Below are 144179 nucleotides of genomic sequence, written 5' to 3' on the forward strand. Positions count from 1 at the left end.
TCTAGCAACATGACCTTCAAGACAGGATCACCTAACCACTCCGAAGTAGTACGTGTCCTTGTCGTCCTACGAGGTTTGGTAGTGACTTGATCCGAAGTTTCATGATCAATATCATAAGCTTCCACTTCAATTGGTGTAGGTGCTACAGGAACAACTTCCTGTGCCCTGCTACACACTTGTTGAAGAGACGGTTCAATAACCTCATCAAGTCTCCACCATCCTCCCACTCAATTCTTTCGAGAGAAACTTTTCCTCGAGAAAGGACCCGATTCTAGAAACAATCCCTTATTGCTTTCGAATCTGAGACAGGAGGTATTCCCAACTGTTTTGGGTGTCCTATGAAGATGCATTTATCCGCTTTGGGTTTGAGCTTATCAGCCTGAAACTTTTTCACATAAGCGTCGCAGCCCCAAACTTTTAAGAAACGACAACTTAGGTTTCTCTAAACCATAATTCATACGGTGTCATCTCATCGGAATTACGTGGTGCCCTATTTAAAGTGAATGTGGTTGTCTCTAATGCCTAACCCATGAACGATAGTGGTAATTCGATAAGAGACATCATGGCACGCACCATATCCAATAGGGTGCAACTATGATGTTCGGACACACCATCACACTATGGTGTTCCAGGCGGTATTTATTGTGAAACAATTTCCACAATGTCTTAATTGTGTGCCAAAACTCGTAACTCAGATATTCATCTCTATGATCATATCATAGACATTTTATCCTCCTGTCACAATGATCTTCTACTTCACTCTGAAATTACTTGAACCATTCAATAATTCAGACTTGTGTTTCATCAAGTAAATATTCTCAACATCTACTCGAATCATCTGTGAAGTAAGAACATAACGATATTCACTGCATGCCTCAGCACTCATTGGACTGCACACATCAAAATGTGTTACTTCCCACAAGTTGCTATCTTGTTCCATCTTATTGAAACCGAGGCTTTTCAGTCATCTTGCCTATGTGGTATGATTTGCATATCTCAAGTGATTCAAAATCAAGTGAGTCCGAACCATCCATCTGCATGGAGTTTCTTCATGCGTATATACCAATAGACATGGTTCGCATGTCTCAAACTTTTCAAAAACGAGTGAGTCCAAAGATCCATCAACATGGAGCTTCTTCATGCGTTTTATACCATTATGACTTACATGGCAGTGCCACAAGTAAGTGGTACTATCATTACTATCTTATATCTTTTGGCATGAAAATGTGTATCACTACGATCGAGATTCAATAAACCATACAGGTTTAATACTAATCTTGATGGTAGAGGGAGCGTGCGATGTTTGATCACATCAAACTTGGAAACACTTCCAACATATATCGTCAGCTCACCTTTAGCTAGTCTCCGTTTATTCCGTAGCTTTTATTTCGAGTTACTAACACTTAGCAACCGAATCGGTATCTAATACCCTGGTGCTACTAGGAGTACTAGTAAAGTACATATTAACATAATGTATATCCAATATACTTCTATTGACCTTGCCAGCCTTCTCATCTACCAAGTATCTAGGGTAATCTTGCTCGAGTGGTTGTTCCCCTTATTACAGAAGCACTTAGTCTCGGGTTTGGGTTCAACCTCGGGTTTCTTCATTGGTGCAGCAGCTGATTTGCCGTTTCATGAAGTATCCCTTTGTTCCCTTGCCCTTCTTGAAACTAGTGGTTTCACCAACCATCAACAATTGATGCTCCTTCTTGATTTCTACTTTCGCGGTGTCAAACATCGCGAATACCTCAAGGATCATCGTATCTATCCCTGATATGTTATAGTTCATCACGAAGCTCTTGCGGCTTGGTGGCAATGACTTTGGAGAAACATCACTATCTCATCTGGAAGATTAACTCCCACTCGATTCAAGTGATTGTTGCACTCAGACAATCTGAGCACAAGCTCAACGATTGAGATTTTCTCCCTTAGTTTGCAGGCTAAGAAAATCGTCGGAGGTCTAATACCTCTTGACATGGGCACGAGCCTGAAATCCCAATTTCAGCCCTCGAAACATCTCATATGTTCCGCGATGTTTCGAAAAACGTCTTTGGTGCCTCTACTTAAACCATTTAACTGAACTATCACGTAGTTATCAAAACGTGTATGTCCGATGTTCGCAACATCCACAAACGACGTTTGGGGTTCAGCACACTAAGCGGTGCATTAAGGACATAAGCTTTCTACTGTCCGCATAATTGCTACTATCAACTTTCAACTATATTTTCTCTAGGAACATATCTAAACAGTAGAACTATAGCGCGAGCTACGACATAATTTGCAAAAGGTCTTTTGACTATGTTCAGATAATTAAGTTCATCTTATGAACTCCCACTCAGATAGACATCCCTCTAGTCATCTAAGTGATTACATGATCCGAGTCAACTAGGCCGTGTCCGATCATCACGTGAGACGGACTAGTTAACGTCGGTGAACATCTTCATGTTGATCGTATCTACTATACGACTCATGCTCGACCTTTCGGTCTCCGTGTTCCGAGGCCATGTCTGCACATGCTAGGCTCGTCAAGTTAACCCTAAGTGTTTTCGCTGTGTAAAACTGTCTTACACCCGTTGTATGTGAACGTAAGAATCCATCACACCCGATCATCACGTGGTGCTTAGAAGCGACGAACTGTAGCAACGGTGCACAGTTAGGGGAGAACACTTCTTGAAATTTTGTAAGGGATCATCTTATTTACTACCGTCGTTCTAAGCAAACAAGATGCATAAACATGATAAACATCACATGCAATCAAATAGAGTAGTGACATGATATGGCCAATATCATATAGCTCCTTTGATCTTCATCTTCGGGGCTCCATGATCATCTTGTCACCGGCTTGACACCATGATCTCCATCATCATGATCTCCATCATCGTGTCTTCATGAAGTTGTCACGCCAACGACTACTTCTACTTCTATGGCTAACGCGTTTAGCAATAAAGTAAAGTAGTTTACATGGCGTTCTTCAATGACACGCAGGTCATACAAAAAATAAAGACAACTCCTATGGCTCCTGCCGGTTGTCATACTCATCGACATGCAAGTCGTGAATCCTATTACAAGAACATGATCAATCTCATACATCACATATATCATTCATCACATCCTTTTGGCCATATCACATCACATAGCATACCCTGCAAAAACAAGTTAGACGTCCTCTAATTGTTGTTTGCATGTTTTACGTGGCTGCTATGGGTTTCTAGCAAGAACGTTTCTTACCTACGCAAAAACCACAACGTGATATGTCAATTGCTATTTACCCTTCATAAGGACCCTTTTCATCGAATCCGTTCCGACTAAAGTGGGAGAGACTGGCACCCGCTAGCCACCTTATGCACTAAGTGCATGTCAATCGGTGGAACCTGTCTCACGTAAGAGTACGTGTAAGGTCGGTCCGGGCCGCTTCATCCCACAATACCGTCGAAACAAGATTGGACTAGTAACGGCAAGCATATTGAACAACATCAACGCCCACAACTACTTTGTGTTCTACTCGTGCAAAGAATCTACGCAATAGACCTAGCTCATGATGCCACTGTTGGGGAACGTAGCAGAAATTCAAAATTTTCCTACGCGTATCACCAAGATCTATCTATGGAGAGACCAGCAACGAGTAGAAAGAGAGGAGAGTTTGCATCTACATACCCTTGTAGATTGCTAAGCGGAAGCGTTCAAGTGAACGGGGTTGATGGAGTCGTACTCGTCGTGATTCAGATCACCGATGATCAAGTGCCGAACGGACGGCACCTCCGCGTTCAACACACGTACAGCCCGGTGACGTCTCCCACGCCTTGATCCAGCAAGGAGAGAGGGAGAGGTTGAGGAAGACTCCATCCAACAGCAGCACAACGGCGTGGTGGTGGTGGAGGAGCGTGGCAATCCTGCAGGGCTTCACCGAGCACCTACGGGAGAGGAGATGTGTCACGGGAGGGAGAGGGAGGCAACCAAAGGCCTTGGGTATCATTGCTCCTCCTTTTCCCCACTATATATAGGGCCAAGGGAGAGGGGGGAGGCGCAGCCTTGCCCCCTCCTCCAAGGAAGGGGTGCGGCTAAGGATGGGGAGGAGTCCATCCTCCCCAAGGCACCTCGGAGGTGCCTTCCCCCTTTAGGACTCTTCCCTTTTTCCTTTATCTTGGCGCATGGGCCTCTAGGGGCTGGTGCCCTTGGCCCATGTAGGCCAAGGCGCACCCCCTACAGCCCATGTGGCCCCCCGGGGCAGGTGGCCCCACCCGGTGGGCCCCCGGGACCCTTCCGGTGGTCCCGGTACAATACCGATGACCCCGAAACTTGTCCCGATGGCCGAAATAGGACTTCCTATATATAAATCTTTACCTCCGGACCATTCCGGAACTCCTCGTGACGTCCGGGATCTCATCCGGGACTCCGAACAACATTCGGTTACCACATGCAAGCTTCCTTTATAACCCTAGCGTCATCGAACCTTAAGTGTGTAGACCCTACGGGTTCGGGAGACATGTAGACATGACCGAGACGTTCTCCGGTCAATAACCAACAGCGGGATCTGGATACCCATGTTGGCTCCCACATGTTCCACGATGATCTCATCGGATGAACCACGATGTCAAGGACTCAATCGATCCCGTATTCAATTCCCTTTGTCTAGCGGTATTTTACTTGCCCGAGATTCGATCGTCGGTATACCGATACCTTGTTCAATCTCGTTACCGGCAAGTCACTTTACTCGTTCCGTAACACACATCATCCCGTGATCAACTCCTTGGTCACATTGCGCATATGATGATGTCCTACCGAGTGGGCCCAGAGATACCTCTCCGTTTACACGGAGTGACAAATCCCAGTCTCGATCCGCATAAAACAATAGATACTTTCGGAGATACCTGTAGTGTACCTTTATAGTCACCCAGTTATGTTGTGACGTTTGATATACCCAAGGCACTCCTACGGTATCCAGGAGTTATACGATCTCATGGTCAAAGGAAGAGATACTTGACATTCGCAAAGCTCTAGCAAATGAACTACTCGATCTTTTGTGCTAGTCTTAGGATTGGGTCTTGTCCATCACATCATTCTCCTAATGATGTGATCCCGTTATCAACGACATCCAATGTCCATAGCCAGGAAACCATGACTATCTGTTGATCACAACGAGCTAGTCAACTAGAGGCTCACTAGGGACATATTGTGGTCTATGTATTCACACGTGTATTACGATTTCCGGATAATACAGTTATAGCATGAATAAAAGACAATTATCATGAACAAGGAAATATAATAATAATACTTTTATTATTGCCTCTAGGGCATATTTCCAACAGTAACATAACGCATCCAAGTCATATATGCTTTTTTTTGCGAGGGTAAAGGGAGTTTATTGCATGGGTGAAGAGTTACAGTCAACAGGCCAAGTCCTCGATAAATGCTGGAACCGAGCCTAGCCAAACAACAGTGGCATGCTCGGTGCGGCTATACTTAGTCAAATGATCAGCAACTCTATTCTAAAACCTAGAAATCTGTTGAGGAAAAAACTCCCTACTACCTAACAGGTCCTTGATCTCCAAGACAATCTGTCCGTAAGCATAGCGAAGAAGTGCACCGCCGGTCAGACATGATAGCGCTTCCGAGGAGTCCGTTTGCACCACCACCGGGAGGTTAGAATGCTGAATTGCAAGGGCCAAGCCCTGCATTATCCCATGCAGTTCAGCCTCAAGCGGGTCATTGCAATAGAAGATAAAACGATAGGCCGCCATGAGGATCTCTCCCTTCTCATTTCTGAGAACCATGCCAATAGCAGCTGAGCCGTCCTCCTTGAGGAACGAGCCGTCGATGGACAGCGCTAGTCGTCTTTGGCACAGCGCCGGCCAGGGGGCTTCGGGTGGCTTGTCGTTACGACAAGGAACAGGAGCAGCCGACAGTGGCATCTTGCCCTTGATGATTTCCTCCATTGAGAAGCTCCCAGCGATCGAGATTGACTTGTAGTAGCTATCCAGATATTCGACCATGGCCGGCACTGGTGGGATTTCCTTCCCATGTGTCAGCTCATTGCGTAGGTGCCAGATCCTCCAGATCAACATGATGAGCATATGCCGGACCTAGGATGTGCATTTTGCCAAGAGGAAGGCAAACCATTCCTTCCCATCAAATATAAGAAGATCATCACCCGGGATCGGCCAATGACGCCTCATGTTGGTCCATAAAATTTTCGCATGAGTACAAACGACCAAAGCATGATATGAATCTTCCTCCTCCACCCCACAAAGCTGACATGTAGAACTTGTGGATATATGTCTATGTACCTTGCATCTTTGAGTGGCCAGCGTTCCCGTGATGCATCTCCAAGCGTGTATCTTCATTTTTTGAGGGACTGCAGCCTTCCAGACGAGGTTCCAAGCTGAACGGTTCCCCTCTGGGGCGGTGCTTGACGCACCATTTGCCGCTGCAACATTCTGATCATGCGTGGCCAGTTTATAGGCACTTCTCACAGTGAAGCAACCACTCTTCTCAGGATACCAGGACCGAAAATCATCCCTCTGGCGAGGAGATGTACGTATCTTCAATATCAGGTCAACATCCATAGGCCAGAAAAACTCGCCGAGCCGATCTTGCCGCCATGCACTGTTGCCATCCAGGAAATCTGAAACCCTGTTGAACCGGCAATTTCCTTTTGGGGTGATTGGGCGGAAGGAGTAAGGGCGGGGGATCCATGGGTCACGCCAAGTGCGGATTTTCATACCATTGACAACGCACCAAATGACACCCTTTTTTATCAGCTCAAGCCCATGCAAGATTTCTTTCCAAACTTCTGAGCCAGTGCCCAGGAACACTGTATCCAAAAGCTGGCCTGAGGGGTAGTATCGCGCCTTGATTAAGCGCGCACATAAGTTGTCCGGTATGTCCAGTAATCTCCAGCCTTGTTTAGCGAGCAAAGCCTGGTTAAACGCCCTCATGTCTCTAAACCCTAATCCTCCCATGGGTTTAGGTAATCTCAAATTTTCCCAACTCATCCAAGCCATCTTCTTCTTCCCATTCTCAACTCCCCACCAATACTGGCGTATCATACGTGTGATATCATCACAAACGGAGGCGGGGAGTTTAAATACGCTCATAACATATGCAGGTATGGCCTGTGTAACAGATTTGATAAGGATCTCTTTGTTCCTCGTAGACATATATTGCTTGCTCCAGTCAACAAGAATTTTCCTCAAACGCTCCTGGGTGGACTCAAAGTTCCCCTTGTGCATCCTCCCCTCGGGCACAGGCAAGCCCAAGTACTTAGGTTGAAAGGCCTCCTGTGAGATTTCCAACGTAAGCTTTATCTCTTATACCACATCGGATGGGCGTTGGCCTGAGAATAGAATGGAACACTTCAATGGGTTTATAAGTTGTCCAGTCGCCGCCGCAAACGTGTTCAACACTCCTTTCACTAACAATGCCTGCTGTTGCGTAGCATGGAAGAACAAGAGGGAGTCATCCGCAAATAAGAGGTGTGTGATCTCTGGGCCCCCTCTACAAATCGTAACACCCTTGAGCCCATCCTCTCTTGCAGCCTTCTCCATCAATAAAGACAGGGCATTAGCAACAAATAAGAAGAGAAAAGGGGACAAGGGATGGAGTCCCCTAGACGGGGAGAAGGACTCCAATAATTTGCCATTAAATTTCACTGAATACTTGACGGAGGACACACATGCCATAACACGAGAAATCCATAGCTCTGAAAATCCCCACCTAGCCAGGGCTCTCTCCAAAAAAGACCAATCCACCCGATCATAGGCTTTAGATAAATCAAGCTTGTACGCACATAGACTTGGGGCATTATTTCTCGCAATCTGAATGTGATGGAGACACTCAAATGCTATTATGGAGTTGTCAGTGATTAGCCTCCCAGGGATGAAGGTGCTTTGGTTTTCTGAAATAAGCTCTGTCATAATAGGCCGCAATCTATTCACCATACACTTCGAGAAAATCTTGTAGATGACATTACACAAGCTTATTGGCCAAAAATCTTTCAGGTCCTTAGGGTGAGGGACCTTCAGAATTAGCACAATAGTCGTGTCGTTAACCCCTTCCGGCATAATACCAGTCACAAAAAATTCGCGGACGGCAGCAACAATTTCCACCTTTAGCAGTGCCCAGTTACGCTGAAAGAACCTGGCAGGCAGACCGTCACAGCCCAACGCTTTTAGGGGACCGATCTGGAACATGGCATTAGAGATTTCCTCTTCAGAATATGGCTTGCATAACATATCATTCATTTCATCATGACCCTTGGTACTATACAGTTAAGGACCTCATCCGGGGAAAGAGTTGGATCCTTAGTGAAAATCTCCTTGAAGTAGGATTGAGCCATCCTCTCCATCTCCGTTGGTGCATTGCACCAAGTCCCGTCCTGTTTTTGTAGACGTTGAATAAGGTTCCTGCGAGCACGCCATACCGCTCTACGATGCAAGTATTTTGCATTGCGTTTTCCCTCCTTCAACCAAGTAATTGGTGATCTTTGGAGCCAAAGCATTTCCTCCCTGTACAACAACTTGTGAAGTTGGTTCATCTTGGACCGGATTTCAGACCGGTCCGCACACAAATTTTGTAGCTCCTCCAACTGCGAACGTAGCTTTTCAATCTCTTTCGACACGTTTCCAAATTTTTCCTTGCTCCAATTCTTCAGATCCTTCAATGTTTCCTTCAGTGACCGGGCCACCGAACCCAGGCCTCCCATGGGCTTCCACTTGGTCCAGGCCCCGGCGATCACATCCGGTAGGGTAGGTCCCCGCTCCCACATAATTTCATAGCGTGGGCAAGACGCCCGGCGCCGCTGATCTTGCATCCCCTCCATCATAATCACCACAGGGCAGTGGTCAGAGCATGAAGTGGCCAAGTGTACCACTTTTGCGAACGGGAACATATCTTTCCATGCTTCATCTGCACATGCACGGTCCAACCGAACCTGCACATTGCGGAATGAGTCTTGACCATTATTGTATGTGTACGGAATGCCTGAGAAGCCAAGGTCCTCTAGCTCACAGACCTCCAGACAATCACTAAACGCCACCATCTGAGATTCTGAACGCATGGTCCTCGAGAGGTGCTCATGCTGCCATAAAGCCTCATTGAAATCACCACACACCATCCACGGCAAATGTGAATTCTCCATGAGCCTGCACAGGTGCTCCCACATACGGTATCGATTTTCCACCTGTGGTTCACCATAGACAAACATGGCACGCCATGACGTGCCTGAACCAGCATCAACCACACTAATATTGATAAAGCGACTGCAAGAGTCAAGAACCGTAACAGACAAAGATTCATCCTAGAAAAGTACCAAGCCACCACTTCTACCATCACTATCCACGCCATGAAATCCTTTCAGACCGAGTCTCCAATGTAACTTCTCCACTTTAGCTGATACTTGTCTAGTTTCACAAAGGAAAACTAGCTTGGGGTTGTTGGCTTTTGAGAGGGCCAAAACCTCACGAACTGTCCGGCGGTCCCCTCCTCCCCCGGCAGTTCGAGAACAAGGTATTCATTGTGTCCAGCGGTCTTCCTCATGGGAAGCCGACGACATCTCATTTGTGCCACAGATCAAACTCAGTTTAACACGTTTACTGCTAGAGGTGCTGCTAGAGGGGGAGTCATTATCCCCTAAGTCCTGACCATTGCCATCGGTGATTGCCAAGATCGCCTTCGGGGTACTGATAGTGTGCAGAACATCATCACCATGGTTGTCCATATTAAGTCTCTTTCTAGCTTCTCTGTCCACCTCCATGCTCACTCCCAGGTTCTTCATAGGGCTCGTGGCCGTATCCAGGGTCTCAGGATCCACTCCTTTACCGCCAGGAACCAATGGAGCACTTGCTCTACCGTTGTTCTGCGTTTGTCGTGGCTCGCTGGCCCTGCTAGGGTTTTACTCAGGACGCGGACGACTAGGCCCATCCACGTATAACCAATCTCCAAACTTGAGTTTCTTCTGATCGTGGACACCAGAACCACACTCCTTATGGTCATGTCCAATTAGACCACAGAATTTGCAAAAACGCGCCAGCTTCTCATATCAAACCAAATAAACTTGTCTCTCCTGAGCTCTTACAACGCTCACCAACTTTGTAAGCGGCTGTTTGATGTCATGGTTGACCCTAACCCTAACATAATCCCTGCGGGTGTTGACGTTCAATCTCATCTCCAAGATTTCGCCAGCCCCCTTGAGGAGCCTCTCCACGATCCCCTGCTTACAGTAGGGATCCGGTAGCTTATGTATCTGCAGCCAAATCGGCATGTGATCAAAGACTACATCATCTGCTTTGGTAAAACCATCATACGAGCACATAAGGACCGCTATGTTGCGAAAGAGCCAGAGCCCTTGCTTCATCATCCGCTCCCAATCCCCAAGGCAGGAGGCCTGGACAACGAATCTATTGGGGCCAACTGGATGAAACCGTACTCTGGTTGCGCCGGATTCCAGGCCGCCCTCATATCTTTGTAGAAGGTCGCCGGAGAGAAGGTTTTGTCGGTGTGAACCCTAGCCAGGGCCAGCCACTTTACGCTTTCCTTGATGCCTGGATCCTCCTCGTCAATCTCCACATCATTGAACTACTCGTAGTTTAGATCTAGCTGGTCGAAGAAATCCTCCAGGAAAGGGTTGGCGGCCGCCGAGGCGCCGCCGCTCGTAGCAGAGTTGGCGTCCGAAGGGGAGGCCATCCGAGCGCGGGCTGGGGAGCACAACGGCCGGAGAGAACGCCTATCAGGTCATGGTATGGTGGTGGGACTTGGGGGCGATTAGATCGCCCGCGAGGAAGAAAACCCTAGGCCTGGGCGAAGGGGAAAGTTACTGCCAAACAACATACAAGACATATATGCTTATGTGGCATGGAGTTAATGAGGAAAGAGGTGCTTGTGGTAACATAATATGTTACCGTAACATAACGCACCCCAATGCAAAATGAGTCTACAACATAATAAATGAAGGCTTGCATGATACTATACTTATGTTACTATCCACTATGATGCTAGTAATATAGACTAGTAACATATGCATGTTACTAATCTAAGCTACTACCCACTATGACTAGCCTTAGGGCCTGTTTGGTTTCAAATAAGTCACCAACTTATAAGTCGAAAAGTGAAAAAAGTCACTTATTTTGCCAAACAGACCCAACTTATAAGTCACCCCAACTTATAAGTCATAAGTTGCTCCACCCCAACTTAAAACTTATAAGTTACCCCTTTTGCGTGGGTCCAACCACCTGCATGATGTGGATTGGTGTGGGAAGGTGTGGTCGGGTGACTTATAAATTATGTGACAACCAAACAGGCATGACTTATAAGTCGCTGGTTTTAAGTCACCTGACTTATAAGTTGGTGACTTATTTGAAACCAAACAGGCCCTTATACTATCACTTTTTCTATGTACGTTGTTGTATCATATACTTAATTTGGAAGCTTGACGAAGATAGGATGTCCCCTTTCTTTTCTTTAGGGGATAAGAGCATCTACAACGGTGACACACGAATATGACTCCCGCGGACACTAATTGGGCACTTCTCAAATCGTGTCGTCCACATCCGTGTATCTCATATCCGAACCCATGTAACCATAGTAAATCATGCAACACCAATCAAACTACGTAGATCAGTTGACCGGACATAGAATCTCTACTCCTAATATCTGAGTATCCACATTTTTTTTTCGTCCCACCACTTGCGTCGGGTTTTTTCGTCTGTTTTTTTCAACTGGTTCTTTTGTCCCTACACCCCACCCCACGCACGATCCCCTCGCACCCCCAACCCCCCACCCGCATGCGCCGCCCCGACATCGTCTCTCTATCGATCCCCTCTCCGGATCGCCGCCTCCGCCGTTTGTCCGGATCACCGCCGCCGTCTGGATCGCCGCCGCTGTCAGCCATAAGAGTCCAGGTATGTATACCATGCCTAGTCGGTCGTTGCCACCCCTCCCCCAACGACCATGTACAGTGGGGCGGCGACCACGTGCATGGCGGTAGGTCTCGGCCTCCCTCCTCCTTTCGTCCAAGGCTAGGCGCTCCCCTCCCCAATCCGATCTGACGAAGAGAGTGCCAGATCTGGTCGATGGAGCCGCCGTAGAGCCTCCACATCGGGGGAGCAACAGCAGCCCGATTGAAGGTGGGTGCCCGAGATCATCCAGCAGCTCATCGGCGGCGGCCACGACCACCTCATTCCCTGCCGCGCGTCTCCTCCAACCACGGTGGTGCTCCTCCACGAGTATATCCACACCATCAAGCTCGAAGGCGGCCCACCAGCGGATCTTACCATGGAATCTCTCTAAACCCTAAACGCTGCCCCCCTCAAGGTGTGTTCCTCTTGGCTAGATCTGCAATTAATATTAGAGGACCACATTTTTTGTTGGTTAACCTATTTGGTTGGGCAACAGTTAGGGACTGCATAGAAAATATAGATTGTAGTGTGGATGATGTCGGGATTAGAAGACCTTGGTGGCAATCTGCTTGGTGGTAAACCTACTCCTGCTTTGCAATTGTTATGGTGCATTGTCTACAACTGAAGAATTCGCTAGAGCATTCTCAAGGATAGGTGACACATGTAAACAAGGGAATTCACTTGGATTGCAATATGTGTTCAGTTCATTCTTGTGAATTTTGCAACTATATGTTTAGGTTCACATGTAAACAATGGAAGATTATTCAGAGTGTAGTTATTTTTATAAAGGGAGCGGTTTTCTATCAAGCGATCGGTATTCATAGAAATATGCACTCAAACTTTTTGGCTGGTCCTATTTATGATCTGACCAATTCAGGAACAGATTATGTAGTTTTTTTAGGTATTACAACATATACTATTGGCATCATAGCAGAGATCTTATGCCCTATAACTATTGGCGTCTATCAGCTCATTCTTTTAGGTTGTATCAGGAGGAACTTTAATCTGTTGAGCATCGAGTAACTACTTCAATTTGCATATATTCATAACATATACTCCCTCCGTCCCAAAATAAGTGTCGCTGATTTAGTACAACTTTAGTGCAAAGTTGTACCAAGTCAGCGACACTTATTTTCAGACAGAAGGAGTCCTGATTGTTAATAGTTTTCTATGATGCATGTGTTGCAATAGGGTCACTAATGCAGCCTGAAAGGAGGAAGCATGATTGCCAGGTGCAGTGCTTAACATTGTTGACTGTTATGTGCTACCATGGCCTTCCCAAAATGGGACAGCACAATTATTGTCTGGAGGGACAGAGGGGTCTGATGATTATCCAGTGAACAATATGTTTCTGAAGGAGCTTCACACGCAAATGATGTATGCATCTTTTATCAAACTGAGAGTTGGAGGTATGCATAAACATTTAATTTTGGGAGACATAACAACTTTTCGAACCTTAGCCAGATTCTTCCATCGTTGGGTTTTAACTTTTTGCGATAAGAATTTCATGAAGACCCAAAGATGGCCAACTTTGCTTTGTGCAGAAAAGTTAGACATGATAATGTGCTTATTTCTTGATGAACTACTCTGGATTTTGTGGTACCTGGTGAAGTTTTAAAAAAGGTTATGCCCGGCTACCTTTAGTGATAAATAAGATACTAAATGTGACTAAATAGGTCTGCTAAGTATACATACCTAGACTTTGGACTCATTTCAGATGGTATTGTCAAAACTTTGGCTTAGAGATCCATTTCTAATTCCTTTGAACTGCTCTTATTCCTGGATATTCCATACAGTCGATATGTCGGCAAAGCATGGAGGCGGTTATCAAGGGGGCATAGATTTCACTAGTGGCTTCTCTCGAAAAAAATAACAAACGGTGGGTGAACAAATTACTATTGGGCAATTGATAGAACTTCAAATAATCATGACGATATCCAGGCAATGATCATTATATAGGCATCAAGTCCAAGATTAGTAGACCGACTCCTGCCTGCATCTACTACTATTACTCCGCACAAAGACCGCTATCCAGCATGCATCTAGTGTATTAAGTTCATAGAGAAACGGAGTAATGCAATAAGAACAATGACATGATGTAGACAAGATCTATTTATTTAGAAATAGACCCCATCTTGTTATCCTTAATCGTAACGATACATACGCGTCGGTTCCCCTTCTGTCACTGGGATCAAGCACCGTAAGATCAAACCAATAACAAGGCACCTCTTTCCATTGCAAGATAAATAGATCAAGTTGGACAAACAAAACCCAAATGTTGGAGGAGAAATACGAGGCTATAAGCAATCATGCATATAAGAGATCAAAGAAGACTCAAATAACTTTCATGGATAAAAAGATAGATCTGATCATAAACTCAAAGTTCATCAGATCCCAACAAACACACTTCAAAAAGAGTTACATCATATGGATCTCCAAGAGATCATTGTATTGAGAATCAAAAGAGAGAGAGGAAGCCATCTAGCTACTAACTACGGACCCATAGGTCTACAAAGAACTACTCACGCATCATCGGAGAGGCACCAATGGACATGATGCACCCCTCTGTGATGGTGTCTAGATTGGATCTGGTGGTTCTGGACTCTGCGGCGGCTGGAATTGATTTTCGTGGACTCCCCTATGGTTTCTGGAATATTGGGGTATTTATAGAGTAAAGAGGTGGTCCGGCGGCACCCGAGGTGGGCACAACCCACTAGGGTGCGCCTAGGCCTCTAGGCGCGCCCTGGTGGGTTGTGCTCCCCTCGGAGCACCCCCCAGGTGCTTCTCCGGCCCATTGGATGTCTTCTGGTCCATAAAAAATCCACAAAAAGTTTCGCTGTGTTTGGGCTCTGTTTGGTATTGATTTCCTGCAATGTAAAAAACAGCAAAAAACAGCAACTGGCACTTGGCACTATGTCAATAGGTTAATACCAAATAATGGTATAAAACGATTATAAAACATCCTAGAATGATAATATAACAACATGAAACAATAAAAAATTATAGATACGTTGGAGATGTATCAGCATCCCCAAGCTTAATTCCTGCCCGTCCTCGAGTAGGTAAATGATAAAAACGGAATTTTTGATGTGGAATGCTCCCTAACATGTCATCTCATATTATTTTCTTTATAGCATGGACATTTGGACTTTTATATGATTCAAATCAATAGTCTAGTTTTGACATGAGACTTAAATACTCAAGCATATCAACAAGCAACCATGTCTTTCAAAATATCAACGCTAAAATAAGTTATCCCTAGCCCAACATGCTCAATCATTGATCCCATTTATGAAACAAATTCACATATTAGCTACACCCAATGCTTAAGTATGATCATAGTGCCTCCTAGTTGGTGCTTTATAAGAGAAGATGGAGACCTAAATAAAAAAATAAAAAATGCATAAAATAAAAAAGAAAGGCCATTCGCGGAGCGAAGTAGGGATTTGTAGAGGTGCTTGAGCTCAAAGCGAAAATTAAGAGATAAAAACATTTTAAGAGGCATACTTTTCCCACCCAAAAAACGAATTAGAGCTCCCAGCACTTTCCATGCTAGATATATCATAGGCGGTTCCCAAACAGAAAATACAGTTTATTCGTTTTTCAACCATACTTTCACTTTCCATGGCTAGCCATATCCACGGTTGCCCCCCATACCAACACTTTCCAAGGAATTTATTATTTGACAACATAAAGTAAATTCATTTTTCATTTCGGGACTGGGCATCCCTAATACCTTTGCCTTACTCTTATGCAATGACAAGTGAATAAACACTCATCGTGAGAATAACACATCTAGCATGGAAAATATTGGCCACCCCTCACTGCCTCGCGAGCGGTACGAGCACACAAAAGAGAAATTTGTTTTGAAAATTAGAGATGGCACACAGAAATTTGCTTAGAATGTCAAAAGAATACCGCATATAGGTAGATATAGTGGACTCATGTGGCAAAACTGGTTTAAAGGATTTTCGATGCACAAGTAGTGATCATACTGAAGGAAATATTCCGTAGAGGCAATAACAAAGTTGTTATTTATATTTCCTTATATCATGATAAATGTTTATTATTCATGCTATAATTGTATTAACTGGAAACTTAGTACATGTGTGAATACATAGACAAAACATAGTGTCCCTAGTATGCCTCTACTTGACTAGCTCGTTAATCAAAGATGGTTATGTTTCCTAACCATGGACATGTGTTTTCATTTGATAAAGTGATCACATCATTAGAGAATGATGTGATGGACAAGACCCATCCATTAGCTTAGCATTATGATTGTTACAGTTTCATTGGTACTGCTTTCTTCATGACTTATACATGTTCCTCAGACTATGAGATTATGCAACTCCCGAATACCGGAGGAACACCTTGTGTGCTATCAAACTTCACAACGTAACTGGGTGATTATAAAGATGCTCTACAGGTGTCTCCGAAGGTGTTTGTTGGGTTGGCATAGATCGAGATTAGGATTTGGCACTCCTCAGAGAGGTATCTCTGGGCCCTCTTGATAATGCTCATCACTATAAGCCTTGCAAGCAATGTGACTAATGAGTTAGTTGCGGGATGAAGTATTATGGAATGAGTAAAGAGACTTGCTGGTAACGAGATTGAACTAGGTATGATGATTCCAACGATCGAATCTTGGGCAAGTAACATACCGATGACAAAGGGAACAACGTATGTTGTTATGCAGTTTGACCAATAAAGATCTTCGTAGAATATGTAGGAGCCAATATGAGCATCCATGTTCCGCTATTGGTTATTGACCGGAGATGTGTCTCGATCATGTCTACATAGTTCTCGAACCCGTAGGGTCCGCATGCTTAACGTTCGATGACGATTTGTATTATGAGTTATGTGTTTTGATGACCGAAGTTTGTTCGGAGTCCCGGATGAGATCACATACATGACGAGGAGTTTCGAAATGGTTCGGACACCGGAAAGGTTTCAGACTGGTTCGGGCATTTTTGGGAGTACCGGGAGGTTACCGGAACCCCCCGGGGGAAGTAGTGGGACTTAATGGGCTTTAGTGGAAATGAGAGGAGGGTCACAGGGTGGCCGCGCCCCCCCATGGATGGTTTGAATTGGACTACGAGGGGGCGGCGCCCCCCTTCTTTCCTTCTCCCTCTCCTACTCTTTCTCTCCCCCCTCTTGGAAAAGGAAGGGGACTCCAACTAGGATTGGGAATCCTAGTTGGACCCCCCTATAGGCGCGCCCCTCCTAGGCCGTCGGCCTCCTTCCTCCCTCCTTTATATACGCGGGCAGGGGGCACCCCAAATCACAACAGACAACATTGTCTTAGGCGTGTGTGGTGCCCCCTCCACCGTTTACTCCTCCGATAGTATCATCCTAGTGCTTAGGCGAAGCCCTGCGCGGATAACATCATCAACACCGTCACCACACCGTCATGCTGACGGAACTCTCCCTCTACCCTCTACTAGATCAAGAGTTTGAGGGACGTCATCGAGCTGAACATGTGCTGAACATGGAGGTGCCATACGTTTACATGGATCGGTTGGATCGTGAAGACGTTTGACTACATCAACCGCGTTTACTAACGCTTCCGCTTTAGGTCTACGAGGGTACGTGGACACACTCTCCCCCTCTCGTTGCTATGCATCTCCTAGATAGATCTTGCGTGATCATAGGAATTTTTTTGAAATTGCATGCTACGTTCCCCAATAGTGGCATCCGAGCCAGGTCTATGCGTAGATGATATGTACGAGTAGAACACAAATAGTTGTGGGCGATAATAGTCATACTGCTTACCACCAACGTCTTACATTAATTCGGCGGTATTGTTGGATGAAGCATCCTGGACTGACATTAGATGACCGCGTTCATGAGACTGGTTCTACCAACATGCTTTGCACACAGGTGGCTGGCGGGTGTCTATTTCTCCAACTTTAGTTGAATCGAGTTTGACTATGGCTGGTCCTTGTTGAAGGTTAAAATAGCAGACTTGATGAAAATCGTTCTAGTTTTGATGCGTAGGTAAGAACGGTTCTTCCTAGAGGCCCATAGCAGCCAGGTAAAACTTGCAACAACAAAGTAGAGGACGTCTCACTTGTTTTTCAGGGCCTGTTGTGATATGATATGGTCAAGACATGATGTGATATAAATTGTTGTATGAGATGATCATGTTTTGTAACAAAGTTATCGGCAACTAGCAGGAGCCATATGGTTGTCGCTTTATTGTATGAAATGCAATCGCCATGTAATTGCTTTACTTTATCACTAAGTGGTAGCGATAGTCGTAGTTGAAATAGTTGGAGAGACGACAACGATGCTACGATGGAGATCAAGGTATCAAGCCGATGACGATGGAGATCATGACAATGCTTCGGAGATGGAGATCATGAGCACAAGATGATGATGGCCATATCATGTCACATATTTTGATTGCATGTGATGTTTATCTTTTATGCATCTTATTTTGCTTAGTACGGCGGTAGCATTATAAGATGATCCCTTACTAAATTTCAAGGTATAAGTTTTCTCCCTGAGTATGCACCGTTGCTACAGTTCGTCGTGCCGAGACACCATGTGATGATTGGGTGTGATAAGCTCTACGTTCACATACAACGGGTGCAAGCCAGTTTTGCACGTGCAGAATACTCGAGTTAAACTTGACGAGCCTAGCATATGCAGATATGGCCTCGGAACACTGAGACCGAAAGGTCGAACGTGAATCATATAGTAGATATGATCAACATAGTGATGTTCACCATTGAAAACTACTCCATCTCACATGATGATCAGACATGGTTTAGTTGATTTGGATCACGTGATCATTTAGATGACTAGAGGGATGTGTATCTAAGTGGGAGTTCTTAAGTAATATGATTAATTGAACTTTAATTTATCATGAACTTAGTCCTGATAGTTTTTGCATGTCTATGTTGTTGTAGATCAATGGCCTGTGCTACCGTTCCCTTGAATTTTAATGCGTCCCTAGAGAAAGCTAAGTTGAAAGATGATGGTAGCAATTACACAGACTGGGTTCGTAACTCGAGGAATATCCTCATTGCTGCACAGAAGAATTACATCTTGGAAGCACCGCTAGGTGCAAGGCCTGCTACAGATGCAACTGCGAATGTTATAAATGTCTGGCGAAGCAAAGCTGATGACTACTTTATAGTTTAGTGTGCCATGCTTTACGGCTTAGAATCGGGACTTCAAAGACGTTTTGAACGTCATGGAGCATATGAGATGTTCCAAGAGTTGAAGTTAATATTTCAAGCAAATGCCCGAGTTGAGAGATATGGAGTCTCTAGCAAGTTCTATAACTGCAAAATGCAGGAGAATAGTTCTATTAGTGAACACATACTTAGAATGTCTGGGTACCATAACCACTTGACTCAGCTGGGAGTTAACCTTCCTGATGATAGTGTCATTGATAGAGTTCTTCAATCACTGCCACCAAGCTATAAAGGCTTCGTGATGAACTATAATATGCAAGGGATGACAAAAATGATTCCCGAGCTCTTCTCAATGCTAAAGGATGCGGAGGTAGAAATAAAGAAGGAGCATCAAGTGTTGATGGTTAACAAGACCACTAGTTTCAAGAAAAAGGGCAAAGGGAAGAAGGAGAACTTCAAGAAGAATAGCAAGCAAGTTTCTACTCCCGAGAAGAAGCCCAAGTCTGGACCTAAGCCTGAAACTGAGTGCTTCTACTGCAAAGGGACTGGTCACTGGAAGCGGAACTGCCCTAAGTATTTGGCGGATAAGAAGGATGGCAAAGTGAAAGGTATATATTTATATACATGTTATTGATGTGTACCTTACTAATGCTCGTAGTAGCGCATGGGTATTTGATACTGGTTCTGTTGCTCATATTTGCAACTTGAAATAGGGGCTACGAATTAAACGAACATTGGCTAAGGTCGAGGTGACGATGCGTGTCAGAAATGGTTCCAAGGTCGATGTGATCGCCGTCGGCACGCTAACTCTACATCTACCTTCGGGATGAGTTTTAGACCTGAATACTTGTTATTTGGTGCCAGCGTTGAGCATGAACATTATATCTGGATCTTGTTTAATGCGAGACGGTTATTCATTTAAATCAGAGAATAATGGTCGTTCTATTTATATGAGTAATATCTTTTATGGTCATGCACCCTTGTTAAGTGGTCTATTTTTGTTGAATCTCGATCGTGATGATACACATGTTCATAATATTGAAGCCAAAAGAAGAAAAGTTGATAATGATAGTGCAACTTATTTGTGGCACTCCCGTTCAGGTCATATTGGTGTAAAGCGCATGAAGAAACTCCATGCTGATGGGCTTTTGGAATCACTTGATTATGAATCACTTGGTGCTTGCGAACATGCCTCTTGGGCAAGATGACTAAAACTCCGTTCTCCGGAACAATGGAACGAGCTACTGACTTATTGGAAATAATACATACTGATGTATGCAGTCCAATGAGTGTTGAGGCTCGTGGCTGGTATCGTTATTTCCTTACCTTCACAGATGATTTGAGCAGATACGGGTATATCTACTTAATGAAACATAAGTCTGAAACATTTGAAAACTTCAAAGAATTTCAGAGTGAAGTGGAAAATCATCGTAACAAGAAAATAACGTTTCTATGATCTGATCGTGGAGGCAAATATTTGAGTTATGAGTTTGGTCGTCATTTGAAACAATGTGAAATAGTTTCGCAACTCACGCCACCTGGAACACCACAGCGTAATGGTGTGTCCGAACGCCGTAACCGTACTTTATTAGATATGGTGCAATCTATGATGTCTCTTACTGATTTACCGCTATTGTTTTGGGGTTATGCTTTAGAGACGGCTGCATTCACTTCAAATAGGGCACCATCAAAATCCATTGAGACGACACCTTATGAACTATGGTTTGGCAAGAAACCAAAGTTGTCATCTCTTAAAGTTTGGGGCTGCGATGCTTATGTGAAAAACTTCAACCTGATAAGCTCGAACCCAAATCGGAGAAATGCGTCTTCATAGGATACCCAAAGGAAACTGTTGGGTACACCTTCTATCACAGATCCGAAGGCAAGATATTTGTTGCTAAGAATGAATTCTTTCTAGAGGAGTTTCTCTCGAAAGAAGTGAGTGGGAGGAAACTAGAACTTGATGAGGTAATTGTACCTTCTCCCGAATTGGAAAGTAGTTCATCATAGAAATCAGTTCCAGTGATTCCTACACCAATTAGTGAGGAACCTAATGATGATGATCATGAAACTTCAGATCAAATTACTACTGAACCTCGTAGGTCTTCCAGAATATGGTCCGCACCAGAGTGGTACGGTAACCCTGTTCTAGAAGTCATGTTACTAGACCATGATGAACCCACAAACTATGATGAAGCAATGATGAGCCCAGATTCCATGAAATGGCATGAGGCCATGAAATGTGAGATGAGATCCATGTATGAGAACAAAGTATGGACTTTGGTGGATTTGCCTGATGATCGGCAAGCCATAGAAAATAAATGGATCTTCAAGAAGAAGATTGGCGCTGACTGTAATGTTACTGTCTACAAAGCTCGACTTGTTGCGAAATGTTTTCGACAAGTTCAAGGAGTTGACTACGATGAGACCTTCTCACCCGTAGCGATGCTTAAGTCTGTCTGAATCATGTTAGCAATTACCGCATTTTATGATTATGAAATTTGGTAGATGGATGTCAAAACTGCATTCCTTAATGGATTTCTTAAAGAAGAGTTGTATATGATGCAACAAGAAGGTTTTGTCGATCCAAAGGGTGCTAACAAAGTGTGCAAGCTCCAGCGATCCATTTATGGACTAGTGCAAGCCTCTCGGAGTTGGAATAAATGCTTTGATAGTGTGATCAAAGGATATGGTTTTATACAGAATTTTGGAGAAGCCTGTATTTACAAAAAAGTGAGTGGGAGCTTTGTACCATTTCTAATATTATATGCGGATGACATATTGTTGATTGGAAATGATACAAAATTTCTGGATAGCATAAAAGGATACTTGAATAAGAGTTTTTCAATGAATGGCCTCGGTGAAGCTTCTTACATATTGGGCATCAAGATCTATAGAGATAGATCAAGACGCTTAATTGGACTTTCACAAAGCACATACCTTGACAAAGTTTTGAAGAAGTTCAAATGGATCAGTCAAAGAAAGGGTTCTTGCCTGTGTTACAAGGTGTGAAGTTGAGTCAGACTCAATGCCCGACCACTGCAGAAGATAGAGAGAAAATGAAAGTCATTCCCTATGCTTCATCATAGGTTCTATCATGTATGCAATGCTGTGTACCAGACCTGATGTGTGCCTTGCTATAAGTATAGCAGGGAGGTACCAAAGTAATCCAGGAGTGGAGCACTGGACAGCGGTCAAGAACATCCCGAAATACCTCAAAAGGACTAAGGATATGTTTCTCGTTCATGGAGGTGACAAAGAGCTCGTCATAAATGGTCGCGTCGATGCAAGTTTTGACACTGATCTGGATGGCTCTAAGTCGCAATTCGGATACACATTTATATTGAATGGTGGAGCTGTCAGTTGGTGCAGTTCCAAGAAGCGCGTCGTGGCGGGACCTACGTGTGAAGCAGAGTACATAGCTGATTCGGAAGCAGCAAGTGAAAGAGTCTGGATGAAGGAGTTCATATCTGATCTAGGTGTAATACCTAGAGCGTCGGGTCCAATGAAAATCTTTTGTGACAATACTGGTGCAATTGCCTTGGCAAAGGAATCCATATTTCACAAGAGAACCAAACACATCAAGAGACGCTTCAATTCCATCCGACATCAAGTCGCGAAGGGAGACATAGAGATTTGCAAAATACATACAGATCTGAATGTTGCAGACCCATTGGATAAGCCTCTTCCACGAGCAAAACATGATCAGCACCAAGACTCCATGGGTGTTAGAATCATTACTTTGTAATCTAGATTATTGACTCTAGTGCAAGTGGGAGATTAAAGCAAATATGCCCTAGAGGCAATAATAAAGTTGTTATTTATATTTCCTTATATCATGATAAATGTTTATTATTCATGCTAGAATCGTATTAACCGGAAACTTAGTACATGTGTGAATACATAGACAAAACATAGTGTCCCTAGTATGCCTCTACTTGACTAGCTCGTTAATCAAAGATGGTTATGTTTCCTAACCATGGACATGTGTTGTCATTTGATAAACGGGATCACATCATTAGAGAATGATGCAATGGACAAGACCCATCCATTAGCTTAGCATTATGATCATTACAGTTTCATTGCTGCTGCTTTCTTCATGAATTATACATGTTCCTCAGACTATGAGATTATGCAACTCCCGAATATCGGAGGAAAACCTTGTGTGCTATCAAATGTCACAACGTAACTAGGTGATTATAAAGATGCTCTACAGGTGTCTCCGAAGGTGTTTGTTGGGTTAGAATATATCCAGATTAGGATTTGTCACTCCATGCTTCGCAGAGGTATCTTTGGGCCCTCTCGGTAACTCTCATCACTATAAGCCTTGCAAGCAATGTGACTAATGAGTTAGTTGCAGGATGAAGTATTACGGCACGAGTAAAGAGACTTGCCGGTAATAAGATTGAACTATGTATGATGATACCGACGATCGAATCTCGGGCAAGTAACATACCGATGACAAAGGGAACAACATATGTTGTTATGCGGTTTGACTGATAAACATCTTCGTAGAATATGTAGGAGCCAATATGAGCATCCAGGTTCCGCTATTGGTTATTGATCGAAGATGTGTCTCGATCATGTCTACATAGTTCTCGAAGCCGTAGGGTCCGCACGCTTAACGTTTGATGACAATTTGTATTATGAGTTATGTGTTTTTGATGACCGAAGTTTGTCCGGAGTCCCGGATGAGATCACAGACATGACGAGGAGTCTCAAAATGGTTGAGACATAAAGATTGATATATTGGAAGGTTATGTTCGGACACTGGAAAGGTTTCGGAATGGTTCGGGCATTTTTCGGAGTACCGGGAGGTTACCGGAACCCCCCCGGGGGAAGTAGTAGGCCTTAATGGGCTTTAGTGGAAATGAGAGGAGGGCCATAGGGTGGCCGCACCCCCCTTGGCTAGTCCAAATTGGACTAGGAGGGGGCGGTGCCCTTCCTCTTTCCTTCTCCCTCTCCTACTCTTTCCCTCTCTCCCCTCTTGGAAAAGGAAGGGGACTCCAACTAGGATTGGGAATCCTAGTACTCCCCCTATAGGCGCGCCCCTCCTAGGCCATCGACCTCCTCCCTCCCTCCTTTATATACGGGGGCAGGGGGCACCCTAAAAGCACAACAAACAACATTGGCTTTGTCGTGTGCGGTGCCCCCTCCACCGTTTACTCCTCTGATAGTATCATCGTAGTGCTTAGGCGAAGCCCTACGCGGTCACATCATCAACACCATCACCACACCGTTGTGCTGACGGAACTCTCCCTCGACCCTCTACTGGATCAAGAGTTCAAGGGACGTCATCGAGCTGAACGTGTGCTGAACACAGAGGTGTGATAACCCACAAGTATAGGGGATCGCAACAGTTTTCGAGGGTAGACTATTGAACCCAAATTTATTGATTCGACACAAGGGGAGCCAAAGAATATTCTCAAGTATTATCATATGAGTTGTCAATTCAACCACACCTGAAAGACTTAATATCTGCAGCAAAGAATTTAGTAGCAAAGTAGTATGGAAGTAACGGTAACAGTGGCAAAAGTAACAGTAGCGGTTTTGTAGCGATTGTAACAGTGGCAACGGAGAAGTAACTAAGCAAAGATCAATATGTGAAAAGCTCGTAGGCAATGGATCAATGAAGGATAATTATGTCAGATGCAATTCATCATGCAACAGTTATTACACAGGCTGACACACATGCTTATGGAAAAGAACTTGCATGACATCTTTAGTCCTACCCTCCCATGGCAGCGGGGTCCTATTGGAAACTAAGAGATATTAAGGCCTCCTTTTAATAGAGTACCGGACCAAAGCATTAGCACTTAGTGAATACATGAACTACTCAAACTACAGATATCACTGGGAAGTGTCTCGACTATTGTCACTCCGGGGGTTGCCGAATCATAACTCGTAGTAGGTGACTATAACCTGCAAGATATGATCAAGAACTCACATATATTCATGAAAACATAATAGGTTTAGATTTGAAATCATGGCACTCAGGCCCTAGTGACAAGCATTAAGCATGGCAAGTCATAGCAACATCAATCTCAGAACATAATGGATACTAGGGATCAAACCCTAACAAAACTAACTCGATTACATGGTAAATCTCATCTAACCCATCACCGTCCAGCAAGCCTACGATGGGATTACTCATGCACGGCGGTGAGAATCATGAAATTGGTGATGGAGGATGGTTGATGATGACGATGGCGACGGATTCCCCTCTCCGGAGCCCCGAACGGACTCCAGATCTTCCCGCCCGAGGAAGAACAGGGCTTGGTGGCGGCTCCGTATCGTAAAACACAATGAATCCTTCTCTCTGATTTTTTTCTCCCCGAACATGAATATATAGAGTTGGAGTTGAGGTCGGTGGAGGTCCAGGGGACCCACGATCCAGGGGGCGCACCCCAGGGGGTGGGCGCACCCTGCACCCTTGTGGACAGGGTGTGGATCCCCCTCTGTTGATTCTTTCGCCAATATTTTTTATTAATTCCAAAACTTGACTCCGTGAAGTTTCAGGTCGTTCTGAGAACTTTTATTTCTGCACAAAAATAACACCATGGCAATTCTGCTGAAAACAGCGTCAGTCCGGGTTAGTTCCATTCAAATCATGCAAGTTAGAGTCCAAAACAAGGGCAAAAGTGTTTGGAAAGTAGAGACATTGGAGACGTATCAACTCCCCCAAGCTTAAACATTTGCTTGTCCTCAAGCAATTCAGTTGACAAACTGAAAGTGACAAAGAAAAACTTTTACAAACTCTGTTTGATCTTGTTGTTGCAGATATGTAAAGCCCGCATTCAAGTTTTCAACAATTATTATGAACTAACCATATTCACAATAACATTTAGGTCTCATGTTTACTCATATCAATTAGCAAGCAATAATAATAAATCCCGGATGACAACACTTCCTCAAAACAATCATAATATGATATAACAAGATGGTATCTCGCCAGCCCTTTCTGAGACCGCAAAACATAAATGTAGAGCACCCCTGAAGATCAGCGACTGAGTAGACATTGTAATTCATGGTAAAAGAGACCCAGTCACAGTCGTACTCAATGTAAATTAATAACAATGCATGCAAATGACAGCGGTGCTCTCCAACTGGTGCTTTTTTATAAGAGGATGATGACTCAACATAAAAGTAAATAGATAGGCCCTTCGCAGAGGGAAGCAGGGATTTGTAGAGGTGCCAAAGCTCGAGTTTTGAAGTAGAGATGAATAATAATTTGAGCGGCATACTTTCATTGTCAACATAACAACTATGATATCTCGATATCTTCCATGCTACATACATCATAGGCGGTTCCCAAACAGAATGGTAAAGTTTATACTCCCCCCCACCAACTAGCACATTCCATGGCTGGTCCGAAACAACGGGTATCGTCCAACTAACAACAATCCTGGGGGAGTTTTGTTTGCAATTATTTTGATTTTATTTGAGCATGGGACTGGGCATCCCGGTTACCGGCCATTTTCTCGTGAATGATGAGCGGAGTCCACTCATCGTGAGAATAACCCACCTAGCATGGAAGATATAGACAACCCTAGTCGATACATGAGTTATTCGAGCATACAAAATGGAATTTCATTTGAAGGTTTAGAGTTTGGCACGTGCAAATTTACTTGGAACGGCAGGTAAACACCGCATATAGGAAGGTATGGTGGACTCATATGGAATAATTTTGGAGTTTATGGAAGTGGATGCACAAGCAGTATTCCCGCTTACTACAAGTGAAGGCTAGAAAGAGACTGGGAAGCGACCAACTACAGAGCGACAACAGTCATGAACATGCATTAAGATTAACCAACAATGAGTGCAAGCATGAGTAGGATTTAAATCACCATGAATATAAATATCGTGGAGGCTATGTTGTTTTTGTTTCAACTACATGCGTGAACATGTGCCAAGTCAAGCCACTCGAATCATTCAAAGGAGGATACCACCCTATCATACCACATCACGACCATTTTAATAGCATGTTGGCACGCAAGGTAAACCATTATAAACTCCTAGCTAATTAAGCATGGCATGAATAACTATAATCTCTAATTGTCGTTGAAAACATGTTTCATTCATAATGGGCTTAATCAGGAATGATGGACTAATCATATTTACAAAAACAAGATAGGTCAAGTTCATACCAGCTTCTCTCATCTCAATCATTTCATCATATATCGTCATTATTGCCTTTCACTTGCACGATTGAATGGTGTGGATAATAATTATAGTGCACGCGTATTGGACTAAGCTGGAATCTGCAAAAATTTAATTCAAAGGAGAAGAAAAATTAATATAGGCTCTTGGTTAGATCAACAATAATGCATATGAGAGCCACTCATCATTTTCATCGTGGTCTTATCCTCTCGACCCCCAAAGAAAAGAAAAGAATTTCAAAGAAAAATAAAACTATTTACAGAGGAAAGCTCCCAACAAGCAAAAGAAGAACGAGAAATCTTTTTGGGTTTTCTTTTAATATTACTACTACAAGCGTGGAAAGTAAACTAGCTAAAGGCTACAAGTAATTTTTTTGGTTTTTCTCAAAGTTTTTCAAACACACAAGAATAAAGCAAGAAAAGAAAATAAACTAGCATGGATAGTACAATGAAAAAGTATGAACACTGACAACTAGAATGAGTGTGTGAACATGAATGTAATGTCGGTGAGAAATACGTATTCCACCAAGCTTAGATTTTTGGCCTAAGTTGGTATATTCCCATGGATCAAAGTGGTCCTCTTCGGTGTACTGAGGAGGGTCCTCGGGGTGCCACTGGTTAGTGAGCTCCTCCGGATCCCACTGATAAATAGACCCCCGATATGGAACAAGAGGTGGCTCAGGCTCAGGCTATGGGACTTGCATCAGCTCCCAGTATGCATAGATGTCCTCGGGCATGATGAGGTACTTGCCTGGATGTATGTTAAACAAAGAGGGTGCATGCAAGATAATAGTCTCACAAGTAGTTTTACTAAATACCAAGTTATACTTAAGTCTCTTCTTCTTATCTTTAATAACAAAATCATGTGCTACCATACTCTTATAGTCTAAGAAAATAGTGGGCAGCAACTTTTCCTCTTTCTCATAATGCCTAATAGGTATCTCAAAGTGTTTAGCAAGGCGTGAAGCAAAGATACCTAAAAAATGGGGCCCTTTGAACAGTTCAGACTCAACCATTTAGCAACCATAGCGCCTAAACTGAAGGTTGTATCACAAAGTAAAGCATGGCGCAAAATAGAAAGGTCAGGAGCACTGAGCCCCCCACTGTTCCCGTGACCATTTAAACCTCTACTAGCAAATATTGCATAGCAACGTAGAACAGGAATATGTACGCTAGTAATCCTTGCATCTGAAACTTTCCTCGTTTCCCCTACAGCAATTCTATCAATAAATTCATCCACATCATCAGGATGTGGTTCCTCGATGCTGCCCTCGAAGGGAAACTCGCAAACCACACAAAAATAATGGAGTGTCATCTCCTTAAACTCATCATATAAATAAAAATCCACCGAAGATGGTGATCTTCTAGCATGGAAATGAAAGTTTTGCACGAAAATATTAGTGAGTAGGAGATACTGTTCGCACTGGCCGTGGAGGAAGTCGGTGATGCCTGCATTCTCAGCCAAATAATATAAGTCGTCATAAATTCCGGCGGCTCTTAAGAATGCATCACAAGGCCATTCACACGGCCGAACCTCCATGGTGCAAGGAATGTTGTACTTGGGCTTTTTATTCTCTTCATTCTGCTTTTCCTTCGAGCTCCGGCTCGAGGAGCCTCTCAACAATCTCTTCATCATTTTCTTCCTCTAAAAATTTTCTGAAATTTTTAGTGACTCAAAATAAAAGTGAACCAAACTCAACAAGATTGATAGCAACTACTCCCACAAATGCCTAGAGGCTATATCATGCATTAAAACTACTTTGGACCATATAAATTTGACATCCAAGCTCAAGAACCGGGTCACCTTAGTAGCAAAATTTTGCAATAAATAAAGCACTAGAACAAAAACTAATTGGACCCTTGGAGGAGTCACATACCAAAGAACAATCCCCCAAAGCAGTTTTGTGAATGGAGCTTTGAGCTAGGAGATCAAAAACGGCAGCAAAACAAGCAAGAACACGAGTTTGAGCTACGGGGTAATTTTTTCTGGAGGAAGATGAAGTGTGTGGGTGCTGGAATAAGTAAAGGGGGGCCACGTGGGACCCACAAGGCAGGGGGCGCACCCTCCACCCTCGTGACCAAATGGTGGGTCCCCGTGGTGTGTTCTAAGTGCCAGAAATTCTCAAATATTTTATAAAAAATCATACTCAATTTTCAGGGTATTTGGAGAACTTTTATTTCCAGGATATTTTTTTATTGCACGGATAATTCAGAAAACAGACAGGAAATACTATTTTTGCTTTATTTAACTAAATAACAAAGAGTAAAAGGTTGGTACAGAGAGTTGTGCTTTCTAACTTCATCCATCTCATGCTCATCAAAAGGATCCAGTAACAAGGTTGATCAAGTCTTGTTAACAAACTTATTCCGAATAACATGAAACCGGAGAATTTTCAAATAACACCAGGTTACCTCAAAGGGCATATGCATGTCCCCATAAATAATAATATCATATTTCTTTTTATCAGTAGGAAGAGGGAATTCAAAACCTCCAATAGTAATAGTTGAAAATTTTCCAATAGAATTGATACTACGAACTTGAGGTTGTTTCTTCGGAAAGTGTACCGTATGCTCATTACCATTAACATGAAAAGTGACATTGCCTTTGTTGCAATCAATAACAGCCCCTGCAGTATTCAAAAAGGCTTTACCAAGGATGATCGACATACTGTCATCCTCGGGAATATCAAGAATAACAAAGTCCGTTAAAATAGTAACGTTTGCAACCAGAACACACACATCCTCACAGATACCGACGGGTATAGCAGTTGATTTATCGGCCATTTGCAAAGAGATTTCAGTAGGTGTCAACTTATTCAACACAAGTCTACGATACAAAGAGAAAGGCATAACACTAACACCGGCTCCAAGAGCACATAAAGCAGTTTTAACATAGTTTCTTTTAATCGAGCATGGTATAGTTGGTACTCCTGGCTCTCCAAGTTTCTTTGGTATTCAACCCTTTGATGACCCAGAAGTATAGGGGATCTATCATAGTCCTTTCGATAAGTAAGAGTGTCGGACCCAACTGTCGGTGTACTAGAGTAGGGTACCCTATTACCCCGAACTCATGCACGGGCAGTTGCAGCGCCCCGCGGAAAGGCTTGCCAGGTGACTGCCAGGACCCTCCGTGGTTCCCTTGAAGACCATTCAAGAACAAAGTACTCAAATCAAGGCCCCGGCAAGAGGAGCTTGCCGGGAAGGCCAACCAAGGCCCCGACACGAAGAGCTTGCCAGGAAGAGACGAGACCCCGACAAGAGGAGCTTGCCGGGAAGGCCATTCAAGGCGAATCGAGAAAGCTTGCCGCGACACGCCCCGCATCCCGGCAAGAACCGGCGAGCGACAAGCTTCCGGACGCGACAAGACGACGGCCGCGGCAAGGAGTTTGCCGCGGGAAACCCCCACTTCGTGCCTGCGCTCCAGCACACCTGCTAACGTGTCGCTCTAGGGCTCTCCCAAGCACACGTGGCAGGAGGCCGTGCAGCTAGGGGTACGTGGTGGCAAGCAGAGATGAAGAGAAGCCCATCGTGGCAAACGGTGGCGCTCCTAACGGTCACCTTTTGCACTGTTTAGGAGACTCAGACAGGCATTTAATGCCCTTGTCCCCTGCCGTCAGAGTTAGGTAGGGCACACTGTATCCACAGTAGCGGTATCTGCACCTACCGCATCCTTTTCCATTTTTACCCTTCTTGTATACGTTGCCCCCTGTCGGTGACCCCTTGAGAGTATAAAAGGAGGCCCAAGCGCAACGTAGAAAGGGGTCGGAAGTTCAGAGGTTCGGCCAGTTCGGCTCGTTCAACACTAGGAACACTCTCACGCTCAGTCTGGCAGCGTCCATCGCTCCTGAGCAAGAATCCAATATACACAAACAAGCAGCAGTAGGGTTTTACGCATCTGTGCGGCCCGAAGCTGGGTAAAATCACCCGCGTGCACTGCCTCGATCCGCTCTTTGTGCGCTCTCCGCCCCCCACCGAACCGAAAGGGGCCCTGTCCCCATAGGTGTTGGCGGGAATCAGCATCGCCCGCCGGACATCTCTGGCGCGCCAGGTAGGGGGCGTCGAGATCGTGCGAACCCGATCCGGCGTGCGCGCAAGCTAAATCTTCATCGTCATGGCTCCCAAGGAGCGGGCTAGCAAAAGAACGACGCCAGGGCGGCAACAGAAAAAGCTAAGTCATGCAAAACTTTAGATATTTCCTTACTATATAAGGTTATCCGCCTCGGAGATCTTGTTCTTTGTACGGAAAACCTGTGCACGGAGGAATCAACTCGTAGCTAGTCGCGCCCTTACTTTGTTTCGAGTCCGCTCAACAACTTAAGTGAACTGCTAGCGCCCTTACTTTGCTTCGAGTCCGCTCAGCAACTTAAGTGAGCTGCTAGCGCCCTTACTTTGTTTCGAGTCCACTCAACAACTTAAGCGAGCTGCAACTAGTTGCGACAAGATTGCTTGTCGGTAGCGACCCCGCCAGCAGGCTGCTGAAGTTCCGCACTCGGCGCTCGCAGCAAGGGTGCCTGCACTGGCAAGTTTCCCTAGAAATCATAGGGTGGACGTACAAAGAGAGGTTGAACAGGAAGATAGCATGCGCTATTTATTTGAGATTTCTGCATAGACCTGTATGCCGAGGAGCCTTCTCGGGGCTAGTTGCGCTCCATGTTGCCTCGAGTCCGCTCGGCAACTTGTGCGGTTGCGCTAGAAAAAAGAAGGTAAACCTTTCCGGGAGGCGTTGTTCCCGAATAGCCGCTAAGGGCCCGTTCCCTCAAGCGCTACTGGCTGGATCGTACACACCGGAAAGCATTCCAGCAGGCATAGGGAATATGCAGCAAAAGTCAAAATTCGCAAGAAAGTTGAGTGCACTTCGGATGCTAATCACTTGCTATGTTTGAACGCAATTATGGCCCGAGGGCTGGCAACGCCCTTAGGGCCAACATCTTCGGCGTCAAGAACGACGGAGTTCTTCACCATAAGCCTTTCCGGCAACGATCTTGCCGGGAGCCGGCGTCAAGAACGACGAAGTTCTTCGCCATAAGCCTTTCCGGCAACGATCTTGCCGGGAGCCGGTGTCAAGAACAATGAAGTTCTTCGCCAAAAGCCTTCCTGGCAACCAGCTTGCTGGAAGCCGGCATCGAGAACGTCAAAGTTCTCTGCTGAAGATAAAAGCCTTCCTGGCAACCAGCTTGCCGGAAGCCGGCATCGAGAACGTCAAAGTTCTCTGCTGAAGATAAAAGCCTTCCTGGCAACCAGCTTGCCGGAAGCCGGCATCGAGAACGTCAAAGTTCTCTGCTGAAGATAAAAGCCTTCCTGGCAACCAGCTTGCCGGAAGCCGGCATCGAGAACGTCAAAGTTCTCTGCTGAAGATAAAAGCCTTCCTGGCAACCAGCTTGCCGGAAGCCGGCATCGAGAACGTCAAAGTTCTCTGCTGAAGATAAAATCCTTCCTGGCAACCAGCTTGCCGGAAGCCGGCATCGAGAACGTCAAAGTTCTCTGCTGAAGATAAAAGCCTTCCTGGCAACCAGCTTGCCGGAAGCCGGCATCGAGAACGTCAAAGTTCTCTGCTGAAGATAAAAGCCTTCCTGGCAACCAGTTTGCCGGAAGCCGGCATCGAGAACATCGAAGTTCTCTGCCGAAGATAAAAGCCTTCCTGGCGACCAGCTTGCCGGAAGCCGGCATCGAGAACGACAAAGTTCTCTGCTGAAGATAAGAGCCTTCCCGACAAGCCAGTATCGCGGGGGGCTGTGAGTGCCAAGAATCGTCCACGGCAAACCAGAGTTGCCGAGGGCTGCACTATCAGATAAGTCTTTCATCCCTCATCATGCATCCTCTTATGGACTGGGGAATGCGAAACCACGTTTCTTCCCGGAAACTGCCGTGCTCCCTCGACTCTAGGCCCTGGGGCTCTTTCTCGGGGCCAAGTTTGGTCGTAGTCGCGGCAGCAAAGGGATGAAACGAGGAGACCACACCCACCTCGTTCCTGCCTCCGTCAACAGCGTGAGAAAGGTCGAGCGACGTGGGAAGGCGGCAGGGTCTGTTGCCGGGAGATGAAATGTCTGTCCGAGGGATACCAAGGATTTGCTCCTTGGCGTGGGTTTAAATCGCGAGACAAATAACCGGCAAGCATCCCCTTTCATTAAAAAAACATCCCACTCAGGTACAGTCCATAGAGGATGAAAAACATGAAAGAGAGGATTACAGATTTTAGATACAGCTAAGGCCCGACGGCTTACAAATTAAAAAGATAAGGTGCCCGTAATCCCTTTCCTGTCCCTCTTTTCAGGAGGCAGGTCAAGGAGGCGAAAAGGGCAAAAGGAGTGCCTAGGCGAGCTACGGGTGCCAGAAGACACCAAGGGAACATCTCGAGGGCCGTCCGAAGGCTGGACGGCGACGGCGGCACCGGAAGCGGGGCTCGAAGACGGGGCGACAGGACGTCAGCACGCTGTTGAGGGCACCACGCCCTCGTACTCCGGCTTGACGGCCTTGTCGCCTGCCCTCTTCCCCTTGCGCAGCCTCCCTACGCCAGCCGCCCAAGGAGACGACCCCGGGGAGTTCAAGAAGCCGGCGACGCGGATGATGGGGTTGCCGGTGCCGCGCAAAGCGGCGCCCGACGCCTAGTCGGACCCGCTACCCCGCCGCCCGCTACCCTCATCGTCGCTGTCGCTCCCCTCCTCGTCGCTCTCGCTCGAGGAGGAGCCTTCGCTGTCGGAGGAGCTGTCCACGCAGCACTTCGCCCGAGTGCCGAAGCACCCGAAGGCCTTGACGGAGAGGAGATCGCCCTCCATCAACTTAAAATGGAGGGTAAACCCCTCCGTCAAGATGTGGATGCGGGCGAACGTCTTCCACCCTCGATCAAGATACATCACATTAGGGGCTGGGAATGCAACGCGGACTCGCGTGCCGCTGATCCCACAGCCCCTCATGTGCAGTCTCAGCGTCTCGGGCGGCTCCACTTCCATCGCGCGTGCAAACGGAGCTGGAAGCCGGAGGCGACGACGAGGCGCTCGGCGCAGCCTGACGAAGAACTCGCAAGGGTCGTCCCCTATATGGACCGCCGTGGGGGGAGAAGCCGCCGACGGAGGTGAAGCTGACGCGCCGCCCCGTTCGCCTCTTCCCCGAGCGCCTCGACCTCGTCCTCGACCTCGTCCGCGGCCTCGCCCCCTCCCTCTTCCCCTCATGGCTGGCTCTGCCACCACGGGCACGGAAGAGGGAGAGATGCGCTGTCTGGCAGCGACCCTCGCCGCCACCGATGAAGGGCCTGGGTTCCCTTTCTCCATGGCAGATGAGAGAAAGGGGAGCAGAAGCTGAAGAAAGGAGAAGATGAGAGAGTGCGGGTTTCCATGATCCCATCCCGCTCTTTATAAAGGAGCGAAGTGGGGGCTCGGCCGCCCCGCTCAGCGAATCAAGGCACGGGAAGGGCAGGGAGTCGGGGCCAACCCGCTCGCGACGGCCCAGTTTCCCAATCCACTGTCCGTGACCTCAAGCGCATGGGAGCCGCGTGGCGGGGATGCAGAACTAAGGCGACAGATGAGGCGGCATCGCTCCGCCCCGTGAACGCGGGGAGTGGACGTCCCGAAAACCGCGCACCGGCCCCGTCCAGTAAATGCATCACGCCCTCACACCTACCTACGTTTAAGGAGGAGGGCGTGAATCGTCCTCATCATCGTGGCCTGACGCATGCTCGGGGAGCTTAGCCCCACGCATGCCTCCCACGATCTCTCCCATGACGCCGCGTTTGACGCATGCCGTTCTGGGCGTGCGCGGTGGGAGCGGAGTTAGATTTGGCGTGACCTAGGCCGCGCATGCCCGTGCACTGTTTTGGGCCTGGCCCAACAGCACTCGGCACCGTGTATGGCCCAGGCCCGGGGGCTCCTGTCGGTGTACTAGAGTAGGGGTACCCTATTACCCCGAACTCGTGCACGGGCAGTTGCAGCGCCCCGCGGCAAGGCTTGCCGGGTGACCGCCAGGACCCTCCGTGGTTCCCTTGAAGACCATTCAAGAACAAAGTACTCAAATCAAGGCCCCGACAAGAGGAGCTTGCCGGGAAGGCCAACCAAGGCCCCGACAAGAAGAGCTTGCCGGGAAGAGACGAGACCCCGGCAAGAGGAGCTTGCCGGGAAGGCCATTCAAGGCGAATCGAGAAAGCTTGCCGCGACGCGCCCCGCGTCCCGGCAAGAACCAGCGAGCGACAAGCTTCCGGACGCGACAAGACGACGGCCGCGGCAAGGAGTTTGCCGCGGGAAACCCCCACTTCGTGCCTGCGCTCCAGCACACCTGCTAACGTGTCGCTCTAGGGCTCTCCCAAGCACACGTGGCAGGAGGCCGTGCAGCTAGGGGTACGTGGTGGCAAGCAGAGATGAAGAGAAGCCCATCGTGGCAAACGGTGGCGCTCCTAACGGTCACCTTTTGCACTGTTTAGGAGACTCAGACAGGCATTTAATGCCCTTGTCCACTGCCGTCAGAGTTAGGTAGGGCGCACTATATCCACAGTAGCGGTAGCTGCACCTACCGCATCCTTTTCCATTTTTACCCTTCTTGTATACGTTGCCCCCTGTCGGTGACCCCTTGAGAGTATAAAAGGAGGCCCAAGCGCAACGTAGAAAGGGGTCGGAAGTTCAGAGGTTCGGCCAGTTCGGCTCGTTCAACACTAGGAACACTCTCACGCTCAGTCTGGCAGCGTCCATCGCTCCTGAGCAAGAATCCAATATACACAAACAAGCAGCAGTAGGGTTTTACGCATCTGTGCGGCCCGAAGCTGGGTAAAATCGCCCGCGTGCACTGCCTCGATCCGCTCTTTGTGCGCTCTCCGCCCCCACCGAACCGAAAGGGGCCCTGTCCCCATAGGTGTTGGCGGGAATCTGCATCGCCCGCCCGACACCAACGAGGAGCAGAAGGAAATGACAAGCGGTTTTCAGTAAGGTTTTCTCTGCAAGCACTGAAATTGTAGGTAACAGATAGTTTTGTGATAAGATAAATTGTAACGGGTAACAAGCAATGGAAGTAAATAAAGTGCAGCAAGGTGGCCCAATCCTTTTTGTAGCAAAGGACAAGCCTGGACAATTTCTTATAATGAGAAAAGAGCTCCCGAGGACACATGGGAATTATCGTCAAGCTAGCTTTCATCACGCTTATATGATTCGCGTTCGTTACTTTGATAATTTGATATGTGGGTGGACCGGTGCTTGGGTACTGCCCTTACTTGGACAAGCAACCCACTTATGATTAACCCCTTTTCCAAGCATCCGCAACTACAAAAGAAGTATTAAGGTAAACCTAACCACAACATTAGACATATGGATCCAAATCAGCCCCTTACGAAGCAACGCATAAACTAGGGTTTAAGCTTCTGTCACTCTAGCAACCCATCATCTACTTATTACTTCCCAATTCCTTCCTCTAGGCCCAAATAATGGTGAAGTGTCATGTAGTCGACATTCACATAAGACCACTTGAGGAAAGACAACATACATCTCATCAAAATATTGAACGAATACCAAATTCACATGACTACTAATAGCAAGACTTCACCCATGTCCTCGGGAACAAACGTAACTACTCACAAAGCATATTCATGTTCATAATCAGAGGAGTAATAATATGCATTAAGGATCTGAACATATAATCTTCCACCAAATAAACCAATTAGCATCAACTACAAGGAGTAATCAACACTACTAGCAACCCACATGTACCAATTTGTGGTTTTGGATACAAGATTGGATACAAGAGATGAACTAGGGTTTGAGAGGAGATGGTGCTGGTGAAGATGTTGATGGAGATTGACCCCCTCCCGATGAGAGGATCGTTGGTGATTACGATGGTGATGATTTCCCCCTCCCGGAGGGAAGTTTCCTTGGCGGAACAGCTCTACCAGAGCCCTAGATTCGTTCCGCCAAAGTTTCGCTTCGTGGCGGCGGAGTTTCATCCCATAAGCTTGCCTCTGATTTTTTTCCAGGGTAAAAGCCTTCATATATGTAGCGACCCGACCTCAGATGGCCAAGTCTCTGTGCTCAGGTGTCATCCCTGGATCAGTAATGCTGACACCACACAGTACTTCGAAGGATTTATAACAGAGTAGCAATCACACACTTATTACATCGAATGTCTCAAAAGAGAACTTATTACAATAATATGGCTTAAGGCCATCTAATGCGATAACAGCGGAAGGCTTGGAAGATAAAGTGAGTCCATCAACTCCAACGGCATAACTGAGCTGCACGGCAACGACCTACGAACCTTACTCCTCGTCTGAAAAGTCTGCAACATAATACGTTGTAGCCCAAGAATGGGTCAGCACATGGAATATGCTGGCAATGTAACACAAAAGAGCAATAACAGAATAATGCTACTACTACATGCATATTTGGCTGGTGGAAAGCTCTATGGTTACAGTTTTTGCGAAAAGCCAATTTTTCCCTACTACAAAGGAATCAATTTTAATTTAACTATCATGGTAGTTGAAACATCATTTGAGAAGGTAACCCCAACTCAATGATCCCAATTAAAAAGTACTTAACAACCCATCAATATTAATTTTAAGAGTGTTGAGATACATGCGAATACTCAAGTACTAGATACTCAGAATTGTCCATAACCGGGGACACGGCTAACCATCATTAGATTGTACACTCTGCAGAGGTTTGCGCACTTTTCCCCGCAAGACTCGATCGCCTCCATTGATTCTCGCACTGCATGGTGTTTGAGAGACGGATGACCGAGACATAGTCTTTCAGAAGCATTAACTCTCTACTCCGGGCAGACCATACCAAACCTACAAACGCACTACCTGCTGATCCACCTCTTCAAGAGCTTCACACAACTTACTCAAACTATGGTAGAGCCCATAATAGCTTGCGGCTGCACACGGAAGTTTCTAGCATGAATAGACTCAGTTCCCTTTGAGCCTGTGTGGCACGAGGTTTTTTTTTAAAAACATTCCGCCGAAAGAAAAATTCCTAGAAAAATAAATAAAAATCTAAAAATTCCAAAACAAGTTTTTTCGGTCTAAATAAAATATTTAGAACAAGATGAACTTTTCTTGGCCCCTAAAATGCAATTTTAAATCATGCAACATTTTTCTAGGAGCAAATAAAATCCCGAATAAACTCAAATAAAAATCCAAAAATGATTTTAACATTTTTCCTCCGATATTCCAATTATTTTGGAGAAGTCATATTATCTCCCCTCATTTATTATTTTAAAATGAAATATTTTCCGGAGAGAAAAATAATTAAAATCAAATCCTCGTCTTCACTATTTGATAAAATTTCAAATATGAAAATTAGAAAATCCCCAACTCTCTCCGAAGGTCCTTGAGTTGCTTAGGATTTCGAGGATTGCTAATGAAAAAGCAATAAAATATGATATGCATGTATGACCTATGTATAACATTCCAAATTGGAAATTTGGGATGTTACAATATATCAGAAGATGGGCACCGGAGGGCCACCAGGGGCCCCAGGAGACAGGGGGCGTGCCCAGTAGGGGTGGGCGCGCCCCCCACCCTCCTGGCCAGGGTGTGGGGCCCCTCTTGTGCTTTCTTCGCTCAATAATTCTTATTAATTCCAAAACCGACTTCCATGGAGTTTCATGATTTTTGGAGCTGTGAAGAATAGGTTTCCAATATTTGCTCCTTTTCCAGCCAGAATTCCAGCTGCCGGCATTCCCCCTCTTCATGGTAAACCTTGTAAAATAAGAGAGAATAGCCATAAGTATTGAGACATAATGTGTAATAACAACCCATAATGCAATAAATATCGATATAAAAGCATGATGCAAGATGGACGTATAAACTCCCCCAAGCTTAGACCTCGCTTGTCCTCAAGCGGAAGCCGAAATCGAAAAATATGTCCACATGTTTAGAGATAGAGGTGTTGATAAAAATAAAATACAGACATGAGGGCATCATGATCATTCTTATAACAACAATATATATAGATTTTATCATGTGATTTCTTATGCTCAAGTAACGATCAATTCACAATGTCAAGTATGGTTCAGAAACTTCATTGGGAACTAACAAACTATAATCTCAGTCATTGAAGCAATTGCAATTTATCATAACATCAGAAAGAGTCAAGAATAGAGCTTTTCAGCAAGTCCACATACTCAACTATCATATAGTCTTCTACAATTGCTAACACTCACGCAATACTTGTGGTTATGGAATTTCAACCGGACACTGAGAAAGATAGGGGCTTATTGTGTTGCCTCTCAACATATTCACCTTTGGGTGATGTCAACAATAATAATTCATGCTAACTTACATCCAATTGGATATATATATCAAGATCTTTCAAACACGAGGAGCTTGCCAAAGGATAAAAATGAAAAAGGAAAGGTGAAGATCACCCTGACTCAAGCATAAAGTAAAAACATAAAGTAAAAGATAGGCCCTTCATAGAGGGAATCAGAGGTTGTCATGTGCTTTTAGGGTTGGATGCACAAAATCTTAATGCAAAAGAACGTCACTTTATCTTTCCACTTGTACATGGACCTTTATTATGCAGTCAGTCGCTTTTATTGCTTCCATAACAAGATCGTATAAATCTTATTTTCTCTGCACTAATAAGTCATACATATTTAGAGAGCAATTTTTATTGCCTGCAACATGACAACTTACTTGAAGGATCTTACTCAATCCATAGGTAGGTATGGTGGACTCTCATGGCAAAACTGGTTTAAGGATATTTGGAAGCACAAGTAGTATCTCTACTTGGTGCAAGGAATTTTGGCTAGCATGAGGGGGAAAGGCAAGCTCAACATTTTGGGAAGATCAATGACAATATACTTTAACTGAGATGTGAGAAAACATAAACCATTAGATTGTCTTCCTTGTCCAACATCAACTGTTTTAGCATGTCATACTTAATGAGTGCTCACAGTCATAAAAAATGTCCAAGATAGTATATTTGCATGTGAAGACCTCTCTTTCCTAATTACTTCCTATTAATTGCAATGATGACCAAAACTACGTTTGTCAACTCTCAACAACTTTTATGCCTCATACTTTCTATGTGTGAAGTCGTTACTATACATAAGATCAATATGAACTCTCTTATTCTTTTTATTTTTTCTACTTTCTCAAGATCATGGTAAGATAGCAAAGCCCATGACTCAACACTAATCTTTATTATAGATAGCTCACGGACTCGATTACAAAAAGAGATCACAAAGAAAAACTCAAAACTAATTCATACCAAAACTTCAATTTAGTAGATCAAGATACTACTAAAAGGATCAAACTAAGTAAAATGGTAAAGATAGGAGTGTGATGGTGATACGATACCGGGGCACCTCCCCCAAGCTTGGCAGATGCCAAGGGGAGTGCCCATGCCCATGTAATTATGTCTCCTTCTTCATAGTTGGTGTTGTGATCTTCTTGGCGATGATGCCCCTCAGGATACGATTCTCCTCCTCGAGCTTATTGACTTGTTGTTTGAGGTCCATAATTTCTTTTTGAAGCTTGCCCGTAACGGCTAAAGCTCCCTTTACCCAAGGATGTTGCATAGCTTCTGGAGAACAAGCGATGCTCTTTTTCATGTTTTCATAAGAAACAAATTTAACATTGGAAGGGATGACCGAATTTGGAATAGCCGAGCTATGTAGTTCCCCCATCATGAATCCTGCTTGGAGGCGAGAGGTAACTTCTTGATCTTCCTCCATGGCATCTATCCTTTTCAAGTCAGCCTCCATCTCATCCTTAGTTGATGGTCCAAAGTGATAAGCATCGCTATTTACTCCTGGACCTGGTGTCGGGTGAGACACCCGACTCTCCCCTACTGACTCTTGAGAAGACATCTTGCTCTTAATCTGCAATAGGAACACCTCAAAACAAGAACAGAGGATATTTGCATGATACAGTGGTCAAAACCTTCGGGAGATTATATAATAAATTTTTACCGACCAAAATACGTAACGTGCAAGAAAACGGAGTCCGGGAGGCACACGAGGTGGCCACGAGACAGGGGGACGCGCCCAGGAAGGGTGGGCGTGCCCTCCACCCTCGTGGAGGCCTCGTGTCCTTCCTGGACTACTTCTTTCTTTCTAAAATTCTTAAATATTCCAAAACAGATAGAAATTGTCATTAGAATTAATTTGGAGTCGGTTTACTTACCGTACCACATACCTATTCCTTTTCGGAGTCTGAAACGTTCTGGAAAGTGTCCCTTATGTATTCCTCCGGGGTTACGGTCTCAACAATATTAGTTTCAACATTGATAGGATTACTTGAGATATAATGTTTGATTCTTTGACCGTTCACCACCCTCGGACTTGTGCCTTCGAAGTTGTTGATTTTTATGGCACCGAAACGATAGACCTCCTCGATAACGTAAGGACCTTCCCATTTAGAGAGAAGTTTTCCTACAAAAAATCTTAAACGAGAGTTGAATAGTAACACATAATCACCTACGTTAAACTCAGGCTTTTGTATCCTTTTGTCATGCCAGCGTTTGACTTTTTCTTTGAATAGCTTGGCATTCTCATAGGCTTGGGTTCTCCATTCATCAAGTGAGCTAATATCAAATAACCTCTTCTCACCGGCAAGTTTGAAGTCATACTTGAGCTCTTTAATAGCCCAGTATGCTTTATGTTCAAGTTCAAGAGGTAAGTGACATGCTTTTCCATAAAACATCTTATACGGAGAAATACCCATAGGATTTTTATATGCAGTTCTATAGGCCCATAATGCATCATCAAGTTTTTTGGACCAGTTCTTTCTAGATCTATTCACAGTCTTTTGCAAAATTAATTTGAGCTCTCTATTGCTCAACTCTACTTGACCACTAGACTGCGGGTGATAAGGAGATGCGATTCTATGATTAACATCATACTTAGCAAGCATCTTACGGAAAGCACCATGAATAAAATGTGAACCACCATCAGTCATAAGATATCTAGGGACTCCAAACCTCAGAAAAGTAACTTCTTTAAGCATTTTAATAGAAGTGTTATGATCAACACTACTAGTTGGAATAGCTTCTACCCACTTAGTAACGTAATCAACACCAACTAAAATATGCGTATAACCATTAGAGGCAGGAAAAGGTCCCATATAATCAAAGCCCAAAACATCAAACAGTTCAATAACAAGAGAATAATTCATAGGCATTTCTTGACGTCTACTAATATTACCAATTCTTGGACATTCATCACAAGATAAGACAAACTTACGAGCATCTTTGAAGAGAGTAGGCCAATAAAAACTAGATTGCAATACCTTATGTGTAGTTCTATCTCCAGCGTGGTGTCCTCCATATGATTCAGAGTGACACTTGTGTAGGATCTGTTCTTGTTCATGCTCAGGTACACAACGTCTAATAACACCATCTACTCCTTTATAAAGGTGTGGGTCATCCCAGAAGTAATGTCTTAAATCATAAAAGAACTTTTTCTTTTGCTGGTATGTGAAACTAGGTGGTATAAATTTAGCAACAATGTAATTATCATAATCAACATACCAAGGAGCAGTACGAGAAGCATTAATGACCGCTAATTTTTTGTCAGGAAAGCTATCATCAATAGGCAGTGGGTCACCAAGAACATTCTCTAACCTAGACAAGTTGTCTGCGATGGGGTTCTTAGCTCCCTTTCTATCAATAATATGTAAATCACATTCTTGGAGCAAGAGAACCAATCTAATAAGTCTAGGCTTGGCATATTTCTTTTCCATAAGATATTTAATAGCAGCATGATCAGTGCGAATAGTAACTTTAGAATCAATAATATAATGTCTAAACTTATCACATGCAAACACAACTGCTAAGAACTCTTTTTCAGTAGTAGCATAATTTCTCTGTGCAGTATCAAGAGTCTTACTAGCATACTGGATAACATTCAATTTCTTATCAACTCTTTGCCCTAGAACAACATCTACAGCATAATCACTAGCATCACACATAATTTCAAAAGGTAAATTCCAATCAGGTGGCTGAACAATAGGTGTAGTAATCAAAGCTTTCTTAAGTATTTCAAATGCTTCTACACGATCATCATCAAAGACAAAAGGAATATCTTTTTGCAACAAATTAGTGAGAGGCCTAGAGATGTTAGAATAGTCCTTAATGAACCTTCTATAAAAATTGGCATGACCAAGGAAACTTCTTATACCTTTTATGTCCTTGGGACATGGCATCTTTTCAATAGCATCAACTTTAGCTTTATCAACTTCAATACCTCTCTTGGAAATCTTATGCCCCAAGACAATGCCTTCATTAACCATAAAGTGGCACTTTTCCCAATTCAACACGAGACTAGTGTCTTCACATCTCTGCAAAACTCGATCAAGGTTGCTCAAGCAATCATCAAAAGAGGATCCATAAACGGAGAAATCATCCATGAATACCTCACAAATCTTTTCACAAAAGTTAGAGAATATAGCCATCATGCATCTTTGAAAGGTAGCAGGTGCATTACATAAACCAAAAGGCATACATCTATAAGCAAAAGTACCAAAAGGGCAAGTAAAAGTAGTTTTTGATTGATCCCCCGCTGACACAGGTATTTGCGAGAAACCAGAATAACCATCTAGAAAGCAAAAATGTGTGTGTGTTTGGATAGTCTTTCTAGCATTTGATCAATAAAAGGTAAAGGGTAATGATCTTTCTTAGTAGCTTTATTTAATTTATGGAAATCAATTACCATCCTATAACCTGTAATAATTCTTTGTGGGATCAATTCATCTTTATCATTAGGAATGACAGTAATACCTCCCTTTTTAGGAACGCAATGGACAGGGCTTACCCAATCACTATCAGCAATGGGATAAATTATACCTGCCTCAAGGAGCTTTAGTATCTCCTTTCTTACCACTTGTTTCATCTTAGGATTCAATCGTCGTTGAGGATCTCTAACTGGTTTGGCATCTTCCTCCAATTTAATTTTGTGTTGGCATAGCGTGGTACTAATTCCCTTAAGATCATCCAGAGTATATCCAATAGCAGCACGGTGCTTCTTCAGAGTTTTCAATAATATTTATTCTTCTTGCTCTGAAAGGTTAGCACTAATAATAACATGATATATTTTCTTTTCATCAAGATAAGCATACTTAAGATTATCAGGTAATGGTTTGAGTTCAAACACGGGATCACCCTTGGGTGGAGGGGGATCCCCTAGAATTTCAACGGGTAGGTTGTGCTTCAGAATAGGTTCCTGTTGAAGGAACACTTTATCTATTTCCCTTCTTTCATTCGTAAACATATCATTTTCATGGTCTAGCAAATATTGTTCTAACGGATCAGTAGGAGGCACGGCAATAGAAGCAAGACCAATAATCTCATCCTTACTAGGTGATTCTTTATCACGGGGTTGTCTATGAAACTTAGCGAAATTAAACTCATGAGACATATCCCCTAAGCCAATTTCAACAGTATCCTGATTGCAATCAATCTTAGCATTAACAGTATTCAAGAAGGGTCTACCAAAAATAATGGGACAAAAATCATCTTGTGGGGAACTAAGAACAAGAAAATCAGCAAGATATTTAACCTTCCCACACAAGACTTCAACATCTCTAACAATCCCAACTGGTGAGATAGTATCTCTATTGGCAAGCTTGATAGTAACATTAATACCTTCCAATTCAACGGGTGCGACATCATGCATAATTTCTTTATATAAGTCATAAGGTATTGCATTAGCACTAGCACCCATATCACATAAGCCATGATAACAATGATCTCCTATTTTAACAGAAATAACAGGCATGCCTATAACAGGTCTATGTATCTTAGCATCTGGTCTAACAATATTAGCAGTCTCACCACAGAAATAAATAACATGCCCATCTAAATTATCATCCAAGAGATCTTTAACCATAGCAATACTAGGTTCAACTTTGATTTGCTCAGGAGGTGTAAAAGTTCTAGTATTACTTTTACGAACAACAGTCGAAGTTTTAGCATGATCCTTTATCCTAACAGGAAAAGGAGGTTTCTCAACATAAGTAGTAGGAACAATAGGATCATTATAAGTGACAGTCTTTTCTTCAACTGTAATAGGTGCAACTACTTTTACTTTAATGGGAGGATTATATTTAAACCACTTCTCCTTAGGGAGATCAACGTGAGTAGCAAAAGATTCACAAAAAGAAGCTACTATCTCATAGTCAAGTCCATACTTAGCGCTAAATCCACGAAAAACATCGGTATCCATAAAAGATTTAACACAATTAAACTTAGGTTTTATCCATGACTCCTTACCACCATCGGAACCCCAATCTTCAGAGTTGCGTTTAATCTTTCCAATAAGTCCCATTTGAATTGAATAGTCTTCATCATATAAGAACCGACACAGGAAGTATCGAACATGTTGCGATCATTGGGAGAAAGCCGAGCATAATTTTTTTGAATAATCATTTCTCTGGAGAGCTCATGACTGGGGCATGAATATAACATTGACTTAAGCCTCCCCAAGCTTGAGCGATGCTTTCTCCTTTGCAAGGCCAGAAATTACATATGTAATTACGATCACGATGAACAAGATGCATAGGATAAAACTTCTGGTGAAATTCCAACTTCAATCGTTTATAATTCCAATATCCCGTATCATCACATAGCCTATACCATGTCAATGCATCTCCCTTTAAAGATAAAGGGAAGACCTTACTTTTGATAACATCATCGGGAATACCTGCAAGCTTAAATAATCCACAAACTTCATCCACAAAGATAAGGTGTAAATCGGGATGCAATGTTCCATCTCCTGCAAAGGGATTAGCTAGTAGTTTCTCTATCATACCCGAAGGAATCTCAAAGTAAATATGTTGAGTAGGTTCAGTAGGTTGAGGAGAAGCTCTTTGCCCTTCTGGTCGGGGTGAAGATACCCCGAACAATCCCCTCAAAGGATTAGTTTCCATAGTAACAAGTGACAGAAAATTTCAGCACACTATATAAATGTTTCCTTACCAAGTTCCACTCACCAAAGGCGCTTCACTCCCCGGCAACGGCGCCAGAAAAGAGTCTTGATGACCCACAAGTATAGGGGGTCTATCGTAGTCCTTTCGATAAGTAAGAGTGTCGAACCCAACAAGGAGCAGAAGGAAATGACAAGCGGTTTTCAGTAAGGTTTTCTCTGCAAGCACTAAAATTGTAGGTAACAGATAGTTTTGTGATAAGATAAATTGTATCGGGTAACAAGCAATGAAAGTAAATAAAGTGCAGAAAGGTGGCCCAATCCTTTTTGTAGCAAAGGACAAGCCTGGTAATTTCTTATAATGAGAAAAGAGCTCCTGAGGACACATTGGAATTATCGTTAAGCTAGTTTTCATCACGCTTATATGATTCGCGTTCGGTACTTTGATAATTTGATATGTGGGTGGACCGGTGCTTGGGTACTGACCTTACTTGGACAAGAAACCCACTTATGATTAACCCCTATTGCAAGCATCCGCAACTACAAAAGAAGTATTAAGGTAAACCTAACCACAACATTAGACATATAGATCCAAATCAGCCCCTTACGAAGCAACACATAAACTAGGGTTTAAGCTTCTGTCACTCTAGCAACCCATCATCTACTTATTACTTCCCAATGCCTTCCTCTAGGCCCAAATAATGGTGAAGTGTCATGTAGTCGATGTTCACATAACACCACTAGAGGAAAGACAACATACATCTCATCAAAATATCGAACGAATACCAAATTCACATGACTACTAATAGCAAGACTTCACCCATGTCCTCAGGAACAAACGTAACTACTCACAAAGCATATTCATGTTCATAATCAGAGGAGTAATAATATGCATTAATGATCTGAACATATAATCTTCCACCAAATAAACCAATTAGCATCAACTACAAGGAGTAATCAACACTACTAGCAACCCACAGGTACCAATTTGTGGTTTTGGATACAAGATTGGATACAAGAGATGAACTAGGGTTTGAGAGGAGATGGTGCTGGTGAAGTTGTTGATGGAGATTGACCCCCTCCCAATGAGAGGGTCGTTGGTGATGACGATGGTGATGATTTCCCCCTCCCGGAGGGAAGTTTCCCCGGCAGAACAGCTCTGCCAGGGCCCTAGATTGGTTCCGCCAAGGTTCCGCTTCGTGGCAGCGGAGTTTCATCCCGTAAGCTTGCCTCTGATTTTTTCCAGGGTAAAAGCCTTCATATAGCAGAAGATGGGCACCGGAGGGCCACCAGGGGGCCCAGGAGACAGGGGGCGTGCCCAGTAGGGGTGGACGTGCCCCACCCTCCTGGCCAGGGTGTGGGCCCCCTCTTGTGCTTTCTTCGCTCAATAATTCTTATTAATTCCAAAACTGACTTCCGTGGAGTTTCATGATTTTTGGAGCTGTGAAGAATAGGTTTCCAATATTTGCTCCTTTTCCAGCCAGAATTCCAGCTGCCGGCATTCCCCCTCTTCATGGCAAACCTTGTAAAGTAAGAGAGAATAGCCATAAGTATTGAGACATAATGTGTAATAACAACCCATAATGCAATAAATATCGATATAAAAGCATGATGCAAAATGGACGTATCACCCTTAAAGGTATAATTGGCAAGCATGGTGGAAATTTCAACTTCTAGTATCTTTCTTTTATTTGTAACAATATCTTTCATATACTTAGCATAGGGATTCATTTTAAGCATATCAGTCAAGCGCATACGCAAGAAGATAGGTCTAACCATTTCAGAAGTGCTCAAAATCCTCATCATCCTTTTTCTTGGATGGCTTTGGAGGAAAAGGCATGGGTTTCTGAACCCACGGTTCTCTTTCTTTACCATGCTTCCTAGCAATGAAGTCTCTCTTATCATAACGTTGACTCTTTGATTGTGGGTTATCAAGATCAACAGCAGGTTCAATCTCTACATCATTGTTATTACTAGGTTGAACATCAACATGAACATCATCATTAACATTATCACTAGGTTCATGTTCATTACCAGATTGTGTTTCAGCATCAGAAATAGAATTATCATTGGGATTCTTAGGTGTGTCTATAATAGGTTCACTAGAAGCATGCAAAGTCCTATCATTTTTCTTTTCCTTTTTCTTGGAAGGACTAGGTGCATCAACATTAGTTCTCTGAGAATCTTGCTCGACTCTCTTAGGATGGCCCTCGGGATACAAAGGTTCCTGGGTCATTTTACCACCTCTAGTCATAACTCTAACAACATTATCATTATTCTTATTATTTAACTCATTGAGCAAATCATCTTGTGCCTTAAGTACTTGTTCTACTTGAGCAGTAACCATGGATGCATGTTTACTAATAAGCTTAAGGTCACCTTTAACTCTAGACATATAATCATTCAAGTGTTCAACCATATAAGCATTACGTTTCAATTGTTTACCAACATAAGCATTGAAGTTTTCTTCTTTAAGAATGAAATTATCGAACTAATCCAAGCATTGACTAGCAAACTTAGTAGATGGGATTTCAATCTTATCAAATCTATAGAGAGGATTTACCTCTACCACCTGTGTCGGGTTATTAAGACCATGTATTTCTTCAATAGGTGGTAAATTCTTAACATCTTCAACTTTAATACCTTTTTCTTTCATAGATTTCTTTGCCTCTTGCATATCTTTGGGACTGAGAAATAGAATACCCCTTTTCTTCAGACTTGGCTTATGAGTTGGTTCAGGAAGTGTCCAATCATTATCATTGCTTAATATATTATTCAATAGCAATTCAGCTTGCTCAACAGTTCTTTCCCTGAAAACACAACCAGCACAACTATCCAGGTGGTCTCTGGAAGCATCGGTTAGTCCATTATAAAAGATATCAAATATTTCATTTTTCTTGAGAGGATGATCAGGCAAAGCATTAAGTAATCGGAGAAGCATCCCCCAAGCTTGTGGGAGACTCTCTTCTTCAATTTGCACAAAATTAAATATTTCCCTTAAGGCAGCTTGTTTCTTATGAGCTGGGAAATATTTTGCAGAGAAGTAATAAATCATATCCTGGGGACCACGCACACAACCAGGAGAAATAGAATTAAACCATATCTTAGCATCACCCTTTAATGAGAAAGGAAACAATTTAAGGATATAATAATAGCGAATTTTTTCCTCATGAGTGAATAGGGTGGCTATATCATTCAATTTAGTAAGATGTGCCACAACAGTTTCAGATTCATAGCCATAGAAAGGATCAGATTCAACCAAAGTAATTAACTCAGGATCGATAGAGAACTCGTAATCCTTATCAGTAACACAGATAGGTGAAGTAGCAAAAGAAGGGTCATATTTCATTATAGTATTCAAAGACTTTTCTGTCAACTTAGCTTACAGTTTCTTAACATCATATCTATCATTGCAAGCAAGAAAGTCTCTAGCGGTTTCTTCATCCATAACATAACCCTCAGCTACAACACGCAATTCATATCTAGGGGGAGAATCCTCATCATCACTTTCATTAATATCACCAGTTTCAGTAATTTCATTCTCTCTAACCCTAGCAAGTTGTTCATCAAGAAATTCACCTAATGGCACATTATTATCAAGCAGAGAAGTATCATAAGCATCATGCATAGAAGAAGTGGCATCATCAATAACATGCGACATATCAGAATCAATATCAGGTGCAAGTGTAGGTGTCGCAAGTTTACTCAAAACAGAAGGTGGATCAAGTGCAGAGCTAGATGGCAGTTCCTTACCTCCCCTCGTAGTTGAGGGAAAAATCTTGGTTCTTTCATCGTTCAAATTCCTTATAGTGATCAACATATATAAATCCCAAGTGACTCAAAGAATAGAGATATGCTCCCCAGCAACAGTGCCAGAAAAAGGTCTTGATAACTCACAAGTATAGGGGATCGCAACAGTTTTCGAGGGTAGAGTATTCAACCCAAAATTATTGATTCGACACAAGGGGAGCCAAAGAATATACTCAAGTATCAGCAGCTGAGCTGTCAATTCAAACACACCTGAAAGACTTAATATCTGCAGCTAAGTATTTACTAGCAAAGTAGTATGTGGCAAAGTAATAGTAGCGGTTTCGTAGCGATTGTAACAGTGGCAACGGAGAAGTAACTAATCAAAGATCAATATCTGAAAAGCTCGTAGGCAATGGATCAATGATGGATAATTATGTCGGATGCAATTCATCATGCAACAGTTATAAAATAGGGTGACACAGAAGTAGCTCCAGTTCATCAATATAATGTAGGCATGTATTCTGAATATAGTCATACATGCTTATGGAAAAGAACTTGCATGACATCTTTTGTCCTACCCTCCCATGGCAGCGGGGTCCTATTGGAAACTAAGAGATATTAAGGCCTCCTTTTAATAGAGTACCAGACCAAGCACTTAGTGAATACATGAACTCCTCAAACTACGGTCATCACCGGGAAGTGTCCCGACTATTGTCACTCCGGGGTTTGCCGGATCATAACTCGTAGTAGGTGACTATAACTTACAAAATAGGATCAAGAACTCACATATATTCATGAGAACATAATAGGTTCATATCTGAAATCATGCCACTCGGGCCCTAGTGACAAGCATTAAGCATGGCAAGTCATAGCAACATCAATCTCAGAACATAATGGATACTAGGGAGCAAACCCTAACAAAACTAACTCGATTACATGGTAAATCTCATCCAACCCAACACCGTCCAACAAACCTATGATGGGATTACTCACGCACGGCGGTGAGCATCATGAAATTGATGATGACGATGGCGACGAATTCCCCTCTCCGGAGCCCCGAACGGACTCTAGATCTGCCCTCCCGAGGAAGAACAGGGCTTGGCGGCGGCTCTGTATCATAAAACGTGATGACTACTTCTCTCTGATTTTTTTCTCCCCGAACATGAATATATAGAGTTGGAGTTGAGGACGATGGAGGTCCAGGGGACCCACGAGGCAGGGGGCGCACCCCCGGGGGTGGGCGCGCCCTGCACCCTCGTGGACATGGTGTGGGTCTCCCTCTGTTGATTCTTTCACCAATATTTTTTATTAATTTCCAAAACTTGACTCCGTGAAATTTCAGGTCATTCCGAGAACTTCTATTTCTGCACAACAATAACACCATGGCAGTTCTGCTGAAAATAACGTCAGTCCGTGTTAGTTCCATTCAAATCATGCAAGTTAGAGCCCAAAACAAGGGCAAACGTGTTTGGAAAACTAGATACGTTGGAGACATATCAAGGTGCCGTACGTTCAATACTTGGATCAGTTGGATCGTGAAGACGTTCGACTACATGAACCACACTTACTAACGCTTCCTCTTTCGGTCTACGCGGGTACGTGGACACACTCTCCCCCTCTCGTTGCTATGCATCTCCTAGATAGATCTTGCGTGATCGTAGGATTTTTTTGAAATTGTATGCTATGTTCCCCAACACATACTTAGTGCAAAATGAAGGCTAGCAAAAGATTGAGAAGCGACCAACCAAGAAACGAATAATCTCATAAGCGAGCATTAAGCATAATTAACACCAAATAATGCACCACAAGTAGGATGTAATTATATTGCATGACTATTGACTTTCATGCTTGTATAGGGAATCACAAACCTTAACACCAATATTCTTACTAAAGCATAATTACTCATCAACATGAATCACATATCACATCATCATATCTCAAAACTATTACAAAGAATCAAGTTTATTTTGTCCAATGATCTTCACGAAAGTTTTTATTATATCCTTCTTGGATATCTATCACTTTGGGAGTAATTTCATATGTTGCTTTTAATAAGCTCAAAAAAATATAAGTGATGATCATGAGCATCATATTTCTTTATCTCAAAATAATTTAAGTGAAGCAAGAGAGAATTTCTTGAAAATTATAAAGCACACCGTGCTCAAAAAGATATAAATGAAGCACTAGAGCAATTCCATAGCTCATAAAAATTTAAGTGAAGCATAAAGAGCAATTCTAACAAGTCATGGCATAATTTTGGCTCTCTCAAATAGGTGTGCCCAGCAAGGATTCAAGAATTAAAACACAAAGCAAAACAAGCAAAGACTCATATCATACAAGACGCTCCAAGCAAAATTCATTGTATGTGACGAATAAAAATATAGCTTCGAGTAAAATACCGATGGTTGTTAGTAGAAATTGGGGATGCCACCCGGGCATCCCCAAGCTTAGTTGCTTGCTTGTATTTGCATAATATCTTGGGATGCCATCGGCATCCCCAAGCTTAGGCTCCTCTTACTCCTTATTCCTTCGTCCATCGTAATAAAACTTCAGTCACACAAAACTCAACAAAACCTTCATGAGATCCGTTAGTATAAGAAAGCAAATCACTACTATAAGTGCTATTGTAAACCCATTCATATTTTATTCTTGCATTATATCTATTATATTTCAACTTTTCTATGGAAAAAAATCATAAAAGAAAACCATAGAATCATCAAAACAAGCACACAACGCAAAGAAAACAAAATCTGTCAAAAACAGAATAGTCTCTAGAAATCTGGATATTTCATACTTCTGTAACTCCAAAAATTCTGAAAAATTAGGACGACCTGAGTAATTTGTATATTAATCTTCTGCAGAAAGAATCAGAGCAAAATCACATTTTTGTGATTTATGCAAAATATTTTCGTGAGTGCAAAAGTTTCTGTTTTTCAGCAAGATCAAACAACTATCACCCAAGAAGATCCTAAAGGCTTTGATTGGCACAAATACTAATTAAAACAAAAAAAAACACAATCATAATAGTAGCATAATTGTGCAAACACTCAATAACAGAAAGAAAAAGACAAAAATAAATTTTATTCATTGGGTTGCCTCCCAACAAGCGTTATCGTTTTATGCCCTTAGCTAGGCATAAATCAAAGATCTAAGTTTTGTCATCTTTGTTTGTAGATCTATAAGATGCCCTCATGATTGATTCATATGGTGGCCTAATTCTTGTTCTAGGGAAGTGTTCCATTCCCTTCCTTAGTGGAAACTGAAATTTAGTATTGCCTTCTTTCATATCAATCACGGCACCGATAGTGCGTAAAAACGGTCTACCAAGAATAATTGGACAAGACAGATTGCAATCAATATCAAGAACAATAAAATCTATGGGCACATAATTCCTATTTGCAAGAATAAGAATATCATTAATTCTCCCCATAGGCTTTTTAATAGTAGAATCCGCCAAGTGCGAATTTAAAGAACATTCTTCAATATCGGTGAGACCAAGCACATCACATAGAAACTTCGGAATTGTAGAAACACTAGCACCCAAGTCACATAAAGCAAAACACTCATCATTTTTAATCTTGACTTTGATAATAGGTTCCCATTCATCATGTAATTTTCTAGGAATTGAAACTTCTAATTCCAACTTTTCTTCTAAAGCTTTCATCATAGCATCGACAATATGTTTAGTAAAAGATTTATTTTGTTCATAACCATGGGGTGAATTTATCATGGATTGCAACAAAGAAAATACAATAAATCAAAGAGCAACTATCATAATTAAAGTCTTTGTAATCCAAAAGAGTGGGCAAATCACTAGTTAAAGTCTTGACCTCTTGAAACCCACTTTTATAAAATTTCTCAACAAGATTTTCACCCTCCGAATTATCAGGACACCTTCTAGCTAAAGTTGACTCTTCTCTAGTCCCTTTTTCATCAATATTAATTTTACTAAACTAGGAATCAATAGAATAAACACCAATCGTTTTAAGATCTTCATCACTTTTGTGCAAATAATCACTAGGAAACTATTTTTCTAAAAATTCTCTTCTGGCTCTAAGCATAGTGGTTCTTTTCTTACTTTCATCCATAGAAACATAAAGAGCTTTAATTGATTCCTCAACCTTAGGCACAAAAATTTTCATCTTGAGATTTTCTACATCATGAGAAATTCTATCAACACTTCTAGATAAATCATCAATCTTATTCAACTTTTCTTCTATGGTAGAGTTGAAAACTTTTTGCGTGTTGATAAATTGTTTAATATTATTATCAAGATCAGAGGTGTTCCTATTATTATTATAAGAAGGATTTCCATTGGAATTACCATAATTATTAGAGGAATTACTAGGGAAAGGCCTAGGATTAAAATTTCCTCTATAAGCATTGTTGTTGAAATTATTTTGCGAGATAAAATTCACATCTATGGATCACTATTTTGCTCAATCAAAGTAGACAACGGCACATCACTAAAATCAATAGGAGCACTTTTACTAGCAACCAATTTCATAAGAGCATAAACTTTTTCACTCAAAGAAGAAATTTCTTCAACCGAATTAACTTTTTTACTAGTAGGAGCTCTTTTGGTATGCCATTGTGAATAATTTGCCATGATATTATCAATGTAATTTCCATAAAATTACCACCCGTGACAAAATCTAAAAGATTACGAGAAACAAAATTCAACCCCGCATAAAATGTTTGTATGATCATCCAAAGATTTAACCCATGAGTTGGGCAATTCCTTAGCATCATTTTCATCCTTTCCGAAGATTGTGAAACATGCTCATGTTCAAGTTGCTTGAAATTCATGATCTGGGTACTAAGGGAAATACTTTTGCAGGCTTAAAATACTAAGTGATAAAATCATCTTTGCACTTATTCCAAGAATCGATACTATGGCGACGCAATGAAAAAACCAAATTTTTGCATGATCTCGCGAAGAAAACGGAAATAATTTCAACTTCACAACATCGTTGTCCACTTATTTTTTCTTTTGCATATCACATAATTCCATGAAGTCATTAAGATGGGACGCGACATCCTCATTAGGAGCACCGAAAAATTGATCTTTCATGACAAGATTCAGCAAAGCGATATTAATATCACAAGATTCCGCACTAGTGGTGGGAGGAGCAATCGGAGGTCCAATAAAATCATTGTTGTTGTTATTTGAGAAATCACACAACTTGGTGTTCTCTTGAGTCATTATGACTACACAACAAGATCGCACTCAAAAACAGATCCGGCAAGAAAACAACGAACGAAAAAGAAGGCGAATGAAACAACAAATTTTTGTGAAGTGGGGGAGAGGAAAACGAGAGGCAAATGGAAAATAATGTAAAATGCAAGGAGATGAGATTTGTGATGAGGAACCTGGTAGATGTTGATGATGTCTCCTCAGCAACGGCGCCAGAAATTCCTTTTGATGTTTGCTAGAACTACGTCGGTATTTCCCCAAAGAGGAAGGGATGATGCGACACAGTGACGGTAGGTATTTCCCTCAGTGATGAGACCAAGGTTATCGAACCAGTAGGAGAACCAAGCAACACTACATAAACAACACCTGCACACAAATAACAAATACTCGCAACCCGACGTATTAAAGGGGTTGTCAATCCCTTTTGGGTAACGGCGCCAGAAATTGGCACGTGGATGTGAGAGAGAAGTAAATATTGATAGATCGAACGCCAAATAAAATAAAGTGCAGCAAGGTATTTTTGTATTTTTGGTTTAATAGATCTGAAAATAAAAGCAAAGGAAAATAGATCGCAAAGGCAAATATATTAAAGAAGAGACCCGGGGGTTGTAGATTTCACTAGTGGTTTCTCTCGAGAAAAATAGCAAATGGTGGGTGAACAAATTACTGCTGGGCAATTGATAGAACTTCAAATAATCATGACGATATCCAGGCAATGATCATTATATAGGCATCACGTCCAAGATTAGTACACGACTCTTGCCTGCATCTACTACTATTACTCCACACATCGACCGCTATCTAGCATGCATCTAGTGTATTAAGTTCATGGAGAAATGGAGTAATGCAATAAGAACGATGACATGATGTAGACAAAATCTATTTATGTAGAAATAGACCCCATCTTGTTATCCTTAATGGCAACGATACATACGTATTGGTTCCCCTTCTGTCACTGGGATCAAGCACCGTAAGATCAAACCCATCACAAAGCACCTCTTCCCATTGCAAGATAAATAGATCAAGTTGGACAAACAAAACCCAAATATTGGAGAAGAAATACGAGGCTATAAGCAATCATGCATATAAGAGATCAAAGAAGACTCAAATAACTTTCATGGAGAAAAAGATAGATCTGATCATAAACTCAAAGTTTATCGGATCGCAACAAACACACCGCAAAAAGAGTTACATCATATGGATTTTCAAGAGACAATTGTATTGAGAATCAAAAGAGAGATAGGAAGCCATCTAGCTACTAACTACGGACCCATAGGTCTACAAAGAACTACTCACGCATCATCGGAGAGGCACCAATGGACATGATGCACCCCTCTGTGATGGTGTCTAGATTGGATCTGGTGGTTCTGGACGCTGTGGTGGCTGAAATTGATTTCCGTCGACTGCCCTATGGTTTCTGGAATATTGGGGTATTTATAGAGTAAAGAGGCGGTCCGGGGGCATCCGAGGTGGGCACAACCCACCAGGCGCGCCTGGGCCTCCAAGCGTGCCCTGGTGGGTTGTGCTCCCCTTGGAGCACCCCGAAGCACTTCTCCGGCCCACTGGATGTTTTCTGGTCCATAAAAAAGCCACAAAAAGTTTCGTTGCGTTTGGACTCTATTTGTTATTGATTTCCTGCGATGTAAAAAACATGCGAAAAAAAACAACTGTCACTTGGCACTATGTCAATAGGTTAGTACGAAAAAATGATATAAAATGATTATAAAACACCCAATAATGATAATATAACAACATGGAACAGTCAAAAATTATAGAAACGTTGGAGACGTATTAGGTGCAAACACACCAAACGCCGTAGTCTTCAAATGTTATTGGTTCCAGTCGAAGGAGACTAGAAGGACTCATGAACATATAGGGCTAGTCGAAATCAAACAAAGCACCCATTTGGATGTTCTTGATGTCTATATTATGGCTCAACAGGCCACCCAAGTTTTCTATCTACCGTGGGCCTGTCAAAGTGATCCAAATCTCAATGGTTGGATGTCGTTTGTGAAGTGTCGCCACGTGTTAGACCACCTCCCCCCAATGAAGTGCATCATGAACCTCACATTAACCCAGTAACATATGAAGGAGAATTCTTCTAAGAAACACTTTTTCCAAAAAATGTATCAAGAACCGCTCTACTTCACCCCAAAACATTGAAGTAGACAGCGATAGTGAATCCGACTTCACCACTGAGCCGGAATAAGAAGAGCCGGAACAAGAAGAGGTTACTGTTGTGGATGGCCTGTCAATGCTTGACCGATTACGTAAAGGATGCCTTCCACATGTTGATGCATTTATTGATGATGATGATGAGCACGTCATTACTGATAGTGATGATGATGATGATGCATTTATTGATCCTAGAGCATATATAGACAATGAAGATTAATATTAGTAATGTCAGGTATTTAATTAGTATTATGTACATATATATTATTAATTAGTTCATGATATTAGGTATTCAATTTTTTTATTATGTTCATGATGATGATACACTTAAATTGTATACATATTATTATTCATGTTAGGTATTCAATTTTTTTATGTTGTACTAATTTTGTTTACTCTTTGTTATTGCAGGTGTTGACAGATGGTGGGCGCGGGTCCAGAGCGCTCCGAGGCTCCTTCCTTGGCGCGTGGTGGGAGGGGTGCTTCCTTTCCACCCCAACACCTTTGGAGAGCATTGCTAGATAGTATGCAGACACCACCGGCGGGCGCTTCTTCTTCGACCGGGAGAGGTCGGGGGAAGAAGAGGGGTGCTAGAGGTGGACATCATGGCGGGAGAGGTAGGAAGGCTGCTACGCCTTCCTCGCCGCCACCCCCAGCTGATTCACCCAACCACATGACAGCTCCATGTGAGGTGGGACCATCTGACATGGACCTGTCTCGAACTCCGGTCCACAAGCCTAGGACCGACGAGCCTCGGGTCGCCGAGCCTTCGCCCCACGAGATTCCGGTCCCAGAGTCTTCGTCCCACGAGACTCCAGAGCAGAGCAGGGATCATGCTACGTCGCAGTCGACCCGATTGGAGGACTGGCCGCCGGAGGCGAGTGGCTATGATGATGGTGGCGGGGACCGCTTTTCTGATGATAGCTATAGCGAGGGCAAGCTGGTTGAGGGGGGCAACATCTACCAGCGTGGTGGCACAAAGTTCTCGCGTGTGCCGGCGACCCCCGAGCAGATGTGGTTGATTGTGCCTAATGGGGAGAAGTAAGTGCATTTACTCTTTTTTAACCTTTTGCCTTCACGTTTCTTCAAATTAATATCTAATGCGTTGGCCTTGCCGTACTGCAGGGGTTGGAAACATGCCCCTGGTGTCCGCAGGCCCAACCAGGTCCTTGGTATGCTTTGCCGGCAGAACTTCCTGGGATGGGTCATGTTGCCCGGTGAGGGTCGAGTTCGACAGCTAGCACTGAGTTGGGAGCTGTACTTGGCTGCCCCGTCCCTGCCGGAGGAGAGGATCGACGGTGTCTTGTGTGAGACGGTGGCCAACATTAACGTCCGGACGTTTTGGGTAATTTCTCCTTTACAGAATTAAAAATCAATAGTACCTAGTGATTGTACTAATCAGTGTTTTCTAGTTTGATTGCAGACCTTCTACAGGTGTCTTGAGGGAGAGGAGGAGGCCACGACTATGGTTGTCGAAGCCGAGTGCGAGCGCCTACTTCAGAACTTACGGCACGAGGCTCGGGTGCAGGCTGTTCGAGACTACTACACCTTGATTGGTATTAAGAGGTCCAAGACGAAGTGCCGCGGCAAGTTTCTAAGTAAGGAGAAATACATGAAGCTAATTACCTATTCTTAAGGCCTTGTACTTAGTTTCCTTGATTTGATCCGTAGACTAACTTAGGTGCCCCCGACATGGTGTGCGGATAGGATGGACTGTTGGGAGGCATTGGTGGATGAGTGGTGCTCTCCCCAATGGCTAGCCGTCCACAACAAGGCCAAGGATAAGCGTGCCAAAATGGTTGGTGTGCCACACCATCAAGGGAGCTTCAACCCATATGAGTACGGGGATAACTGGGTATGTGGTTTGCTTCATGATTCATGCAATTTCATTCTTCATGCTAGCTTGAGCCCTTAACTAATATTTTGTTCCTCTCTTTTAGGCGCGACACAACAGGAAGGAGGTGCCAGGGGTGTTCGACCTCTATGCCATGGCTCATACTGCCCCGTACAAGAAGGCCAAGGCATTCTCTGAGTCTGACCTCGATCATCCAGAGAGCTTCACCAACATCTCCTCCCACCACAAGCTCGTGAGGTACAGAGACGAGGGGAAGGTGAGCAAATGGGAGGACTTTAACCCAAGCCAGTGTCCTTTTGATCCAGAGCTGATATCTGGTGGCGGGAGGTCCCATGGCTCGATAGCCATGGGGGATGGACTGATACGTTGTCCTAGCACTCTACCGGAGATCAAGAAGCGCCAGATGAGCTCCGATCCTGAGATAAGGCCTTGTCCATGGCCAATGGAGATCGCCATCGAGGTTAGTTGTACGGACTCAGATACCTTCCTCCATTACATTGTGTGTGCAGCCGTCGATGGTTACAATGCTAATGAGGAGTGGTGTTGCATGCTGTTCTTGAGAAAGAAAGAGTGAACACCCAGGCGCTTCTGGCGGAGGCAAATAGGTAGGCGACAGAGAGGGAGAGGGACCTAGAGGAGAGGATGGCTAGGTTGTTGGAGGAGGATAGGAACCGGAACAAGCGTCTCACCGGGCCCTACACGAGCTCCTCGTGGTAAGTTTCTCCTGCATATTAGCCAAATCATGCACGTAATGTTTGTTTCATTACTAACTAATATGACTGACTCGTGAAAACCAAATGTGCAGTGCGTGTGCTAGGCCAACGGTCAGACCCCTCCGCCGATGCCCCAGATTGCTTCCGCGACCATGATGAGTTTCATTTGAATGGTCATTAGTTACTAGTATTGACATTTGAGTTGCATCATGGTAACAAGACATTACAAATGATCTTTGGTGCAGCGTGGCTCCCTATAAGCATCGGCCGATCCTTCTTCGTGTGCCACTGGCGCGAGCGGCCTTCTCCTCCGTGATGACTGTAAGTTTTCCCAAGTGTTTTGCTTAACAAATGCATACTTAGCTTAAGAAATGACCTATTTAGCTTCAATATGACCTATACTTAGCTTATTTTGCTCGAAAATGACATAATAACCTTACTTAGATCCAAAATGACCGATTTTACATAGGATAGCTATAAAATGACCTATACTTAGCATTTTTCCTCCAAAATGACTTAATATGCTTAGTTAGCTAAAATGGCATAACTACCTAGGATAGCTCAATAATGACCTATACTTAGCTTAGCTAGTTCATTTATGACATAATTAGCTTACTTCGGTAAAAATGGCATAATAACCTTGGTTAAGCTCCAAACTGTCACATACTTAGCTTATTTTCCTTCAAAATGACATAATAAACTTACTTAGCTCCAAAATGAGCGATATTAACTAGGATAGCTCTAAAATGACCTACACTTGCCATTTTCCTCCAAAATGACTTAATATGCTTAGTTAGCTCAAAAATGGCATAACTACCTAGGTTAGCTCAATAATGACCTATACTTAGCTTATTTAGTTCATTTATGACATACTTAGCATACTTAGGTCAAAAATGGCATAATAATCTTAGTTACCTCCAAAATGTCATATACTTAGCTTATTTTCCTCGAAAATGACGTAATAACCTTACTTAGCTCCAACATGACCTATTTACCTAGGTTAGCTCTAAATGACCTACGCTTAACATTTTTTCCTCCAAAATGACTTAATATGCTTAATTAGCTAAAAATGGCATAATTACCTATATTACCTTAGAAGAATAAGAGGATAAAGAACAGGAGAAAAAGAAAGAGAGGAAAAATTCTTCTTCTTCTTCTTCTTCTTCTTTCCCAATTTCCCAATTTGCTTCAGATCATGGAAGCTTGCGTTGATGGAGTCTACTCCTCTCCTTGTCCTTCCTTTTTGTTTCGATTTTGTAGGATGAACAATGTGAAACTTGCTACCTATATATGTATGTATGGATGAGACCATTGTATGTGGACTTTTGCTTAATTGTTGGATATGTTGGTTATATATATGTTGGATATGGACTTTTGATTTGGTATATTTATGTGTTGGTTGATCATATCCATATGGCAGGGATATGTATGCTTGTTGAAAGTATTTTGAAATGAAGCGCCGCCATCTCGAGGAGGACCTTGGGCAGGAGCATATGTGGGTGACTAGTAGTGTTGATTACATATTGTAGTTGATCACTATATGGTTTATTTGGTGGAAGATTATATGTTCAGATCCATTATGCTATTTAATACCCCTCTGATCTTGAGCATGATTATCATTTTGAGTAGTTACGTTTGTTCTTGAGGTCACGGGAGAAATCTTGTTGCAAGTAATCATGTGAACGTGATATGTGTTTGATATTTTGATGATATGTATGTTGTGATTCCCTTAGTGGTATCATGTGAATGTCGACTACATGGCACTTCACCTTATTAGGGCCTAAGGACATGCATTATGGAGTAGTTATTAGATGATGGGTTGCGAGAGTGACAGAAGATTAAATCCTAGTTTATGCGCTACTTTGTAAGGGGCTGATCTGGATCAAAAAGTTTAATGCTATGGTTAGATTTTATCTTGATACTTTTCTCGTAGTCGCGGATGCTTGCGAGGGGGTTAATCATAAGTAGGAGGTTTGTTCAAGTAAGAACGACACCTAAGCACTGGTCCACCCACATATCAAATTATCAAACTAGCGAACACAAATCAATCCAACATGATGAAAGTGACTAGATGAAATTCCCGTGTACCCTCAAGAACACTTTGCTTATTATAAGAGACCGTTTTGGCTTACCCTTTGCCACAAAAGGATTGGGCTACCTTGCTTCATACTATTTACCGTTACCGCTACTTGCTCGTTACAAATTATCTTGCTATCAAACTACTCGTTACTTATAATTTTAGTGCTTGCAAAGAGTACCTTGTTGAAAACCACTTGTCATTTCCTTCTGCTCCTTGTTGGGTTCGACACTCTTACTTATTGATAGGACAATGATTGATCCCCTATACTTGTGGATCACCGAGGCTCTTTTCTCGCGCCGTTGCCGGGGAGTGAAGCGCTGTTGGTAAGTGGAAATTGGTAAGGAAAAAGTATTACTGTTTGCTGAAATTTATTATCACTCATTACTATTAAGAATCATGCTTTGAGGGGTTTGTTCGGGGTATCTTCACCTCGAACAGAACCACAATTACTAGCCCCTCAACCTATTGCACCTACTGAAAATATTTGTTATGAAATTCCTTTGGGTATGATAGAACAACTGCTAGCTAATCCTTATGCAGGAGATGGAACCGAACATCCTGATATGCACTTGATATATGTGGATGAAATTTGAGGATTATTTAAGCTTGTAGATTTGCCCGAAGATGAAGGTAAGAAGAAGGTTTTCCCTTTATCTTTGAAGGGAAAAGCATTGGCATGGTATAGGCTATGCGATGATATTGGATCTTGGAACTGGAATTGATTGAAATTGGAATTTCACCAAAAAAAATTATCCTATGCATCTAGTTCATCGTGATCAGAATTACATATATAATTTTTGGCCTCGTGAAGGAGAAATTATCACTCTAGCTTGGGGGACGCTTAAGTCAATTTTATATTCATGCGCCAACCATGAGCTCTCAAGAGAATTTATCATTCAGAATTTTTATGCTCGGCTTTCTCGTGATGATCAATCTATGCTCGACACTTCTTGTACTGGTTCTTTTATGAAGAAGATTATTGAATTCAGGTGGGGTCTTTTGGAAAGTATTAAACGCAACTCTGAAGATTAGGAACTCGACGAAGGTAAAGAGTCAGGTATTAAGCTTGAGTTTGATTGTGTTAAAATCTTATATGAATGCTGATGCTTTTCAGAAGTTAGCACTAAATATGGACTTGACTCTGAGATAGTAGCCTCTTTGTGTGAATCATTTGCTACTCATGTTGATCTCCCTAAGGAGAAGTGGTTTAAATATCACCCACCTATTAAAGAAGAAATTAAAGAACCCGACATAGCTAAATATGAAACTATTATTTACAATGTTAACCCAGTTGTGCCTACTGCTTACATTGAAAAACCACCTTTCCCTGTTAGGATAAAGGAACATGCTAAGAATTCAATCGTGGTCAATAAAAGTCATATTAGAGCACCTAAACCTGCTAAAAAAATTAAAGTAGAACCTAGTGTTGCTATGGTTAAAGACCTCCTGGTAGAAAACATTGATGGGCATGTTATTTACTTCTGTAATGAGGCTACTAGAATTGCCAAACCCGATGATAAAGACAAACATAGAACTGTTGCTGGCATGCCTGTTGTCTCAGTTAAAATAGGAGATCATTGTTATCATGGTTTATGTGACTTAGGTTATAGCGTGAGTGCTATTCCTTTTACCTTATATCAAGAAATTGTGAATGATATAGCACTCGTTGAAATAGAAGATATAGATGTTACTATTAAACTGGCTAATAGAGATACCATCACACCACTTGGGATTATTAGAGATGTTGAAGTCTTGTGTGGGAAAATAAAATACCCTACTGATTTTCTAGTTCTTGGTTCCCCACAAGATGACTTCTATCCCATTATCTTTGGTAGATCTTTCTTGAACACCGTTAATGCTAAAATAGATTGTGAGAAACAAACCGTCGGTGTTAGTTTTGGTGATGAGTCTCATGAGTTTAATTTTTCTAAGTTTAATAGACAACCTCATAAGAAATAATTACCTAGTAAGGATGAAATAGTTGGTCTTGCTTCTATTGGTGTGCCTCCTATAGATCCACTAGAACAATACTTGCTAGATCATGAAAATGATATGCATATGCATGAAAGAAATGAGATAAATAAAAATTTCTTTGAACAACGACCTCTGCTTAAACACAATTTGCCAGTTGAAACTCTAGGAGGTCCTCCTCCACCTAAAGGTGGTCCTATGTTTGAATTAAAACAATTACCTGACACTTTGAAACATGCTTATCTTGATGACAAGAAGATATATCCTGTTATTATTAGTGCTAACATTTCAGAACTTGAAAAAGGAAGACTATTGAAAATTCTGAAGAAGCACCGTGCTGCTATTGGATATACTCTTGATGATCTTAAGGGCATTACTCCCACTCTTTGTCAGCATAAGATTAATATGGAACCTGATGCTAAACCCGTTGTACATCATGAACGGCGGTTGAATCCCAAAATGAAAGAAGTGGTAAGAACCGAAATATTAAAGCTTCTGGAAGCAGGTATATTCTATCCCATAGCTGATAGTAGATGGATAAGTCCCGTTCATTGTGTCCCTAAGAAAGGAGGTATTACTGTTGTTCATAATGATAAAAATAAACTTATTCCACAAAGAATTGTTAGTGGCTATAGAATGGTAATTGATTTTAGAGAATAAATAAAGCAACTAGAAAAGATCATTACCCATTGCCTTTTATTGATCAAATGCTAGAGAGAAGATCAAAGCACACACACTTTTGCTTCCTTGATGGATATTCTATTTTTCTCAAATACCTGTTTCACAACTTGATCAAGAGAGAACCACTTTTACTTGCCCTTTTGGAACTTATGCTTATAGACGTATGCCTTTTGGTTTATGCAATGCACCTGCTACCTTTCAAAGATGTATGACTGCTATATTCTTTGACTTTTGTGAAAAGATTGTTGAGGTTTTCATGGATGATTTTTCTGTTTATGGAACTTCTTTTGATGATTGCTTGAGCAACCTTGATTGAGTTTTGCAGAGATGTGAGCAAACTAATCTTGTCTTGAATTGGGAGAAGTGCCACTTTATGGTTAATGAAGGTATTGTATTGGGGCATAAAATTTCTGCATGAGGTATTGAAGTGGAAGCTAAAGTTGATGCAACTGAGAAAATGCCATGTCCTAGAGATATCAAAGGTATTCGTAGTTTCCTCGGTCATTCTGGTTTCTATAGGAGGTTTATCAAAGACTTCTCTAAAATTTCTAGGCCTCTTACAAATCTTTTACAAAAGTATGTTCCATTTTTTATGATGATTGTGTAGAAGCCTTTGAAACACTTAAGAAAGCCTTAATTTCTGCAACTATTGTTCAACCACCTGATTGGAACTTGCCTTTTGAAATTATGTGTGATGCTAGTGATTATGCTGTTGGTGCTGTTCTAGGACAAAGAGTTGACAAGAAACCAAATGTTATCCATTATGCTAGCAAAACTCTAGACAATGCTCAAAGAAATTATGCTACGAATGAAAAATAATTGTTAGCAGTTTGCTTGTGACAAATTCAGATCTTACATTGTTGATTCCAAAGTTATTGTTCACATCGATCATGCTGCTATTAAATATCTTATGGAAAAGAAAGATGCTAAACCTAGACTCATTAGGTGGGTTCTCTTGCCAAAAGAATTTGATCTACATATAAGTGATCGAAAAGGAGCTAAGAACCCCATAGCTGATAACTTGTCTAGGTTAGAAAATATTCTTGATGACCCACAATCTATTAATGATAGTTTTCCTGATGAACAATTGGCTGCAATAAATGTTTCTCATAACACCCCTTGGTATGCTCACTATGCTAATTATATTGTTGCTAAATATGTACCAACAAAAGAAAAAAATCATCTATGATTTAAGACATTACTTTGGGATGACCCACATCTTTATAAAGAAGGAGTAGATGGTATTATTAGACGTTGTGTACCTGAGCATGAACATGGATAAATCCTACGTAAATGTCTCTCTGAAGCTTATGGAGGGCATGATGCGGGAGATAGAACTTCTCACAAGGTATTGCAATCTGGTTTTTATTGACCTACTCTCTTCAAGGATGCCCGTAAGTTTGTTTTATCTTGTGATTAATGTCAACGAAGTTGTAATATCGGTAAGCGTCAAGAAATGCCTATGAATTATTCACTTGCTGTTGAACCATTTGATGTTTGGGGTTTTGATTATATGGGACCTTTTCCTTCCTCTAACGGGTATGCAGATATTTTAGTTGCTGTTGATTATGTCACTAAGTGGGTAGAAGCTATACCAACTAGTAGTGCTAATCACAACACCTCCATTAAAATGCTTAAAGAAGTTATTTTCTCGAGGTTTGGAGTCCCTAGATATTTAATGATTGATGGCAGTTCACACTTTATTCATGGTGCTTTCTGATGACCCACAAGTATAGGGGATCTATCGTAGTCCTTTCGATAAGTAAGAGTGTCGAACCCAACAAGGAGTAGAAGGAAATGACAAGCAGTTTTCAGTAAGGTATTCTCTGCAAGCACTGAAATTATCGGTAACAGATAGTTTTGTGATAAGGTAATTGATAATGGGTAACAAGTAACAAAAGTAAACAATGTGCGGCAATGTGGCCCAATCCTTTTTGTAGCAAAGGACAAGCCTGGATAAACTCTTATATAAAGCAAATCGCTCCCAAGGGCACATGGGAATTACTGTCAAGCTAGTTTTCATCATGCTCATATGATTCACGTTCGTTACTTTGATAATTTGATATGTGGGTGGACCAGTGCTTGGGTACTGCCCTTCCTTGGACAAGCATCCCACTTATGATTAACCCCTCTCGCAAGCATCCGCAACTACAACATAAGAATTAAGGTGAACCTAACCATAGCATGAAACATATGGATCCAAATTAGCCCCTTACGAAGCAACAGATAAACTAAGGTTTAAGCTTCTGTCACTCTAGCAACCCATCATCTACTTATTACTTCCCAATGCCTCCCCCTAGGCCCAAATCATGGTGAAGTGTCATGTAGTCAACGTTCACATAACACCACTAGAGGAGAGACAACATACATCTCATCAAAATATCGAATGAATACCAAATTCACATGATTACTTATAACAAGACTTCTGCCATGTCCTCAGGAACAAACGTAACTACTCAGAAATCATATTCATGTTCATAATCAGAGGGGTCTTAATATGCATTAAGGATCTGAACATATGATCTTCCATCGAATAAACCAACTAGCATCAACTACAAGGAGTAATGAGCACTACTAGCAACCCACAGGTACCAATCTGAGGTTTTGAGACAAAGATCGGATACAAGAGATGAACTAGGGATTGAGAGGAGATGGTGCTAGTGAAGATGTTGATGGAGATTGACCCCCTCTCTATGAGAGGATCGATGGTGATGACGATGGCGACGATTTCCCCCTCCCAGAGGGATGTTTCCCTGGCAGAACAGCTCCGTAGGTGCCCTCCCGCAGGACTTTTGGAGTTATGCAGAATAGGTCTCTAATATTTGCTCCTTTTCCAGCCCAGAATTCCAGCTGCCGACATTCTCCTTCTTCATGTAAACCTTATAAAATAAGAGCGAAAAGGCATAAGTATTGTGACATAATGTGTAATAACAGCCCATAATGCAATAAATATCAATATAAAAGCATGATGCAAAATGGACGTATCAACTCCCCCAAGCTTAGAGCTCACTTGTCCTCAAGTGAAAGCCGATATCGAAAAATATGTCCACATGTTTAGAGATAGAGGTGTCGATAAAATAAAATACGGACATGAGGGCATCATGATCATCTTTAGAACAACAACATATATATTGTCATATGATTTCTTATGCTAAAGTAACAATCCATTCACAATGTAAAGTATGAATCAGAAACCTCATTGAAAACTAACAAACGATGATCTCAGTCACTGAAACAATTGCAATTTATCATAACATCGGAAAGAGTCAATATAAGAGCTTTTCAGCAAGTCCACATACTCTCTTTCACAATTGCTAACACTCATGCGATACTTATGGGTACGAAGTTTCAATCGGACATAGAGAAAGATAGGGGCTTATATTTTCGCCTCCCAACCTTTTACCTCAAGAGTAATGTCAACAATAATAGTTTATGAAAACCTACATCCAAGTGGATATAATTATATCAGGATCTTTCCAACACATAGTGCTTGCCAAAGATAAAGTGTAAAAAGGAAAGGTGAAGATCACCATGTCTTGTATAAGGGAAGAAGGTAAAAATAGAAGATAGGCCCTTCGTAGAGGGAAGCATAGGTTGTCATGCACTTTTATGGTTGGATGCACAAAATCTTAATGCAAAAGAATGTCACTTTATATTGCCACTTGTGATAGGTACCTTTGTTATGCAGTCCGTCGCTTTTATTTTTTCCATATCACAAGCTCGTATAAAGCTTATTTTCTTCACACTAATAGATCATACATATTTATAGAGCATTTTTTATTGCATGCACTGATGACAACTTACTTGAAGGATCTTACTCAATCCATAGGTAGGTATGGTGGACTCTCATGGCAAAACTGGGTTTAGGGATGTTTGGATGCACAAGTAGCATCTCTACTTGGTGCAAAGAATTTGGCTAGCATGAGGGGAAGAGGCAAGCTAAACATGTTGGATGATCCATGAGAATATAACTTTTTCAGATATAAGAAAACATAACTCATTACGCTGTCTTCCTTGTCCAGCATCAACTTTTTAGCATGTTATATTTTATTGAGTGCTCACAATCATAAAATATGTCCAAGATATTATATTTATATGTGAAAAACTCTCTTTCTTTATTACTTCCGATTAATTGCAACGATGACCAAAACTATGTTTGTCAACTCTCAATAACTTTTATTCATTATACTCTTCATATGTGAAGTCATTACTCTCCATAAGATCAATATGATCTTTTTAATTTCTTTTTATTCTTTCTTTTATTCCCTCAAGATCATAGCAAGATAGAAAATCCCTCAACTCAAAACTAATATTTATTATATATAACTCACGGACTCGATTACATAGATAGAGATCGCAACAAAACTCAAAGCTAGATCATACTAAACTTTATTCTACTAGATCAAGATATAACCAAAAGGATAGAACTAAGAAAAACGGTAAAGATAGAAGTGTGGTGGTGATACAATACCGGGGCACCTCCCCTAAGCTTGGCAGTTGCCAAGGGCAGTGCCCATACCCATGTATTTATGTCTCTTTCTTCGGAGGTGGTGATGATGGAGTTGTTGATGATATAGGCTTTTCGTCCATCTTCCAAGGCATAGGCTGACCATCATAGAAGGATGATCGAGTCTCCGGGATCCTCAAATCTGCAGCCAAACTCATCCTCTTGAATATATATTCATACTCACAGTTTTGGTTTTGCAGGTCATAGATCTGGGCTTGGAGGTGCTCGATTTTCTCGTGAAGCTTGAAGATGGTCTCCCCAATGTTCTTGGTATTCAGCTTGTGGTTGTTGGTGAACTCCGCGATCATCATGTGGTTGGTGTTGAGTCTGCGTTCCACCATCCCTTGGCACTTGAAAACTTGTTGCTCCATTGCTTCGAGTCTTGTCTCCACGCGTCCGGTCCTCCTTGGTCCCTCAACATAGCGGATGTGTAGCACCCCCTCACGCATCTCAATGGGTTGAGAGTGTTGCAGAACCTCCGCGAGGTAAGGGTTGATGACCTTCTCGAAAAACTTGTCCTTGGGGGCGCTTGGAGACGTCATAATGATTCAGATTTGCCAGAAAAACAGCTGAAAACAAGAACAGAGGATTTTGTCGTGGTACGGTGGTCAAAACCTTCGGGAGATTATATAATGAATTTTTACCAGCCAAAAGAAGTATCGTGCAAGAAAACAGAGTCCGGAGGGCACACGAGGTGACCACGAGGTAGGGGGCGCGCCCAGGGGGGTATGGCACGCCCTCCACCCTCATGGACGCCCCGTGTCTCTTTCGGAGTACTTTTAATTTTCCATTTTTTAAAATATTCCAAAACAAAAAATGCTATTTGAGCAGTTTTGGAGTTGGTTTACTTACTGTACCACATACCTATTACTTTCAGGGTCTGAAATATTCGGCAAAGTGTCCCTTATGTACTCCTCCGGGGTTACGGTGTCAATAACATTGGTTTCAACATTTATGGGATTACCTTAGATATAATGTTTGATTCTTTGACCATTTACCACCTTCGGATTTGTGCCTTCGGCGTTTTTGTTATGGCACCCGAACGATAGACCTCCTCGATAATGTAAGGGCCTTCCCATTTAGAGAGAAGTTTTCCTGCAAAAAATCTTAAACGAGAGTTGTATAGCAAAACATAATCGCCTACATTAAACTCACGCTTTTGTATCCTCTTGTCATGCCATCTTTTAACTTTTTCTTTAAACAATTTGGCATTCTCATAGGCCTGGGTTCTCCATTCATCAAGTGAGCTAGTGTCAAATAGCCTCTTCTCACCGGCAAGTTTGAAACCATAATTGAGCTCTTTAATAGCCCAATATGCCTTATGTTCTAGTTCGAGAGGTAAGTGACATGCTTTTCCATAAACATTTTATACAGAGACATGCCCATAGGATATTTATATGCAGTTCCATAGGCCCATAATGCATCATCAAGTTTCTTGGACCAATTCTTTCTAGATATATTAACAGTCTTTTGCAAGATCAATTTAATCTCTCTATTACTCAATTCTACTTGACCACTAGACTGAGGGTGGTATGGAGATGCAATTCTATATTAACATCATACTTAGCAAGCATTTTACAAAAAGCACCATGAATTAAATATGAACCACCACCAGCCATTAAATATCTAGGGACTCCAAACCTCGGAAAAATAACTTCTTTAAGCATATTAATATAAGTGTTATGATCATCTCTACTAGTTGGAATAGCTTCTACCCACTTAGTAACGTAATCAACATCAACTAAAATATGTGTATATCCATTAGAGGCAGGAAAAGGTCCCATATAATCAAAGCCCCAAACATCAAATGGTTCAATAACAAGTAAATAGTTCATAGGCATTTCTTGATGTCTACTAATATTGCGAATTCTTTGACATTCTTCACAAGACAAGACAAACTTACGGGCATCTTTGAAAAGAGTAGACCAATAAAAACCGGATTGCAATCCTCTGTAAGCCTCAGAGTGACACTTGCGTAGGATTTGTTCCTGTTCATGCTCAGGTACACAATGTCTAAGAAGACCATCTAGTCCTTCTTTATAAAGTTGTGGGTCATTGAGGGAGTCCTGGACTAAGGGGTCCTCGGACAGCCGGACTATATACTTTGGCCGGACTGTTGGCTATGAAGATACAAGATAGAAGACTTCGTCCCGTGTCTGGATGGGACTCTCCTTTGCGTGGAAGGCAAGCCTGGCGATTCAGATATGTAGATTCCTTTCTCTGTAACCGACTTTGTACAACCCTAGTCCCCCCGATGTCCATATAAACCGGAGGGTTTAGACTTCTAGGGTTAGACCCACAACAATCATAATCTCCTAGGCTAGACTTATAGGGTTTTGCCATTACGATATCATGGTAGATCAACTCTTGTAATACTCATATTCATCAAGATCAATCAAGGAGGAAGTAGGGTATTACCTCCACAGAGAGGGCCCGAACCTTGGTAAACATTGTGTCCCCCGCCTCCTTTTACCATCAGCCTTAGACGCACAGTTTGGGACCCCCTAACCGAGATCGGCTGGTTTTGACACCGACATTGGTGCTTTCATTGAGAGTTCCGCCGCATCGTCATCAGAAGGCTTGATGGCTCCATCAATAATGCAGTCTAGGGAGAGGTCTTCCTCCCCAGACAGATCTTTGTATTCGGCGGCTTCGCGGGCCAACTCGCTTGGCCATCTAGAGCAGATCGATAGTTACACCCCTGGCCATCAGGTCAGATCCGGAAGCCTGAATTTTGTGGCCGATGTCCGCGGGGACTTGATCTTCAACAGATCGAGCCCATGACGGCTGCCTTCGGCCACCACGATGAACATGACCTAGATCTGTCATCTGGCCGCACACAGGAGATAGCGCCTGTGACCACCCTGGCCCTAGAGCCGGAGCGGACTGCACCGTCCAAAAGCGGGAAGCTCAACCCTGCCGTGGAGGCTGCAGACTCAGCGGTGCTCGAGCCACACACAGACCCAACATAAAGCTGGGATTGTGTCACCGGGACCTCGGACTTGTCTCCAGCCATGGGATCCGGACCGCGTGCATCCGCGTCCATCGAACCTAATTGGGCGCCGGTCTTGGAGTTCAGCTCCGCGGACATCTTCCAGCACTCGCCTTTTGGCGACGTGTTAAATTCATTGAAATCCCTCTCCCTGTCAGGGGATTCTCGGCCGATTTATGTCCGGTTCGAATGGAAAGCGGACGATGAAGAACTTCGTTTCCCACCCACCACCCACTTTATAGCTACTGTCGATGATTAAACCGACATGCTTGACTACGACTCCGAAGACATCGACGGTATGGACGACGATGCCAGAGAGTAGCAGGAACCACTGCCTACAAGGCGTTGGACAACTACCTCCTTGTATGACATATATATGGTGGATACACCCAAAGAAAACAACGGCGACAATGAAAATCCAATCGAGGATAAACCTCCTGAGATACAACCAAAGTGCCGGCGTCAGCGGCGCCGCTCTAAGCCATGCCGTAGTAAAAATAGCAATACCGTCACAGAAGAGGACAACACTCTGGACGATGCCGAAAACAATGAAGACCCCGTTGAGCCGACCTCTGAACAGGAGGAACGGGAGGATGGGCGAGTCAGTCCTGGCGAACAGGCCATGAACAAAGACTCGGAGGATAGCAACTAGCTTCTGCTCTTTGAGGACGAGGTTAGCCTCAGTGACGAAGATTTCATCGTGCCTGAAGAGCCCGCCGAACAGGAACGCTTTAAGCGCTAGCTAATTGCCACTGCAAGAAGCTTGAAAAAGAAGCAGCAGTAGCTTCAAGCTGACCAAGATTTGCTGACTGAAAGATGGACTGATGTCCTGGCAGCCGAGGAATATGGCCTCAAGCGCCCAACCAAAAGCTACCTGAAGCGCAAACTGTTACCATAGTTCAATGACGAGGCACTGGAGCCCGTCCTACCAAGATACAATGCGACTGACCGACCACCACGTGGCCGGGATAAAGCGACACCTCGAGCCGAACACGAGCCCGCACTGCCTCACCGAACAGACAGAAATACAACAGCTCGGGGATATACACATGACCTGCGGCATGATTTGGAAAACAGAGCAGGTCAGACAAGATCAATCTATGGATCACGGGGGCGGGCCTCAACGCGCGATGATGGCCATCTGGCTGAACGTGACAAACATAACCACGTCCGGGCCGAAAACCGCAGATGAGCTCCATCCGAGCTACGTCACGACTTGGCCCAATACAGAGGCGCCGCACACCCCCTTTGCTTCACTGACAAAGTAATGGGACACGATTTCTCAGAGGGGTTTAAACCCGTAAACATCGAATCATATGATGGCACAACAGACACCGCGGTGTGGATTGAGGACTTTCTTCTCCACATTCATATGGCCCACGACGACGATCTTCATGCCATCAAATACCTCCTGCTCAAACTCAAGGGACCAGCTAGATACTGGTTAAACAGTCTGCCCGAAAACTCTATTGGTAGCTGGGAGGAATTGGAGGACGCCTTCCTCGACAACTTCCAAGGCACACATGTCCGACCTCCGGATGCCGATGACTTAAGTCACATAATCCAATAGCCCCGAGAGTCAGCCAGGAAATTCTGGACTCGGTTCTTAACTCAAAAGAACCAGATTGTCGTCTGTCCGGACGCCGAAGGCCTAGTGGCCTTTAAACACAGCATCCACGACGAATGGCTGGCCAGACACCTTGGTCAGGAAAAACCGAAGTCCATGTTAGCCCTTACGGCACTCATGACTCGTTTCTGTGTGGGTGAACACAGCTGGCTAGCCCGTAGCAACAATAATACAAGCGACCCTGGCACTTCTGAAGCCAGAAACAGCAACGACAAGCCCCGATGCAATAGACGTAAGCATCGAAACAACGGTGACAACACTGAAGACACGTCGTCAACGCCAGATTCAGTGGCTCTAAGTCCGGTCAGCGGAAGAGGCCATTTAAGAGAAATAATCTGGGCCCGTCCAGTCTGGACCGCATACTAGATCGACCATGCTAAATCCATGGCACTCTTGATAAACCAGCCAATCACACCAACAGGGAATGTTGGGTTTTCAAACAGGCCGACAACTTAAATGCCGAGAGTAAGGAGAAAGGGTCGCAAAGCGATGACGATGACGAGGAACCCCGACCATCGAACACAGGGGGACAGAGAACCCCCCCCCCCCAAATAAAAACGGTGAACATGATATACGCCACCCATATCCCCAAGAAGGAGTGCAAGCGTGCACTCAGGGACGTCTACGCGATGGAGCCAGTCGCCCCAAAATTCAACCCATGGTCCTCCTATCCGATCACCTTCGATCGAAGGGACCATTCGACCAGTATCCGTCATGGCAGTTCAGCCGCATTGCATTTTATGTATCCATCTTGACTCGTTTTCGGTGTATCGATAGTTTGTTGTATTACACTTTGAACTAACCTAGAGGCCGTGCTTAGGCGAAAATCGATATCAGTGAAGTAATCCTGGAACTCTAGAAATCGTGAAGAATTTCTTCCATTTTATAAAATATCACAAATTTGACGTTATTGAAGTAGCTTCTGTCGGATTCACGCGAGCCAGAGCATTTGGTAAAAGAAGCCCACACTCAACTAAACATTGACGATTCTTTTCCAGAAATCTCAATAGACTTTTGTTTATTTCAAACGGTCCTTGACCTAATTATCGACGGATTCCACCTCACGTGAGTCCTCATGGATGGCGGTAGCAGCCTGAACCTGCTCTATCAGGATACAATGCGCAAAATGGGGGTCGATCCCTCAAGGATCAAGCCCACAAAAACCACCTTTAGTCATACCAGGTGTAGAGGCCTGTTGTACGGGCTCAATCACACTGGAAGTGGTCTTCGGATCTCCGGATAATTTCCGAAGCAAAGAGTTAATCTTCGATATCGTCCCCTTCCGCAGTGGATATCATCCACTGCTCGGACGAACCGCATTCGCTCGATTCAATGCGGTGCTGCACTACGCCTACCTCAAGCTCAAGATGCCTGGACCATGCAGCGTCATAACAGTCAATAGAAATACGGAATGCTCCCTCCGCACTGAGGAGCACACCGCGGCCCTTGCAGCAGAAGTACAGAGCAGCCTTCTTCGACAGAATCTCAAATCGGCAGTAAAGCCCCGGACAACATTAAACGAGTTCGAACTACTCTACAACAGGATAGTCTAGCTCGTCCAGAGCGTAACTAGCAATTCGGCCTCCGTCCCAGTCCCAATCAAGCGATGACATTCCTGTCGCGCGTACATAACTACTCACTCAATATACCATGGGCATAGACGGAGGCACAACTAGACCGTGGTCCATAATGCAGTTCGACCGCACCTGGATCCGCATACCTTCAACTTTTATTTTTCATTTCAGGTTTTTTTCTCTTCTCGAGGCTTTTCTGATAACCTGATCATTGGACCTATAACGGGACGGATACACCAAGAAGGCGAGGAGCTTTGACGTACAAGGGAATACCCAGGTGGTCTCTGCTAACGATCATTATACCTATTTTACATACCTGCACGCAGCTCGCTCTTGGCCACGACATGTCAAATAGCCTTATTTGCTTATCACATTGCTTGTACAAATATGCCTTGACATATCAATCAAATTACAATGGAAAATAGTTTGCGGGTCAATATTGGTGGCGTCAGCTTATTATTTGATTATTTCCTTGTCTTTGTATTTATTACTTATTGCACCCGTACACTCTGGTATGTATTACTTCGCCACGGGCTCCATCGTGCCCTGCAATATGGCAATAAAGTCTGAACACTTTTACAGTACAGTTCGGCACCTCGAACTTATAGCATTATATGCATCGGCTCCGAATCATATCTTTGGTCAATAGTTGGGTTTCCCGGCTCCTGTGCTTACTACTTTATGTTCCACTATATCGACTAGGGTAGTAAAGGGAGAACTACTGCGATTGTGTCCCGGTTCTTCCGGACGAGCACCTCAGTAGAGAAAGCCGAAAACTGACTGTCATGATGCGGCGAGAGCTGGTCAGCTGTTCGAGAGGTTTTCAAATCCTTAGAGATTTTTTCCGCTTTATGTGAGGAATCGATTTCTATCCGATTAGGCACGTATAACGCCCCAAGTTCGGCCTTCTGAATACCAGGGGCTGCGCCAAAATTTTCATTGTCAAACTCCTATGGCTAAGTGAGGATGATAAAGCCGTATAGTCCGATTGCCTTGTTCATTGCACTAAACACCTCCTTTAAGGACGAAAAGGTGGAGTAAAGAGTGTTTAGATTTATCCCGAACACCCCCATACTATCTACGTGGGAGCAGAAGCCGATGACTGGCCAACTCTCAGGTTTTCATAAATGGCCGCACAGGAGGTAAAATTTTAAACTAACAGACATTTAATTACATAACGGATCTGTTCAATATTACAGGACATGATAACATGAATGTTTTCACGGGAATATGATATCCTTGGCACATTGCTCTGCCACAAGGCGGGATCCCTCCAGGACACTGTCAAAATACATCTTGGGTCGGTGGTGCTCCTTGCCCTCAGGCGGCCCCTCGGTCATCAGCTTCTTGGCATCCATCTTCTCCCAGTGCACCTCAGCCCGGGCAAAGGCCATCCGCGCACCCTCAATGCAGACCGACCGCTTGATGGCTTCAAGCCGCGGACAGGCACTCATAAGCCGCTTGACGAGTCCGAAGTAGCTGCTGGGCATGGGCTCGGCAGGCCATAGCCGGACTATTAAGTCCTTCATGGCTAGTTCAGCCGCCTTATGCAGCTCGACCAGCTGTTTCAGCTGGTCGCTGAAGGGCACTGGAAGTTCTGGTCCAAGGTATTGAGACTAGAACAGCTTCTCCGTAGAGCTCTGAAAGCACAAGTGCTCCTTGGGTGGTTTTGGTAATTAATGTCAACATATCTCTTGTTGGACTAACACGTTTACCTAGTATGTTTCAGATAAGTTCAACAATGGAGTGGCATGGACTAAAGGATGTGGAACCCGTTCAAGATGCTAAGGACAAAGGATTGGCTCAAGACTCTACATTTTCCATTTTAGTGATCCAAGATCACATTGAGTCTATAGGAAAAGGCAATACTATCAAGAGGGGATGAGGTGTTGCTTAATGGCTTGCTTGCTCAAAGTGCTTAGTGATATGCTCCAAAGCCCTCAACTACTTTCTCACATCCACATAGGTCCTAAACCAAAAGTCAAACTCGGCCCCACTGAATCTTTCTACCCGGAGCCACCGAGTTCAGATGTCATAGCCACTGCCACAAACCCTAGGCAAGTCGGTCTCACCGATAGGGATCTCGGTCTCACCAAGATGGGATTGTAATCTCTCTATTTCCCTTCGTAACATTTTGGTCTAACCAAAGTGAGCGATCGGTCCCACCGAGATTGCAATGTAAACTCTCTGTTTCCTTTTCGTAACATTTCGGTCCCACCGAAATGAGCGAACCGGTGCCACCGAGTTTACCTAACCAACTCCCTGGTTAGCTTATTACCAAAATCGGTCTCACCGAGTTTGTGTAAACGGTCTCACCGAGATTACGTTATGCCCTAACCCTAACCATATCGGTCCTACCGAGTTGCATGTCGGTCCCACCGAAAACCCTAACGGTCACTAGGTTTACTAAATCGGTCTGACCGAGTTTGTTGATTCGGTCCCACCGAGATTGGTAAATTGTGTGTAACAGTTAGATTTTATTTGGAGGCTATATATACCCCTCCACCTCCTCTTCATTCGTGGAGAGAGCCATCAGAACGAACCTACACTTCCAGCATCTTATTTCTGAGAGAGAACTACCGACTCATGTGTTGAGGCCAAGATATTCCATTCCTGCCATATGAATCTTGATCTCTAGCCTTCCCCAAGTTGCTTTCAACTCAAATCTTCTTTCCACCAAATCCAAATCCTGTGAGAGAGAGTTGAGTGTTGGGGAGACTATCATTTGAAGCACAAGAGCAAGGAGTTCATCATCAACGCACCATTTGTTACTTCTTGGAGAGTGGTGTCTCCTAGATTGTCTAGGTGTCACTTGGGAGCCTCCGACACGATTGTGGAGTTGAACCAAGAAGTTTGTAAGGGAAAGGAGATCGCCTACTTCGTGAAGATCAACCGCTAGTGAGGCAAGTCCTTCGTGGGCGACGACCATGGTGGGATAGACAAGGTTGCTTCTTCGTGGACTCTTCGTGGGTGGAGCCCTCCGTGGACTCGCGCAGCCGTTACCCTTCGTGGGTTGAAGTCTCCATCAACGTGGATGTACGATAGCACCACCTATCGGAACCACGACAAAAACATCCGTGTCTCCAATTGCGTTTGAATCCTCCAATCCCTTCCCTTTACATTCTTGCAAGTTGCATGCTTTACTTTCCGCTGCTCATATACTCTTTGCATGCTTGCTTGTTATGTATTGTGAGTGTTAAACTTGTGCCTAAACTCCACTCCAACTTAAAGAAGTTAAAAACTGCTACTTTGGCTAACCCCCCCTCTAGACACCTCTTCTCGATCCCTTTCAATTGGTATCAGAGCTTTGGTCTCCATTGCTTTGGTTTAAACACCATTGGTGGAAGATGGACGAGTCTACTATTGGGAGTCTTAGACATAGAGTGCCTATACTTGATGGAGAGTACTTTCATGAGTGAAAAATGAGATGCTTGTGATTTTCAATCAATATCATTTGAACAAGTACATTGCTAGTGCTTGTGCACCTCATGTTGATCCTATGCATCCTACTCTTGATGAGTCAATTGACATGATTAGGAATCTTAGAACTGTTAATCTTATCGCTGGAGGATTGCCTAGAAACTTGATTAGAAACTTGCCTACTCTTGAGTGTGCCTACACTATATGGAAATTTCTTGAGGAACGCTTTCCAAATTATTCCTTGAAAAATCTAGATGAAATTCTTCATAAGTCTATTGCCTTGTGTAAGATGAATTCTAGTGATCCTATGTTCGGTGATTGTCTATTTGAACTTACAAACCTTATGCATGCCAAAGGAGATGTTGGAATTATTGGTGATATTATTTCCGAAGCTATAAAAATTCATAAGCAAGATCATTGTCAAACTTACTCTAACGAATCACCCTCTCTAGGATTTGATCCACCACATGACGTTCTTGAACATGGATACTATGATGAGGATGATGATAGTGACTTTGATCTTGATGATGCAATGAGACACTTTGGTCTTATGGCAAATCTTCGGGGGTATATGGCAGGAGGAAAGGAATGGGTTCTTGATAGTGGATGTACTGATCACATGATCGGAGATAAAGACATGTTTCGTGAGCTTGCTGGAAACAATGGACCTCGAAAGTATGTCACTTCGGTGACAACTCAAAGGGTAAGGTGGTTGGCCTCGGTAAGGTGGCCATATCACATGATAGCTCCATACAAAATGTTATGCTCATTGAATCTCTTGGCTACAACTTACTTTCAGTATCTAGACTTGCTAATTTCGGTTTCAATGTCCTATTCACTGAAGTAGATTGCCAAGTGTTTCATAGAGATAATCATAAAATAATCTTTACCGGTGTTCGTAGAGGTGATCTATACATTGTTGACATCACTAAAAAGGCTCAACCTAGAACATGCTTTGTTGCTAAATCTTCTAAAGGTTGGTTATGGCATAGACGATTAGGTCATGTTGGTATGCGAAACCTAGACAAGCTTATTAAGGGAAATCATATCCTTGGCATTAACGATGTCATATTTGATAAGGATAGATTTTGCAGTGCTTGTCAGGCAGGTAAACAGGTTGGAGGAAGGCATCCCGTGAAGAACATCATGACCACAAGGAGGCCACTCGAGCTACTTCACATGGATCTTTTTGGTCCCAATGCTTACAAGAGTCTCGGTGGAAATTCTTTTGGGTGGTTCAAAAGATCTTCAAAAACTTCGCTAGGAAGGCCCAAAATCAATTTGAAGTGAAGATCAAGAAGGTTCGCAGCGACAACGGAACGGAGTTCAAGAACGCAAATGTGGACACCTTTCTTGACAAAGAAGGGATTTCACACGAGTTATCGGCTACGTACACACCTCAACAAAATGGAGTTGTTGAGAGGAAGAACCGGGCGCTCATCGAAATGGCGAGAACGATGCTTGATGAGTACAAGACGCCAAAGCACTTTTGGGCGGAAGTGGTTGAGACAGCTTGTCATGCAACAAATTGCTTGTATCTTCACAAGCTACTCGGCAAGACGACATACGAGCTCCTTACCGGTAACAAACCCCAAGTTGGATACTTTCGATTATTTGGCTCAAAGTGCTACATTCTTGATAAGCATCGTCGTTCTAAATTCGCTCCTAAGTCCCATGAAGGTTTCCTACTTGGTTATGGCTCAAACTCTCACACATACCGTGTCTACAACAATTTCACCCGAAAGGTTGAAGAAACGATAGATGTGAAGTTTGATGAATCTAATGGCTCGCAAGTAGAGCAATTGCCAATTGATGTAGGAGACAAAGACCCCTCGGAAGCAATCCAAGACTTGTCTATTGGCAAGATTCGCCCAATGGAGGTGAAGGAGAGTACCTCGTCCGTCCAAGTGGAAGCTTCTACCTCACGACAAGGTGAACCAAGAGTTGATATGGAAGCATCCACAAGTGGGACACACCAAGATGAAGAAAATGAGGAAGTGCATCAAGATGAACGTCAACAACCTCCTTCTCCACCATGACAAGAGAACAACAACACCGACAATGAAGAAGGCCAAGAAGAAGAACAAGATGAAGAAGATGTTCAACCAAGACCCAAGCAAAAGCTTTCACGAGTTCGAGCAAGAATTGCTAAAGACCATCCCGTCGAGCAAATCTACAACGATATCCAAACTGGGAGAATCACTCGCTCTAAAACTCGTTTAGCTAACTTTTGTGAACACTATTCATTCATCTCTAGCATTGAACCTATGAAGGTTGAAGAAGCATTGGAAGATCCGATTGGATAAATGCCATGCATGAAGAGCTACACAACTTTGAGAGAAATCAAGTTTGTACATTGGTTGAGAAGCCCGACAACAACCACAACATCATCGGTACCAAATGGGTGTTTCGCAACAAGCAAGATGAATAAGGACAAGTAGTTCGCAACAAAGCACGTCTTGTCGCCCAAGGCTACACACAAGTCGAAGGTATGGACTATGGTGAGACTTATGCTCCTGTTGCTAGACTTGAGTCCATTCGCATCTTACTTGCCTATGCTAATCACCACGATATCACCTTGTACCAAATGGACATTAAAAGTGCTTTTCTAAATGGTGAAATAGAGGAGGAAGTTTATGTTAAGCAACCTCCCGACTTTGTCAATCCTAAGAAACCAAATCATGTTTACAAACTTCACAAAGCTCTTTATGGTCTTAAACAAGCTCCTAGAGCGTGGTATAAATGCTTGACCAAGTTCCTTATTGAATAAGGCTTTGAAATTGGAAAAATAGATTCTACTCTTTTTACTAAAAGGGTCAATGGAGAACTATTTGTTGGAAATATGCCCTAGAGGCAATAATAAAATGGTTATTATTGTATTTCCTTGTTCCTGATAATTGTCTATTGTTCATGCTATAATTGTATTAACTGGAAATCGTAATACATGTGTGAATACATAGACCACAACATGTCCCTAGTGAGCCTCTAGTTGACTAGCTCGTTGATCAATAGATGGTTATGGTTTCCTGACCATGGACATTGGATGTCATTGATAACGGGATCGGATCATTAGGAGAATGATGTGATGGACAAGACCCAATCCTAAGCATAGCACAAGATCGTGTAGTTCGTTTGCTATGAGCTTTTCTAATGTCAAGTATGATTTCCTTAGACCATGAGATTGTGCAACTCCCAGATACCATAGGAATGCTTTGGGTGTACCAAACGTCACAACGTAACTGGGTGGCTATAAAGGTGCACTACAGGTATCTCCGAAAGTGCATGTTGGGTTGGCACGAATCGAGACCGGGATTTGTCACTCCATATGACGGAGAGGTATCTCTGGGCCCACTCGGTAATGCATCATCATAATGAGCTCAATGTGACTAAGTAGTTAGTCACAAGATCATGCATTATGGAACGAGTAAAGAGACTTGCCGGTAACGAGATTGAACAAGGTATAGAGATACCGCCGATCGAATCTCGGGCAAGTAACATACCAATGGACAAAGGTAATTGTATACGGGATTGGTTGAATCCTCGACATCGTGGTTCATCTGGTGAGATCATCGTGGAACATGTGGGAGCCAACATGGGTATCCAGATCTCGCTCTTGGTTATTGGCCGGAGAACGTCTCAGTCATGTCTGCATGGTTCCCGAACCCATAGGGTCTACACACTTAAGGTTCGGTGACGCTAGAGTTGTTATGGGAAATAGTATGTGGTTACTGAAGGTTGTTCGGAGTCCCGGATGAGATCCCAGACATGACGAGGAGCTCCGGAATGGTCGGGAGGTGAAGATCGGTATATTGGACGAAGGGTATTGGAGTCCGGAAATGTTCCGGGGGTACCAGGTGATGACCAGCGTGTCCGAAAGGGGTTTCGGAGGCCCCGACAAGTGTTGGGGGGCCTTATGGGCCAAGGGGAGGGGGCACATCAGCCCACTAAGGGGCTGAGCGCCCCTCCCACCCATCTCACGTAACCTGGAGAGGTTGGGGCGCCTCCCCTAGGGCAGCCACCCCTCCCGGCTTGGGGGGCAAGTTTCCTAGGGGGTAGGGGCGCCCAAACCCATCTAGGGTTTCCCTTGGCCGCTGCCCCCTCCTCTAGATCCATCTAGAGGGGCCGGCCCCCTCTCCCCTTCCCCCTATATATAGTGAGGGGGTGGGAGGGCAGCCATACCCTTTCCCTGGCGCAGCCCCTCCCTCCTCATACATGTCCTCCTCCTCCGTAGTGCTTGGCGAAGCCCTGCTGGAGAACCACGAGCTCCACCACCACCACGCCGTCGTGCTGCCGGAGCTCTCCCTCAACTTCTCCTCTCCCCTTGCTGGATCAAGAAGGTGGAGACGTCCTCGGGCTGTACATGTGTTAAACGCGAAGGCGCCGTCCGTTCGGCGCTAGATCGGATCTTCCGCGATTTGAATCGCCCCGAGTACGACTCCATCAACCGCGTTCTAGTAACACTTCCACTTAGCGATCTTCAAAGGTATGAAGATGTTCATTCGCTCCCTATCTTGTTGCTAGAATCTCCATAGATTGATCTTGGTGACGCGTAGAAAATTTTGAATTTCTGCTACGTTCCCCAACAGTGGCATCATGAGCTAGGTCTATTGCGTAGATTCTATGCACGAGTAGAACACAAGTAGTTGTGGGCGTTGGTTTGTTCAATTTGCTTACCGTTACTAGTCTTATCTTGTTTCAGCGGTATTGTGGGGTGAAGCGGCCCGGACCGACCTTAGACGTATGCTTGCGTGAGACAAGTTCCACCGACTGACATGCACTTGTTGCATAAAGGTGGCTAGGGGGTGCCAGTCTCTCCCACTTTAGTCGGATCGGATTCGTTGAAAAGGGTCCTTATGAAGGGTAAATAGCAATTGGCATATCACCGTTGTGGCTTTGCATAGGTAATAAACGTTCTTGCTAGAAACCCATAGCGGCCACGTAAAACATGCAACAACAATTAGAGGATGTCTAACTTGTTTTTGCAGGGTAGGCTATGTGATGTGATATGGCCAAAAAGAATGTGATGAATGATATGTGATGTATGATATTGATCATGTTCTTGTAATAGGAATCACGACTTGCATGTCGATGAGTATGACAATTGGCAGGAGCCATAGGAGTTGTCTTAATTTATTGTATGTATGACCTGCGTGTCATTAAAAAACGCCATGTAATTACTTTACTTTATTGCTAAACCATTAGCCATAGTAGTAGAAGTAATAGTTGGCGAGACAACTTCATGAAGACATGATGATGGAGATCATGATGATGGAGATCATGGTGTCATGCCGGTGACTAAGGTGATCATGCCGTGCCTCAAGATGGAGATCAAAGGCGCAAGATGATATTGGCCATATCATGTCACTTTATGATTTGCATGTGATGTTTGTCATGTTTAAATCTTATTTGCTTAGAACGACGGTAGCATAAATAAGATGATCCCTCATAAAATTTCAAGAAAGTGTTCCCCCTAACTGTGCACCGTTGCGAAAGTTCGTTGTTTCGAAGCACCACGTGATGATCGGGTGTGATAGATTCTAATGTTCACATACAACGGGTGTAAGCCATATTTACACACGCAAAACACTTAGGTTGACTTGACGAGCGTAGCTTGTACAGACATGGCCTCGAAACACAAGAGACCGAAAGGTCGAACATGAGTCGTATAGTAGATATGATCAACATGAAGATGTTCACCGATGATGACTAATCCGTCTCACGTGGTGATCGGACACGACCTAGTTGACTCGGATCATGTATCACTTAGATGACTAGAGGGATGTCTATCTAAGTGGGAGTTCATTAAATAACCAAATGGACTTAATTATCATGAGCATAGTCAAAAAGTCTTTGCAAATTATGTCGTAGCTTACGCTTTAGTTCTACTGTTTAAGATATGTTCCTAGAGAAAATTTTAGTTGAAAGTTGATAGTAGCAATTATGCGGACTGGGTTTGTAAACTGAGGATTATCCTCATTGCTGCGCAGAAGGCTTATGTCCTTAATGCACCGCTCAGTGTGCTGAACCTCGAGCGTCGTCTGTGGATGTTGCGAACATCTGACATACACGTTTTGACGACTACGTGATAGTTCAGTGCGTAATGTTAAACGGTTTAGAATTGAGGCACCAAAGACATTTTGAGATGTCGCGGAACATATGAGATGTTCCAAGAGCTGAAATTGGGATTTCAGGCTCGTGCCCACGTCAAGAGGTGTGAGACCTCCGACAAGTTTCTTAAGCCTGCAAACTAAGGGAGAAAAGCTCAATCGTTGAGCATGTCCTCAGATTGTCTGAGTACTACAATCGCTTGAATCGAGTGGGAGTTATCTTCCAGATGAGATAGCGATGGTTCTCCAAAGTCACTGCCACCAAACTACTAGAGCTTTGTTATGAACTATAACATATCAGGGATAGACATGATGATCCTTGAGCAATTCGCGATGTTTGACACCGCAAAAGTAGAAATCAAGTAGGAGCATCAATTGTTGATGGTTAGTAAAACCACTAGTTTCAAGAAAGGCAAGGGAAAGAAGGGATACTTCATGAAACCGCAAATCAGTTGCTGCTCTAGTGAAGAAACCCAAGGTTGAACCCAAACCCGAGACTAAGTACTTCTGTAATGAGGGGAACGGTCACTGAAGCAGAACTACCCTAGATACTTGGTAGATGAGAAGGCTGGCAAGGTCGACAGAAGTATATTGGATATACATTATATTAATGTGTACTTTACTAGTACTCCTAGTAGCACCAGGGTATTAGATACTGGTTCGGTTATTAAGTGTTAGTAACTCGAAATAAAAGCTGCGGAATAAACGGATACTAGCTAAAGGTGAGATGACGATATGTGTTGGAAGTGTTTCCATGGTTGATGTGATTAAGCATCGCATGCTCCCTCTACCATCGAGATTAGTGTTAAACCTAAATAATTGTTATTTGGTGTTTGCATTGAGCATAGACATGATTGGATTATGTTTATCGCAATACGGTTATTCATTTAAGGAGAATAATGGTTACTCTGTTTATTTGAATAATACCTTCAATGGTCTTGCACCTAAAATGAATGGTTTATTGAATCTCGATCGTAGTGATACATATGTTCATGCCAAATGATATAAGATAGTAATGATGGTACCACATACTTGTGGCACTGCCATTTGAGCCATATTGGTATAAAACGCATGAAGAAGCTCCATGTTGATGGATCTTTGGACCCACTCGTTTTTGAAAAGATTGAGACATGCGAACCATGCCTATTGGTATATACGCATGAAGAAACTCCATGCGAATGGATCGTTTGGACTCACCTGATTTTGAATCACTTGAGACATGCAAATCATACCACATGGACAAGATGACTAAAAGGCCTCGTTTTCAGTGAAATGGAACAAGAAAGCAACTTGTCGGAAGTAATACATTTTGATGTGTGCAGTCCAATGAGTGCTGAGGCACGCAGTGGATATCGTTATGTTCTTACTTCACAGATGATTTGAGTAGATGCCAAGGGTATTTACTTGATGAAACAAAAGTCTGAATTATTGAAAGGTTCAAGTAATTTCAGAGTGGAGTTGAAGATCGTCGTGACAAAAGGATAAAATGTCTATGATATGATCACAGAGATGAATATCTGAGTTGCGTGTTTGGTACACAATTAAGACATTGTGGAAATTGTTTCACAACTAATGCCGCCTGGAACACCATAGTGTGATGGTGTGTCCGAACGTCATAGCTGCACCCTATTGGATATGGTGCATGCCATGATGTATCTTATCAAATTACCACTATCATTTATGGGTTAAGCATTAGAGACAACCACATTCACTTTAAATAGGGAACCACGTAATTCCGTTGAGATGACAGCGTACGAACTATGGTTTAGAGAAACCTAAGCTGTCGTTTCTTAAAAGTTTGGGGCTGCGACACTTATGTGAAAAGGTTTCAGCCAGATAAGCTCGAACCCAAAGCGGATAAATGCATCTTCATAGGACACGCAAAAACAGTTGGGTATACCTCCTATTTCAGATCCGGAAGCAAAAGTGATTGTTTCTAGAAACGGGTCCTTTCTCGAGGAAAAGTTTCTCTCGAAAGAATTGAGTGGGAGGATGGTGGAGACTTGATGAGGTTATTGAACCATCACTTCAACTAGTGTTTAGCAGGGCACAGGAAGTTGTTCCTGTGGCGCCTACACCAATTGAAGTGGAAGCTGATGATATTGATCTTGAAACTTCGGATCAAGTCACTACAAAAACTCGTAGGTTAACAAGGATACGTACTACTCGAGAGTGGTACGTAATCCTATCTTGGAGGTCATGTTGCTAGACAACAATGAACATACAAGCTATGGAGAAGCGATGGTGGGACCGGATTTCGACGAACGACTCGAGGCCATAAAATCCGAGAGATGATCCATGTATGAAAAGAAAGTATAGACTTTGGAAGAACTACTCGATGGTCGTAAGGCTATTGGGTACAGATGGATTTTAGAAGGAAGACGAACAATGATGGTAAGTATCACCATTAAGAAAGCTTGACTTGTCATTAAGATGTTTTCTGACAAGTTCAAGGAGTTGACTGCGATGAGACTTTCTCATTCGTAGCGATGCTAAGAGTCTGTTGGAATTATATGAGCAGTTACTGCATTATTTATGAAATCTTGCAGATAGGATGTCAAAACATTGTTTCCTCGATGATTTTCTTGAGGAAAGGTTGTATGTGATACAACCAGAATGTTTTGTCAATCCTAAAAGATGCTAACAAGTATGCAAATCTCCAACAATCCTTTTGAGGACTGGAGTAAGCATATCGGAGTTGGAATATATGCTTTGATGAGATGATCAAAGATTTTGGGTTTATACAAAGTTTATGAGAAACTTGTATTTCCAAAGAAGTGAGTGGGAGCACAATAGAATTTCTGATGAGTATATGTTGTTGAAATATTGTTGATTAGAAATGATGTAGAGTTTCTGGAAAGCATATAGGGTTATTTGAAAAGTGTTTTTCAATGGAAAACATGGATTAAGCTACTTGAACATTAAGCATCAAGATCTATAAGGATAGATCAAAATCGCTTAATAGTACTTTCAAACGAACACATACCGTGACAAGATTTTGAAGGAGTTCAAAATAGATTGGCAAAGAATGAGTTCTTGGCTGTGTTATAAGGTGTGAGTATTGAGTAAGACTTGCTACCTCTTGAGCAGTGCGTTGGATTTCCCCGAAGAGGAGAGGATGATGCAGCAAAGTAGCATAAGTATTTCCCTCAGTTTTTGAGAACCAAGGTATCAATCCAGTAGGAGACCACGCACAAGTCCCTCGTACCTACACAAAACGATAGCAACTCGCAACCAACGCTTAGGGGTTGTCAATCCCTTCACGGTCACTTACGAGAGTGAGATCTGATAGATAATATTTTTGGTATTTTTGATAGATAGATGCAAAGTAAAAAAAGTAAAAGGCAAAGTAAAAACAAAGCAAGTAAATAAAGTGATAGAGATTTGATATGATGAGAATAGACCCGGGGGCCATAGGTTTCACTAGTGGCTTCTCTCGAGAGCATAAGTATTCTACGGTGGGTGAACAAATTACTGTTGAGCAATTGACAGAATTGAGCATAGTTATGAGTATATCTAGGCAATGATCATGTATATAGGCATCACGTCCAAAACAAGTAGATCAAAACAATTCTGCATCTACTACTATTACTCCACTCATCGACCGCTATCCGACATGCATCTAGAGTATTAAGTAAAAATAGAGTAACGCCTTAAGCAAGATGACATGATGTAGAGGGATAAATTCATGCAATATGATAAAAACCCCATCTTGTTATCCTCGATGGCAACAATACAATACGTGCCTTGCAACCCTTTCTGTCACTGGGTAAGGACACCGCAAGATTGAACCAAAGCTAGACACTTCTCCCATTGCAAGGACTACCAATCTAGTTGGCCAAACCAAAAAGGATAATTCAAAGAGACTTGCAAAGATAACTCAATCATACATAAAAGAATTCAGAGAAGAATCAAATATTTTCCATAGATAATACTGGATCATAAACCCACAATTCATCGGTCTCAACAAACACATCGCAAAAACAAGATTACATCAAATAGATCTCCACGAGAGAGGAGGAGAACATTGTATTGAGATCCAAAAAGATAGAAGAAGCCATCTAGCTACTAGCTATGGACCCAAAGGTCTGAAGTAAACTACTCACACTTCATCGGAGGGGCTATGGTGATGATGTAGAAGCCCTCCATGGTGGATGCCCCCTCCGGCGGAGCTCCGGAACAGGCCCCAAGATGGGATCTCGTGGATACATAAGGTTGCTGCGGTGGAATTAGGTTTTTGGCTCCTCTTCTGATCGTTTGGGGATACGTAGGTATATATAGGAGGAAGGAGTACCTCGGTGGAGCGTCGAGGGGCCCACGAGGTAGGGGGGCGCGCCCAGGGGGGCACCCTGCACCCTCGTGACCGCCTCTGGCATTGCTTGGAGTAGGGTCCAAGTCTTCTGGATCACGTTCGGTTGGAAAATCATGATCCCAAAGGTTTCATTCCGTTTGGACTCTGTTTGATATTCTGTTTCTTCAAAATACTGAAAAAGGCAAAAAACAACAATTCTGGGCTGGGCCTCCGGTTAATAGGTTAGTCCCAAAAGTAATATAAAAGTGGAAAATAAAGCCCAATATAGTCCAAAACAGTAGGTAAAGTAGCATGGAGCAATAAAAAATTATAGATACGTTGGAGACGTATCACGCATCCCCAAGCTTAATTCCTGCTCGTCCTCGAGTAGGTAAATGCTAAAAAAAGAATTTTTGATGCGGAGTGATACTTTGGCATAATTTCAATGTAAAACTTCTTAATTGTGATATGAATATTCAGATCCGAAAGATTCAAGACAAAAGTTCATATTGACATAAAAGTAATAATACTTCAAGCATACTAATCAAAGCAATCATGTCTTCTCAAAATAACATGGCTAAAGAAAGTTATACCTACAAAATCATATAGTCTAGCTGTTGCTCTATCTTCATCACACAAAGTATTTAATCATGCACAACCCCGATGACAAGCCAAGCAATTGTTTCATACTTTAATAATCTCAAACTCTTTCAACTTTCATGCAATACATGAGCGTGAGCCATGGACATAGCACTATAGGTGGAATAGAATGGTGGTTGTGGAGAAGACAAAAAAGGAGAAGATAGTCTCACATCAACTAGGCATATCAACAGGCTATGGAGATGCCCATCAATAGATATCAATGTGAGTGAGTAGGGATTGCCATGCAACGGATGCACTAGAGCTATAAGTATATGAAAGCTCAACGAAAGAAACTAAGTGGGTGTGCATCCAACTTGCTTGCTCACGAAGACCTAGGGCACTTTTGAGGAAGCCCATCATTGGAATATACAAGCTAAGTTCTATAATGAAAATTCCCACTAGTATATGAAAGTGACAACATAAGAGACTCTCTATCATGAAGATCATGGTGCTACTTTGAAGCACAAGTGTGGTAAAAGGATAGTAGCATTGTCCCTTCTCTCTTTTTCTCTCGTTTTTTTATTTGGTCCTTTTCTCTTTTTTATGGCCTTTTTTTTATTTGGGCTTCTTTGGACTCTTTTATTTTATTTCATCCGGAGTCTCATCCTGACTTATGGGGGAATCATAGTCTCCATCATCCTTTCCTCACTTGGGACAATGCTCTAATAATGATGATCATCACACTTTTATTTTTCTTACAACTCAACAATTACAACTCGATACTTAGGACAAAGTATGACTCTATATGAATGCCTCCGGCGGTGTACCGGGATATGCAATGAATCAAGAGCGACATGTATGAAAATTATGAAGGTGGCCTTGCCACAAATACAATGTCAACTACATGTTCATGCAAAAAGCAATATGCCAATGATGGAGCGTGTCATAATAAATGGAACGGTGGAAAGTTGCATGGCAATATATCTCGGAATGGCTATGGAAATGCCATGATAGGTAGATATGGTGGCTGTTTTGAGGAATGTATATGGTGGGTGTATGATACTGGCGAAATGTGTGCGGTATTAGAGAGGCTGGCAAAGGTGGAAAGATGGGAGTGCGTATAATCCATGGACTCAACATTAATCATAAGAACTCATGCACTTGTTGCAAAAATTTAGAAGTCATCAAAAACCAAAGCACTACGCACATGCTCCTAGGGGGATAGATTGCTAGGAAAGGACCATCGCTCGTCCCCGACCGCCACTCATAAGGAAGACAATCAATAAATAAAATTGTGCTCCAACTTCATCACAAAGCGGTTCACCATACGTGCATGCTACGGGAATCACAAACTTCAACACAAGCATTTTTTAAATTCATAATCACCCAACTAGAATTACTTTGATATGATCACCTCCATATCTCAAAACAATTATCAAGCATCAAACTTATCTTAGTATTCAACGCACTCAAAAGAAAGTTTCACATATCTTGAACACCAAGTATATTAACATTAAGCGATTTACCATGCTATTAACGACTCTCAAAATAATCTAAGTGAAGCATGAGAGATCAATAGTTTCTTTAAAACAAATCCACCACCGTGCTCTAAAAGATATAAGTGAAGCACTAGAGCAAAAATTATCACGCTCAAAAGATATAAGTGAAGTACTATGAGCAAAACTATCAAGCTCAAAAGATATAAGTGAAGCACATAGAGTATTCTAACAAACTCCAATTCATGTATGGCTCTCTCAAAAGGTGTGTACAGCAAGGATGATTGTGGTAAACTAACAAGCAAAGACGAAAATAATACAAGGCACTCCAAGCAAAACACATATCATGTGGTGAATAAAAATATAGCTCCAAGTAAATTACCGATGGAAGTGGACGAAAGAGGGGATGCCTTCCAGGGCATCCCCAAGCTTTCACTTTTTGGTGTCCTTGGATTATCTTGGGGGTGCCATGGGCATCCCCAAGCTTAGGCTCTTGCCACTCCTTGTTCCATAATCCATCAAAAGAATTCACCCAAAACTTGAAAACTTCACAACACAAAACTCAACAGAAATCTCGTGAGCTCCATTAGAGAAAGAAAACAGAAGACTACTTCAAGGTACTGTAATGAACTCATTATTTATTTATTTTGGTGTTAAACCTACTGTATTCCAACTTCTCTATGGTTTATAAACTATTTTACTAGCCATAGATTCATCAAAATAAGCAAACAACACACGAAAAACAAAATCTGTCAAAAACAGAACAGTCTGTAGCAATCTGTAACTAACGCAAACTTGTGGACCTCTAAAAATTCTACCAAAATAGGAAGTCCTGGACAATTTGTTTATTGAACAGCATCGAAAAGAATCAACGCAAAATCACGTTCCTGTGATTTAACATAACTATATTCGTGCATGCAAAGTTTCTGTTTTTCAGCAGAATCAAATCAACTATCATCGTAGGTTATCCTATAGGTTCTACTTGGCACAAACACTAATTAAAAGATAAAACTACATCCAAACAGAGGCTAGATGGATTATTTATTCCTAAGCAGAAGCAAAAACAAAAAAACACAAAATAAAATTGGGTTGCCTCCCAACAAGCGCTATCGTTTAACGCCCCTAGCTAGGCATAAAAGCGAGGATAGATCTAGGTATTGCCATCTTTGGTAGGCAATCCATAAGTGGCTCTCATGATGGATTCATATGGAAATTTTATTTTCTTTCTAGGGAAGTGTTCCATACCCTTCTTTAAGGGAAACTGGAATCTAATATTCCCTTCTTTCATATCAATAATTGCACCAATCGTTCTAAGGAAAGGTCTACCAAGAATAATAGGACATGAAGGATTGCCATCTATATCAAGAACGATAAAATCTACGGGCACATAATTCCTATTTGCAACAATAAGAACATCATTAATTCTTCCATAGGTTTTTTAATAGTGGAATCCGCAAGATGCAAGTTTAGAGAGCAATCATCAAAATCACGGAAATCTAGCAAATCACACAAAGCTTTGGGAATAGTAGAGACACTAGCACCCAAATCACACAAAGCATGAAACTCATAACCTTTATTTTTAATTTTAATAGTAGGTTCCCACTCATCATAGAGTTTTCTAGGGATAGAAACTTTCAACTCAACTTTTTCTTCATAAGATTGCATCAAAGCATCAACAATGTGTTCGGTAAATGCCTTATTTTGACTATAAGCATGAGGAGAATCTAGCACGGATTGCAACAAGGAAATACAACCAATCAAAGAGCAATTTCGTAATTAAATTCCTTGAGATCCAAAATAGTGGGTTTAGCAACACCTAGGTTTTTATTTCTTTCAATCCCACTTTCATCAATTTCATCATCGAGATCTAGAAACTCCGAATTCTTAGAACGCCTTCTAGGTAAAGGAAGATCATATTCAGTTTCATCAAGATTCATATTGCAAAACAAAGATTTAATGGGGGACACATCAATAACTTTTAGATCTTCATCTTGATTTTCATAGGAATTGGAAGAACACGCTTTAATAAAGGCATCTTTGGAAGCACGCATCCTAGCAGTTCTTTCCTTGCACTCATCAATGGAAATTCTCATGGATTTGAGAGACTCATTGATATCATGCTTAGGAGGAATAGATCTAAGCTTTAAAGAATTAATTTCAAGAGAAATTCTATCAACGTTCCTAGCCAAATCATCAACTTTAAGCAATTTCTCTTCAAGCAAAGCATTAAAATTCTTTTGTGAATTCATGAACTCTTTAACACTACTCTCAAATTCAGAGGGCATCTTATTAAAATTTCCATAAGAGTTGTTGTAGGAATTTCCATAATTATTAGAAGGATTACTAGGATAAGGCCTAGGATTAAAATTCCCTCTATAAGCATTGTTTCGAAAACTATTCCTACCAACAAAATTCACATCCATAGATTCATTATTATTCTCAAGCAAAGTAGACAAAGGCATATCATTGGGATCAAGAGGAGTATTTTTAGGAGCAAACGTCTTCATAAGTTCATCCATCTTTTCACTCAAAACATTGATTTCTTCTATAGCATGCACTTTTTTACTAGAAGATCTTTCGGTGTGCCATTGAGAATAATTAGCCATAATATTATCAAGCAATTTGGTAGCATCCCCTAATGTAATTTCCATAAACGTGCCTCCCGCGGCCGAATCTAAAAGATTTCTAGAAGCAAAATTCAATCCGGCATAAAAATTTTGTATGATCATCCATTAATTCAAACCATGAGTAGGGCAATTGTGAAGCATTAATTTCATTCTTTCCCAAGATTGGGCAACATTCTCATGATCAAGTTGTTTAAAATTCATGATATCATTCCTAAGAGTGATAATCTTAGCGGGAGGAAAATACTTAGAGATAAAAGCATCTTTGCACTTGTTCCAAGAATCAATACTATTTTTAGGCAAAGACGTAAACCAAACTTTAGCACGATCTCTAAGTGAAAACGGAAATAACTTCAATTTGACAATATTGTTATCCGTCTCTTTTTTCTTTTGCATATCACACAAATCAACAAAATTGTTTAGATGAGTAGCGGCATCTTCACTAGGAAGGCCGGCAAATTGATTTTTCATAACAAGATTCAACAAAGCGGTATTGATTTCACAAGACTCATCATTATTAAGAGGAGCAATCGGAGTACTAAGGAAATCATTATTATTGGTATTCGAGAAATCACACAATTTGGTATTATCTTGTGCCATGGCAACAAATAATCCAACACACAAGCAAAAAAAGGCAACGGGAAAAAGGCAAACGGGAAAGAGAGGAGGAGATTGGGAAAGAGAGGGCGAATAAAACGGCAAGGGTGAAGTGGGGGAGAGGAAAACGAGAGGCAAATGGCAAATAATGTAATGCGAGAGATAGGGATTGCGATGGGTACTTGGTATTGTTGACTTGCTTGCGTGAGCCTCCCCGGCAACGGCGGCAGAAATTCTTCTTGCTACCTCTTGAGCACTGCCTTGGATTTCCCCGAAGAGGAGAGGATGATGCAGCAAAGTAGCGTATGTATTTCCCTCAGTTTTTGATAACCAAGGTATCAATCCAGTAGGAGACCACGCACAAGTCCCTCGTACCTACACAAAACGATAGCAACTCGCAACCAACGCTTAGGGGTTGTCAATCCCTTCACGGTCACTTACGAGAGTGAGATATGATAGATAATATTTTTGGTATTTTTGATAGATAGATGCAAAGTAAAAAAGTAAAAGGCAAAGTAAAAACAAAGCAAGTAAATAAAGTGATAGAGGTTTTATATGATGAGAATAGACCCGGGGGCCATAGGTTTCACTAGTGGCTTCTCTCGAGAGCATAAGTATTCTACGGTGGGTGAACAAATTACTGTTGAGCAATTGACAGAATTGAGCATAGTTATGAGTATATCTAGGCAATGATCATGTATATAGGCACCACGTCCAAAACAAGTAGATCGAAACGATTCTGCATCTACTACTATTACTCCACTCATCGACCGCTATCCAGCATGCATCTAGAGTATTAAGTAAAAATAGAGTAGCGCCTTAAGCAAGATGACATGATGTAGAGGGATAAATTCATGCAATATGATAAAAACCCCATCTTGTTATCCTCGATGGTAAGAATACAATACGTGCCTTGCAACCCTTTCTGTCACTGGGTAAGGACACCGCAAGATTGAACCCAAAGCTAAGCACTTCTCCCATTGCAAGAACTACCAATCTAGTTGGCCAAACCAAAAAGGATAATTCGAAGAGACTTGCAAAGATAACTCAATCATACATAAAAGAATTCAGAGAAGAATCAAATATTTTCCATAGATAATACTGGATCATAAACCCACAATTCATCGGTCTCAACAAACACACCGCAAAAGAAGATTACATCGAATAGATCTCCACGAGAGAGAGGGAGAACATTGTATTGAGATCCAAAAAGTGAGAAGAAGCCATCTAGCTACTAGCTATGGACCCGAAGGTCTGAAGTAAACTACTCACACTTCATCGGAGGGGCTATGGTGATGATGTAGAAGCCCTCCATGGTGGATGCCCCTCCGGCGGAGCTTCGGAACAGGCCCCAAGATGGGATCTCGTGGATACAGAAGGTTGCGGCGGTGGAATTAGGTTTTTGGCTCCTCTTCTGATCGTTCGGGGATACGTAGGTATATATAGGAGGAAGGAGTACGTCGGTGGAGCATTGAGGGGCCCATGAGGTAGGGAGGCACGCCCAGGGGGGCGTCCTCCACCCTCGTGACCGCCTCTGGCACTGCTTGGAGTAGGGTCCAAGTCTCCTGGATCACGTTCGGTTGGAAAATCACGATCCCGAAGGTTTCATTCCGTTTGGACTCCGTTTGATATTCTGTTTCTTCGAAATACTGAAAAAGGCAAAAATAGCAATTCTGGGCTAGGCCTCCGGTTAATAGGTTAGTCCCAAAAGTAATATAAAAGTGGAAAATAAAGCCCAATATAGTCCAAAATAGTAGGTAAAGTAGCATGGAGCAATCAAAAATTATAGATACGTTGGAGGCGTATCAAGACTCAAGACCTGACCACGGCAGAATAGAGAGAAAGGAGGAATGTCGTCCCCTATGGTTTAGACGTAGGCTCTATAGTATACTATGCTGTGTACCGCACCTGAAGTGTGCCTTGTCATGAGTCAGTCAAGGGGTACAAGTGTGATCCAGGAATTGATCACAGGACAACGGTCAAGGTTATCTTTAATAACTAGTGGACTAAGGAATTTTCTCGATATGGAGGTGGTAAAAGAGTTCGTCGTAAAGGGTTACGCCGATGGAAACTTTGACACTAATATGGATGTTTCTGAGTAGTCAACCGGATTCGTATAGTAGAACAGTTATTTGGAATAGTTCCAAATAGCGCGTGGTAACTGCATCTAGAAGATGACATAGAGATTTGTAAAGCACACATGGATCTAAAAGGTTCAGACCCATTGACTAATAACCTCTCTCACAAGCGAGATATGATCAAACCCCATGGGTGTTAGATTCATTACGATCACATAGTGATGTGAACTAGATTATTGACTCTAGTGCAAGTGGGAGACTGTTGGAAATATGCCCTAGAGACAATAATAAAATGGTTATTATTGTATTTCCTTGTTCAGGATAATTGTCTATTGTTCATGCTATAATTGTATTAACTGGAAATCGTAATACATGTGTGAATACATAGACCACAACATGTCCCTAGTGAGCCTCTAGTTGACTAGCTCGTTGATCAATAGATGGTTATGGTTTTCTGACCATGGACATTGGATGTCATTGATAATGGGATCACATCATTAGGAGAATGATGTGATGGACAAGACCCAATCCTAAGCATAGCACAAGATCGTGTAGTTTGTTTGCTATGAGCTTTTCTAATGTCAAGTATGATTTCCTTAGACCATGAGATTGTGCAACTCCCGAATACCGTAGGAATGCTTTGGGTGTACCAAACGTCACAACGTAACTGGGTGGTTATAAAGGTGCACTACAGGTAACTCCAAAAGTGTCTATTGGGTTGGCACGAATCGAGACTGGGATTTGTCACTCCGTATGACGGAGAGGTATCTCTGGGCCCACTCGGTAATGCATCATCATAATGAGCTCAATGTGACTAAGTAGTTAGTCACATGATCATGCATTATGGAACGAGTAAAGAGAGTTGCCGGTAACGAGATTGAACAAGGTATAGGGATACCGCCGATCGAATCTCGGGCAAGTACCAATGGACAAAGGGAATTGTATACGGGATTGATTGAATCCTCGACATCGTGGTTCATCCGATGAGATCATCATGGAACATGTGGGAGCCAACATGGGTATCCAGATCCCGTTGTTGGTTATTGGCCGGAGAACGTCTCGGTCATGTCTGCATGGTTCCCGAACCCGTAGGGTCTACACACTTAAGGTTCGGTGACGCTAGAGTTGTTATGGGAAATAGTATGTGGTTACCGAAGGTTGTTCGGAGTCCCGGATGAGATCCCGTACATGACGAGGAGCTCCAGAATGGTCCGTAGGTGAAGATCGGTATATTGGACAAAGGGTATTGGAGTCCGGAATTGTTCCGGGGGTACCAGGTGATGACCAGCGTGTCCTAAAGGGGTTTCGGAGGCCCCGGCAAGCGTCAGGGGGCCTTATGGGCCAAGGGGAGGGGGCACATCAGCCCACTAAGGGGCTGAGCGCCCCTCCTACCCCATCTAACATAACCTGGAGAGGTTGGGGCGCCTCCCCTAGGGCAGCCACCCCTCCTGGTTTGGGGGGCAAGTTTCATAGGGGGTGGGGGCGCCCAAACCCATCTAGGGTTTCCCTTGGCCGCCGCCCCTCCTCTAGATCCATCTAGAGGGGCCGGCCCCCTCTCCCCTTCCCCCTATATATAGTGAGGGGGTGGGAGGGCAGCCATACCCTTCCCCTGGCGCAACCCCTCCCTCCTCATACATGTCCTCCTCCTCCGTAGTGCTTGGCGAAGCCCTGCTAGAGAACCACGAGCTCCACCACCATAACGCCGTCGTGCTGCCGGAGCTCTCCCTCAACTTCTCCTCTCCCCTTGCTGGATCAAGAAGGAGGAGACGTCCCCGGGCTGTACATGTGTTTAACACGGAGGCGCCGTCCGTTCGGCGCTAGATCGGATCTTCCGCGATTTGAATCGCCGCGAGTACGACTCCATCAACCGCGTTCTAGTAACGCTTCCACTTAGCGATCTTCAAAGGTACGAAGATGCTCATCCTCTCCCTCTCTTGTTGCTAGAATCTCCATAGATTGATCTTGGTGACGCGTAGAAAATTTTGAATTTCTGCTACGTTCCCCAACACTATTTGTGTGCCAAATCTATGTTGATGATATTATATTTGGTTCTACTAACCCTCATTTTAGTGAAAAGTTTGGGAAGCTAATGTTGGAGAAGTTTGAGATGTCAATGATGAGTGAACTCAAATTCTTTCTTGGTTTGCAAGTCAAACAAACTAAGGAAGGTACCTTTGTCTCTCAAACAAAGTACACCAAGGACTTATTCAAGAAGTTCAATATGCAAGAATGCAAAGGTATGACTACACCCATGCCTACTAGTGGACATCTTGATTTGACCAAAGATGGTGAACCGGTCGATCAAAAGGTTTATGGCTCTATGATTGGTTCATTGTTATATCTATGTGCTTCACGTCCCAATATCATGCTAAGTGTGTGCATGTGTGCGCGATATCAAGCTGCTCCTAAAGAATGTCATCTTAAGGCCGTGAAAAGGATAGTGAGATACTTAATCCATACACCAAATTTTGGCATTTGGTATCCTAAGAGGGCCTCATTCGATCTTTTTGGCTACTCCGACTCGGACTATGCCGGTGACAAGGTTGATAGAAAGTCCACTTCGGGTACTTGTCAATTTCTTGGTATATCTCTTGTGTCTTGGTCTTCCAAGAAACAAAACTCGGTATCCTTATCCACCGCCGAAGCGGAATACATTGCCGCTGGTTCATGTTGTGCTCAATTACTTTGGATGACCCAAACTCTTAAAGATTATGGGATATATGTGAAACATGTTCCATTACTTTGTGACAATGAAAGTGCTATCAAGATTGCTCACAATCCCGTGCAACACTCTCGAACTAAGCATATTGAAGTTCGTCATCATTTCATTCGAGATCATGTTGCCAAGGGTAACATTAATCTTAAGCATGTTCGCACCGAAAAACAATTAGCGGATATTTTCACTGAACCACTTGATGAGAAGGTGTTTTGCAGGTTAAGAGGTGAATTGAACATCATTTATGCTTCAAACTTGGAGTAGAAACTCCATTGGATACATGCAAGACATGAGCTTATGACTAATCCTTGATATTTCTCTTATGATGATAATCTTATGTCTTGGATATATTTGCACCTTGCGTGTTATCTAACCCATGTAGGTACTTGGTTGAATCGAATTCCATGAGATTGTAACCTACTCATATCTTGAGCAATCTCTACACCACCAAGGCTCTACACAATGGTGGTTGAAGACAAGGAAGCACGGAACCATTCAAACATATCCTTTGACAAATTCTATGTTGAGTTTCATGATTGTCATTTTGGATACACAAGTGCTCTTCCTTGCAAAAACTAACCCATGTAGGTAGATGAACTCAAATTCCAAGTGGTGCTCCCAACTCTTGATGAGCTACATCAACTTTGAGCAACCCACACAAGTTCAACTACATGATCAACACCACCACCCAAGGTATGTCATTCCATCTTAGAGAAGCTTTACTCCGAGTCATGAGTCAAAGCAACTCGATAAGATGTGAGTACATCAAGATGCTTAAACGATAAATGATAACCCCATTTTGAGCTTAAACGATGAGCATGACCTATGATCAAGTGAACTCACTTGACTCCTAAGTCAATATACTCTAACATAGGTGACCTTGTCGCTAACCATCTCTAGATGAAGTTTACTTGTTTTCTTTTCTGTGCTCTTGCATTTGTCGCATGCATGTTTGTTTCCCCTTTCAAAAAAAACTTCATCTAGATTTCTTTCTTGTATATTTTTTGCATTCCCTGCATCCAATTCATTGCAAATCTTTCTGCTAATTCCTTGCAAATCCTTGTGAGATCTTACCTGTCTAGTGAGCTGAGGTGACAAGTGTTTTCTCTGTGATGAACTCGGTCTCACCGGTTTGATGCTTTCGGTCCAACCGAATCTTTTCGGTAGAACCGAAGCATACCACTCGGTGCTACCGATTTCACTACAGAAAAAAACATTTTGCCACTTGTTCCCGCTTTACTCTTGATCCATCTCCACTCAATTTATCTTGTCCTCTACAAGCATCACATTTTTATCAATGCTTTGTGTTGTGACTCAAGGACCAAAACCCATTCACGACAAATTCCAGAAGGCCCTTCATGGAAATTGATGTCAAAGGGGGAGAGAGAGATCACATCAAAGCTTATCATCTCCATAGGGGGAGAGAGAGATCTCCAGGGGGAGAGAATACTCAAGAAGAGAGTAATCCTCAAGGACCCCAGATGCTTGATGTTCAAGAGGAGAGATGTCACATGTATTCATAAGGGGGAAGAAAGACATGTTCATATGTGCTTATTTGCATTAGCTCTGAGTTTGCATTTTGCTCTGATTTTCTGTTCCCTATCTTCTCCCAGTATCCCATGCTAGATCAGGGGGAGCAAGACATCTAAGGGAGAGAAATTCTTAAATTCATTGTACATCTTTACCTTTGGGGACATGTCTATGTCAAATGTGGTACTTAGTACTCACTCTCTACATGTCATCCCAGTCTTGGTATTCTTGTGGTTTCTTCTGTTTGCTCTGGCTAGTAGGTGTATCTGTGTTATCTAACCTTGTTTACGCAGGTTCATTCCATCCTAAGCCAACTCAAGACCACAAGGTAAGTATATGCATCACAATCATGTGTATGAGGAATTCTTGCTGATGTACATATTGTTTGCAAGAAGGACTCATGAGCATGAAGGTACATTTCCCACATACACATCTGTTGCTATCTTTTGCTCTGATGCATATGGCCAAGATACATGTAACACATTGCTTACTCTGTCATGTTCATGCATTCACATGCTTCTATATTCCATATTCACATGATTGCATACATGTAGGGGGAGCCTATGCTTGTTACATGTCTTTCCAAAGCTTTACTTGCTATTCTCTATATCTTTATCTAAAGCTTTGATGTATGTTGTCATCAATTACGAAAAAGGGGGAGATTGAAAGCACACGTGCTCCCTGGGTGGTTTTGGTAATTAATGTCAATATATCTCTTGTTGGACTAACCCGTTTACCTAGTATGTTTCAGATAAGTTCAACAATGGAGCGGCATGGACTAAAGGATGTGGAACCCCTTCAAGATGCTAAGGACAAAGGATTGGCTCAAGACTCTACATTTTCCATTTTAGTGATCCAAGATCACATTGAGTCTATAGGAAAAGCCAATACTATCAAGAGGGGATGAGGTGTTGCTTAATGGCTTGCTTGCTCAAAGTGCTTAGTGATATGCTCCAAAGCCCTCAAGTACTTTCTCACATCCACATAGGTCCTAAACCAAAGGTCAAACTCGGCCCCACCAAATCTTTCTACCCGGAGCCACCGAGTTCAGATGTCATAGCCACTGCCACAAACCCTAGGCAAATCGGTCTCACGATAGGGATCTCGGTCTCACCGAGATGGGATTGTAATCTCTCTGTTTCCCTTCGTAACGTTTCGGTCTAACCGAAGTGAACGATCGGTCCCACCGAGATTGCAATGTAAACTCTCTGTTTCCTTTTCGTAACATTTCGGTCCCACCGAAATGAGCGAACCGGTCCCACCGAGTTTACCTGACCAACTCTCTGGTTAGCTTATTACCAAAATCGGTCTCACCGAGTTTGTGTAATCGGTCTCACCGAGATTAAGTTATGCCCTAACCCTAACCATATCGGTCCTACCGAGTTGCATGTCGGTCCCACCGAAAACCCTAGTGGCCACTAGGTTTACTAAATCGGTCTGACTGAGTTTGTTGATTCGGTCCCACCGAGATTGGTAAGTTATGTGTAACGGTTAGATGTGGAGGCTATATATACCCCTCCACCTCCTCTTCATTCATGGAGAGAGCCATTAGAACGAACCTACACTTCCAGCATCCTATTTCTGAGAGAGAACTACCTACTCATGTGTTGAGGCCAAGATATTCCATTCCTACCATATGAATCTTGATCTCTAGCCTTCCCCAAGTTGCTTTCCACTCAAATCTTCTTTCCACCGAATCTAAATCCTGTGAGAGAGAGTTGAGTGTTGGGGAGACTATCATTTGAAGCACAAGAGCAAGGAGTTCATCATCAACGCACCATTTGTTACTTCTTGGAGAGTGGTGTCTCCTAGATTGGCTAGGTGTCACTTGGGAGCCTCCGATAAGATTGTGGAGTTGAACCAAGAAGTTTGTAAGGGCAAGGAGATCGCCTACTTCGTGAAGATCTACCGCTAGTTAGGCAAGTCCTTCGTGGGCGACGGACATGGTGGGATAGACAAGGTTGCTTCTTCGTGGACCCTTCGTGGGTGGAGCCCTCCGTGGACTCGCGCAGCCGTTACCCTTCGTGGGTTGAAGTCTCCATCAACGTGGATGTACGATAGCACCACCTATCGGAACCACGACAAAAACATCCGTGTCTCCAATTGCGTTTGAATCCTCCAATCCCTTCCCTTTACATTCTTGCAAGTTGCATGCTTTACTTTCTGCTGCTCATATACTCTTTGCATGCTTGCTTGTTATGTATTGTGAGTGTTAAACTTGTGCCTAAACTCCACTCCTACTTAAAGAAGTTGAAAACTGCTACTTTGGGCACCTAGTGTCTAATCCCCCCTCTAGACACCTCTTCTTGATCCCTTTCAAGCTCCCTTCTTCGGCTCGATAAAATGCTACAACATCTGATATGCTGCGTGACATATCCGCAAACACCCCTGGAGAGCTCCAAATCTAGGTAAGAAAAGGAATGTTTCCTTCACATATTTGCTCTGCATTATGAAAGCCTTACCCGCTATAATCTTTTTGGCCGCCTGGATTTCCTGGAGAGTGCTCTGGGCTTCAGCTCGGGCATCTTGTGCGCTCTGGTGGGCCTTGCCAAGTTCGGACTCTTGAGTCTTAAAATCACGCTCCAAGGACTCGTACTTCTTGACGGCGTCCTAGAGCTCTTGCTGGACCTCGCTGACTCGGGCCTCCTGCTTTTCGTGCGCGGCGAGTTCCTTGGCCGCTTTGCCCTCGGCCTCGGCTAACGCCTTCTTGAGAGCCGCTACCTTGGTCGTGGCCGCTAATAAAGTTCATGACACTTTAGTCAGTATGAACCATCCATCCTTCCTAAATATACGCACAGGTTAAATACATACCTTTGCTTTCCTCCAGCTGCTCCTTCACGAGGCCGAGCTCTTGCTCGGCCCGCTCTAGATTTTGCTTCAGTCCGGAGACTTCCGCAGTATGAGCGGCAGCAGCCAGCAGTGGCGCCTGCTTATTCACATATACATATTATGTTAGACTCTTGCAAATATTGGTTGATCCTCTGTTCGGCTTTTCTTTCCGAACACCGTACAGAGTCTCAGGGGCTACTGTCTATACTGTGATATTCTTTTCCTAATTACGTTGCTTACCTCAAAGCCTGTAAGAAGGCTAGTGCAGGCTTCGGCCAGTCCACTTTTTGCAGACTGGACCCTCTCAATCACCGTACCGATAAGGGTACGATGTTCTTCCACGATGGAAGCGCCTTGCAGCGCTTCCAGTAGCCTATCCGGTGCCTCTGGATGGACAGAGGTCACCGGTGGAGTTGGCTCACCCCCCTCGTTAGGAAGAGGCGGCCTGCCTGAATACGGAGCCACTTGGGTCTCCGAAGCTCTATTTGGCCGGGGGCCGAATTGGTTACGGCCCCCATTGTCGGTGTCCATATAGGCCTGTCCCCCCATGTGTTTGGCAACCGGGGTTTTACCCTCCGGGACCACCGGGACGGCCTCCTGAGCCTCTCCCTAGCCGGGGATCCTTCGAGACAACACCTCGGTGTTGTCTGCGACCTTGGGGGAGGAGGCCGTCAGAAGGGACTCACTGTTCATCGCCGACGGGTCTAGCGATCCCTCCGAAGAGGAGGACAGCGCGATGTTGGACAGGGCCGGGCTGCAAGTGCGCGATTCAACACGTTAAAAACAATAAAGTAAAAATGTAGGATATATTACTATGTCCGGACACTTACGAGTTGGCTAGGGGCTTTACCCTGGGCTCCCACTCCCCGCCGCTGTTGGTGGCCACTGCGGAGTTGTCTAGAAGGGAAGTTTTCCCCTTCTTGGATGCCTCGGCCTCCCCATGTGTGGAGGCCTTCCTCTTCTTTCTCTCCCCAGCAGGGAGGGAATGGATTTCTTCTTCCTCCCCCTCTTCCTCGTCGTCTTCGGTGGAGGAGTGAGTCTCGCGTCTTAGGACGTCACGTCTGAAGTGCCCTTGCGACGGAGACCACTTCTGGTCCCCGGGGCCTTCTTTTTGGCCTTCTTCTCCGGCACCTCATAAGGCGCCGGAAACAACATCTTCGTCACAAGAGGCGAGATGTCTACTACACAACCTTCTTCTTGTGGACGTTGTTGGGCCTCCAAGTGTAGAGGTTTGTAGGACAGTAGCAAATTTCCCTCAAGTGGATGACCTAAGGTTTATCAATCCGCGGGAGGCGTAGGATGAAGATGGTTTCTCTCAAGCAACCCTGCAACCAAATAACAAAGAGTCTCTTGTGTCCCCAACACACCCAATACAATGGTAAATTGTATAGGTGCACTAGTTTGGCGAAGAGATGGTGATACAAGTGCAGTATGGATAGTAGATATAGGTTTTTGTAATCTGAAATTATAAAAACAACAAGGTAACTAATGATAAATGTGAGCGTAAATGGTATTGCAATGGTAGGAAACAAGGCATAGGGTTCATACTTTCACTAGTGCAAGTTCTCTCAACAATAATAACATAACTGGATCATATAACAATCCCTCAACATGCAGCAAAGAGTCACTCTAAAGCCACTAATAGCGGAGTACAAACGAAGAGATTATGGTAGGGTACGAAACCACCTCAAAGTTATCCTTTCTGTTCTATCTATTCAAGAGTCCGTAGTAAAATAACAAGAAGCTATTCTTTCCGTTCAATCTATTATAGAGTTCATACTAGAATAACACCTTAAGACACAAATCAACCAAACCCTAATGTCACCTAGATACTCCATTGTCACCTCAAGTATCCGTGGGCATGATTATACGACATGCATCACACAATCTCAGATTCATCTATTCAACCAACACAAAGTACTTCAAATATTGCCCCAAAGTTTCTACCGGAGAGTCAAGACGAAAACGTGTGCCAACCCCTATGCATAGGTTCATGGGCGGAACCCGCAAGTTGATCACCAAAACATACATCAAGTGGATCACGTGAATATCCCATTGTCACCACAGAGAAGCACGTCAAAAGATACATCAAGTGGATCACAAAATTTACTACTCTCCACATAAGCAAAATTCTTCTCATTCGGAATAGTGGGAGTATCATAAGAGACTTGAACACTAAAAATTGTTTCCACATTAAAAGAGTTATGTTCAGAAAATGGGTAATCATAATCATGACAAGTTTTATAAATATAATCATCACTACTTTTTATAGCATAAGTTTCATCACAATAATCATCATAAGTAGCAACTTCGTTCTCATCATAATCGATTGAAACCTCTCCCAAGATAGTGGAATCACTAAATAAAGTTGACACTCTTACAAATCCACTTTCATCGATATAATCATCATAGGTAAGAGGCATGCTATCATCATAACAACTTTGCATATCAAAAATTGGGATGCTAAAAATATCATCTTCATTAAACGTAGCATCCCCAAGCTTGGGACAAACATTAATTTCAGCAAATATATTCTCAAATATTTCATCCTTATCAAACATAGCTTCCCCAAGCTTGGGCCTTTTCATATCATAAGCATAATCACTCTCATCATTAATAGTATGGATAGCACCAATAGTATAGCAAGTATCATCATCACAATGAGTAGTAGGAGCAACATCATTTGGGAGGGATACCTTTTTACCTTTGTTGCTCATTCATTTCTTTTTCTTCTTCACATTATGTGTGGGTTCAACCTTCTTCTTTGAGCTCCTTATAGATGAGATTGGTTGAATAGAAAGCTCCTCCTCGTTACCTGATTCATCATAAGAAATAATAGGAGGATAATGGGAAGTTTCTTCCCTTTCATTAGTATTCTCTTCATCTTATGTTTGCTTTCTTTTCTTTAGGTAATTGGCAATATAAGGATTTTCAATGCAATTCACTGCACAAAACATATAAATCGTCTCTAGATCGAAATCATGAAGGTTATAACGGGCAAATTCTGGAAGAAATATAGTTAAACATTTTATTTCTTCATAACCCGTAAGCAAATTAAGTTCATTATAATGTGCAAGGGAAATCAAATCATCACAATTTTTGGACACGATTCGATCATGAAACAACTTGCATCGGAGATGTAAATGACCACTTTCATTGCAAAGTTCACAAGTACGACCAAGGAAATATAATTCTTCAGCACTCACCCTTAGCCTTTCTTGAAACAATTTAGTTTCTACATGCTTATGCCTCTTGCAATATCTATCTTCTCTATTTGGTGTATCTATGCAAACCCAATGCTCTCCACAAAAATCGACATGCTTATAAGAGACATTTTCATCATAACTAGTGCAATCATCATTAGTACTATGGATATTCAAAGAGTTCATACTAACAACATTGCAATCATGCTCATCATTCAAAGATTTAGTATCAAGCATTTTATAGATTTCTTCTTCTAGCACTTGAGCACAATTTTCCTTTTCATCATACTCACGAAATATATTAAAAAGATGAAGCGTATGAGATAAATTTAACTCCTTTTTTGTAGTCTTCTTTTATAAACTAAACTAGTGATAAAACAAGAAACAAAAAGATTCGATTTCAAGATCTAAAGATATACCTTCAAGCACTCACCTCCCCGGCAACGGCGCCAGAAAAGGGCTTAGTTGACGGGGTGTGAGTGCCGCTTACCTAGCCTCCCCGGCAATGGCGCTAGAAAAGAGCTTGATGTCTACTACACAACCTTCTTCTTGTAGACGTTGTTGGGCCTCCAAGTGCAGAGGTTTGTAGGATAGTAGCAAATTTCCCTCAGGTGGATGACCTAAGGTTTATCAATCTATGGGAGGCGTAGGATGAAGATGGTCTCTCTCAAGCAACCCTGCAACCAAATAACAAAGAGTCTCTTGTGTCCCCCGCACACCCAATACAATGGTAAATTGAATAGGTGCACTAGTTCGGCGAAGAGATGGTGATACGAGTGCAATATGGATAGTAGATATAGGTTTTTGTAATCTGAAATTATAAAAACAGAAAGGTAACTAATGATAAAAGTGAGCATAAACGGTAATGCAATGGTAGGAAACAAGGCATAGGGTTCATACTTTCACTAGTGCAAGTTCTCTCAACAATAATAACATAACTGGATCATATAATAATCCCTCAACATGCAAAAAAGAGTCACTTAAAAGCTATTAATAGCGGAGAACAAACGAAGAGATTATGGTAGGGTACGAAACCACCTCAAAGTTATCCTTTCCGTTCTATCTATTCAAGAGTCCGTAGTAAAAATAACATGAAGCTATTCTTTCCATTCAATCTATCATAGAGTTCATACTAGAATAACACCTTAAGACACAAATCAACCAAAACCCTAATGTCACCTAGATACTCCATTGTCACCTCAAGTATCTGTGGGCATGGTTATACGATATGCATCACACAACCTCAGATTCATCTATTCAACCAACACAAAGTACTTCAAAGAGTGCCCCAAAGTTTCTACCGGAGAGTCAAGACGAAAACATGTGCCAACCCCTATGCATAGGTTCATGGGCGGAACCCGGAAGTTGATCACCAAAACATACATCAAGTGGATCACGTGAATATCCCATTGTCACCACAGATAAGCACGGCAAGACATACATCAAGTGTTCTCAAATCCTTAAAGACTCAATCCGATAAGATAACTTCAAAGGGAAAACTCAATCCATTACAAGAGAGTAGAGGGGGAGAAACATCATAAGATCCAACTATAATAGCAAAGCTCATGACATATCAAGATCGTGCCATAGAGAGAACACGAGAGAGAGAGAGAGAGATCAAGAACATAGCTACTGGTACATACCCTCAGCCCAGAGGGTGAACTACTCCCTCCTCGTCATGGAGAGCGCCGGGATGAACCCCCCTCCGGTAGTGTGCCGGAACGGGCTCCCGAGAGGTTTTTGGTGGCTACAGAGGCTTGCGGCGGCGGAACTCCCGATCTATCTTGTTCTTCGATGGTTTTAGGGTATATGGGAATATATAGGCGAAAGAAGTCGGTCGGGGGAGTCTCGAGGGGCCCACGAGACAGGGGCGCATGCCCAGGGGGGTGGGCGTGCCCTCCTATCTCCTGGCCTCCTCAAAGCTTCCCTGACTTGTACTCCAAGTCTCCCGGATCATGTTCGTTCCAAAAATCACGCTCCCGAAGGTTTCATTCTGTTTGGACTCCGTTTGATATTCCTTTTCTTCGAAACACTGAAATAGGCAATAAAACAACAATATGGGCTGGGCCTCCGGTTAATAGGTTAGTCCCAAAAGTAATATAAAAGTGTATAATAAAGCCCGTAATCATTCAAAACAGATAATAAAATAGCATGAATGCTTCATAAATTATAGATACGTTGGAGACGTATCAAGGCATTTCTGGATCTTCGGGCAACGGAGCGGGACAGTTAATCTGCTCCGCTATCTCTATCCAGGCCTGAAAAATTGGTAGGGAGGCTTAGATTCCCCCCTCAAATATGCCAGTAAAGGATATACCTTGAAAACATGAAAAAACTTACCGGATTAGCCCGCCGTTTTGAGCTAAGCCCATGATCCTCAGTCGTGGGCGGTGGTACCTCACCGGCCTTGAAGATCACCTTCTAGACGTCTTTGTGCGTCGTGCCGAGGAGCTCCAGTAGCGTCTAGTGCTTGGCCGGGTCGAACTCCCACAAATTGCAAGTCCGGCGCTGGCACAGAAGGATCTAGCGGAAGAGCATAACCTGGACCATGTTGACAAGTTTGATTCTCTTGCTTATCATGTTCTGGACACACGTCTAGAGCCCCGTCAGCTCGTCCGAAGAGCCCCAGGCCAGGGCCTTCTCTTGCTAGGAGGTGAGCCGCATTGGGACTCCGGATAGGAATTCGGGGGCCGCCGCCCAGTTGGTGCCGTGCGGCTCGATGATGTAGAACCACCCCGATTGCCACCCCTTCACAGTCTCCACAAAGGAGCCTCCGGGGCAGGTGACATTTGGCATCTTGCCCACCATGGCGCCTCCGCACTCCACTTGTTGGCCGCTCACCACCTTTGGCTTCACATTGAAAGTCTTAGCCATAGGCCGAAGTGAGGTGGGATGCGGAGGAAGGCCTCACACATGACAATAAATGCCGAGATGTTGAGGATGGAGTTGGGAGCCAAGTCATGGAAGTCTAGCCCGTAGTAAAACATCAGTCCACGGACGAACGGGTGTAGGGGAATCCCAGCCCGCGGATGAAGTGGGTGAGAAACACCACCCTCTCATGGGGCTCTGGGGTAGGGACAATCTGTCCCTTGGCCAGAAGTCAGTGAACGATGTCCTTGGCCAGGTACCCGGCCTCCCGGAGCTCCTTAATGTCTTTCTTCTTGACGGAAGAGGCCATCCACTTGCCTCCAGCTCCGGATCTGGACATGATTGGAGTGCTTTTTTGGGCGGAGAAAGCAAGAGCTTGGGCTCTGGAACTCGATAAGGGATGGGCAGAGGAAGGAGAAGGCGTGGGTGAACGAGGATGAATCCTTATCCCCTTATAAAGACAGTAGAAGTCATGCGCCTCCCTCCTTGCCTTAAAATTTGCCTATTTCCCAAGCGCTGTGCAGATGGCACGGTTGGGTTACCCATGCCCATATTGATGAAAATCCCATGATAAGGGGACAGGATCTCTGCTTCGACAAGATATGCCAGTGAAACCGCACCTCGAAGCACGGAGCGGTAGGCTTAAAAATGGTTCGAATAATGACCGGGCAGTGGCGTGATGTCACGCTACAAAAAGTTGTCAGCGGATTGGACTCGTGAAATATTATACTCTCTACGGTTGTGTGTGGTACTTGTTTTGCAGAGCCAGACACATTTCTATGTTCGGAGGGCTATGTTGGAGTATTCGGAGAAGGAACCCGCCTTGCAATGCCGAAGACAATCTGCGCGCCGGACTCATCGTCATTGAAGCCTGGTTCAGGGGCTACTGAGGGAGTCCTGGACTAAGGGGTCCTCGGACAGTCGGACTATATACTTTGGCCGGACTGTTGGGCTATGAAGATACAAGATAGAAGACTTCATCCCATGTCCGGATGGGACTCTCCTTTGCATGGAGGGCAAGCTTGGCTATTCAGATATGTAGATTCCTTTCTCTGTAACCGACTTTGTACAACCCTAGTCCCCCCCCGGTGTCCATATAAACCGGAGGTTTAGACTTCTAGGGTTAGACCCACAACAATCATAATCTCCTAGGCTAGACTTCTAGGGTTTAGCCATTACGATCTCGTGGTAGATCAACTCTTGTAACACTCATATTCATCAAGATCAATCAGGCAGGAAGTAGGGTATTACCTCCATAGAGAGGGCCTGAACCTGGGTAAACATTGTGTCCCCCGCCTCCTGTTACCATCAGCCTTAGACGCACAGTTTGGGACCCCCTACCCGAGAACCGCCGGTTTTGACACCGACAATCATCCCAAAAGTAATACCTTAAATCATAGAAAAACTTTTTCTTTTGCTGGTATGTGAAACTAGGTGGTATAAATTTAGCAACAATGTAATTAGCATAATCAGCATACCATGGAGCAGTACGAGAAGCATTTATGACAACTAATTGTTCATCAGGAAAGCTATCATCAATAGGTAGTGGGTCATTAAGAACATTTTCTAATCTAGACAAGTTATCTGCAATGGGGTTCTCAGCACCCTTTCTATCAATAATATGCAAATCAAATTCTTGTAGCAAGAGAACCCATCTAATAAGTCTAGGTTTAACATCTTTCTTTTCCATAAGATATTTAATACTAATATGATCAGTGTGAACAGTTACTTTGGAATAAAAAAATATAAGGTCTGAACTTATCACAAGCGAACACAACTGCTAAAAATTCTTTTTCAGTAGTAACATAATTTCTCTGGGCACTGTCTAGAGTTTTACTAGCATATTGGATAACATTTAATTTCTTATCAACTCTTTGTCCTAGAACAACACCTACAACATAATCACTAGCATCACACATAATTTCAAAGGCTAAATACCAGTTAGGTGGTTGAACAATAGGTGCAGAAATCAAGGCTTTCTTAAGTATTTCAAGTGCATCTACACAATCATCATCAAAGACAAAAGGAACATGCTTTTGTAAGAGATTAGTCACATGCCTAGAAATTTTAGAGAAGTCTTTAATAAACCTCCAATATAAACCAGCATCACCAAGAAAACTTCTTATACCTTCAATGTCCTTTAGACACAACATCTTTTCAATAGCATCTACTTTAGCTTTATCAACTTCGATATCTCTTTCAGAAATTTTATGCTCCAAGACAATACCTTCATTAACCATAACGTGGCACTTCTCCCAATTCAGACAAGATTGGTTTCTTCACATCTCTGCAAAACTCGATCAAGGTTGCTTAAGCAATTACCAAAAGAAGTTTCATAAACAGAGAAATCATCCATGAAAACCTCAACAATCTTTTCACGAAAGTCAGAGAATATATCAGTCATACATCTTTGAAAGGTAGCAGGTGCATTGCATAAACCAAAAGGCACACGTCTATAAGCAAAAGTAACGAAAGGGTAAGTAAATGTGGTCTTTTCCTGATCCTCTTTTGACACATGTATTTGACAGAAACCATAATAACCATCTAGGAAGCAAAAATGTGTATGTTTGGATAGTCTTTCTAGCATTTGATCAATAAAAGGTAGATGGTAATGATCTTTTCTAGTAGCTTTATTTAATTTGTGGAAATCAATTACCATTCTATAACCTGTTGATAACCCACAAGTATAGGGGATCGCAACAATTTTCGAGGGTAGAGTATTCAACCCAAATTTATTGATTCGACACAAGGGGAGCCAAAGAATATCCTCAAGTATTAGCAGTTGAGTTCTCAATTCAACCACACCTGGATAACTTAATATCTGCAGCAAAGTATTTAGTAGCAAAGTAGTATGGAAGTAACGGTAACGGTGGCAAAAGTAATAGTAGCAGTTTTGTAGTAATTGTAATAGTGGCAACGGTAAAGTAACTAAGCAAAGAGCAATATGTGAAAAGCTCATAGGCATTGGATCAGTGATGGATAATTATGTCGGATGCGATTCCTCATGCAATAGTTATAACATAGGGTGACACAGAACTAGCTCCAGTTCATCAATATAATGTAGGCATGTATTCCAAATATAGTCATACATGATTATGGAAACGAACTTGCATGACAACTTTTGTCCTACCCTCCCGTGGCAGCGGGGTCCTATTGGAAACTAAGGGATATTAAGGCCTCCTTTTAATAGAGTACCAGACCAAAGCATTAACACTTAGTGAATACATGAACTCCTCAAAGTATGGTCATCATCGAGAGTGGTCCCGATTATTGTCACTTCAGGGTTGCCGGATCATAACACATAATAGGTGACTATAGACTTGCAACATAGGATCAAGAACTCACATATATTCATGGAAACATAATAGGTTCAGATCTGAAATCATGGCACTCGGGCCCTAGTGACAAGCATTAAGCATAGCAAAGTCCTAGCAACATCAGTCTTAGAACATAATGGATACTAGGGATCAAACCCTAACAAAACTAACTCGATTACATGGTAAATCTCATCCAACCCATCACCATCCAGCAAGCTTACAATGGAATTACTAACGCACGACGGTGAGCATCATGAAATTGGTGATGGAGGAAGGTTGATGATGATGACGGCGACGGATTCCCCTCTCCGGAGCCCCGAATGGACTCCAGATCAGCCCTCCCGAGAGAGTTTAGGGCTTGGCGGCGGCTCTGTATCGTAAAACGCGATGAATCCTTCTCTCTGATTTTTCTCCCCGAACGTGAATATATGGAGTTGGAGTTGAGGTCGGTGGAGCACCAGGGGGCCCATGAGGCAAGGGGGCGCGTCCAGGGGATAGGCACGCCCCCACCCTCGTGGACAGGGTGTGGGCCCCCTGGTCTTGATTCTTTCACCAATATTTTTTATTAATTCCAAAAATATTCTCTGTGGAGTTTCAAGTCATTCTGAGAACTTTTATTTCTGCACAAAAATAACACCATGGCAATTCTGCTGAAAACAACATCAGTCCGGGTTAGGTCCATTAAAATCATGCAAGTTAGAGTCCAAAACAAGGGCAAAAGTGTTTGGAAAAGTAGATACAATGGAGACGTATCAACTCCCCCAAGCTTAAACCTTTGCTTGTCCTCAAGCAATTCAGTTGACAAACTGAAAGTGATAAAGAAAAACTTTTACAAACTCTGTTTGCTCTTGTTGTTGTTAATATGTAAAGCCAGCATTCAAGTTTTTAGCAAAGATTATGAACTAACCATATTCACAATAACACTTAGGTCTCATGATTACTCATATCAATGGCACAATCAACTAGCGAGCAATAATAATAAATATCGGATGACAACACTTTCAATCATAATATGATATTACAAGATGGTATCTCGCTTGCCCTTTCTGAGACCGCAAAACTTAAATGCAGAGCACCCCTGAATATCAAGGACTGACTAAACATTGTAATTCATGGTAAAAGAGATCCAGTCATAGTCATACTCAATATAAATCAATAGTAATGCATGCAAATGACAACGGTGCTTTCCAACTGGTGCTTTTTAATAAGAGGGTGATGACTCGACATAAAAGTAAATAGATAGGCCCTTCGTAGAGGGAAGCATGGATTTGTAGAGGTGCCAAAGCTCGATTTTTGAAATAGAGATAAATAATATTTTGAGCAACATACTTTCATTGTCAACATAACAACCAAGAGATCTCGATATATTCCATGCTACACACATTATAGGCGGTTCCCAAACATAATGGAAAAGTTTATACTCCCCCTCCACCAACAAGCATCAATCCACGACTTGCCCGAAACAATGGGTGCCTCCAACTAACAACAATCCCGGGGGAGTTTTGTTTGCAATTATTTTGATTTTATTTGAGCATGGGACTGGGCATCCCAGTGACGAGCCATTTTCTCGTGAGTGAGGAGCGAAGTCCACTCCTCTTGAGAATAACCCGCCTAGCATGGAGGATACAGACAACCTAGTTGATACATGAGCTGTTCGAGCATACAAAACAGAATTTCATTTGAAGGTTTGGAGTTTGGCACATACAAATTTACTTGGAACGACAGGTAGATACCGCATATAGGAAGGTATGATGGACTCATATGGAATAACTTTGGGGTTTATGGATTTTGGATGCACAAGCAGTATTCCCACTTAGTACAAGTGAAGGCTAGAAAGAGACTGGGAAGCGACTAACTAGAGAGCAACAATAGTCATGAACATGCATTAAAATTAATCAACACTGAGTGCAAGCATGAGTAGGATATAATCCACCATGAACATAAATATCGTGGAGGCTATGTTGATTTTATTTCAACTACATGTGTGAACATGTGCCAAGTCGAGTCACTCGAATCGTTCAAAGGAGGATACCACCCTATCATACCACATCACAACCATTTTAATAGCATGTTGGCATGCAAGGTAAACCATTATAAACTCTTAGCTAATTAAGCATGTCATAAGCAACTATAATCTCTAATTGTCATTGAAACATGTTTATACATAATAGGCTGAATTAGGAATGATGAACTAATCATATTTACAAAAACAAGAGAGGTCAAGTTCATACCAGCTTCTCTCGTCTCAATTAGTCCATCATATATTGTCATTATTTCCTTTCACTTGCACGACCGAACGCTGCGTATAATAATAATAGTGCATGTGCATTGGACTAAGCTGGAATCTGCAAGCATTCAATTCAAGGGAGAAGACAAGGTAATATGGGTTCTTGGTTAAATCAACAATAATGCATATGAGAGCCACTCATCATTTTCATCGTGGTCTTCTCCTCTCGCCCCCCAAAGAAAAGAAAAGAAATAAAACTATTTACACGGGAAAGCTCCCAACAAGCAAAAGAAGAACGAGAAATCTTTTTGGGTTTTCTTTTAATTACTACTACTACATGCATGGAAAGTAAACTAGCTAAAAGTTATAACTAATTTTTTTGTTTTTTCTTAATGTTATTCAAACACACAAGAAGAAAGCAAGAAGAGGAAAATAAACTAGCATGGATAGTACAATGAAAAGTATGCGCACCGACAACTAGAATGAGTGTTTGAACATGAGTGTAATGTCGGTGAGAAATACGTACTCCCCCAAGCTTAGGCTTTTGGCCTAAGTTGGTCTATGCCCATGGATCAAAGTTCTAGCTGGGGTCGTACTGAGATGCAATAGCTATTGCCTCCTAAGCTGCAGCTTGGAGGCGAGCTGCCTCCGTCCTCCCCTCGTATTCGTTTGCCTCCTCCCTGGTTACAATATATCCTTTTTGCCTGAAAGTCAAAGAAACCAGGAGCAGGGAGAGAAACATGGATAGTGCGACGTCTGTTAAAGATTAGTCGGTATTAGAGGAACTGTTCATTCCTCTCAACATACTGATGACGAACCATGGCATCATAATCTAGATAAGCGGGAGGCAACTCCATATCATTTTCATGTATGGGTATCTCAAGAAAATTAGCCACACGGGTTGCATAAATCCCACCAAACAAGTTTCATTTAAACTATTATTATGCAACCTACGTGCAACAATGGCCCCCAAGTTATATTATTTATCTCCTAGCACAACACTCTTGAGAACACTAAGATCAGGAACACACATGTGACATGCCTCGTGCTTACCATTTATGCATCTACCTATAAAGAGAGCAAAATAATGTATATCAGGAAAATGAATGCTCCCTATGGTAGCTTGTGCTATTTCTCTAGATTCCCCCGCAGTGATACTAGCAAGAAATTTTGTAAATTCAGGTTTGCGAGGTTCACTAGCACTACCCCATTGCGGGAGTTTACATGTAGTATTAAAATCTTCTAAGTCCATGGTACATGATTTATCATTAAGATCAAATAGGACATTGTGAGAATTGCGTGAAGATGTAAATTTGAACTTTCTCACAAAGGAATCAGTTAAGTGGTAATACAGAGGGCACTTATCTAGCATGAAGTCCTCAAGATCAGCATTACGCACGTATGCATCAAATTCATCCTTGATGCCTACTTGGACCATAAACTCTTCTGACGGCCATTGAGAAGGCCGCACTTGAGCTTCCCTCGGTGGTTCATCGTCCTGCTCACGTATTGCGGGCCTTGGTCCTTGCTTCCTTGAAGAACCACCTTGGTACATTTTCCTAAACATATTTCTTGCTCTGAAAAATTTCTGAAAATTTTAATAACTCAAAATAAAAGTGAACCAAACTCAACAAAATTGATAGCAACTACTCCCACAAGTGCCTAGGGACTATATCATGCATTAAAACTACTTGGGACCATATAAATTTGACATGCAAGCTCAAGAACAGGGTCACCTTGGCAGCAAAAATTTGCAATGAATAAAGCACTAGAACAAAAACAAGTTGGACCATAGGATGAGTCACGTACCAAAGAACAATCCCCCAAAGCAGTTTTGTGAGTGGAGTTTTGAGCAAGGAGATCGGAAATGGCAGCAAGATGAGCTAGAACTCGTGCTTGAGCTGGTTGCTGGTTTTTTGGGAGGAAGAGGAAGTGTGTGGGTACTGGAATAAGTGGAGGGGGCCACCAGGGGCCCACGAGGCAGGGGGCGCGCCCCAGGGGGGTGGGCGCGCCCTGGACCCTCGTGGCCAGGTTCTTGCTGACGGTGTCCTAGACTAGGGGGTACTCACCATGTCTTCTCCCGATCAGTTAGATTGGGCCGAGGAGTCCCATGGTCGTATACTCATGGGCCAGTTCGGACAGCTGCGGCATACAAGGAAGATTCCACAAGACATGGTGATCAAGACAAGGACTCCTCCCCCACCGGCGTATTCGTCTAGGACTCTTGTTATCCTAGGCCTCTGGTACATTATATAAACCGAGGCCAGGCTAGTCGATAGATGATTATGACATTACTCATCATACCTCTAGGGTTTAGACCACAACATATGATCTCGGGGTAGATCAACTCTTGTAACCCCTATACTCATTAAAGTCAATCAAGCAGCATGTAGGGTATTATCTCATCAAGAGAGCCCGAAGCTGGGTAAAATCCCGTGTTCATGTTACCATCGATCCTAAGGCGCACAGCTTGGGACCCCCTACCCGAGATCCGCTGGTTTTGACACCAACACTTGCCCCCTCTGGTGTGTTCTCAGTGCCAGATATTCTCAAATATTCTAGAAAAAAATCATATTTCATTTTCAGGGCATTTGGAGAACTTTTATTTTCGGGTATTTTTTTATTGGAAGGATAATTCAGAAAACAGATAGAAAATACTATTTTTGCTTTATTTAATCTAAATAACAGAAAGTAAAAGGAGGGTACAGAGAGTTGTGCTTTCTAACTTCATCCATCTCATGCTCATCAAAAGGAATCCACTAACAAGGTTGATCAAGTCTTGTTAACAAACTCATTCCGAATCGCATGAAGCCGGAGAATTTTCGAATAGCACTAGGTTACCTCAACGGGGATATGAACATCCCCAATAATAAGAATATCATATTTCTTCTTGACAGTAGGAAGAGGAAATTCAAAACCTCCAATAATAATCAATGGAATTTTTCCAATAGAATTGATACCGTGGACTTGAGGTTGTTTCCTCAGGAAGTGTACCGTATGCCCATTACCATTAACATGAAAAGTGACATTGCCTTTGTTGCAATCAATAATAGCCCCTACAGTATTCAAAAAGGGTCTACCAAGGATAATCGACAACGTCCTAGGGAATATCAAGGATAACAAAGTCCATTAAGATAGTAATGTTTGCAACCACAACAGGCACATCCTCACAAATACCGACATGTATAGCAGTTGATTTATCGGCCATTTGCAAAGATATTTCAGTAGGTGTCAACTTATTCAATTCAAGTCTATGATATAAAGAGAGAGGCATAACATTAACACCGGCTCCAAGGTCACTTTAACATAGTTTCTTTTAATGGAGCATGGTATAGTTGGTACTCCTGGATCTCCAAGTTTCTTAGGTATTCCGCCCTTAAAAGTATATTAGCAATCATGGTGGAAATTTCAGCTTCCGGTATCTTTCTTTTATTTGTAACAATATCTTTCATGTACTTAGCATAAGGATTCATTTTAAGCATACCAGTCAAATGCATACGCAAAAAGATAGGTCTAATCATTTCAACAAAGCGCTGAAAATCCTCATCATCCTTTTTCTTGGATGGCTTAGGAGGAAAAGGCATGGGTTTCTGAACCCGTGGTTCTCTTTCTTTACCGTGCTTCCTAGCAATGAAGTCTCTCTTATCATAATGTTGATTCTTTGATTGTGGGTTATCAAGATCAACAACAGGTTCAATTTCTACATCATTGTTATTGCTAGGTTGAGCATCAACATGAACATTTTCATTAACATCATCATTGGGTTCATGTTCATTACCAGATTGTGTTTCAGCATCAGAAATAGAAATATCATTGGAATTCTCAGGTGTGTCTACAACAGGTTCACTAGAAGCATGCAAAGTCCTATAATTTTTCTTTTTCTTCTTTTTAGAAGGACTAGGTGCATCAACATCATTTCTCTGAGAATCTTGCTCAATTCTGTTAGGGTGGCCCTCAGGATTCAAAGGTTCCTGAGTCATTTTACCCCCTCTAGTCATAACTCTAACATCATTATCAATTCTTTTATTATTTAATTCATTGAGCAAATCATTTTGAGCTTTAAGCACTTGTTGTACTTGAGTGGTAACCATAGAAGCATGTTTACTAATGAGTTTAAGTTCACCTTTAACTCTAGACATATAATCACTCAAGTGTTCAACCATGTAAGCATTACCTTTCAATTGTCTACCAACATAAGCATTGAAGTTTTCTTGTTTAGCAATAAAGTCATCAAACTCATCCAAGCATTGGCTAACAAACTTAGTAGACGGGATTTCAACTTTATCATATCTATAGAGAGAATTTACCTTTATTACCTGTGTCGGGTTATCAAGACCATGTATTTGTTCAATAGATGGTATATTAAGGCCATGTATTTCTTCAACTTGAGGTAAATTCTTAACATCTTCAACTTTAATACCCTTTTCTTTCATAGATTTCTTTGCCTCTTGCATATCTTCACGACTAAAAAATAGAACACCCCTTTTCTTCGGAGTTGGCTTAGGGGTTGGTTGAGGAAGTTTCCAATTGTTTTCATTAGTCAACATATTATTCAATAACACTTCAGCTTGATCAACTGTTCTTTCCCTGAAAACACAACCAGCACAACTATCCAGGTGGTCTCTGGAAGCATCGGTTAGTCCATTATAAAAGATATCAAGTATTTCATTTTTCTTGAGAGGATGACCAGGCAAAGCATTACGTAATCGGAGAAGCCTCCCCCAAGCTTGTGGGAGACTCTCTTCTTCAATTTGCACAAAATTATATATTTCCCTTAAGGCAGCTTGTTTCTTATGAGCAGGGAAATATTTAGCAGAGAAGTAATAAATCATATCTTGGGGACTACGCACACAACCAAGATCAAGAGAATTAAACCATATTTTAGCATCACCCTTTAATGAGAATGGAAATAACTTAAGGATATAGTAGTAGCGAGTTTTCTCATCATTAGTGAATAGGGTGGCTATATCATTTAACTTAGTAAGATGTGCCACAACAATTTCAGATTCATAGCCATAAAAAGGATCGAATTCAACCAAAGTAATTATTTCAGGATCGACAGATAAATCATAATCCTTACCAGTAACACAGATAGGTGAAGTAGCAAAAGCAAGGTCATATTTCATTCTAGCATTCAGAGACTTTTCTTTCAGCTTAGCTAATAATTTCTTAAGATCAGATCTATCATTGCAAGCAATAAAATCTCTAGCAGTTTCTTCATCCATTACATAACCCTCAACCATAATAGGCAATTCATATCTAGGGGGAGAATCTTCATCATCACTTTCATTAATATTATCAGTTTCAATAATTTCATTCTCTCTAGCCCTAGCAAGTTGTTCATCAAGAAATTGACCTAGTGGCACAATATTATCAAGCATAGAAGTAGTTTCATCATAAGTATCATGCATAGCAGATGTGGCATCATCAATAACATGCGACATATCGGAATTAATAGCAGAAGCAGGTTTAGGTGTCGCAAGCTTACTCAAAACAGATGGTGAATCAAGTGCAGAGCTAGATGGCAGTTCCTTACCTCCCCACGTAGTTTAGGGAAAAATCTTAGTTCTTTCATCTTTCAAGTTCCTCATAGTGATCAACAGATATTAATCCCAAGTGACTCAAAGAATAGAGCTATGCTCCCCAGCAACGGTGCCATAAAATAGTCTTGATAACCCACAAGTATAGGGGATCGCAACAGTTTTCGAGGGTAGAGTATTCGACCCAAATTTATTGATTCGACACAAGGGGAGCCAAAGAATATTCTCAAATATTAGCAGTTGATTTATCAATTCAACCACATCTAGATAACTTAATATTTGCAGCAAAGTATTTAGTAGCAAAGTAGTATGGAAGTAACGGTAACGGTGGCAAAAGTAACAGTAGCAGTTTTGTAGTAATTGTAACAGTGGCAACGGTAATGTAACTAAGCAAAGAGCAATATGTGAAAAGCTCATAGGCATTGGATCAGTGATGGATAATTATGTCGGATGCGATTCCTCATGCAATAGTTATAACATAGGGTGACACAGAACTAGCTCCAGTTTGTCAATATAATGTAGGCATGTATTCCAAATATAGTCATACATGCTTATGGAAAAGAACTTGCATGCCATATTTTGTCCTACCCTCTCGTGGCAGCGGGGTCCTATTGGAAACTAAGGGATATTAAGGCCTCCTTTTAATAGAGTACCGAACCAAAGCATTAACACTTAGTGAATACATGAACTCCTCAAACTATGGTCATCACCGAGAGTGGTCCCGATTATTGTCACTTTGGGGTTGCCGGATCATAACACATAGTAGGTGACTATAGACTTGCAAGATAGGATCAAGAACTCACATAGATTCATGAAAACATAATAGGTTCAGATCTAAAATCATGGCACTCGGGCCCTAGTGACAAGCATTAAGCATAGCAAAGTCATAGCAACATCAATCTTAGAACATAATGGATACTAGGGATCAAACCCTAACAAAACTAACTCGATTACATGGTAAATCTCATCCAACCTATCACCGTCCAGCAAGCCAACGATGGAATTTATTCCAAAAATATTCTCCACGGAGTTTTAGGTCATTCCGAGAACTTTTATTTCTGCACAAAAATAACACCATGGCAATTCTGCTGAAAACAACGTCAGTCCGGGTTAGTTCCATTCAAATCATGCAATTTAGAGTCCAAAACAAGGGAAAAAGTGTTTGGAAAAGTAGATACGATGGAGACGTATCACCTGTAACAATTCTTTGTGGGATCAATTCATCCTTTTCATTAGGAACAACTGTAATAACTCCCTTCTTAGGGACACAATGGACTTGACTTACCCACTAACTATCAGCAACAAGATAAATTATACCTGCCTCCAGAAGCTTTAGTATTTCATTTTTACCACCTCTTTCATCTTAGGATTTAACCGTTGTTGATGACCAACAACTTGTTTAGCATCATTTTCCAGTTTTATTTTGTGCTAGCATAGAGTGGGACTAATGGCCTTAAGATTGTTAAGAGTAGATCCAATAGCAGCACGATGCTTCTTCAGAGTTTTCAATAATTTATCTTCTTCATGCTCTGAAAGGTTCACACTAATAATAACAGGATATATCTTGTTTTCATCAAGATAAGCATATTTCAGAGTATTAGGTAATTGTTTAAGTTCAACGCGACCCGTTATGATGGATGCCATGTGTCGGTCACCCTTGACAAAAGCACTTCCATGACGCACGATTTATCGTCATGGAAGTTGACACTTCCATGATGATAATTTTGGTAATGTCATGGAACACTTCTACGACAGCACAAGTATGACTATCTTGATTCTGTCATAAAATCGTCATGGATGTACATGCATGACAAAAAACGTGACCTACTGTGACAAACACGTACCATCACGCAAGTGTATGTTTTTTGTAGTGAGATAAGTTTTTCCCTTAGTTAAGAACGAAGGTATCAATCCAGTAGGAGGCACAAGCAAGTCCCCAATAGATGCACTTGCACAAACTAACAAACACTTGCACACAACACAGAAAAGGGGTTGTCAATCCCTTCACGGTCTCTAGCAAAAGTGAGATCTCATAGAGATAGGTATAAAAGATAAGTAAATGTGCAAAATAAAGTAAATATAAATAAAGTGCAGCATGGTATTTTTGTATTTTTGGTTTTAATCTGAAAATATATGATGGTAAATAGACCCGGGGGGCATAGTTTTCACTAGCGGCTTCTCTCTTGAAAGAATACATACGGTGGGTGAACAAATTACTGTTGAGCAATTGAGAGAAAAGCGCAAAGTTATGACGATATCCAAGGCAATGATCATCAATATAGGCACCATGTCCGTGACAAGTAGACCAAAATGATTCTGCATCTACTACTATTACTCCACACATCGACCACTATCCAGCATGCATCTAGTGTATTAAGTTAACAAGAACGGAGTAACGCCTTAAGCAAGATGACATGATGTGGAGGGATAAACTCAAACAATATGATATAAACCCCATCTTTTTATCCTTAATGGCAACAATACAAATACCTGCCTCACTTCCCCTTCTATCACTGGGTGAGGACACCGCAAGATTGAACCCATCACAACGCACCTCTCCCATTGCAAGATAGATCAATCTAGTTGGCTAAACCAAATCAATAGGTCGAAGGGAAATACAAAGCTATCTTAATCATGCATAAAAGAGTTCATAGAAGACTCAAATAATATTCATAGATAATCTGATCATAAATCCACAATTCATCGGATCTCAACAAACGCACCGCAAAAGAAGATTATATTGGATAGAACTCCACGAACATCGTGGAGAACATTGTATTGAAGATTAAAGTGAGAGAAGAAGCCATCTAGCTACTAGCTATGAACCCGTAGGTCTATGGTAAAATACTCACACATCATCGGAAGGGCAGCAAGGTTGTGTAGAAGTTCTCCGTGATGGAATCCCCCTCCAGCGAAGTGCCGGAAAAGGCCCCAGGATGGGATCTCACAAGAGCGGCGGAAAAGTAATTTTGGTGTAACCTCTGACGTAAGGGGAATATTTTGGGTATTTATAGAGCTAAGATTAGGGTTAGAGGAGCCACGAGGGGCCCACAAGCCTAGGGGGCACCCCCCCTAGGGCACGCCCCTAGGGCTTGTGGCCCCCTCGTGGGTCTTTTGTGCTCTTCCCGAAGCTTCGTGGTTGTCTTCTTGTCCAAGAAAAATCATCGTAAAGTTTTATTCTGTTTGGTATTGATTTTCTGTTGAAGACAAAAACAATAAAAAAACAACAATTGGCACTAGGCACTAGGTTAATAGGTTAGTCCCAAAAATGATATAAAATAGCATATTAATCCATATAAAACATCCAAGATTGATAATATAATAGCATGGAATAATAAAAATATATAGATACGTTGGAGACATATCAAGCATCCCCAAGCATAATTCCTGCTCGTCCTCCAGTAGGTAAATGATAAAAATAGAATTTTTGATGTGGAATGCAACCTAACATGTTTATCATGTAATCTTTCTTATTGTGGCATGAATATTCAGATCCATAAGATTCAAAACAAAAGCTTAATATTGACATAAAAACAATAATACTTCAAGCATACTAATAAAGCAATCATGTCTTCTCAAAATATCATTGCTAAAGAAAGTTATCCCTACAAAATCATATTGTCTTGTCATGCTCTATGTTCATCACACAAAGTATTTATCATGCACAACCCCGGTGACTAGCCAAGCAATTGTTTCATATATTTAATGTTATCAAGCTTTTTCAACTTTCACGCAATACATGAGCGTGAGCCATGGATATAGAACTATGGTGGAATAGAATATGGTGGAGGTTGTGAGGAGAAGACAAAAAGGAGAAATTGTCACATCAATTAGGAAAATTAATAGGTTATGGAGATGCCCGTTAAATGATACTGATGAAAGTGAGTAGGGATTGCCATGTAACAAATGCACTAGAGCTATAAGTGTATGCAAGCTCAAAAGAAACTAAGTGGGTGTGCATCCAACTTGCTTTTCATGAAGACCTAGGGCAATTTGAGAAATCCCATCATTGGAATATACAAGCCAAGTTCTATAAAGAAAAATTCCCACTAGTATATGAAAGTGACAAAATAGGAGACTCTCTATCATGAAGAACATGGTGCTACTTTGAATCACAAGTGTGGAAAAGGATAGTAACATTGTCCCTTCTCTCTTTTATCTCATTTTTTTTACCTTTTTCTCTTTTTCTTATTTTGGGCTCTCTGGCCTCTTTTTTTATTTTGGGCTCTTTGGCCTCTTTTTTTTACTTTGGGCTCTTTGGCCTCTTTTTTAATTATTTTTAAGTTCGGAGTCTCATCTCTACTTATGGGAGAATCATAGCCTCCATTATCCTTTACTTACACGAGACAATGCTCTAATGATGATCATAACACTTTTATTTACTTACAACTCAAGAATTACAACTAGACACTAGAATAAATATATGACCCTATATGAATGCCTCATGCATATGAGAACAATATGACAACGATGGTGTCTGTCATAATAAAACGGAACAATGGAAGTTGCATGGCAATATATCTCGAAATGGCTATGGAATTGCCATAATAGGTAGGTATGGTGACTGTTTTGAGGAAGGTAAATGGTGGGTTTAATGCACCGGCAAAATTTGTGAGGTACTAGAGGGGCTAGCAATGGTGGAAGGGTGAGAGTGCGTATAATCCATGGTCTCAACATTAGTCATAAAGAACTCACATACTTATTGCAAAAGTTAATTAGCCATCAAAGCAAAGTACTAATACGCATGCTCCTATGGGGATATATTGGTAGGAAAATGCCATCGCTCGACCCCGACCGCCACTCATAATGACGACAATAAAAAATAAATCATGATCTAACTTCATCGCATAAAGGTAGACCATACGTGCATGCTTCAGGAATCACAAACCTTAACACAAATATTCTTACCAATCCACAATTACTCACTAGCATGACTCTTATATCACCATCTTTATATCTCAAAACAAATGCAAGGAATCAAACTTCTCTTATATTCAATGATCTTTGTGAAAGTTTTTATTATATCCCTCTTGAATACCAATCATATTAGGACTAAATTCACAACCTAAACAAATTGCCATACTATTTTTAAGACTCTCAAAACAATATAAGTGAAGCATGAGAGTTCATCAATTTCTACAAAATAAAACCACCGCCATGCTCTAAAAAGATATAAGTGAAGCACTAGAGCAACTTCCTAGCTCAAAAGATATAAGTGAAGCACATAGAGTATTCTAATAAATTCACGATTAATGTGTGTCCCACTCAAAAAGTGTATACAACAAGGATGATTTTGGCAAACTAAAAGGCAAAGACTCATATAATAGAAGACGCTCCAAGCAAAACAGATATCATGTGGTGAATAAAAATATAGCCTAAAGTAATTTTACCGATGGATCGAAGACAAAAGAGGGGATGCCATCTGGGGCATCCCCAAGCTTAGATGCTTGGTTTTCCTTGAATATTTACTTGGGGTGCCTTGCGCATCCCCAATATTAGGCTCTTCCCACTCCTTATTCCGTAGTCCATCAAAACTTTACCCAAAACTTGAAAACTTCACAACACAAAACTCAACAGAAAACTCATAAGCTCCGTTAGTATAATAAAACAAATCACCACTTTAGGTATTCTTGTAAACTCATTATAAATTTATAATTGTGTTATAGATACTGTATTCCAACTTCTCCATGGTTGGTACCCCCTGATACTACCCATAGATTCATCAAATAAGCAAACAACACGTAGAAAACAGAATCTGTCAGAAACAGAACAGTCTGCGAAGACCTAAATTTTACTCATACTTCTGTAACTCGAAAACTTCTGAAAAACTAGGAAAACTTGGGAAATTTGTATATCAATCTTTTGTAAGAAAATTCAGAACCAGAACACGTTCATGTGAATTTTAACAATTCTACTACTGGACGCAAAAATTTCTGTTTTTCAGCAAAATCAAATTAACTATCACCGTAGATCATCCCAAAGGCTCTACTTGGCTCAAACACTAACTAAAACATTTAAACACAACAACTACAAAAGTAATAATGTGTAATTATTGAAAAACATAAGCAAAAACAAACTAACAAAATAAAATTGGGTTGCCTCCGAACATGCGCTATTGTTTAATGCCCCAAGCTAGGCATAATGCAGAGATCTAGGCATTGCCATCTTTGGTATTCATCCCATAAGTGGCCCTCATAATAGTTTCATATGGAAACATAATTTTGTTTCTTGGAAAGTGTTATATGCACTTCCTTAATAGAAATTGAAATCTAATGTTTCCTTCTTTCATATCAATAATTGCACCAATCGTTCTTAGGAAAGGTCTACCAAGAATAATAGGACATGTAGGATTGCAATATATATCAAGCACAATAAAATCTACATGCACATAATTCCTATTTGCAACAATAAGAACATCACTAATCCTTCCCATATATTTCTTAATATTGGAAACCGCCAAGTGCAAATTTAAGGAACAATCATCAAGTTTATGGAAACCTAGCACATCACATAAAGTTTTGGATTAGTGGAAATGCTAGCACCCAAATCACACAAAGCATTGCACTCATAATCTTTATTCTTAATCTTAATAGATGGTTCCCATTCATCATAAATCTTTCTAGGGATTGAAACTTCCAACTCAAGTTTTTCTTCAAAAGATTTCATCATAGCATCAACGATATGTTTAGTAAAAGCCTTATTTCGATTATAAGCATGAGGTGAAATAAGAATGAATTTAAACAAGGAAATAAAATCAATCACAGAACAATTATCATAGTTAAAGTCCTTGAAATCCAAAAGTGTGGGCTCATCACTAGTTAAAGTCTTGACATATTCAATCCCACCTTTATCAAATTTTTCATTAAGATCATCACTCTCCAAATTAATGGGATGCCTTCTAGCTAAAGTTGACTCATCTCCAGTCCCATCTTGATCAAGTTTTATATTAGCAAAAATATATTCAATAGGAGTTACACCTATTACTTTAAGATCTTCAGTATAATTATCGCAAAAACTGGAAGAACATGCCTTTTTGAACCAATCTCTCTTAGCACGCATATTAGCGGTTCTCTCGTTACTTTCGTCAATAGAGATTCGAATAGTTTTGAAAGATTCATTTATATCAAGCTTGGATGGCATATATCTAATCTTAAAAGAATCAATCTCATGAGAAATTCTATGAACCTTCCTAGCCAAATCATCAATCTTGAGCAATTTTTCTTCCACCATAGTATTGAAAACCTTTTGTGAATTTATAAAATCTTTAATATTATTCTCAGGATCATAAGATATATTATTATAATTTCCATAAGAATTGTTGTAAATATTACCATAATTATTAGAGGAATTACTAGGAAAAGGTCTAGGATTAAAATTGCCTCTATACGCGTTATTACCAAAATTGTTCCTACCAACAAAATTCACATCCATAGATTCATTATTATTCTCAATCAAGTTATACAAAGGCATATCATTAGGTTCAATAGGAGCACTCTTACTAGCAATCAATTTCATAATTTCATCCATATTTTCACTCAAAGTATTGATTTCTTCAATACCATGCACTTTTTTACTAGTAGAGGACTTTCGGCATGCCATTGAGAGTATTTTGCCATAATATTATCTAGGAGTTTAGTAGCTTATCCTAATGTGATTTCCATAAAAGTATACCACTCACGGCGGAATCCAAAAGATTTCTAGATGCAAAATTCAATCCAACATAAAAAAGTTGTATGATCATCCATAAACTTAGACCATGAGTAGGGCAATTTCTTATCATCAATTTCATCCTCTCCCAAGATTGTGTGACATGTTCATGATCAAGTTCCTTCAAATTCATTATATCGTTCCTAAAGGAGATGATCTTAGCAGGAGGAAAATACTTGGAAATAAAACCATCTTTACACTTATCCCATGAATCAACACTATTTTTAGGCAAAGATGAAAACCAAGTTTTAGCACGATCTTGTAGTGAGAATGGAAATAGCTTCAATTTAACAATATCATTATCCACATCTTTTTTCTTTTGCATATCACAGAACTCAATGAAAGTATTTAGATGGGATGCATCATCTTCATTAGGGCTACCAGAAATTTGTTCTTTCATAAGAAGATTCAACAAAGCGGCATTAATTTCATAAGATTCCGCACTAGTGGAAGTAGCAATTGGAGTACTAATAAAATCATTATTATTAGTGTTGGAAAAGTCACACAACTTGGTATTTTCTTGAGACATATAGACCAAGCAAGCAATCTAGCACACAAGCAAACAAAAAGCAAACAAAAAGACGAACGAAAAGACGACGAATAAAAAGGCAAATATTTCTGTGTTTTTCTGAAAACATTCTAGAAGTGGGGGAGATGAAAACGATAGGCAAATGGCAAATAGTGTAAGTGCTAGAGATGAGAGTTTATGATAGGTACTTCATAGGCTTGATGTAGAACCTCCCCGGCAATGGCGCCAGAAATTCTTCCTACTACTTCTTAAGCTTGCGATGATTTTTCCCTTGAAGAGGAAAGGGTGGTGCAGCAAAGTCGAGATAAGTATTTCCTTAGTTAAGAACCAAGGTATCAATCCAGTTGGAGGCACAAGCAAGTCCCCAATAGATGCACCTGCACAAAATAACAAACACTTGCACACAACGCGAAAAAGGGGTTGTCAATCTCTTCACTGTCACTAGCAAAAGTGAGATATGATAGAGATAGGTATAAAGGATAAGTAAAAGTAAAAAATAAAGTAAATATAAATAAAGTGCAACAATTTATTTTTGTATTTTTGGTTTTATAGATCTGAAATATATAATGGTAAATAGACCCGGGGGCCATAGTTTTCACTAGAGGCTTCTCTCTTGAAAGAACACATACGGTGGGTGAACAAATTGTTGTTGGGCAACTCATACAAAAGCACAAAGTTATGACAATATCCAAGGCAAATATCATGAATATATGCATCATGTCCGTGACAAGTAGACCGAAATGATTTTGCATCTACTACTATGTAACATCCCAATTTTCAATTTGGATGTTATACATAGATCATTCATATGTATTTCATATTTTATTGCATTTTCATTTCTATTTGGATGAGATCCAAGAAATCTTAAGCAACTCAAGGACCCAAGGAGAGAGTTGGAGGTTTCATAAATTTTCATTTTTGAATTTATTTCAAATTTGAAAAAGTGGATCAATTTGATTTCAACAAATTCTTTCCAATTATTTCAAAATAATAAAAAATGAGAGAATATAAAATGACTTCTTCAATAACAGAGGATAAATGTTGGAAAAGAAATTTGGAAGTCAAATTATTTTATTTGATTTTTTATTTGCAATTTTATTCGGTTGAATTCGAGAAAAACATGCATTTTTTAAAATTGCATTTAGTCCAGAAAATTGTTCACATTGTCCCAAATATTAGGAAGGGATGGTGAAAATTGTCTCTGGAATTTGTAGGATTTTTATTTTATTTTATTAAGATTTTTCTTCGCGGCACTGTTTTTTTAAAAAGAGCCGCGCGCGCCGACTGGGCCGGCCAAGCTGAGCCAGGACGAAGCCCACTCGTGCCTCGCTGCCTCGCCGCCGTAACCTCGCCAGACTCCGGTGGAGTCCGGATTGGAGCCGCGCCCCACCGCCTCCCTCTCCAAGTCGGGATCCCCCCCGAGGCCTTTATAAGCCGCCCCGCCGCTGCCCCTTCCCAACTCGCAGCCGCCGCAACCCTCGCCTAAAGCTGCCGCCGAGCTGCTAGTCGCCATCGCCCGTGCCGCCGTTTCGCGCCGCCGCTGCCGCTTGCCGCTGCTGCTGCGGCTACTGCCGAGCCATGCCACCATTCTGCCATTGCCCACGCCGCCTTGCCCCTCCGTTGACCTCGTCGGAGCCGTAGTTGACCGAACCGGTAAAAACCATCGGTTTTCTTTCCGGTTTATTTTCGGTTTAGATTAGATCAGTTGTTTTTTAGTTCTTAACTAGCTCACGTTCACCCATTAGACTCTCTTAATGAACTAATTCGTTCGTTAGTTTCTGTTAGTGGACGTTCGTCCGATAGATTTTTCTTTTTCTGTTTTTTTTTTGCCCAGGGACCTATCCCCGAATACTTTTATTGTGAATTAGCCCCTGATTTTTAAACTAGCGCAACTTTTAGCTCGTTTATCCAAATTAGGTGAAACCAATGCCTAATTCTTTGTAACGATCCCCTCTTTACAGTAAATCAACTTGAACATGATTTTGAAAATTTAAAATTTGAGTTTAGTTCAGATTAGTAGTCGATCTTGTTTTGTTTGTATCTTGAGTTTCGTAGCTCCATTTGAGTTGATTCTTTTTGTAAATCGTAGCTTATCACATATACCTACTGTTAAGATCTGATCCACATGAAAATAATGCTGTTAGTTTTCGTTTTCTGTTTTAGTTTAGTTGTTTGCTTGTTTCGAGTTTTATTTGGATCTTTTCTTGATTTCTCTTTGCATCGTATGATTGATTGCTTATGTATGCTATTGTTTGTCTATGCTAGATCTTCCGGAGTGTGAAGCTTGTTACTATGCATATCTAGAGTTTTCCGATCGTCAGCAAGGCAAGTTACACTTTGATCATACTCTTCTATACCCAGTTTTTACTTTGCATTAGTTTTGCCCCTCAAATATTTGCATGAGTAGGATTGGGAACATGTGGTTTGGTTGTAGTACTTGAGGTAGGAACCTAATACCTTTGATCACCCTGAGAATATACGTTATGCTCTTTTATTGCTTATCCATGCTCGTAGATGGGGATTGGATCGTGATACACATGGAAGTTGTGAGAGATAAATCTTGGATAACATTAAGGTGGCAATTTTAATAGACATCTGGGTGGATTGGTTGGGGCCCCTGGAGAATCCAGTGCTAGCCCATTTCGGAAATCCCGGAGTACCCGTGTGATTTTTCCTCGGTTTGCCACCCAGGCTCAAAGGGATCGTATGATATTCATGCCTAGAAACTTCCGTGTGCAACCACAAGCCATAATGGGCTCTAGCGTAGTTTAGTAAGTTGTATGAGCTCTTGAAGAGGTGGACTAGTAGATGTAGGGGAAAGTAGGTGTACCAATCTACCCAGAGTAGAGAGTTAATGCTTCAGAAACACTATGTCTCAATCTTCCGATCATGGGTGAGGTCTAGTCTTGTGGGGAAAAGTGCGCAACCTCTATAGAGTGTATAAACACATCATGGTTAGCCATGTCCCTAGTTATGGACATCTTGAGTATCTAGAAGTGGATATTATTGTTGATCCCATCATTCTTTAATTAAATGAATTGGGTTTAATGATGATACTTGTTTAATGTGGGGATTTGAGTTGGAGGAACCTTCTCAAATATTGGTATAAACTATGTAGTAAATAAAATTTATTCCTTTGTTGTAGGAAAAAATTAGCTTTATGCAAAACATTAAACTTAGAGCCTCCACCAGCCAAATGTGCATGTAGATATAGATCTTGCATTCATTGCTTTACAGTGTAACTCTACCAGCATATTCCATGTGTTAACCCACAAGGCTGCAACATCTCATGTTGCAGACTTTACCGACAATGAATAAGGTGTGATAGGTCATTGTCTTGCACTCAGCTATGTTGTTGGAGTTGATGGACTCATTTAACTTTGAAGCTTCCGCAGTTATTTAGTTTAGATGGCCTTCAGCCATTTTATTTATGTAACAGATACTCTTTATGAGGACCTCGATGTAATAAGTGTGTGATTGAACTCTGTTATAATTCCTTGAGTAGAGTGTGTGTCAGCATACCGATCGAGGGATGACACTTAAGCACAAAGACTTCGGTCCATTAGGATCATGGTTGCTACAAGATGGTATCAGAGCACACGCTGACTGTAGGACGCGACCACTAGAAAAAGCCACAGTATACTCTTTTCTGCTCATTTGTAATTCTCCGCTATTTCTACTATATAGATGGCGGACCCCAGGAACAAGTTCACTCAGCCAGATGACTGATACGTCTCCAACGTATCTATAATTTTTTATTGTTCTATGCTATTATATTACCCATTTTGGATGTTTATGGGCTTTATTTTACACATTTATATCATTTTTGGGACTAACCTATTAACCGGAGGCCCAGCCCATATTGTTGTTTTATTGCTTGTTTCAGTATTTTGAAGAAAAGGAATATCAAACGGAGTCCAAACGGAATGAAACCTTCGGCAGCGTTATTTTTGGGAAGAATATCATCCTGGAGACTTGGAGTTCATGACAGAAGATCCTCGAGGAGGCCAGGACTGGGCGCGCCCCCTATCTCGTGGGCCCCTCGAGCACCTCCCGACCGACTTCTTTCGCCTATATAAGCCTACGTACCCTAAAAACATCGAATATCAAGATAGATCGGGAGTTCCTCCGCCACAAGCCTCTGTAGCCACCAAAAACCTCTCGGGGGCCCAATCTGGCACCCTACCGGAGGGGGGACCCATTACCGGTGGCCATCTTCATCATCCCGGCGCTATCCATGACGAGGAGGGAGTAGTTCACCCTCGGGGCTGAGGGTATATACCAGTAGCTATGTGTTTGATCTCTCTCTCCCGTGTTCTCTCTATGGCACAATCTTGATGTATCGCGAGCTTTGATATTATAGTTGGATCTTATGATGTTTCTCCCCCTCCACTCTCTTGTGATGAATTGAGCTTCCCTCTTGAAGTTATCTTATCGGATTGAGTCTCTTGTTTGAGAACACTTGATGTATGTCTTGCCGTGTTTATCTGTGGTGACAATGGGATATCACGTGCCACTTGATGTATGTTTTGGTGACCAACTTGCGGGTTCCGCCCATGAACCTATGCATAGGGGTTGGCACACGTTTTCTTGACTCTCCGGTAGAGACTTTGGGGCACTCTTTGAAGTACTTTGTGTTTGTTGGATGAATATGAGATTGTGTGATGCATATTGTATAATCATGCCCACGGATACTTGTGGTGACAATGGAGTATCTAGGTGACATTAGGGTTTTGGTTGATTTGTGTCTTAAGGTGTTATTCTAGTATGAACTCTATGATGGATTGAGCGGAAAGAATAGCTTTATGTTATTTTACTACGAACTCTTGAATAGATAGAACATAAAGGATAACTTTGAGGTGGTTTCGTACCCTACCACAATCTCTACGTTTGTTCTCCGCTATTAGCGGCTTTGGAGTGACTCTTTGTTGCATGTTGAGGGATTGTTATATGATCTATCTATGTTATTATTGTTGAGAGAACTTGCACTAGTGAAAGTATGAACCCTATGCCTTGTTTCCTATCATTGCAATACTGTTTGTGCTCACTTTTATCATTAGTTACCTTGCTGTTTTTATAATTTCAGATTACAAATACCTTTATCTACTATCCATATTGCACTTGTATCACCATCTCTTCGGCGAACTAGTGCACCTATAAAATTTGCCATTGTATTGGGTGTGTAGGGGACACAAGAGACTCTTTGTTATTTGGTTGCAGGGTTGTTTGAGAGATACCATCTTCATCCTATGCCTCCCACGGATTGATAAACCTTAGGTCATCCACTTGAGGGAAATTTGCTACTGTCCTACAAACCTGTGCACTTGCAGGCCCAACAATGTCTACAAGAAGAAGGTTGTGTAGTAGACATCAATGACGACACCCCGTTCGGACGCCACCTGAAGGAAGTCAAGAAGTACATGAACATCGGACTACCAAGCTTCATTGGAACTTTCTCTGCAAATTTACCGGAAGAGGAGCGCTAGAGGATCAGAGTTCGTGTACCTGGGAGGACATTTGTGCCAACAACGGAGCCCATTGATTTTACCTTGGATGCACCAAGTTGGAACTTGGGAAAGAGCATGGCAGCCCACATCACTTTTGGTCGCATTTGTGAGGTGTATCACAAGGAGCTTGAAGACACCATCTATCAGATATGTGTACACCGAGACGAGGAATGGAAGATGATTCGCACTAGGAAGGATGGATCAATTGCAGCTTCCATTCAGGAGATGGATCAGCACATTCGTCAATACGAGAACCAGATGTGCTCTATCATGAAGAAGCCCAAGAAGCTGATGTAGAGAAATATCGAGCTAGAAGAGAAACTCAAGTCAACACGCGATGGATATGAGGAAGAAATTGTTGTACTACTGGAGAAGCATGGAGACCTGAAGAAGAAGCTAGGAATACTCGTGGAGAACCAGAAGCGAGAACCTGAAGAGGATATCCGTTTGGAGGACTACATCATATTGGATGACACCGACACAGACAGTGATGCAAATGATGACTGTGATGACGACTACGTAGATGAAGCTGGAGCAGATATTATGGAGTCTTCCACCGATCAAAATTTCTAGACGACCACCATGTTACTAGTAGTATTCTTCCAAGTAGTTAGCTTTGATCGATTTGTAATCGTAGTTTAGATTGTTTGTGTGAACTTTGTTTGATATTGAATGAAGTGAATTGATTGTATTTGCCTCATATGCATATGGGTAGTGAAATCTCTCTTAGACCTTATTCTTTTATGTTTTCTCACCCCTTCTAACCCATCAGATGCCTCCGAGACGTGACACCGGATTCGTGTTCCCACCGGAGCTCAGCCAGTTGATCCAGCAGCAGAATGCCTTGATGCAGATGTTAGTCCATAATCAGAACCAGAACCAAGGCAACAACAACAACCCACCACCACCCCCTATTGACAACCTAGTCCATTTTCCGAGGTTGAATCCGCCGGTGTTCTCTAGCAGCACCGAGCCAATTCTTGCAGATGATTGGCTCCGCAAGATTGGGATAGAGCTAACTACTGCAGGATGCACATATGCGGAGAGAGTGCACTTTGCCGCACATCAGCTTGATGGACCCGCAACATCTTGGTGGGAGAACTTCACTACCACTTATCCCATTGCTATAGTTACATGGGATCAGTTTTAGTAGGCCTTCGGCACCGCACATGTTTCAACTGGAGCTATGAGTATGAAGAAGCGCGAGTTCCGCAACTTGCGCCAAGGGAGTCATACAGTGGGACAGTATGTGGATAGGTATAAGTTGCCAACCGTAGCTCTTAAGTCACCTATGTTAGTGAGTTCCCCAGGGGCAGAGTATATGGCTAGTAGGGGATGCTATCAGTTGCCAGTAACCATAGGTAGACACGTTTTCCCCTCCGACCTGATTGTCCTGGGGTCACAAGGATTGGATGTGATACTAGGCATGGACTGGCTATCCAAGTTTGAAGGAAACATCGATTGCGCCAGTAAATCAATTCTTCTCACCACCACGGAAGGAAAGAGGATCAAGTATGTGTCTAGGCATGCGCCGAGGAGGACATATGTGAATTCACTAATGAGAGTTGTTCAGGAGGAAGTACCAGTGGTGAAGGATTATCCCGATGTATTTTCGTAGGAGTTACTAGCCATGCCACCAGATCGAGATATTGAGTTATTGCCAGGCACCGGACCAATATCCAAGAGACCATATCAGATGCCCGCAAATTATCTGGAGGAAATTAAGAAGCAGATCAAGGAGTTACTGGAGAAAGGTTATATTCGACCAAGTTCATCACCTTGGGGAGCCCCAGTGCTTCTAGCGGAGAAGAAGGATGGATCTTTGAGGATGGTTGTTGATTATCGTGCGCTGAATGAGGTGACGATCAAGAACAAATACCCTCTGCCAATGATCAATGATTTGTTTGACCACCTGTAGGGAGCTAAGGTTTTCTCCAAGATTGATCTTCGGTCAGGTTATCACCAGCTGAAGATCCGAGAGCAAGATATACCCAAGACCGGTTTTACCACGAGGTATGGGCTATATGAGTATACAGTTATGTCATTTGGTTTAACTAATGTCTGTGCCTATTTCATGAGCATGATGAACAAGGTGTTCATGGAGTTTTTGGAAAAGTTCGTTGTGGTGTTCATTGAAGATATATTGGTCTACTCAAAGAATGAAGAAGAGCATAAGGAACATTTGCGCTTGGTTCTTGAGAAGCTCAGGGAACATCAGCTGTATGCCAAGTTCAGCAAATGTGAGTTTTGGTTGAAGGAAGTTGGATTTCTCAGACATGTTATATCCAGAGATGGAATAGTAGTAGACCCTACCAAGGTTGCATCTATCACTAAATGGTTGGCACCCACCTCAGTTGGAGAGATTCGAAGTTTCCTTGGACTCACAGGTTATTACCGGAGATTCATTGAGAATTTTTCCAAGATAGCGAAGCCCATGACAGAGTTATTGAATAAGGACACCAAGTTTATATGGACTGACGATTGTGAGGCCAGTTTTCAGGAATTGAAGAAACGTTTGGTTACAGGCCCAGTGCTGATTCTCCCAAACATACGCAAGGATTTCCAAGTGTATTGCGACACTTCACGTCGAGACTTGGAGGTGTGCTTATGCAGGACGGAAGAGTTGTTTCATATGCCTCATGACAGCTTCGACCTCATGAGTTAAACTATGCTACCCATGATTTGGAGTTGCAGTCGTAGTGCATGCTCTCAAGACATGGAGACATTTTCTTATCGGAAACCGTTGTGATGTTTACACGGATCATAAGAGCTTGAAGTACATCTTCACACAGAAGGAGTTGAACCTCAGGCAAAGGAGATGGTTGGAGCTCATAAAGGATTATGACATGAGATTGCATTATCATCCAGGAAAGGCCAATGTCGTAGCAGATGCGTTGAGTCGCAAGAGTTATGTTAACATGCTCATAACCGGAGGATTACCGTAGGAGTTAGCAGACAACCTTCGAGAGCTACGCTTGGAGATAGTTCTGAGAGGTTATGTTGCAGCATTGGAAATTCAGTCCACCTTGTTGGGAAAGATCAGAGAAGCCCAGAAGACGGGCAAGGAGCCTGAAGAGATAAAGGAAAGGATGAGTAAAGGAAAGGTTAAAGGATTTCGTGAGGATGAGCATGGCACTTTATGGTTTGAGGATCGTATCCATGTGCCTAATGACCCTGAGATCACGAAGTTGATTCTTTAGGAGGCTCATGATTCACCTTATTCGATTCACCCAGGCAACACAAAGATGTATCTGGATTTGAAGGAGAGTTTCTGGTGGACAGGAATGAAGAAGGATATTGCCGAGTATGTAGCAGTATGTGATGTATGTCAGAGAGTTAAGGCAGAGCATCACAAACCAGCAGGGTTACTACAGCCATTGCCGATACCTGAATGGAAGTGGGATAAACTTGGCATGGATTTTATCACTGGATTACCCAGGACCCGTTCAGGCTATGACTTTATCTGGGTTGTAGTCAATCATTTGGCGAAAGTAGCCCATTTCATCCCCGTGAAGACAACTTATACGAGTGCTAAGTTGGCAAAGATATACATGACCAGGATCGTATGTCTGCATGGAGTTACGAGGACCATTATATCAGATAGAGGAACACAAATTACTTCAAAGTTTTGGAATTAGTTGCACAAAACTTTGGGTACCTGACTAGAGTTCAGTACAACATTTCATCCACAGACAGATGGAAAGACCAAGAGAGTCAATCAGATTCTGGAGGACATGTTGAGAGCTTGTGCGCTAGATTATGGATCTAGTTGGGATGATAATTTTCCCTATGTAGAGTTCTCCTATAACAATAGTTATCAAGCCAGTTTGAAGATGGCCCCTTTGGAAGACTTGTACGGAAGGAGGTGCAGGACAACATTATCATGGGATGAAGTTGGAGATAGACAGTTGTTCGAACTAGACTTAATACGAGAATCAGAGGAGAAGGTTAAGTTGATTCGAGATAGATTCAAGATAGCCCAGTCTAGGCAGAAGAGTTATGCAGATACTAAACGCAAGGAGGTAGCCTACGAAGTCGGAGACAGAGCATATCTTTGTGTGTCCCCACTTCGAGGTGTTAAGCATTCTGGAGTCAAAGGGAAGCTAGCACCATGATTTGTGGGACCCTACAAAGTTTTGGAACGCATGGTAGAGGTTGCCTACAAGTTGAAGAAGTGCCACGCAGAGATGGCCGACATTCCTTTGAGAGATACAGTGCCACTGGAGGTGATTCAGTTGGATAGTGATCTGACCTATGAAGAGAAGCCAGTCAAGATTCTTGAGTTTTCCAGCCGAATTACTCGCAGCAAAGTCATCAAGTTCTGCAAAGTTCAGTGGAGCCACCATACCGAGGAGGAAGCCACCTGCGAGCGAGAAGAAGATCTCCGCAAGGACCACCGACACCTTTTTGCTGACCTACCCGAATCTTGAGGGCGAGATTCATCTTAAGGGGGGTAGGTTTGTAACATCCCAATTTTCAATTTGGATGTTATACACAAATCATTCATATGCACTTCATATTTTATTGCATTTTGGTTTCTATTTGGTTGAGATCCAACAAATCTTAAGCAACTCAAGGACCCAAGGAGAGAGTTGGAGGTTTCATAAATTTTCATTTTTGAATTTATTTCAAATTTGAAAAAGTGGATCAATTTGATTTCAACAAATTCTTTCCAATTATTTCAAAACAATAAAAAAATAAGAGAAGATAAAATGACTTCTTCAATAACAGAGGAGAAATGTTGGAAAAAAATTTGGAAGTCAAATTTTTTTAATTTGATTTTTTATTTGCAATTTTATTCGGTTGAATTAGAGAAAAACATGCATTTTTAAAAATTGCATTTAGTCTAGAAAAATGTACACTTTGTCCCAAATATTAGGAAGGGATGGTGAGAATTGTTTCTGGATTTTTTAGGATTTTTATTTTATTTTATTAGGAATTTTCTTTGCGGCGTTGTTTAAAAAAAAAGAGTCGCACGCGCCGACTGAGCCGGCCCAGCTGAGCCAGGCCGAAGCCCACTCGCGCCGAACCGCCTCGCCATCATAAGCCCGCCTAATACCTTTGATCACCCTGGGAATATATGTTATGCTCTTTTATTGCTTAGCCATGCTCGTAGACGGGGATTGGATCGTGATACACATGGAAGTTGTGAGAGATATTAATCTTGGATAACATTAAGGTGGCAACTTTAATACACATCTGGGTGGATTGGTTGGGGCACTTGGAGAATCCAGTGCTAGCCCATTTGGGAAATCCTGAAGTACGTGTGTGATTTTTCCTCGGTTCGCCACCCAGGCTCAAAGGGATCGTATGATATTTCATGCCTAGAAACTTCCGTGTGCAGCCACAAGCCATTATGTGCTCTGGCGTAGTTGAGTAAGTTGTATGAGCTCTTGAAGAGGTGGACTAGAAGATGTCGGGGAAAGTCGGTGTACCGGTCTACCCAGAGTAGAGAGTTAATGCTTCAGAAAGACTATGTCTCGATCTTCCGATCATGGATGCGGTCGAGTCTTATGGGGAAAAGTGCGCAACCTCTGCAGAGTGTATAAACTAATCATGGTTAGCCATGTCCCCGGTTATGGACATCTTGAGTATCTAGAAGTGGGTATTATTGTTGATCTTATCACTCTTTAATTAAACGAATTGGGTTTAATGATGATACTTGTTTAATGTGGGGATTTGAGTTGGAGGAACCTTCTCAAATATTGGTATAAACTTTGTAGTAAATAAAATTTATTCCTTTGTTGTAGGGAAAAATTAGCTTTATGCAAAACATTAAACTTAGAGCCTCCACCAGCCAAATGTGCATGTAGATATGGATCTTGCATTCATTGCTTTACATTGTAACTCTGCCAGCATATTCCATGTGCTGACCTACACAGATGCAATGTCTCATGTTGCAGACTTTACCGACGACGAATAAGGTGTGATAGGTCGTTGTCTTGCACTCAGCTATGCCGTTGGAGTTGATGGACTGATTTACCTTCGAAGCCTTCGCGGTTATTTAGTTTAGATGGCCTTCAGCCATTTTATTTATGTAACAGATACTCTTTATGAGGACCTCGATGTAATAAGTGTATGATTGAACTCTGTTATAATTCCTCGAGTACTATGTGTGTCAGCATACCGATCCAGGAATGACACTTAAGCACAGAGACGTCGGTCCATTGGGATCGTGGTCGCTACATACTATTACTCCACACATCGACCGCTATCCAGCATGCATCTAGTGTATTAAGTTAACAAGAATAGAGTGACACTTTAAGCAAGATGACATGATGTAAAGGGATAAACACAAGCAATATGATATAAACCCCATCTTTTTATCCCTAATTGCAACAATACAAATACGTGCCTCGCTACCCCTGCCATCACTAGGTGAGAACACCGCAAGATTGAACCCATCACAAAGCGCCTCCCCCACTGCAAGATAGATCAATCTAGTTGGCCAAACCAAATCAATAGATTAGAGAAAAATACAAAGCTATCTTAATCATGCATAAAAGAGTTCAGAGAAGACTCAAATAATATGCATAGATAATCTAATCATAAATCTACAATTCATAGGATCTCAATAAACGCACTGAAAAAGAAGATTACATTGGATAGAACTCTAAGGACATCGAGGAGAACATTGTATTTAAGATCAAAGACAGAGAAGAAGCCATCTATATACTAGCTATGGACCCATAGGTCTGTGGTAAACTACTCACACATGATCGGAAGGGCAGCAAGGTTGATGTAGAAGCCCTCCGTGATCGAATTCCCCTCCGGTGGAGTGCCGAAAAAGCCCTAAGATGCGATCTCACGAGAACAGAAGCTTGCGGCGGCATAAAAGTATTTTGGTGTGCCCTCTAACATAAGGGGAATATTTGGTTATTTATAGAGTTGAGATTAGGGTTAGAGGAGCCACAGGGGGGCACAAGCCTTGGGCGTGCGCCCCCTATGGCACGCCCCTAGGGCTTGTGGCCCCCTCATGGGTCTTCTGGCCTCTTCCAGAAGATTCATGGTTGTGTTCTGGTCCTAGAAAAAAATCATCATAAAGTTTTATTCCATTTGGACTCCTTTGGTATTGATTTTCTGTAAAAGACAAAAACAAGGTAAAAACAGCAACTAGCACTGGGCACTAGGTTAATAGGTTAGTCCCAAAAAATGATATAAAAAGCATATTAATGCATATAAAACATCCAAGATTGATAATATAATAGCATGGAACAATAAAAAATTATAGATACGTTGGAGACGTATCAGTAGCATCTTACAACAATAGTAGTAAGATCAATGCCACCGAGGATGTCATTTGGTATGTGTTGAGGACAATTGCAGAGATGTTACTTCCAGAGATCGAATTGGTTTAAGTTAGCAGTAAGGGTAAATAACTTGATTGGATACACTGCAATGTGGATTCAATAATTTATATTTGTCAAGGACATCTTTGCGATGAAGAAAATTACAATATAATACTTTGCAGGAACAAGAGTGTGATGATGACTCTAGTTTGGAGGAACTTGATGCTAATAAACCTTTCATCCATGAAACTCACCCTCAATTAGTGTGATTATCATGTTAGTGTTAGCGATAATGAAAAACTAGAGGGGGAAAATACTCTTGATTCATCTATGCTAGTCCAGCTGTGCTTTGTTGGACGAATTTGTTGAATAGGGGAAATCATTAGGGAGTGTTGAATTATCCACTCCGAATAAAGAATTTTATGAAGTGTTCCCTTACAAAGGTAGTCAAGGTAAAATTTTGTATTATATATATATATATATTTGTATAAACACACACACATACATATAAGTCTCTGACTCTTTTGTTATAAAAGTATAAGGAGACATGCTCACCCCACTTGGTGCATCGGTTCTCGCTTGAGTGTGAGGACATATTTACCTACATGCTGCCGATGCACCGTAAGTGGGTATGACTCCGACTGGACTTTGCTATAAGGTGCTCCGTACCCCGGTCGGAGGTAAGAAATACACCTGGGGTTGACATCCCTTGGGATCCCGATGAGTGACTTAATGGAGCACCGCCGGCTAGCTATATGGCTATAAAGAAAGCACTGCCTGGGAGGTAACCCGGAGGTTCATAGGTGTCTTTCATAGCTTTGTGTCCTGAGTCTAGATGCATTCATAATTGCACTAATACTTTTATTTTCTTTTGAGTAGTTGTTATTTGAGTTAGTTGCAATAGTTTTCATTGGTAAAATTTATAAGCATGTCGGTAGGCTGTTTTTGCTACATACCTCCTCCTATTTTTATTGAAGTATTGCTATGTGCCTAACGGGAGGAGGAAACACAACATTTTCATGAAGCTCTGTAGCTCTAGGAGAAAAGACGGTGCTCCATACGACCGCCTCGGTCGTTTGAGCGCCCGTATGAGCTCGTAGCCACAAAAGAGAAGAAGAGCAGAGGAAAAGACGGCCAACCATATGAGCACTTGTGCTCGTACAAGCAGTCATTTCACTTAGCGACCGCAACGAGCATCTCCACAGAGTGAATGAAGGCGTTCAATACAACCGCTACTGGTCGTTTCAGCGCCCGTATGAAGGCAAAAACACCTCCAATTGATTCATTTTTGATGTCTGAGGTCGATGAGGTGTTTTGTAACTGATTATTTACTTTGTAATGTTAATTACCTCTAAAACTTAGTAGCCAATAATTGTCTTTAGCAACTATGTTTTCCTTCGTTTCTTTTTGCCGGTTGGGTATACAAACTCTGTTCGTATACCGAATCAATGATTTTATTTTGTGTGTTATTTTCGCAGGGGCTTGGACTTTATGTGCTGACATGTATGGTATGGTGCCAACCGTATGAAGATCCACATAAGCCACTTGATTTCTTCAACATGATGAATTTCATCCACGAGTGATCGGTAGAGTTATACCATATAAACCTTGTTCAAATAAAGTTACTTCGTTGTGACTCTCACTTTACATGAGGTATCTATTTTTAATTAGGCACCTAGGATTACACACTTGTGTCTATACTTGTCTCGCACACACTTCATTCAAATCTAGGGGTACATATGACTTCTAGACATAGTTTGTTGACTTAAGCATGGTGATTAAGTAGATGAACCAATCTTGTTGAGGCAAATATTTTTATCACCTAGTTGCTAATCCTTTATGCTACAAAAAATATGAAAAACCACAAAAGCACAAAAATATTTATTTTGTATTTTTAGTTTGTTCTCTAGTAGGTTTTACTGGAGGGCAGCCGCTGGACCACAATGAGGAGGTCACATGAGGCAAGGTCCATGTCTATTAGAAGATAGATCATATGAGCCTCAAAGATAAAAGTGTCTAACCCTTTGCTTAACTAAGCTTAGGGAGGTAACTAGTTCTCACACTCTCTTTTAATAATTGCATTTTCTTTTTACTTTCGTAATTTCTCTACTTTAGTTCTAAGCGTGAGAAGGTTACTTTTGCATGTGTAGTGTCTTCTGCAATGATCTTTATCATAATGTTTTCGTGCATTACTATGTCCCGCTGTTTTGACATGCTTGCTTTGCACTTGTTTGACTTAGCTTGTTGGAATCTTGTTATCTTCTGGAAAACATTGCCATGTTCTTTATCAAAAACCCAATAAAGGAGTCCTTTGCACTATTGCCTTTCTTTCACCTAATTACATAAGTTGGGGACTCTAATAGTGGCTTGATTAGCAACTGAATGGTTATAGAGGCTTTTTGCTGATGAACCAAACATCTTTGGTCGATCCGGGACGCGCAATAGGGTTTATCTCGTCCTAACTATCACCTCAGGGTACTTAGCTTTTGAGTATTATGCAACATGACACCGCGATACTCTTGTGTAGTGTTTGAGTTTTAATGACTAAGGCAAGTTCGA

Source organism: Triticum dicoccoides, chromosome 5B (genome assembly GCF_002162155.2).
Source record: "Triticum dicoccoides isolate Atlit2015 ecotype Zavitan chromosome 5B, WEW_v2.0, whole genome shotgun sequence".
In the NCBI taxonomy this organism is placed as follows: Eukaryota; Viridiplantae; Streptophyta; class Magnoliopsida; order Poales; family Poaceae; genus Triticum; species Triticum dicoccoides.